The 107552-nt window shown below is 45.2% G+C and overlaps 3 protein-coding genes and 1 long non-coding RNA gene across 11 annotated transcripts; 1 reads left to right on the plus strand and 3 right to left on the minus strand.

Annotated features, from left to right (window-relative positions):
• Positions 1 to 2899: 2899 nt before the first annotated feature.
• On the minus strand, positions 2900 to 4968 carry TMEM81 (transmembrane protein 81). The gene has a single exon (XM_003999480.4). The coding sequence runs from the start codon at positions 4128 to 4130 to the stop codon at positions 3285 to 3287; it is 846 nt and encodes a 281-aa protein (XP_003999529.1). The 5' UTR covers positions 4131 to 4968; the 3' UTR covers positions 2900 to 3284.
• Positions 4969 to 5932: 964 nt separating this feature from the next.
• RBBP5 (RB binding protein 5, histone lysine methyltransferase complex subunit) lies at positions 5933 to 42259 on the minus strand. 2 transcript variants are annotated; one of them, XM_003999408.6, is made up of 14 exons: positions 42097 to 42259; positions 31815 to 31840; positions 30725 to 30897; positions 21783 to 21923; positions 20828 to 20990; positions 19177 to 19286; positions 18028 to 18147; positions 17786 to 17939; positions 17618 to 17689; positions 16889 to 17006; positions 16198 to 16267; positions 15596 to 15825; positions 14437 to 14514; positions 5933 to 7984 (listed from the first exon to the last, which is right to left on the minus strand). In XM_003999408.6, exons 1-14 carry the CDS (start codon positions 42113 to 42115, stop codon positions 7956 to 7958), a joined length of 1503 nt encoding a protein of 500 aa, XP_003999457.1. In that variant the 5' UTR covers positions 42116 to 42259; the 3' UTR covers positions 5933 to 7955. The 2 variants fall into 2 exon arrangements, with proteins under 2 accessions (XP_003999457.1, XP_003999456.1); XM_003999407.6 differs by having other exon boundaries at positions 14323 to 14514.
• A 93-nt stretch (positions 42260 to 42352) lies between these two features.
• On the plus strand, positions 42353 to 83581 carry LOC102901138. Of its 4 annotated transcripts, XR_002151356.3 has the most exons (5): positions 42353 to 42655; positions 43588 to 43682; positions 64004 to 64149; positions 70624 to 70690; positions 83350 to 83581. It is a non-coding gene; the product is annotated as an uncharacterized LOC102901138 (long non-coding RNA). The 4 variants fall into 4 exon arrangements; XR_002151357.3 differs by lacking the exon at positions 64004 to 64149; XR_442280.4 differs by lacking the exons at positions 64004 to 64149; positions 70624 to 70690; positions 83350 to 83581 and adding an exon at positions 56405 to 57113.
• Positions 56768 to 106806, minus strand: DSTYK (dual serine/threonine and tyrosine protein kinase). 4 transcript variants are annotated; one of them, XM_003999411.6, is made up of 13 exons: positions 106401 to 106805; positions 87636 to 88021; positions 76202 to 76871; positions 72019 to 72251; positions 71532 to 71615; positions 70724 to 70900; positions 69980 to 70109; positions 68609 to 68765; positions 68020 to 68152; positions 65899 to 66012; positions 64349 to 64463; positions 61568 to 61702; positions 56768 to 61152 (listed from the first exon to the last, which is right to left on the minus strand). In XM_003999411.6, the coding sequence occupies exons 1-13, from the start codon at positions 106666 to 106668 to the stop codon at positions 60965 to 60967; spliced, it is 2790 nt and encodes a 929-aa protein (XP_003999460.1). In that variant the 5' UTR covers positions 106669 to 106805; the 3' UTR covers positions 56768 to 60964. The 4 variants fall into 4 exon arrangements, with proteins under 4 accessions (XP_003999460.1, XP_044904955.1, XP_044904956.1 ...); XM_045049020.1 differs by lacking the exon at positions 56768 to 61152 and adding an exon at positions 61167 to 61290 and having other exon boundaries at positions 106401 to 106806; XM_045049021.1 differs by lacking the exon at positions 56768 to 61152 and adding an exon at positions 61235 to 61278 and having other exon boundaries at positions 106401 to 106806.
• Positions 106807 to 107552: the final 746 nt, after the last annotated feature.

Raw genomic sequence — 107552 nt, forward strand, 5'->3', positions numbered from 1 at the left:
GGGCTGCTGGGAGCACCGGCCAGCCTGGAACCTAAATTTCGGTCAGTCGGCATGGCCCTGACCATCCCTCCAGAGGCGGACTACGTGCACGGATTCAATAAACTGAACTGAGTTCCGGTCTTCAATAACACCTTGGAGGGGTTTGGGGTTTGTTTTTTCCTTTCCTCTTCCCTGTTCAATCCCTTCCCATCCTCTGAGTCAACATTCAAGGGCCCAAAGCACAGAAGGCCATGAGCCTAGAGCTGCACAATATTCCATCCCATGCTCGACTAGTGGCTTGCAACAGGGGCCGGACGGGTCACTTGACTCTTCTTGGGTCTGGCTCTCCATCTGTAAAATGGGCAACGTGGCCCTTGAGCCCTCCTCCCCCCTCAGCAACATCACACGGAGTTCATTAAAGATCCTGTTTTATGGTCTTTCCAGGGATAGCAAGCGCTCTCCCGAGGGCTTGAACACACTGTCCAGAGCCAAACGAAGGTGCTTCATTAGAAACCTTCTCTAACTCATGTCCAGCCCTTCACGGCTTCCAGCAGTTTTATTGGCAGGACCGCGCTCACCTGCCCCCCCCCCACACACACACACACAGGTGGGTCAGTCCACCCGCTCAGCTACAGTCAACGGCAGAAACAGAAGCACAACCCAGGTCTTCCAAAGCCCGTTCCCTCTGAGGTAGAGAGAATGGGGGAAAGTGGGTGCGGAAAATTTAAGATCTTTTCAAAATAAGTCTACAGTAAACTGTAGACTTTGCGTGGGCCTACGCCAGTGGTCTTCAATGTTCGCTCTCCACCAGAATTACCTATAAAGCTTCTGAAAAGCAGAGATGCTCTGAACTCCTAAGATTTATGTGTATCTGGGGCAACGAAAGAACCTAAGAGCAATGACCCCCCAGTGGCGGTGAGTGCATTTAGCACCCAGACCGGACCTTGGCTTCTAAATACTGTTGCCCACACCAAAAGGAAACCAGAACCCCTCGGAGAAAGCAAAGTCCAAATGTGGATCTGAGGCATTTTGTGGTTCTAGAAAGCAAGGACATGCTCCAAGTCAAATGGGACCACAATAAAAGGACAAGCGAAGAGACTCCCACTGGCCAAAATTGGGGACGATTTAAACACCAGAAATGAGACATTAATGGATTATATATAATGCACTAAGAAAGAGAATCCACGGAGAGCTCAAAAATAAAGAGTAGCTCTCCTTTACAGAAAAATGCAGCCTCATAAGTACAGCAAGGGCACATTAAAGACGCTGCAGTTCCCAGCAGGTAATAAGCAAGGATTGTGAATGGATTCCAAGGCGTTAATGGCTTTTAGGAAACCAGATCATCACAAAGTATTGTCCCACAAATAAGTGATTACAAGAGGAAAAAAAAAATACACCTTTGGAGAGACGGGGCAGTCACCACCTCAACCAAATCGTCACGCGTATCGTATCGGTAACGAATCACCCGACACCGTGCACCTGTGGTGAGCAGTGGACATCATTTGTGTGGAGCTGTCATCAAAAAATGTTGAAGATCCATTCCTCCGCAATCCGGTCATGTGACAATGACGACAAACCCGGACTGTGCGGCACTATCCAGGACAATCGGCCCAGCTAGACTTTTCAATAAGATCAACGTCATGCAAAACAGCAACAAAAAAACCAGGAGGTCTGTTGTAAAACTAGACTTAAGAGAAACAACCAAAGGTAACATGTGGACCTTCATTCGATCCTGGATCAAACGTTAAAAGGCTATCAGATTTTAGAAGTTGGGCAAGACAGAGAAGTAACAACCATACGCAAGATTAGGGAATTGTTCACTTTCTTAGGTGTGAAGATGTTGCAGTTGTACAGAAGAATCTTTATTAGCAGATGCATACACCATCTAGGAGTAAAGGGTCACAATGTCTGTGCCTAACTTCCAAGTGTTCAGTAAAATCAGCATCTATTCAGAAAGATAGATGTAGCAAAACATTCACAGTTGGTGAATCTAAGCAGAAGATCTATGGGTTGTCATCAAACTTTTCTTTCCACTTTTCTATGGCGTGGAAATTATTTTTTAACGTTTTTTTTTCTTTTAATTAAGCTAAACCATGGGACTCAAACTCATGACCCCGAGACCAAGAGTCACACACTCTACCGACGGAGCCAGCCAGGTGCCCCTGAAATTGTTTTTAATAGAATAATAATGAGCCATTAGCCGTAATTTTAACTGAGTTAGCATCCTCAGGGTTGGGGCTCAGGAATCTTATGTTTCAAAAGTTTATCCAGGTGATCCAGACACATAGCTAGAGAAGAGAACCACTAGTCCAAGTCTTCATATCTGCTACCATGTCTGCAGCTAGAGAAAAGTGAGGAGAAGAAATGCTCTAATTCTCTCAGAATGAGCTCAGGGGGTGGCTGAGCCTCTTTCCTGACAATTCCATCAGCCAATTACCTCACACTGCCTCAATGGCCTCTGAGGGTCTTAGGATTTATTTCCTATGGAGGTAGGAAGGTCTTAGTCCCTCCTTGGACAGCCTTGGCTGCTGGAAGAAACCAATACACTTGACCTTTCCAGGAACACACACGTCAGGGCACTGCAAGAGCTAGAAGAACAGGAGCAGGAGGCAAGCCAAGGAACTTGTTCAGGGGAAACCTACCAGGTGAAGGGTCCAGCGTTTTACCAGGAGTCTTTAACACTGAACACAGAGGGTTCACCGGGGGCGTAGAGAAGGAGCAATGTATTGAGTGACTGTTACATACCCGGGTCAGATGCCATTACTAATCGCCTTGGCTTGGCCACACATGGGCATATGCCGCCCTCCAAAGCGATGTGCTCAATGTCTAAGAAATCTAAGAAAGAGGAGAGCTAGGTTGATTATGGCACAACTTACACATATGCAGGAGATTTTTACTAAAGAGCAGAGAAGGTCAGGTCTATACACAGCCACTGTGAGTTATTTTTATTGAAGAGGAAAAAAAGGTTTCCACTAGAAAAGCTATTAATATATCCTTTATGTGATTATACCACTCAGAGGAAGGGATGGAGGTAGAGAGGCCTCAAATTGTGAAAGATAATGACTGCGAGCTTGAAGACAGAATCTTCTTCCCGGGACAGGGGAGGGGCCTACACTCGGGCTTCCCAGGTGCCACGTGGGCAGGAAAGATCAGGAAGAGATCCACCTGGGACACGGAGAGGCAGAGCACTGCCCATCACGCTACCATGGTGTTGCCCCTGTCCCCAGGCCCCACTCACTTTTGGCAGTGGAAGCCCTCCCTCCTGGCTGAGCCACAATCACTCAGCCAGACAATCCTTTGAAGAGCTAGCTTGGCTTCCTAAACAGCCAGTCCAGGGTCCTGGGCAGCCAGTCCTTCAGGGCTTTTAAGGACTCAAGGCCAGCACTTCTATAGACCACCCTCAGCCCAAAGCCCAGAGCAATGGCCATCAATACACCACCAGCCACTCCACCGACAACTCCTATTCCCAAGGCTACAGCCACCTTCTTCTTCCACCGTGGGCGGTGAGGCTCGGACTGGTTGTCTAGATTCACTTCTAGGCCCTTATCAACTAACTTCTGATTCTCGGTAAGGGACTGATGGAAATTCAGGTTCACCAAGTCAGGGGGAAGGACCCGCAGCCCAAAATAGAGTCTCTTGACAGGTCTCAAGTTTTTTAACAGCTGCACATCACACCGGTATGTCCCAGAGTCGTACTCCTGAACAGAGGGAAACCTCACAAAGTAGGTACTGGCTCGGAAGGGTTTGAAGATCTCATCATCAGTAGAGATGATACCCCGAGCAAGTCTCCAGGTGAACCGGAATGCTTCCTGCCCAATCTCCAGGATGTCTGAACTCAGACAGCTGAGCTCAAATCCCTTCCCTTTGGGAATGGTGAAATGGAGCATTCCACAGATCCAGTTGGTCAGACATTCCAAGCGCTGAGATTTACACTCTCTTCTCACACCGTCAGGGCCCACCTCGCAGACTGTCTCTTCCTTGTAGCCAAGGCCACAGGTGACAGTACAGGTTGTGGCATTGACAACGACCTTCCCCACGGCTTCTTGCAGCTTCTTAGGGATGGCCAGTGTTTTTGGCAAAGCCACCACCAAAGGCAGAGAGAAGGCTAACACCAGGCTCCCAAGGATGAGACCAGCAGCTGAAATCTTCATGTCTCGGTGGGCATCTCATCACCGTCAGCCAGCACCCCGCAGAGTTCCAAGTGAATCCTCTATGATATCACAGCTTACTTCCTTTGACACGAGATAGCGTTCAACGTCACAAGACAGGGCGCAGCACCCACTGTCGGCGAAACACTGCAACTCAATAAACACAAGTCCAGTCCTCACGAAGAGGAGAGGCCACGAGGCAGGAAAAAAAGTCCCAACTTCGCTGCTTTACTTGCTCTTGTTAGTGACTATTTCACGAGTCTCCAATCTTCTCAGGCCCTTGTAATGAATTTCAATCCACCCTCTCGGGAAGAGACTTCAGGAGCTGAAGTGAATTTCCAAATGACGTCAAATGCGTAGTGAAGCTACATTCTTCCTTACCCCTGCTCCTCGTCTCCAAGGTGTGGGATCCAAATTAACGAGCTTCAAAACCTCAGTTAAATCGGACCAAGTAAGAGATCAAATACCAAGTCAAAAAAAAAAAAAAATTATGTTGCATTAAGTTATTATTGATTTTAAAGTCTCCTAAACCTTCTGTAAAAAAAAAGGATTAAGAACTCTGGACTGGGATGCAGCTGACTGACCCTTCCTCAATTTCGATTTCTATTTGCTCCTTTGTAAATTAAGACCTCCTTGCCGACTTCAGGAAGGTCACCTTGGGCATCAAATGATAAACTGTACACGCAAACACTTTGTAAAGTGCGAAACACTGTTCACGTGTAAGAAATTTTAAATAGAAATGAGAATTCATGGGGACGCCCGGGGGGCTCAGTCAGTTAAGCTTCCAATTTTAGCTCAGGTCACGATCTCGCGGTCCGTGAGTTCGAGCCCCGTGTCGGGCTCTGTGCTGACAGCTCAGAGCCTGGAACCTGCTTCAGATTCTGTGTCTCCCTCTCTCTCTGCCCCTCCCCTGCTTGTGCTCGGTCTCTCAAAAAAAAAAAAAAAAAAACAACCAACATTAAAAAAAATAAAAAAGAAAAGAAAGAAATGAGAATTCATGAAGACAAGGACCAAGCCACCCTTTGAGAATCCAAATGTTTATCAGCAAGGGCAGGGGGAGGGGAGGGGAGGGTGGAATATGCCCAGTATGGCTCCTCTCCCCCATTCTACCATGCTTCCTTCCCAAGGGCACTGAAGGTGTCTTCTAGGGAAGAAGACACCTAATCCTGCCTGCTTCTTGGCCTACTCCCTTTACAGACCAGAGGAGCTCATCATTCACTCAGGTCAAGGTTGCTATGAAACAGCTATGATGTCAAAGACAGGTTCTTAGTCACAGGACAGAAAAAATTAGCGGCAGACACTGCTAAAATTTGACAATTTGACAATGATTCAAATCAAAGACTTAAACTGACTTTATGGGTTTGAAAGCTATTTCGATGAGTTTTATTTAGTCTAGATTTTTTTAGTCTAGTAAAGAGAAATTCAATGGTATTTATGCTTTAAGAAAGATGCCTGGAAGGAGGGAATGCCCTCGCATGCATTTCTGTAACATCCAGAATATCTCCCGGCACTGCGGCCTCTATCAAGCACTCACACACACTTACAGAGTTAAAAAATTTGGAGAGATCATTCCTAGACAATCTTTGCGATTTAATACCAACTCTCTTCTTCAACTGTTTGTTTATAATCTCGTCTAGAGGCCGAACTCCAGACTCCGCGACCACCGCCGTACCCCTCCCAGGTCTGCATCTCCACACAGAAAGATCGAACATCAGCAACAGTAAACTGCATTTTCGGTCATACAAATCAAAGTGGCTGGTGAGTTTCGGAAGCGATCAGTGTCTACAAACAAACATCTACACCTGTTCTTTAATAAACATCCGCTTTTATTTACAAAGCATTAAAGCTTCAGCAAGAAGTACCCAAGGCTAAGTCTCATCTTGTACAAAACTATGGAACATTAAAAAACGAAATGGGGGGAGGGGGAGGAATGACAAAAGAGAAGAGGATATGCATATGTTGTACACACTGAGAAAATCAAACTGGATAGAAAGTTCCAGGAGCTGAAAGAAATTCCAAAGCATAAATAATTATTAGGAACGGCTGCCAGAGACAACCTGACGGGGCTGAAGCTGATTTTCTCAGCAGCCGGCTTAGGAGGTGGACACGGCATAAACGTCCCAGTGCACGAGCAGAGGACACCACGTTACTTCGTCCAGGAAGTGGGGCAGAGCCTTCCGTTGTCACACAGCTTGTGACGGTGCACAGCACACAGAGAAATGGAATGGAAACAAGGTCAACAAAACAAAACACGTGTCTAAAGAGCCACTCGCCAATCTCAACCACCGGTCTGATGTGAAATACAAAATGAAATTCACAAACGTCTGAGGGGGAAAAAGTGGTGGCATCTAAAACTACAGACATTTTGCAATTGACTCAGGGGGCGCTCTTACTTCAACTACTGAATGTTCTGGTTCTAAAAGATGGAGTGGGAGAAAGAGGCTCTTCCTGATGTATGTCTACTCTGATTGCTCTCTTAAAATCCAAAAGATAATCAACTTGTCTGGCCGGCTACAGAAGCACCCAGCGGCTGGTGGAGCTCACAAGCAGCACAGTGCTGACACTCTCCTTTGAGAAAACCACGGAGCTGGCCACCCAGGGTAAGCGCCCCCCGCCGGGCCAGCCAGCCCTCTCCACACCTGGTCTCTGGACTCTGGGTTTACAGAGAATTTCAAACACCTCATGGATGCGTCCATCCAATTTGCTACTTTTTATACAAAGAACAGCAAAAGCAAAAAGCAGAAAGTAAAAAATTTTCTTAAAAAGCTAAGCAACCTTTCACAGAAAGGAAGAGACTGACAACAGGTGGCAGGGAGAAGGAGCGGGAATACAAGAAGGGAGAAACGTAATGACCGATGGGAAGGACGGCTATCCATAGGCAATGATAAAAAAAAATTTTTTTCTCCTTGATCTTTGATTTGAACTATGTTGTCACTGCTGCTTTGATTTCGGACGGTCTGACTTTAGTCGTTTGCATAGATCCCCCACCCCAATAAAAACGCAGCTTGCTGAGAGACCCCTTGGTCTGTTCCCCTCTCCGTAAGCCAGTGCAGGCGAAGCAGTGTGAACTACGGATGATTCTTTGCTGCAGATGGATGAGACTAGCTATTTTCAAAAACCATGATTAATGAGAATGAACCACCACTGGAGGAAACCATGCAATGCCAGGAAAACAAAGAAAAGCCTTGACCCTCTTCCAGCCCAGCTTCTTGAGCAAAATGGGGTATGTTAAGAAGAGGGGGCCTTTCTTATCTTTCTTCCCTTTCTGAAAACGAACTCTTTCAAGCACTTTCTTTTCTGCCCCTCCCCTGTACGCAAAATGGAAATAGAGGAGGTATCTGGCGAGAGAGGGAGTTTAAAAATGGAAGACAGAATATGCAACAGAAGTTTTTCTAGGACACCGGCTGCAAAACTTCAGATAAGAATAAGTCACTCGAGGACATGCATGGAGGATGAAAGGCTAACAGGAGACAGGAAATGTCAGGTCAAAATGATCCTGGGTACAACAGTTAGAGGAGCAACACTGGTCTCTTTTGTCCAGCAACAGAACTAAGCATTGAAGCTTGAATGAGTCAAAACTCCTGCTTGATATCTTCACGAATCCTCATTCCTGAGAGCCTATTTGGACTTCTGCTTGGAAGGGAAGGGCCGTATACTCTTCTTCCATAATTCACTTCTTCATTCAAACATACGATTCGCTCCTTCCACCTCCTGGGTCGGAGGTAGAGGCCTTTGTGTTAAATTAAAGTCAATCTCAAATGACTGACCACACTGTCCAGAGGCCACATGATGGCAAAGTGGGGGGAGAACGAAGAACTTCAAGGGTCTTCATAACAGTTCTGAGATTGCTCCCCCTGCTAAAGAGATCAGACACAAAAAGATTTCTTTTAGCATCAACTTCGCCCGGTAGCCTACAAGCACATAAGTACTGACGGATGCTGGATGATGGCTGACACGCACACGTGGGCTAAGAATTCCCCCTTTAAGTGAAAACCGACTCCGAATCGCATTTACCCTTTACTGAAGCAACAAAAAATCCAAATCCCAAACCCCCACCCCAATACTTTCCTCAGCACTGCCCCAAAGGGGAATAAAAGCAAAATGATCAGAGTTCTACACATTTGCTAAGCTGCTAACCGTTCTCTAACCTGGTTAAGCAAATGCTTTACAATCCAAAAAGCGCAGTAAGTAGAGGAAAGGAAATTCTAGGGTGCTACACCTTTTAATCTTTCCTATATTAATCAGTCACTAAGTGGTTAACAATGAGCAACAGACCGTTGTTCAAGCACCCCTGTTCCTTGACTGACATTCTCATCACCTTAGAACCCAATATGGTGAAATGTGAATGAAACTTACTGTCGGCATTTCTATGCACCAACAACTGATCAATAAATAAAATCCTGAATAGTAAAATCAAACGAACACTTCCCTGATTATTCCATTATTCCATAGAAGCTGTTCAACCTCTGAGGGACATCCTTAAATGGGCTGCTGTGAAATATTAACTAGGAAGTGTAAGAAGAGAACAAGGTGAAGAAAATCCTCCCAGATGTCATCTGGAATGGGGGGCGGGGGGAGGACATGCCACTTGAAGGTATAAAATGGTTAAAAAATAATGTCCAAGTTATGAAAGAAAAGTACCCATTTATAAACTTTGCTTTTAACCTGGTCTTTAAAGTAAAAGTTCAAGCACGGATGAAAACCGGCAATAAAAATATAGCCCCAACTGCCTCAGAACAGACGAGCAATTATGCGATATAAACTCTCCTGGATGCTACATTGTTAAAAATCAAATTTAAACTTTATACAGTTCAGTAAGATAAAAAGTTTATCTGGCACTTTTCAGATCTCTCAACATAAAACCGTAAAAACTTCTTGAATTGATTTTTTTTAAAAAAATGCTTGCAGCAGAAGAATGTACTGCGCAGGACTCAATACCATGCCTTTATCACATTAAGGCCAGCTTCACTGATTGTTCCCATAGGTACCCTGACCAATCTACTTTTAGCCATTTAAAAACGAACACAGCATTAACATTTTAAGCCTTAATCACGACAGGAAAAACTGGTTTGATCATAAATCAATAGTATTAATAATGGGCACTCCAGATGACTAATGAGGTACATTACACTGATTATCTGAGGTCAGTTAATGTTTCTGTATCGTCCTCATTTATGTGGACAGACCAAAAAAAAAAAAAAAAACAGGGCGCCTGGGTGGCTCAGTCGGTTGAATGTCCGACTTCGGCTCAGGTCATGATCTCGCAGTCCGTGAGTTCGAGCCCCGTGTCGGGCTCTGTGCTGACAGCTCAGGGCCTGAAGCCTGCCTCAGATTCTGTGTCTCCCTCTCTCTTTCTCTCTGCCCCTCCCCTGCTCATGCGCGCGTGCACTCTCTATGTCAAAAATAAATAAAAACATTAAAAAAAAAAAGCCACACACAAAGGCTTGTTGAGGTATCAGGTAACAACCCAAAACCACAGCAAGCAATAATACTATGAGCAAGATAAAATAGAGAAACAGTACAAGAGAAGAGCTCCAGGCTATTTAAAAACCTGCCCCAAGGATCTGTATTATTTTGCTGCAACATAAAGGAATCGCCAAGAACAGAAAATTCACAGAAACTGAGCTCAGGATGAACAGCTGTCACCGTACCTCCCAGTGTCAGCCAAAGCCAAGGCAGTCTAAGAAAAACTGGATATTAACTTTCAAACGTTACCTTAGTCCACTAATAAGATCACAAAGAATAAGAAAGAATATCCAAGTAGCTGTATGATTTTAGCAGGAGTTCATATATCAGCCTTTGAAAGACTGATCATTTAAAAAAAAGAGAAGAGGTGGGATAGGGAGTCTGGGTGGCTCAGTTGGTTAAGCGTCTGACTCTTAACTTTGGCTCATGTCATGATCTCACGGTTCCGGAGATAGAGCCTCGTATCAGGCTCTGCACTGACAGTGACGAGTCTGCTTGGGATTCTCCCTCTCTCTCAAAAATAAGTAAATAAACCTTAAAAGAGAGAGAGACGAAGTGGGAAAAAAACCTCACTCCCTACCAAGCATTCAAAACAATCGGATTCAGGAGGTGGCTCAGAGGTCTGGGACAGCAGTGTGGCCACACGCAGGGAAATCGACATGGTGCCCGTGTGCCCCCAGAAGCAGCGCCTATGCTCGCTTTGGCCTTCGCCACCCCCACGAGACCCAGGTACATACCAACTTCTTCATGCCCACCATTACAAGAGGCCTTTAGACCATGTGTGCGACGTGCCACAACTCTGTCACACTTGGCTACTGATTCTGTTTACTGCTGAGAAGCCCTAGTTCTTGGGCAGTCTCTGAGCAGTCACACAGCAACAAGGACCCTGGTGGTTCTGCTCAATCTCAAGTTTCTGTTCTGAGGGCTGTACTCTGGAGAGAATCTAATAAGGTAATTTAGGGGAATCACAGAGGTGGCGTCGACGATGTGGATCTGGCCTTTCCAAAAAGTCCAAAGCTCACTCAGGGCTACCATCACTAAGTAAGCTTCGCTGACGGGTCCTCATTCATCACGGAAGGCATGTCTTCACGGATGTGGGTCCACTGAAGCTATTTAACACCAATGAGCTGTTTGACAGGGAAGAATTTTCTGTAGGCCCAAGTTCGAGATGGCCAGATCATTCCTATACAGGTCTATGTGTCTCCTAATCGTCCCTCAAAATGCATAATCTCTTGTTGCAACACACAACAGGCTATCAGCCTTATCAGGACCAGTTAGGGCTTATCGAATAGCTTCATCAGTATCTGGTCAACTGCACATTTTAACAAACAGTGGCCATTTATCTACCTTGAGCAGCAACACAGCCTGCACCTGTAATCCTTTCAAACAATTTGGCTCTGATGCAAAAGTAGGGCACTGGGGGAGAGGGGAGATCCGCAAAGCTTGGCTCTGCAAATACAATCCTCCCAATGAATTGATTTTTGAAGACGCTTCAACCTCAGGCATCTGGATCAGGTTTCGTATCTTAGTATCTCCTGAAAATCTACAATGACCGCACATCGCTTTTTACGGAACATCTCTGAGGCGCGGAAGAACACAAAACTCGAATGCCAAAGAGGTTTTACCTCAGAATCCCACACAAAAGATCCAACAGGCTGTCCTGAAACTCAAGAGGCCTAATGGAGTTGTCCCCATTCTCCCCCAGATGCACAGCCTCCATAAAGACCCAAACCACACCGCAGCCAGTCTGTGAATTTGGATGCAGCCTTCTGAGGAAGTCTTGGGAGCAAACCACAATGGCCGCCTTTGAGGTTTTCTAAATCCTGCTCCTCAGCATTCTCTGGTTTCATCTGGCCATTGCGGTTTGGGAGATTTCCATTCAGGAAAAAGTCAAGGAACGGGGCCAGAGAAGAAAGGCGAAAACGGGAGGAAGGAAGTGTAGTTTACGCGGGGAAGTGTGAGCTGCACAGTCATGAGAGGCTGGTGCAGTGTTTGCATCATCTGAGCAACTGTTCTGTCTGCGTGATGTCAAAAGACCTATCATCCCCCTGGCGTGGAAGTCCCCTCTAGTCCTTCTAAAGGATAAAGCTGTAATGGGGCACCTGGGTGGCTCAGACAGTTGAGCGTCCGACTCGGGCTCAGGTCATGATCTCGAGGTTCACGAGTTCGAGCCCCACATCGGGCTCGGTGCTGACAGCTCGGAGCCTGGAGCCCGCTTCGGATTCTGTGTCTCCCTCTCTCTCTGCCCCTCCCCCGTTCACACTCTTGTCTCTCTCTCAAAAATAAATAAACATAAAAAAAAAATTTTAAGGATGAAGCTGTTAGAACAGATGCCTCTATTTAAGGCTGATCAACTCGAGCACCTACTAAAAATAATGTAGAAAATAAAAGTCCGGTTTACAGCCCCCCGCTATTCCAAGATACAAGTTCTAGCCTTTAATGAGGTCACTACCTTATTTAACCTTGTCAGCACAGTGAGTAGGAATTAACTTCTAATAGGCTCTAGATAATGGTATCCATTCTTGCCAGGAGCTTCGAAACACTAACTTCTACTGAAGCATGTATTACACACATACTTGAAAATGTCATTGCAAACCGTATTCAGTATTTTGAGAAGTTTTGAGAATTTTAGGAAATAAAAATGGCTGAGCAAACTTTTCGACATTTGAGTTTGACTCTCGTTTAGACATTTTTCAAGTACATCTGAGAAACAACACTGCTATTGTACTCTGTGCTGTAAAATCTAACAGTGGTTCACGGGGTCTGTGACAGAAACCCAACTGAAGAAAGGCCAGGGATATTTACCTAACTGCTAGTGATCAGATCAACTATAATTAAAAGTGGAAATCACTGAATTATAGAAAGGGAAATGTGAATTTTCAAAAACTTTTAAGTGGTTTATTTGCCATACACTGACTATTAAAAAGCAAATGATTAATTACTGGCAGGTTTTGAAGAAGCTAGGAGACTATGTCCTAGCGTATTTCAATTAACTCCGTATGTCTGGCCACATTTTACATCAGCCTCAAGCATTTCAGCTCGTTAGGCCAGAGAAATCTATTTAAAGGTAAACCGTGTTTCTCTGTAGTGGCCACAGCTTGTACGAGAACTAGGCTATAGAAGGATCGTTTGTATTTACATGAATCAATTACTGGCCTGCAATCTTTGTTGGCAATGGCCATGAAACTCGTCCCGGCTATTTTAAAACACATACAGAGAGAGCCTTCAGTGGACTGAATGTAGAGGTGGTAACTGATCCCCAGTGAACAACATAAATAGCGCTGTTGGGGAAACAATGCTGCTGTCGGTGCCACGCGTTGGCTGTGAAAACGGAACATCTAAATCTAGCGCGTGAGGCGGAATACTCAAAGTGAGTAATTGAGTCTGCTTCAGCTTCTCTACGGAAGAGAACTCACGTTCATCGCGATCAACTGACTGAAGGAAGGTGTACCTCAAACAAGGAACTCTGTTCCACGTTGTAGTAGCGTGTCACGCCAGCACAGCTGGGGTCACACGCTGGAGTTAAAATTTTAAAGCCAGAGGATGGGGCGGGTGCCTGACGCACCAGACAGTTAAGCGGCTGACTTCGGCTCAGGTCATGATCTCGCGGTTTGTGAGTTCGAGCCCCGCGTCGGGCTCTGTGCGGACAGCTCGGAGCCTGGAGCCCGCTTCGGATTCTGTGTCTCCCTCTCCCTCTGCCTCTCCCCCACTCACCCTCTGTCTCTGTCTCTCAAAAAATGAATAAACGTTAAAAAAACAATTTTTTTTTTAATTTTTAAGCCTGAGGAATAAAATCTGAATACAACCACTGACACTTTTTCAGCCCTGCCTCTGAGTCTCCTGACCTAGCCACAGGGAATCTAGACCACTGCCCGCACTAAGGCGATGCTCATACATACGTTTTCCAAAACCCAGTCATGTCTGAATAGAAATGGACTCTAATTTGATTACTATTTTCCAAACAAGAGACCATTTGGCCTGCATTCACAAGTATTTGACAGGAAATTAAGATTGTTCTCCATCCCCCCAAAAATTTCCTCCCTCAAGCAAAGTGAGAAAACTCAGTATAAGTTTCAAAGGCTTAGGAGTTAAGAAGCTACACAGATATGGTTGCGGTCTTTTGTGGTAATCTCATCCTATTTGGAAAACCATCTCCCCTTCTTCCTCAACATGATGGGACTACTGACAGCTTTGTCACTGCTTCTGGACTACGGAGAGAGAGAGAACCCCCACCTCTGGGATGTGAACAGTTTAAAGAAAGACAAAACGCTACAAACAGCTAGGGCTGCATAAAGCAAGCTTTATACACTTCTGGTTATCTGTCTGGCTCTTTCATTTCAGGCAAAACAAAACAAAAACCTGGAAGCAAACACAGGCAAAGAAATGAATTAAACCAGGGGTTCTTACCCTTTCGGGGCTCACGGATTCCTACAGGAATCTGATGAAAGCTATGGGCATCTTTCCCACAAAAATATTCACACGATATTTTACATATAATATCAGGGGAATACAGATCCCCTGAAACCTATTTACAGACCCAAGGTTAAGAGCCACTGAATTAAGCCAAATCTGGTTTTGCCTGCCCTTGGCAGCAGCCTGAAACTCAGAGAATGTCTGCCACTGGGAAAAGGAGAGAAGGAGGGAAAGAACGCTGCAGTTAAACGGAGTCAGGGGCTGTACAAAGCAAGGCCACGAAGCAAGCCAGACAGCGCTCCCAGTGTGTCCTTACCTGTCAACGGCTGGCTGAGCTCCGCCTGCACTTTACCCTTCGCTGATCCTTCCAGAGGTAAACCTCTGTCCCCTTTGTAGAGTTTCGGTTTAAATGGAGAATCTTTCTCTTTACCTTTTGATCCTTTAGGCCGGCCTGCTTGCTTCTTCTTGGATTTGCCATCCCCCTTCACACCCAGTAGTGGATGGACTTCTGTAAAAGGACAGAGAGGCACGGAAAGGGATCCACACGCCGCCCATCCCAGCACCCCAACCAGACACGCGCCGCACGCTGTGACTACCCGGGAGCAAAGAGTGTTGCTCTCGGGTCCCAGATCCATTAATACAAGGAGGAAAGTTTGCTCTCACTGATTCTAAAACTACAGAAGAGTGTGGCCGCTAAATGGGAAATAGTTGCCTGACCAAAGAGCACAGATGGCCTGTATGGTTCATCCCATGGCAGCTCTACACCAGCAAGGTAGCTGAAAAACACACTGACGACATATCGCATGCGCCAGGCCAGGGATGCACACGGGCACACCGGCATGTGAGAGCGGAAGGGGAACTGGACTTCGGAACCAGACAGACCAGGGCAACGATACTGACTACGCCACTGCCCGAGACCTTGGGCAAGCCCCTTGACCTCTCAAAGCCTAAAGTTTCTCCTTTGTAAAGCAGAAACAGTGAAACAACTTGCAGAGTTGATGCACAACTCAGCAGTGATCAACAAACACCACACTGCCTGGAGCAAGCAGGCATACTCCACCCTAGGGAGACGCACGGCTGCACAAGTCACTCGTGTGTGCTTAGCTAGAAGAGAACGGATGGCATTCGGGAGTAAACACACGCACGCACCGTCCAACCTATCCCCCGTCCTATCCCACGAGGCGATGATAAAGGCTTCCGGAGTCCGACTGCAAAGGTAGGCAGGAAGAATGCAAAGGTTATCCAGGCCTGACTAGTACTTTACCACCTAGTGACACCACTCCACAGGGAAAAAGAAGAATGGTGTAATGAAGCACTCTGAGCCAGATGTCAGGAGATGGAAAGCTGTCACTTAGGCCAAGTACTAGAAGGCATAATTTCTCTGATTTAAAAGAGAAGCAAAAGAAGATGAAATCATTACCAAGCTGGAAGGCGCGATTAAAAAGAAAAAGAAAGGAAAGAAAAGAAAAGAGAAAGACTCATGGGAAATTTCCTTCAAGGTAAAATCCCTCAAATAGGAAATGACCAGACTGCGCTGGAGAGGAAACAGTGATGTCTGTTCGGCAACAGGGGCAAGACGCAGCTCTTACCATCATTGGGTACTCCTTGAAGTTCTATATTGGTTGTTTTGGGTTTCTTCTTAGGTGGCTGGGACCCATCTGCTGAAGACTGCCTCTTCTTCTCTGAACTAGCCCCTTCATCCATCAGGGAGGTTTGGACCGCATCCGGTGGGGGGCCATAAGGATTTTCTTCTGGATCTTCTACCTCAGGGGCAATGGGTAAATATAATAGAGCCTTTGAATCTTCCAGCTCTTCATCACTATTTGGAACAGGATCAGCCAAGGGATTGGAAAAAAGAGGAGACAGTTGCTTAAACCATGAACCCTTCCTCTAGGGCAGAATCACCTATATTAACCATAAGCAACAGGTATGGATCTAGAACTTTAAGAAAGCCAAGATGAGTTAAGGGAAATCTGACTATATGATAATAAAATCAGTCGTAAAAATAAACAGCATAAATGAATTATTTCAGTTTTTCTTAAGATTCTCTATCAGGGGAACAGGGATGGGATTTCTTGTACACCAAAGACATTATCATTTTGAACTAACGAACGAAGGCTGACAGAACAGCCAGGAGGAGGGGGAGCAGGAGCAGCAGCAGCCTGAGGTCTCACGTGCAGAGGTGGCTCACCTGCTACAGAAGGCAGCAATAGGGTCCACACTGGTGACATCCACTTCCTCATCCTCTGCAGCATCAGCCCCTGCAGGAGAAAAACACAGTGGAGGTATGAGAAGAAGTATAAAACTGCTTTTTACTTGCAGCCTAATGATATCCATACACTAAAATTCCAGAGAAACAAAGAAAAAACCAAATAGTTCAGTATACTTAATCATTCAACAAATATATGCTGAATTTCCACCCCCATGCCGAGCACTGCTAGGTGCCGCATGTAAATCCTCATTTAACCATGTGCAATTAATCAGGAAACACACACAGAAATGGTAGGAGTGCTGTGGAACCCTAGGAAAAATGAAAAATGCCCATGGAAGCCCTCCGTCAGTGCCTACCACCGAAAGACTCTTGAAACACTGTCAAAACTGTGTGAGCTTGGGGCGCCTGGGTGGCTCAGTCGGTTGGGCGTCCGACTTCAGCTCAGGTCATGATCTCACAGTCTGTGAGTTCAAGCCCTGCGTCGGGCTCTGTGTTGATAGCTCAGAGCCTGGAGCCTGCTTTGGATTCTGTGTCTCCCTCTCTCTCTGCCCCTCCCCTGCTCATGCTCTGTCTCTCTCTGTCTCAAAAATAAATAAAAACACTAAAAAAAACAAAAAACAAAAAACTACATGAGCTTAAAGAAAAAGAGACTGCAGTCAAGAAATCTTACCTGTCTGCTCAGGCTCACTCTTATCTTCATCTTCAATATCAAACTCTGATTCCCTTTCCTCATATTCTACATTTTCATCCAACTCCTTGAAGTCTGGGGCAAATGCACTCCAATTTTCCTACGCCACAGACAAAATACACTACTTAACCACATGAGACAGCAGCAGTCTACGAGCTACAAGTTACTGATATAAGTGAAAGATCAGAGGATGTAAGAGACGCAGAACTCGGAGATCAAACCTGGCAGATAACAAAAATCAGGTATCTGTAAGGTTTTATTATCTTAAGGTATTTCGATCTTAAACATTCTCTTACTAACCAGAGTTCTTCCATAAGAACTGTCATCTTTAATCTTCTTAGGATGAAATGATCAGGTAAAACGTTAACATTTTCTTAGAGGTATGCAAATTACAAAGTAAAGGTACTCAAAATAAAACCGGGAAGTAAAATAGAAACTGAGCTGAAAGTAAGAAGAGCAAAAGAGAACTCTCTCTCAGGTGAGTAACAGAAAAATACAACAGGCTTTCTCCCTGAAAACAGAGCTAGTAAATCAGCTTTGGGCTAAATCTCTCCCACCAAAATAAAGCAAAACTGCATCTATATTTAATTAAGTTACAAGAAGCACATGCAAAAGAAATTAAACAGGTCATTTTTAGCTTACTAACTAAGGTTCTTGGATATAAAAAAAGGGTGTCTAGCTTCAAAGCAATTAAACCAGAAAAAGACTTACTACTTGATTTTGTGCCCAGATAGATACCACTCCACTTGAAATGGATGCTATGATGGGTCGAACAGGATGCCACTAAATTTAAGGAAGGAAAGAAAAATCGGCTCTAAGAATGGATCCGAGATGATGTGTTGCACGTCAGTGACGACAGCAACCTCTCCTTTTACTCACAGCTACATCCAAGAGGAGCTCTCCTCTCGTGCCATGGAGAATCTTCACCAGGTTGCCAATGCTCTTCTCCCAGATGTACAAGGCGTGCTGCCGGGCTGAACCGGCCACTATGTATTCTCCATCCCCAGAGAAACAACATTTCTTCCACGGGGTTCTGAAGGACAAAGAAAGTACCCAAGGAGAACCAGAAGCTGAGCCCAGGTCATGAACTATCCCGTGGTCTCCCAGGTTGTGAGACGTACCTATTTACCAAGTCCTGTAATTTCTGCATAGGTTCGGGCTCTCCATCTCTTCCGCAAGTTAAGATTTCTCGGCCATCATAAACCCGGATTATCCGATCTGCTGTGTTAATTAAAAAGCAACTAGAGAAAGGATAAAAATATCAACACCGAAGGTCAGAAATCTGCTTCTGTTAACATTTTCCGTTACTACCCGTTACTTAGAACAGTACCATAAGACAACTAATAAACTGAGAAGAGACTCAGTGATAGGCTAGAGTACTTATATATTTACCTATCACCTTCCAAACCAAAATATAATTTGAAGTGAAAATATGTTGTATACTCTGCATGTATCCCTGAACCCTACATGCACCAACTAATCTTCAGTATTTGACTGAAATCCAAGACCTCTAAACTGAAACCAGCTTGCTGAATTCACCAACTGATAGATGTATGTGAATACTTCATTTTCCTGGCCTGTTTTGTACATAACGTATTCTTCCTAATGAGTTAATAAACTAAATCTGTCATCTTAAAATGTTCAAATTTTTACTATAGTGACGCTGGAAATCTAACATAGAAGTTATCTCACTACCTTCTTACAGATTTCACCAACCTTTTCTTAATTCAAGAGAATACTGAACATCAATGTCCTCAAAGTACACACGAATGGTCCTACACAAAACAGGAGGACCGTCACCTCACTTCCTGACACTCACAACCTGATTCTTGTCGTTTCTGTGACCTACCTACTTCTAGCTGGGTAACCAAACTTACCAGAAAAACACCTGACATTAAAAAGGTAAACAGACTTTATGTAAATAGAACGCATGTTCAATTACTATGTGAATTCTGTGACATCAATTCTGATTATAGGAAGAGCTGACTTTGCCCAGTGCTTACCATGTGCCAGACACTGTAGGTCTAAGCACACACCACCCAGATATCTTTTCTGTAAAAGGACTGCCCGACAACCTCCAGAGAAAGAAGTGACTGCTGGTTCAATGCGGAACATTTTATGGACTTAAGAACCAGATACTGACAGTTTGGTTACTTTTTAAGTAAACTTTCTTAAAAATGTACGCATAATATACACAAGAACTGTGAATCTCAATGTATGTTTGCATTCTACTCACTTTTAAAACTGTCCCTAAAAAGACAAGGTCTCACCTCCCCTTCCGGGCAAACTCTATTGACTTAATAGCTGTGGTATTGCTTGTTCCAGTCGTTACTCTGAAGGAAGCAACAAGATCCTGAGAATCTGTTTTTAGGACCAAAATCTAAAGTTGAAAGGGAAAAAAGAAAGTTAAGTATTCTGGAAACTTCGAGTAATTAGATCTGGCTTCCATTTCTAAAGCTGGGTAGAAATATAAACATTTCTGTTCTCGTGTATTCAACCTGATTAACGGGTACCGCCTTTTAATTCTTCGAATAAAGGACTGTGTCTTAACCTTTTCTTAAAATAGAATGTTTAGTGTTATTCACAACAGTCAAAAGGTGGAAGCAACCAAAGTATCCATCAACACACGAGTGGGGACACAAGAGGTGGTGCATATATACGATGGAACCGTATTCAGCCACGAGAAGGAGGGGAATTCTGGCCCGCGCTGTGCATGAAGGAATCGTCAGGCCATCAGGCTAAGTGACAGAACTTCAGGCCATCAGGCTAAGTGACAGAACTTCAGGCCATCAGGTTAAGTGATATAAGCCAGGCACAAAAAGACAAATACCGTATGAGTCCACTTATAGGAGGTACCTAGCGTGGCCAAATCTAGAGGGACAGAAAGTAGGGTGATGGCTGCCTGGGGCTGGAGAAGGAGCAAGGAACAGAAGTCCTTGGTAAACAAGTGGCGTTTCAGTTCTGCAAGATGAAAAAGGCTCTGGAGCTACATGGTGATGATCAGTACACAGTAGCGTGAATGTCCTTAATATCACTCAACTGTACACTTAAGAATGGTTAAGATGGTAAGTTTTACGTTGTAATTTATGTTGTGTGTAGTTTACCACAGTTTCCAAAAATGGCCACGTTCTAAGACAGTCATGAAATTATACTAGCCTATAGGTCCCAATATCGATCTCCCTCTCGCGCGCGCGCGCTCTCTCTCTCTCTCTCTCACACACACACACACACACACACACACACACACACACACACACACACACACACACTGCCTAGGGGCACTTGGGTGGCTCAGTCAGTTAAGTGTCCAGCTCTTGACTTCAGCTCAGGTCATGATCTCATGGTTCATGAGTCTGAGCCCCGCAACGGGCTCTGTGCTGACAGTGTGGAGCCTGCTTGAGATTCTCTCTCTCTTCCTCTCTCTGCCCCTCCTGTGCTCGCTCTCTCTCTCAAAAATAGACAAACATTAAAAAAAAAAAAAAAAAAATCAAGTTTCCTAATGGAACTACAAACTCTAAGCTTTTAAAAGGGACCTGAAAGCCCAGCTAAACCTGACTTCTACTCCACAAAACCATACGTTAAGCTGGCCTGAATTATACAAGATTTACAGAACCAGGCATTAAAACGTTTTCAACAGATGTATTCTACTTTACGCTATGACTCTTAACTTTTATAATTGAGTAACAGCCCCTCATTACTAGCATCCAGCAAAAGACCCTTCCACCCCTTCCTAAGGCTGAATTAATCCCTCACCACGCTAAATCAAAAGAACAGAAATTATTATGAAGGCATGAGAGGAAAACAGGCTACATTTGCCATCAGCAGGAGACATGCGTAGTCCAGGGATAAAAGAAACGTCAAAGGAAGCAAAACAAGTAAATATGAACGACTGATGCTTATTTCGCTAACTTCCAGGCTTACCTTTCCTTTTGCATTTCCTGTATAGATATACTCCCCTCGCCTATCAAAAGATGCAACCACGTTCAAATCGGAGTCATCGTCTACCGGCAGAACAACATGCTTGGAATCTGAAAGGGTCAACATGACAGGAGCAGATTTCATGGGACACACGAGAACCTTGTTCCTGTTTAAAAATATGAATAGTACATTGGCTGTTGCTTTGGTATCAGAAGGCTAATTCTCTTGCCCTTTTCCCTGATGCCTGTCACCACCTTCATCAACTCTCCCAGCCCAAGCAAATTTCAAACGCGGAAAGGCCTAAAATCTAAGTGTCTAATAACAGGGAAACAAAAACAACTGAATACAGCAACAGGATGTAATCATTAAAATTAAATATGAAGTGGTAGCAAACTAGTAGAAATATGTATGCAACAAAGTAACTAACTAAAACCATGTAAAAATACACATTTACGTATATCTCATACGCACGTAAGTGCCTTGTGAGCTATAAAGCACGATATAACAAGCTTTATACTTAAAGAGACCTTGACTAATAGAGAACCCAGAAAAATGAAAACAGTTATGTTTGGGTAATGGAATGCTGGGTAACTCTTTTTCTTAAATGTAGTTGGAATACTGAACTATTTCCGTCAAAAGAAATTCAAATAATTGGCAGGGGTAGGGAGGGACGGGAGGCGTGGAAAGCTCCAGGTCAAGGACCCGTTATTATACTTATTCCTACCTCTGCCTGCTTCCAACGTCTTAATATTGGCCAGTTTTTAATTATAGAGCACTCACTCTCCTTAAAATCTATTCAGGAGAGCCAACCTAGACAGAAACATTATTTTATGTAGAAGGTTTGAAGAGACGTGTACTTTTGCCTCCTAAAACCTTAAACTGAAATGGTCATGAGCCTGGAGCTAGTCCATACAGAATCAGTCCCTGCCCCAGGAAAGAACAGCGCAGATTAACATACTGATCTCGTGGATGGTACTGGACTTTTAAGATGGGTGAAGGGAACCGAAACCTCTGGTCACAGTCGCCTGAAAGGACATCCCACTGTGACACTATGTTATCAGTAGAAGCACTCACGAGCTTATGACCATCTCGACTCCAGCTGGAGGGGGAGAAAAAAAAGAATTTAGCACATATTCTAAGTTAAAGTACACTGTAGCGCTCTCATGGATAAAAATGCAGAGTCACACACACCACCCTGGCTGCCGGGGTCAAAAATATTTCCTTTTTTAACATGCACTCAAATCCACAACAAACTTTCCCAACTAAGCAATAAATAAGAACGTCTACATGACATCTTTATATGCAGTAACAAAAGCTCTTAATAGTTCAAGATAATACTACAAGTGGCTCCAGGAAATAAAAGACTCAAATATTTTAGAAGAGTCTACAATTTGCTAGCCCTTAAGTGTTGCCATAACAAGTATTTTTCCCCCCTTGGGGGAGGGCAGAGAGTATCTGAGCTTTCTGAGGTTGTCTCAGAAACAGCACCATCACAGTGTAAACAAAACAGTAAAAATAAGTATCTGTTGGGGCGCCTGGGTGGCTCAGTCGGTTAAGCGTCTGACTTCGGCTCAGGTCATGATCTCGCGGTCCGTTGAGTTCGAGCCCCACGTCAGGCTCTGTGCTGACAGCTCGGAGCCTGGAGCCTGTTTCAGATTCTGTGTCTCCCTCTCCCTCTGACCCTCCCCCGTTCATGCTCTGTCTCTCTCTGTCTCAAAAATAAATAAACGTTAAAAAAAAATTTTTTTTTTAAATAAATAAATAAAAATAAAAATAAAAATAAGTATCTGTTATTTAAAATAACTAAAAAAGGAATCCTGCTAAGTATAGCTAAACGCCCTGGACAATACATATAAAACAAACAAAAAGGCTCTGAAAGGCAGAGAAAGAGAAAAGACAGACTGGCTAGAGACTACAAGATATGAGGAATGCCACAACAGAAAGTTCCCTGGATTTTATTTTGCCTTATATATCCCAGACCGAGTGATGGAGAAGCCAATACCCAGTAATACCAATGGAATCACACAAATAAAGCCTCAAGAAAAGCGTGCTTTCATGAGCCAAAGGACCAGGAAAGGACAGCCCAGAGAGACAAAAAAGTTTTAGGCAATAATTATCCCGGCAATCACCATTCGAAAAACTGCAGCCCCACCTCCATCCCAGTCAACGAGGTCTAAATAGAATCTAGACCTCCACTCTTGCCTGGGTATAGCAAGGCACCCTTCCCCACTAACTGTGTTGGTGTGAGATAAAGCTCAGTGGGCCGCCAGATTGTAATGAGGATTCCCACTGCAGTGTAAGTGGAGGCCACATGGGGAACAGGAGGAACAAGACACTCCTATGCTTCCCAGCCAGGATGGAATCAGCCTAGGAGGCCAGTGGAGAGGCTGAACTTCCAACCCCACCCAGCATAATGATGCCAGATGAGAAGCCTGGACTTCTAACCCATCTGGCAGTTAACAAGATGGCACCCTCTCTTCTCTGCGGGTACAGTGTCAGAGGCGGCCAGCTAAAACACAAGATTTAAATAACCTCTACAATCTCAAAACACAATACCCAAAATGTTCAAGTTTCAAATGAAAATCACTATCAACCCAAGAACAAAAAACAGCTCAACTTGAAGGACAAAAGACAGTCAACAGATGCTAACACAGAGAAGACGTACATGTTACAATTATCTGACAAGAATTTTTTTTTTTGAATTTTTTTTTCAACGTTTATTTATTTTTGGGACAGAGAGAGCCAGAGCATGAACGGGGAGGGGCAGAGAGAGAGGGAGACACAGAATCGGAAACAGGCTCCAGGCTCCGAGCCATCAGCTCAGAGCCCGACGCGGGGCTCGAACTCACGGACCGCGAGATCGTGATCTGGCTGAAGTCGGACGCTTAACTGACTGCGCCACCCAGGCGCCCCCTGACAAGAATTTTAATAGTCATCATAAATATGTTGTAACAAGCCATTATGAAAATGCTTAAAACAAACAAACAAAAAAAACCCCAGAATGTCTCAGCAAAGAAATAAAAGATATAGAAAAGAAGAGCTGAAATAGGAAGTTTATTTTTTTTTATTTTATTTAAAAAAATTGTTTGTTTTTGAGAGAGAGCGAACGCACACCCGTGCACACACACACACACACATGCACACAAGTAGGGGAGGGGCAGAGAGAGGAGGACAGAGGATACAAAGTGGGCTCTGTACTGACAGCAGCGAGCTCGATGTGGGGCTCGTACTCATGAACCATGAGCTCATGACCTTGACCAAAGTCGGACACTCAACTGACTGAGCCACACAGGTGCCTCTGAAATGGGAATTTTAGAAGTGAAACACACAACTAAAATAAAAAACCCAATAGATGGGTTCAGCAGCCAATGGAGAAAAAAGAGGAAAGAATCCATTAACTGAAAGACAGAATAATAATTAGCCAATCTGAATTAGAGAAAATAGAGACTAAAAAATGAACAGAGCTTCAGGGATTTGTGGAACTACAATAAAAGATCTACTATCCACACCATCAGAGTCCTAAAAGAAGAGAAGAAAGAAGGGGGCTTCAAAGTATTAAAGAAATAATGGCTGGGGCGCTTGGGTGGCTCAGTCGATTAAACATCTGACTTCGGCTCAGGTCATGATCTCACAGTTCGTGAATTTGAGCCCCACATCAGGTTCTGTGCTGACAGCTCAGAGCCTGAAGCCTGCTTCTGCGTCTCCTTCTCTCTCTGTCCCTCCCCTGCTCTCACTCTGTCTCTCTCAAAAAAATGAATAAATGTTAAAAAAAAAAATTAAAAAAAGAAAAAAAAGAAATAATAGCTGACATTTTCCCAAATTTGGCAGGAGATATAAAACCTACAGATTCATGAAGCTGAGCAAACAAACATCAAACAGGGTGAGCTCAAATAAATCAACTCCAAGACAAAGAGACAAACTTCTGAAACCTAAAGACAAAGAAAAAACAATCCTGAAAGCAGCAAGAGAGAAAGGACATTTTACCTATGGGAACAATTCACATGACAGAAGATTTCTCATCAGAAACCCTGGAAAAAAGTAGAAGGAACACATTTTGCAAGTGCTGGAAGAAAAATACTGCCAACCCAGATTCTATTACCAGCAAAAATATCCCTCAGGAACAAAGAGGGAATCAAAACATTTGTCACCAGAAGATCTATTCTAAAAGAATGATTCAAGGAAGTTCTCTAAATGGAAAGGAAATGGTAAAAGAAGGAATCTTCGATCATGAGGGAAAAAGAACAATGAAGAGAGTAAAAATATAGGTTTGTAACATCCATTTTTTTCTCTTTAGCTTTGATATTTGCGGCAAAAATTGTAACACTGTCTTATGTGGGTCTCAAAGCATACAGAGGAAATATTTACAACAATTATACATGAAAGAGGGTAAACAGAGGTAAGGTTTCGACACTTCACTTGAACTGGGAAGATGTCAACAGCCAGTGGATGGTGATAAATCAGGCGTACACAACATAATACCTAGTATCCACTCAGGTTACACAAATATCCTGCAGCAGTTCCCACTTTTTTATTTTTTTTTTTATTTTTTATTTAAAAAAATTTTTTTTTAACGTTTATTTTTGAGACAGAGAGAGACAGAGCATGAATGGGGGAGGGTCAGAGAGAGGGAGACACAGAATCCAAAACAAGCTCCAGGCTCTGAGCTGTCAGCACATAGCCTGACGCGGGGCTCAAACTCACAGACTGTGAGATCATGACCTGAGCCGAAGTCGGCCGCTTAACCGACTGAGCCACCCAGGCGCCCCAACTTTTTTATTTTTTAATAAAGTTTATCCATTCATTTTTGAGAGAGAAAGAGGAGAGCCAGAGCAGGGGAGCAGCAGAGAGAGACAGAGAATCACAAGCAGGCTCCACACTGTCAGCACAGATTCCAATGAGGGGCTTGAACTCATAAACCATAAGATTGTGACCTGAGCCAAAGTCAGACGCTTAACCAACTGAGCCGCCCGGGCACCCCTACAGCGGTTCCCTCTTTTCCATGGCAGATACAAAGACCCTGCAATGGATGCCTGAAACCATTAATAGTATTGAATGCCATGTATACTGTGCTTTCCTATACACACACACCCATGATAAAGTCTGATTTATAAATTAGGCACAGTAAGAGATTAACAATAACTAATAATAAAATAGAACCATCTTAACAATATACTGTAATGGAATACGTGAATGTGGTCTCTCCCTCTTGAAATCTCTTAATGTACTCTACCCACTCTTCTTGTGATGATCTGAGATGATAAAACGCCTGTGTGAGGGCAGGAAGTGAAAACGATGTAGGCGCTGTGATGAAGCATTAGGTTGCTACTGCCCTTCTGACAGTATGTCAGGAAGAATCATCTGCTTCCTAACTGCGGTTGACCACAGGTAACTGAAACCACGTAAAGGGAAACCACAGGTAAAGGGGACTACTGCAGATAAAGTGGAATTCTAAAAAATGTTCAAGAAACCCACAGGAAGGTGGCGGCGGGGGGTGGGGGGAACACATGAAAAACAGAAGGACATACATACGTACATATATAAATAAGTAAAATGTAAACAACAAAAAAGAAAGAAAAACAGAAGGGACAAAGAAACCCCAAACCAGTATTTATCCAAATTTTGCAAAGAAGAGAGGCTGCTACCGAGGAACTTAGCAGGCAATGTACCTCTGTGGTTAAGAACGCAGGTTCAACAGTCAGACTTAACCTGAAGCCTACACATTACACATTCTCGCTGTGTGATCTTAGTCAAGTTCTACACCCTCTCAGCTTCAATTTCCTCGCCTAGAACATGGGAGCAATATTATCTACCTGGCAGAAGACTGTTGACAGAATTAAGATCAGTATATATACAGTTCTTAGCTCAATGACTAGCACATGACAAGCGCTCAAAAACCATTAACAGTTATTTGTGTCAGAGACAAGATGAATGTACTCCCAGACCTGGGACCGAAGGGGACAGGGAAGGCTGGGGTAAAATAAGGAAGTGAATATAAAGGGATCAAGAGCAAGTCTGCATACAAAAGGACTCTCTCCCACCAGCTCTAGAACACCTGCAGTCTAACCCCTCAGAAAGACAAGCAGAGGATCCTTTCAGAGAACGTGAACATAAAAAAAGAAGAGGTTTGAAGACGCTCTTTTGTTGAGGGTTCCTAACAAAAAAACCAGCGATCCAGATCCACCCCATTTCCGTGAAGGGTAAGAGAGTGAGCTAAACTTGCAAATACTGTAACAGCATGTCCGTGGATAAGTTCTGAAATTAACAAACCAAGACAAAGATACATGTTAATTAGAAATATGAAGATAAGTATCAGAAGAAATAGACAAAAAAATGAAAGCACAGAGTGGGCTGGCGTGGGGAGAAACAAGGGACAGCTTTTATTGTTGCTCTTGTGAGCCTTATGGCACAATCTGACTACAGAACTGAGTGCCAGTTCTTCCATTTTTTCTTTAAACCCTTTTGTATTATAATATCCTTTTTCCCCCCACAGCAACCTTGTATTTCTGTTAAATTAGAGGGGAATCCAATTTTTAAAATTAATTTAAAATTAATCATTAACTAAAAATCTTTAATTTAAAATTAAACTATAAACAAGTGAAGCCTAAGAGAGGGTCTCCCATTAAAAAAAAAAAAAAAACCAACAACAATATATTCTACAATTCCAAATTCCACAAGGTGGTACAAAATCGGAAGCTGGGGGGGGGAGAGAAAAAAACAACCAGAAGCTGGGAACATAGCAGTAAAATGGCAGACAAGGTTCATAAATCACAGCACTTACCATCTCACAGGAAGGTACTCATAAAACAAGTTATTTGCAATAAAATAATAGGAGACACGCAACCATGATGTCAAACTACCGTTCCCCCCCCCCCCCCATGAATATCTTCATCCAAGCCAGAAATCTGAGGATCCTTTTAATCTCCCACTTCCCTCATTCTCCATTGTCTGCTAAGGACTAGGACTCTTATTTCTGTCCATTCTCCATCAGCAACACTCAGCTCCGGTCCTACCACAACCGTGCTCATCATCTCTAGCCTGGATCCCTGGGCTTTGCTTATCTTCATTTTCTGTCCCCTTCAATCTCTTTTCCATGGGCTATTTTATTTTTTTTTTTTTAACCTTGTTTTTATTTATTTTGAGAAAGACAGAGCCAGCAGGGGAGGGACAGAGGGAGAGGGAGACAGAATCCCAAGTAGGCTCCGCACTGTCAGCGCAGGGCCCAATGCGGGGCTCGAACTCGTGAACCACGAGATCATGACCTGAGCTGAAATCAAGAGCCAGACACTTAATCAACCAAGCCACCCAGGCATCCCTTTCCACGTGCTTTTTTATAGAGGTTTTTAAATTCATTTTAATTTTTTTTTAGAGATTTTTTTTTTTTTTTTAAATAAAAAGCTCATCGTGTCGTTTTCTTTCCTACAATATCTTAATGACTTCACGGTTACCTACAAGGTGAAGTTCAAACTCACAGTATGGTACACAGAGTCCTCTTTGGGGATCTGTTTACTGGCTCTTGCCGTACCCCATCCCCCGCACCACAATCCAGCCATCCTGAACTACCTACAGCTCCCCATCGTCCTGCGCTTGTCTGAAGCTGATGTACCTGTGCCTGTGCCACATTCTGCTTGGACTACAACTGGCAAATACCTACTTATCTTACAGGTTTGAAGTTAGAAATTATCTCACCTAGGAAGCTTTTCCTGACCACTGTTCTCAGTACGTGGGTCATTTCCTCCTTTGCCTCCACTAAATCTCAAATACAGTTCTTGTATAGGACCCATAAAGCTTCAGTACTTGCACGTGGTACGTAATTCATGTTCAGTGTTTGCTGAATGAATGAATATATAAGTGAAAAAGTTTATGCACAAAGACATTCACTAAACATGTAGCAGAGAACCAAAGAATTGTTAAATAAATTACAGTTCATCCATGAGAACATATATAGCCATAAAAAAAGTGTTTAGAGGCTATGTAAGCAGGAAATTGTCTGGACAGGGTTAGGGAGGAAAAAAGCAAAATATAAAATAGAATACATTACAATTACAAATTCTGTTCTCTAAAAACCATATATAGTGGGGTTCCTGGGTGGCTCAGTCGCTTAAGCATCTGACCCTTGATTCTGGCTCAGGTAGTGATCTCCTGGTTCGTGGGTTCAAGCCCCGCATCAGGCTCTGCGCTGACAGCGCAGAACCTGCTAGGGATTCTCTCTCTTTCCTGCTCTTTCTGCCCCTCCCCAACTCGTGCACACACACTCTCTCTCTCTCAAAATAAATATACTTAAAAAAAACTATATATAGAAACATACTAAAATCTTTACAGTAGTAATACTTGGGTAACAGAGTACTATGGGAGACACTAATTCTTTCTGTTTTGCTATCTTTTCCGTAATGTTCTACATGATTATATATTATTTTACAATAAAAATATATGTATATTTTTTAACAGGTAGGAGTGCTAAGATTGAGATGAGGCTGCACAACTCTGTGAATATATACAAAACCAGTGAATTGGGGGCGCCCAGGTGGCTCAGTAGTTGGGTGTCTTGACTCGGTTTCAGTTCAGGTCAGGATCTCATGGCTCTTGAGTTCAAGTACTGCATCAGGCTCTGCAGTGACAGCATGGAGCCCGATTGGGATTCTCTCTCTCTCTCTGCCCCTCCCCTGCTCGTTCACCCACTCTCTCTCAAAATAAACAGATAAACTTTAAAAGAAAAAGAATACCAGTGAATTGTACACTTTGAGTGAATTGTATAGTATGTGAATTACATAGATTTTAATCAAGCTATTAAAAACAGACGCATTTATTTCAATATTGCAAAAACACAACAACAGAAAAAAACGAAATGCGAAGGAAATGGAAAAGCTCTAATGGATCATCCAGGCTGGTCCTCTCATTCTGCATAGTAGAGACAAGTTTTGGCTGAAGCTAGTTCATTAGCCGTCAAACCTAGACTGGGATTCAGGCCTCCCCACCATCCAGGGCCTTACAATGTCGCTGCCACTTCCATTTACACAAAAGGAAATATGTCACAGTTCCATTAGATCTGATGAGGTACTTGGGGTGCCTGGGTGGCTCAGTCGGTTGAGCGTCCGACTTCGGCTCAGGTCACGATCTTGTGGTTCCTGAGTTCAAGCCCCGCGTCAGGCTCTGTGCTGACAGCTCAGAGCGTGGAGCCTGTTTCAGATTCTGTGTCTCCCTCTTTCTCTCTGACCCTCCCCCGTTCATGCTCTGTCTCTCTCTGTCTCAAAAATAAATAAACGCTAAAAAAAATAATAATAATAAATAAATAAATAAATAAATAAATAAATAAAATCTGATGAGGTACTGTTTTGGGTCCCAAGTTCAGTTAGAAGAGGTGCCCTACAACAAAACCTTCCAAAGCACATAGAGTAGTCTCCAAGGGGAAGAAAGAAATCAATGGGCATTTATTTATATTAGATTTTAGCTCAATCTATTTGATAGAAAAGCTGAACTACAATTCAGTGAAGGAACAGACAGTGATCAGTGGAACTCCTGGAATTCAAGAACCTGGACAAAGCTGCAGTACAGGATTTCCAAGGTTCCCTCCTAATAAGATTTTCTATTTTAAACAAAAGGTCAATATCACAAACAGGACTACAGCCGCCATCTGTAAATATCTCATCTCAGTCCTGAAATAGTCTCAGACAGGGCCTGATTTGGATCCACAAGTACAGTGAGTTTCTCCCCCACAAAGGTGCTTCGAGGACAGCACGGGTTCAAGGTCTACAGACAGTAGGAGAAACGGTACTACTAATGAATGAATACTTAAAACTCTAAATATTAAAGTATCTAGTAAAATGAGACTGGCAATTACACAGCTGACATTCATCCCCCTAACTCAACTCAATATATTCCACATATTATGTTAAAATTCCTTACCATAAAGAACAGACAGGATGGATGTGTGCACTAATTATTTTAGCGATGCCTCTCGTCAAGAAATCCCAGATGACAATTCGGCCATCGTTACAGCCAACTGCAAGCAGTGTGCCCCACCTGTTAAAGGTGCAAGTCAGGGCCATGCTGATACAATCCAAAGTTCCATCGGCTTCCTAAAAATTAAAACAAATACAAGAATATACACAATAATACCCCATAATATTCAAATTATTTCTTCAAGGTTCTCTCTCATCTGTGACGCTTCTGTTTAACTTACATTACGACACATACCAAAATAATCTCTATATGTGTTCTTACGCTTATTAAACTAGACAGAACAAGGAAATATTTATAAAAGCTAACAGAGAATGTTTAGAAACAGATGTAATAAATCTCATACATTACCAGTATAACTCTGTGCACACTGTGAGGGGCAATTAGGCAAAATATAACAAGATTCATTAAAAGAGTCATGGTACTGACCCAGTTATCATAGTTCTTGAGATTTATTTCAAGAAAAATAATGTAAAACAAAATCACTAGAACAGCCTGCCTGTGCAACATTAGGAAAGTCAAATACATTATTTTATACTCCTATCAAGCCATTTAAAATAATGACTATGATGACTAAAATAATGACTAAAACCATAATGACTATACTGAAACGCATTCCAAGCATTACAAAATATTTTTACATTTAAAAAAGTGTAAAGCACACTTAGAGCACACCCGTTATTACTACGCAAAAACACTGATTCAAAGTAGAAAAACACAGAAAAAAATCTATGTACAGGTGATGGTACAGTTTATGAAAAATCCTTCCAAGTATTTTTTTTTTTAATTTACTGGGAAATGAACTATTTAAGATTTACAACATTATGGTGAGGTTTTCCACCAATACTGCCTATTTCCCCTCTCCTCAAAATAAAGCACCGAGTTCCTTATTATAGCAAAAGAGGTACCACCACACTTAATGCTGTCCAAAAAAAAGTGGGGGGGGGGGTGAGGGGATCAAACTACATTTTCCACCCAAACACAAAAGCTAGCCAGTTACCATATTCCTAAATTCACAGTAATACTATACTCTTACCTCTGGATAATTCTGCCCAAAGGACTCTGCAACAAAGCAAAGAAAGAGTTCATGGAGCATGTGCAACACGTGGAGGGACCCCTCCCCCCCGCCCCCGCTTAGGGCTGGTGGATGCAGTGGTTCGCAAAGTGTGGACGGGGAACTGCCTGGACGGGCCAGGGACTTCAGGGGTCACACTTATTTTCATTATCAAACCAAGATGGCATTTGACTCTTTACTCTCAATATCGCTTACGTTTACAGATGACTTGTCCTGAGGCCCCCCAATCAGTGATATTGCAACAGAGTGAATGCAAAAGTAGATGCGAGAATTCTGCCAACTTCTACTTAGGCAAGCATTAAAGACAATTTGTAAAATTGTAAAACCATGCTATTATTCTATTTTTTTTTTTTTTTAGAAAATCATTATTTTTCATAAAAATGTTACCTATAAACATAATGGGGTTTACTGGTAATGGGGTTATCGTGGTTATTTTTAACTACAAACTTTAAAAAAATCCAGTCTGTCAAACGTCCCTTATCCAATGAACTCTCTAAAGTCTCATTAATAGCAGCCAACCAGCACTGACCATTTACCTTCCTAAGAATGACATTTACGTTGTAACATAATCTGGTAGTTGATTAAAGATGCAATTCTCTATATGAAGTTCTTAAGCATACAACATTTGGGTGCCAATACCCCTGAATGCTTTTCCTGTATGAAATGCTGCATCCACACGGGAATAACAAACGTTTCGAGCTACAGAGGATGCATGATTACCGCCTGCTTCTCCGAATTTTCACGTCCACAGCAACACCGTCTTTGTCGGCATTTACTTATACAATTACCTAAGTATTTCATCATGGTGGCTTTTAAAGTACACTCTGAGAACTACAGGTCCATGAAAGTTGTTTCACAGGGCACTCAAGTAAGATTTCATTTTTAAAAAAAAGAAGCCCAGTGCTTTGACAAAGAAAAGAAAAAAAAAGTTTGGAAACCAGTTCTATTACATTCTGTCCTTTAAAAAAATTGAAAACCAAAGAGTGAAAACATTAAAGCTAATCAAAACACAGGCCCTACAGTAAAGAACACTGAGAGGGATGAAACTAAAGGTAAATGTCCCCAGAAGGTAATTATCTTGATTATCTACTGTGAGCCACATTTACGGTGGCTGACTGCATTCAATTATGAAAGAAAAGGGTGAACTGAAATGATGAAACCAGATCAAGAGGTTTTTGAAAGAACTTTTCTCAAGTTACCAAACTAATACGTGTAAGTAATACAGCAATGTGTAATTAAAAAATGATAGTTTCCTCCCTGCAACCCACTCAGCAAGGTACAAGTTTCCATATGTTTCTACATGCTTATTTGTATAAGCAAATCTATAAGCATATATTTGTATAAGCATTCATATATTTACAGCTGTTTTTAAAAATTTTTTTTTTCAACGTTTTATTTATTTTTTGGGACAGAGAGAGACAGAGCATGAACGGGGGAGGGACAGAGAGAGAGGGAGACACAGAATCGGAAACAGGCTCCAGGCTCTGAGCTATCAGCCCAGAGCCCGACGCGGGGCTCGAACTCACGGACCATGAGATCGTGACCTGGCTGAAGTCGGACGCTTAACCGACTGCGCCACCCAGGCGCCCCTACAGCTGTTTTTTAAATAAAACATGACACATACGATGGGACTTGCTTCCTTTAACAATGTAACCTATACATCTTTCCAAATCAGTAAGATAGAAGATCTATATTCACATGGGTGAGAAACAAACCAAAAAAAAGTATTTATCCAAACATTAAAAACAACACAAACCAAAAACCACAATCTGGGAATATGAAGTACTCTGGAAGGAGCAGTGTGACCTTCTGTGTTGTGATAAGGGAAAACCACATACAAGATTCTGAGAAAGTCCAGAATCCAGGGATCATTTTAATGTCTGATTACCTCTCAACACAGACTACCCCTTGTATTTCTGGTTTATGTTTTTCGGGTGGGTTTTTCTTCTTTGAGGATCATCCTAGTTAACAGAATAACAATAAGGAGTTTAAAGGAGCACAACGAGAAAGTGACATATAAAAAAGATGAGGCTAATCTGGGGCAGTTTTGTTGGGGGGCCTGAGCAAGACGGCTGTCAGGCAGGATTACAGGAGCCCAAGGCCCTTTCCTCACAGAATGCTCAAGGCCGCTGTCATATGCTCCATCTTGCCACCACCTACCATTTAATGTCATGATCAGATTTCTTAGGTTTTAAAGACCATGCAGGAGGGAAAAAGATGCCCAGAGACGTGGATGCCAAAAAGAAACAAAACCCCAGTCAGAGATTGAACTTCATAATACACTTGATACAAAAAACACGAGTGACTTCTATAGCAAAACACACTATTTCCAAATCTGACAAAACTGATTACAGAAGAAAAATCCTTGACTGGATCAGTAAGTAGAGAACACATTGAAAGCCTGTTAAAGACATACCATTAAAAGTGGGGGGGGGGGGGGCGGAGGACACAGCAGACCCTTAAGGATTTTGTGACCAGTTTCTCCTAAATCTCAAGCAGCAGATAATTACCACATTATGCAAGTTATTTCCGTGCAGGAAAAAAAATGTATCAGTTTTTTATAAAACCAACCTGATACCAAAACTTCATGGTGATAGTACTAAAAAGAAAACAACAATTTTCTCAACATAAATGGTACACAGCATTTCACCTTTAGATTCTGCAGACTTGAATCACAACTTCTAGCAGCGTTTACAATTATAATCAAACCCTAAAGACAAAGCATCTGGAGTGTGTTACTGTACCACTTAAGAAGGCATTATGGTATAGGAGAGGGGAAAAGGACCAGGGGTAGGGCTACAGCACCCAAACACCTCCACGGCATAGAACTCTGATGTACTCCCTTAGTGAAGAATGTTTATACCAGCGATACAATCCTATCAGTAGATGCTGAAATCATCTAAAACTCCGTAATGGTTTCTAATAAAAGGAACAGAAGACTACAATAAACGATAAAAATCTATCAAAAACATGGACGATTCTCATTCCAAAAGGTGCAATATTAAAACCATTTCAATTAGTATCAGCAATTAGAAAGGGATATATCACCATCAACACCATCTTGGCGGTTCCAACCAAAGAAAATGAAATAATTGAAATAATTGGTTTAACCACTGAAAATAAGGAGATAAAACTATTGCTCTTTTGCTATTATTGAATACCTAGAAAACACAAGAGACTCAAATAAGAAAACTACTTAAATTAGTAAGAAAATAGGGAGGGATGTCTGGTTGGCTCACTCAAAAGAGCCAGCAACTCTTGATCTCAGAATGGTGACTTCGAGCCCCAGGCTGGGTGTAGAGATTACTTAAAAATAAATAGATTTTTTTTAATTTATAATATAGAGTAAGGTGGCTTAATACAAGAAAAATATTCAAACATTAATAGCTTTTCTCTACATTAGAAATTAGTACCCAAAAACAGAAATACAAGGAAAAATTCCACTCACAATGGCTACAAAACATAGAAAATATTTAAGGAAAGGGGCGCCTGGGTGGCTCAATCGGTTGAGCAGCCGACTTCGGCTCAGGTCAGGATCTCACGGCTCGTGAGTTCAAGCTCCACATCGGACTCTGTGATGACAGCTCAGAGCCTGGAGCCTGCTACGGATTCTGTGTCCCTCTCTCTCTTTGCCCCTCCCCCACTCATGCTCTGTGTCTCTTTCTCAAGAATAAATAAACATTAAAAAAAATGTTTAATATTTAAGGAAAAGGTAATAAGGAAAGACACAGGACACATATGAAGAAAAGTATAAAATCTCAGGTAAGGCCATTTTGGGATGGGAAAACTTAATGGCTTTCCCTAAAAATTAACATTTTATGTAATTCTAGATGGATTAAAGACAAATGTAAAAAAAAAATCTACATGTATGGTAAAGCCGCTGATATATGATAAAGGTGGCATTTCGATTTAGTGAAGAACTTATTTAACATACAGGGAATGACAAGTGACTGTTCATCTGGAAGGAGATGGAAGTTAGGAGGAAAAAAGGTTAGTTCCTCTCACGTTACATGAAAATTTCAGGTAAATTAATGTTTTTAAACAACAAAAATCTCTGAAGAAAATCAAGGAGACCACATGTATAATCTAGGGTAGGGAAGACCTTAACCAAGTGAGGAAAACTAAAAGCGAAATTCGTTTGATTAAATAAAAATTGAACATTTTACGTGACAACATAGTCAAGATTTACAAAAATTTGCAATGCAAATAACTGATAGGAGTCAGTTATTTACCTATCTTATAAAAAGTTACCCATCTTATAAAGCAAGTTTATACAATAAGGAAAAAAAACAAAAAAAGCATGCATAAACAAGCCATAAAAGAACAAAACCAGACGCCTCTGAACAGAGGAAAACATATCAAACTCAGCTGTAGCTGGAGAAATGTAAATCCAAATTAAAAATGAGATACCACTTTCATCCATCAGACAGGAAAATTTAGAGAGAATACCTGCGGGCAGAGGGGAGGGCAAAGGAACATTTTTCCACATTACTTGCAAAAATGGGAATTGTTACAGCCTTTGAGAAAAGGGATCGGCATCTATTAAAAGCAAAACACAGGGGGAACCTGGGTGGTTCGGTCAGTTGAGAAGGACTTCGGCTCAGGTCATGATCTCACGGTTCGTGAGTTGGAACCCTGCATGGGGCTCGCTGCTGTCAGCTCTGAGCCCGCTTCGCAGAGCCCATTTCAGATCCAGTCCCCCCCTCTCTCTGCCCCTCCCTCGCTCGTGTTCTCTCAAAAATAAATAAACATTAAAAAAAAAAGCAAAACATATATAGTCCTCATCTCAGCAATCCTACAGTCGGAAATCTAATCTCCACAGATGTAAACACAACAATGGGACAAAGTACAGATATTTTAAAGTATTGTTTTCTAGGTGGCCAAAAAACAAAGAAAACCTCCCCAAACTGGAAATAAGGTAAATGCCCATTAATAGCGTAATGGATGAATAAAATATGCTGTATTCAAATATACTAATAAATTACACAAATATCTTAGAGAAATCTGCATTGGTGTTACTAAGTAGAAAAAAAGGCAAAGCACAAAGTGTACATTATATAATCTCATTGTTTTTTACCATGTGCATCCACACACACACACACACACACACACACACACACACACAAGTATATATAAGCATAGAGAAAAATATGGAAGGAAATATGTGGGATTATCAACAAAAAGGAGGAGGCAAGGAAAAAAGACCACTTTTTTTTTTTTAATTTTTTTTTTAACGTTTTATTTATTTTTGAGACAGAGAGAGACAGAGCATGAGCAGGGGAGGGTCAGAGAGAGAGAGGGAGGCACAGAATCCAAAACAGGCTCCGGGCTCTTGAGCGGTCAGCCCAGAGCCCAATGCAGGGCTCAAACCCATGGACCGCGAGATCATGACCTGAGCCGAAGTCGGACGCCCAACCGACTGAGCCACCCAGGCACCCCAAGACCACTTTTTTTTTAAAAAAAAGCATGTAAATTTCACAATTAAAATTACTTATCATGAATGTGTATCTACATGAACGCATTAAAAACCATCGGATCTAGTATCTGCTAACGTGTAGGAATAGTATCCTATAGTGATAAGTGAAGAAAGTTTCAAATACTGTGTATAAAAAGGTTCTATTTCTGTAAAAAAGCTGAAACAAAGCCCTAACAAATGTGTTTAAATGTCTGTATGAGCAAGGAATAAGGTAGAAAAGGATAATCACTAGACAGTTACCATTTGGGGAAGGGGAGAAAGACGGTCCTTTCCATACGCATGTCTGTACTGTCTCCACTGCTGTGGTAAGTAGGTGCTGTATTTGTTCATTGGAAAAGCAAGAAATTAAAGAACCTCAATGAGCCTTCCAGACTTACGCCCCTGCTGGCTCACCATTCTTTGAAGAGCTCAAACCTGCATCAGCAGCTCCCACTTACTGAAGGCTCAGGTGTCAGACTCTGTACGAAGGTCTTTTACATATTGTCATGAGGCCCTCTCCGTTCACTACTAAGTGACAACTACGGTCGCCGGCCAGGCCCCAAGACCTGACCTTTACTGCCCACCTGCTTGTACTCACCAACCTACGTCCCACATTTTTCCTTAAGTTCTTCTTTCCGGCTGATCTCTTCACTCAGGCAACTGGAAACCGAAACCACCCCTCAAGAGACAGGGCCCAGACGGGTTAGAGAGGAACCCCTGACTAGTGCCTGTGTAGAAGGCCCACGGAGGGACCTCCAACTTTACCTCACTGTAATACTAAAATCTCTGCTCGAGGAGGAACACAAGCCTCATTTGCACAGCAGTGCGTGTACAGGTATGTTTCCCGAAGGCGCCCCGTGGGCTTATGCCTGCCTCTACATGAGATGCTACGGCTTCCCACCAAAACATTCATCCTAACCCTATAAAGAGGGAGCCACGCACCCTTGTTCAGAGTCGTAGCTTTGGAAGTCACTCCCCGTGATCTCCTTATTTGCCGCAAATACAGTTTGCTTTGTGCACACCTCCACCTGGTGTATCTTATTTCAGTGTTTTTCAAACAGTAGGACTCAATCCACCACAAATGGATAAATCAATTTAGTGACACCCAACAAGTTTTTTAAAACTTTAGAACAGAAGATAAAAGAGGACATTGAGCATGACAAGGATTAAGCACAATTTTGAGAGGGGCGCCTGGCTGACTCAGTCAGTAGAGCGTCAGACTTCGGTTCAGGTCATGATCTCGCGGTTCAAGTTCGAGCCCCACATTAGTCTCACTGCTGTCAGCGTGCAGAGCCTGCTTTGGATCCTCTGTCCCCCTCTCTCTCTGCCCCGCCCCCCCCCCCCCCCCGCTCATTCTCACGTGCGCTCTCTCTCTCTCAAAAATAAACATTTAAAAAATCTTTAAAAAAATATTATTTTGAGAAACATATATATTTGTATATATGATAGGTTGTGATAGAAAATACATTTCTTACTATGAGTTATAAAAATAAGCTTGAAAAACTCTTATTTTAACTTTGTATCTCCAAGTGCATACTGTCTGATAAGCAGCAAGGGCTCAAAAGTGATTGCAGAAGTAGGGGCGCCTGGGTGGCTCAGTCGGTTGAGCGTCCGACTTCAGCTCAGGTCATGATCTCACAGCTCAGTGAGTTCGAGCCCCGCGTCGGGCTCTATGCTGACAGCTCAGAGCCAGGAGCCTGCTTCAGATACTGTGTCTCCCTCTCTCTGCCCCTAACCCACTCGCATTCTGTCTCTGTCCCTCTCAAAAATAAATCGTTAAAATTTTTTTTTAAGTGATTGCAGAAGTAAAATCAGTACCTTGCCTGTTCAAATTAAGAACACGTTATTCCTTTCCTTTATCCGGCCAGCTATTCTTTTGCATGCTCCCACAGTCACATCACTTCTGTTCCTTTCTGCTTTTTAGCTGCAATCATGAACTTTCTCCTTTAAAATTCAGTCACTTCCATAGCAATGTGTACCTTCTGGATCAGCCTTCTTTTAAATTGTCTAACCTTCCAATGCTAAATACTCCTAAGTTTCACTGTCACAAATCTCCTGTATCATTCAAAAAAAACCTTTACTGTGATTCTGCTATCTCTTTCAACGTACTAGCCTATCTAACACCTTTCCTCCATCCTTAAATTTCTTTTTTACTTTTTTTATTTTATTATTTATTTTGAGTGACACAGAGGGAGCATGAGCGGGGGAGGGGCAGAGAGCTAGAGAGAGGGAGACAAAGACAGAGAATCCCAAGCAGGCTCTGCACAGTCAGCGCGCAGAGCCCAATGCAGAGCTCGACCTCACAAAACTGAGATCATGACCTGAGCCAAAATCAAGAGTCCGGCATTTAACCAACTGAACAACCCAGGAGCCCCCCATCCTTAAGTTTTTAAAAACAAGGGTCGACTTTTAGCCTCCACCCCACCTCCCACACCTTCCTAAAATGATGGTCATTTGATTTCTGCTCAAGGTGCTGCAGGACTGCCTAGGACTATACAGAACAGGCCTTTCTCAGTCTCAAGTGCTCTACAGCAGGCTTCTGACAGCAAACCAACCAACCTGTATCCTCTTCCACCTGGACAAGGACAAACATACGGAAGCACTCAAAACTACGCTAGCTCTGGGCGCCTGGGTGGCTCAGTCGTTTGAGCACCCGACTTCGGCTCAGGTCATGATCTCACAGCTTGTGAGTTCAAGCCCCACATCAAGCTCTCTGCTGTCAGCGCAAAACCTGCTTTGGATCTTCCGTCCCCCTCCCCCCCCCCCCCCCCCCCCCCCGTCTCTTCTCCACTTGCTGTCAAAAATAAATAAATCTTTAAAAAATATAGATGCCGACCTCATAGTAAGTACTATGTAACTCTTAATCTATCATTTGTTCCTCCTCATAACCCCTGAATATAGGTCATTGTCCAAGATTCTGCCCTCAGCAGTTTTCTTTTTCTGCCCCTCCCACCTTCTCCCTTGGTCTTGTCAACTACTCACAAGGTTTCAATAAGCCCACCTGTAAGAAAATTACAGATCACTCTCGTAAATCTAAACCTATTTCCTGAACCCCAGATCCACCCTCAATGTTGTCTCTTCCCAATTTCCTTAAATGTTTGTCAGTAATACCGTCATCGGCTCCCATCATTTTCACTTGACTGTTCCTCACCACCAGCACCGCCACCACATGCAAGCAATTTTCAGATTCTGTCAACTCTACCTCCTCAGTGTCTTTTTGTTCCATTTCCTAGCTCAGACCTTCTTTATCACTCATTTACTCTTGCCCTCCAAACTGTTTTCACACCACCCAAGGCTCAACAGCACGTTGCTGTCAGATAAAGAAAGACGGGAAGGAAGGAAGGAAGGAAGGAAGGAAGGAAGGAAGGAAGGAAGGAAGGAAGGAAGGAAGGAAAAGAAAAGAAAAGGAAAGGAAGGAGAGGAGAGGAGAGAAAGAAAGAAAGAAGGAAAGAAATGAAATGAAAAGAAAGAGCATAGCTCTGATTAAGTTACTTACCAGGTCAAAAACCCTTCAATGCATCTGCCCTACCTTCCTTAAAAAGCACAGACTTTTCAGCTGGGCATTCAAGAGCTTCCACAAAACAGATGGCAGCAACCCCATCTCTTGGCCTTCTCTTTATTCACAGTACACACAACCTGGCCAAGCAGGAACATTCTTTAGGTGTTCTCTCACTGATGTCTTAGCACATTCCTAACAAGCACTCCTCCACGTATCTTCACACTTCAGTCTGTCAATATTTTACCAATCTTAAATGTCCACTCAAAACTCCAACTCCTCCAGAGGTTTCTTTGTTCCTGGTTACCTTTCTTCCCCTGCCCCAAAGATATTCACTCGCTCTTCTAAGTGTTCTTAGACTTAATGACTCTTAAAGGCCTGCCTGCATTCTGTAATATATTATGGCTATTTACATAATCACCTTAATCTCCCTGCTTAACAAAAAGCTCCTTAAAGGTAAAAACTATTTCTGAAAAATCTTGGGGGCCCTTTAAACATCCAGTACAGCTTCTGAATTTTTTTTTTTTTAAGAGAAACTTTACAGAAAGTCATTTAGGACTTCTGGAAAACTTCAGACATCCCTCGGCTATCATGCTAAACACCAAATGAAATCCTAGAAGAAAGGACCCACGGTTTTTAAACAACTTGGGTAAGAGGTAAAAATCACCCAAAGAGAGGGTGACAAAAGACAAATGCCTCTGTAGCTCTCAGTGTTTTACACACTGTCCCTGGTAGTTAAGGAGCTTAAATGGGAAGCCAGGATAACTGGATTCCAGTGCCAACTTTGCCATTTACTCACTTAGTGCCCTCCAATCACTACTGTCTAAGACTTTTTTCATCTGTCGAATAAGAGACTTCAACTAGATCTTCAAGTTCCTCTCCTTGGGCATCCCGTGTTTCTAAAAAACAATCTAACCTGTCCAAGCACCCAAACCCCTGACAAGTCGTCAAAGCTTCACCTAAGCCTCACATCCTTAGATTCCTGATTTTCCAATAACTCTGGTCCTGCCTGCTCTGGGCTACTGCAGCACCTTCGATCCCTGTGATCAAATCGAAGTCACAAACTGTCCCTGCCGCTCCACAACTGATCTGAAAGTAGCCTCGGGAAAGGCAATGCATTCTGCTCAGGCAGAAGCTGGGCTGCCTCCTCCCGCTGCTGCTCCATAATAGGAGCGCCCAATGATCCACAGCAGAACTATGTCCCTAAGGTTGCAGCCTGAGTCCCTCCCGACCAGGCTCCCTCCTTTCCAAAACCAAAGGGTTTTCTAAAACGCAACCACAGCCCTCCTCACCCAGCAACTCGAGGTTCATCCCTGAGGACTCTGGCCGCCTGGTCTCAGCTCCAGGAACGACGCCTTTTCCCCCCACCGCCTGCTTTCTGAGATGTGCGTGTAAGTGGGGGCCGCCGCAAATAGCTTAGCGCAGGCTCCGGAGACTTTCTGGTTTAGAAGACCCCGCGGCTTCCGCTTTCTTCCCCCGCCTTCCTTGTTCGTTTCAAATGAGCTGTCCATACATATGCCTAATCAAAAAGAAGAACTAACGCGGAATCACTTGAGTATGATATTGACTAAGGGGCGAAAAAGCTATCGTCACTTAGTACTTTAAGAAGTGAAGTAATTTGTGGCCGTTTTCGCCCGAATCATGTAGGCGAACGAGAAACTTCAGGCATATAGCTAGACTGCTAGTCCTTCCTGTGTTGTGTGTTCAGCCGCGTTGTCCCGGCCGGCTGCTTCCGATGCCCTCAAGAAAGGTTCCGGGCAAAGTCCGACGGATGTAGGAAAGCGGGAAAGGTCGGCTGTGGTGCACGGATGTGGAGCGGAGCTATAGTCCCCAAGGCGCGTGGTCGTTTGTGTATGTTTCAGTCTCGGGAAAATTACTTCCTATTTGTAAAGATACGCCATTGGTCCCACAGAAATGTTCGATAGCTTTTGTTAGGCCTCTGTCTCAGGCTTTACCGTGTACCCAGCGTTGACCGGGACACTGAAAATGAATTGGAATGAGAGGTGGGCCGAGTTCTCACGAGCTCTATCCGACAGGACTGTGGTGAGATACACAAAGCAATTAGAGAAGGCCAGTTGATGGTTGCTCACGAAGAACAAATTCTTTTATCAACAAATTTCAACTATGTGTTCTGTGGGTTATCAGAAGGAAAAGAGTGGTGTAGGCTTACTGTAAAAACAGGACTCGAGGTAGATCACCCTCTAGATTTAATGCCGATAATCCCAGCTCCACCCCTTACTAGCCCCGCCCATTGGGCAAAGTTTTATTCTCTGCGCTTCAGTTTTCTTCTATGTAAAATTGGGGGTGATGATAATGCTAGTTCCCACAGGGTTATCGTGAAGATTAAATGAGCTGACACAGATGAAGCGCTTCAAACGGCAAGCGCCCAGTAAATTTTAGCTATTATTATTTACAAATCCCTTTCCCCTGAATGACCTCCCTTCCTTGAGGCCCTTAAGGGAGATCTCAGCCCCATTGGACCAAATACAGTGATTGAGGCTCAGAGATATTAGGCAGTTTGCGTTCCTTCTCGTATCCAAAACGTTGCCAAAATGCCATGTAAAATATTACACTGCCGACAACGGTAAGTAAGTGTGCAGACACTCTTACGATCATTCGTTACCAGTTCTCTCAAATTCTGCCAATTGGATAAGCGGGGAGATGTCATTGTGACATTTATTTCGTGATGAACTTTTCACATGCATAAATGTGTATTCGTTTCTCTGTAGGGTGGCCTGTTCATTCACTTTGCTTGTCTTTTGAATGGAGTATTTGTCTTGTAGGATAATTTGAGTGAAGAATAATATGATCGGATCGATGTTTGAGAAGGAAAACGAGGATATCGTGGAGTAAGATTGATTCGAGAAGTGGAAAGCAGGTAGGAGGTCACTGCGGTAATCCTGTGGAGAGATGAGGAAGACCCGACTCAAAGCCAGGAAAGAGGGAAAGAGGAAGGCAATGCGTTCAAGAGAGGGGTAGGAGACAGAACTGACAATGGAAAGGTCTTGTATTTGGAAAGCAAAGGAGGTCAGGAGTCTGACATGACTTCTGTGTTTCTAGTTGGGGGGGCAGGGGGTGCTCCGTTTGACAGAGCAGACAATGCAGGAAAAGGAACAGCTTTGGCCAAGATAGATGGGGAGTCCAGACTGGGACATGTTAGGCCTGTGAGAAACTCAAGTGACCATACTGAGTTGGAGTTCACAGAAGAGGTTTAGGCTAAAGATCGACCGCACTTCATCAATTCTAATATGCGTATATTAAATGTGGCTCCCCGCATTTAAAAATCTCTTACATTTAATTATACCTCATAATTATTTAGCAGTGGGGTTTTTTCTCTCTTAGTGCTATATAAGATAACTGTGTTTTACAAGTCACGGTTGCTTTGATTTGATAAAAAACAGCATAATTGGTGGACTGTTTTACAAGTGTTAGTTGGAGTGTATTAATAGACCAACTACAAAGGAAGGTACCCAGATTTGTATGTTGAAGGGGAAAAAAGGAAATTTAACAATTTTCCTTCTTGGCTTGAAGCAACTTTTAGCTGTCATTCAGACTTTATATGGGAAAAAAAAAATTTCTTGACTAGGTTGAACTTCCATCTCATTAAATACTTTTACAGATTCTCCCTAAATTAAGCCAGCTGCTATTTACGTCTCCTACAGGTAAAAATCAGGAATTTTCTGAACGGAGCACCTCCCAGTCAGCAAGGATCAAATCACGGAATATGGTGAAGGCCAGGAGATTTTTGTAACATTCCAAGGATTTAACCCAGTGGTTCTCAACCTTAGCTGCACATTGGAATTTCTGGGGCACCTCAGAATAATACAGGTGCCTCAGTCCCACACCCAGAGATTCTGCATTAATTGCAAAATCTGCCTAGAGCATTCTTAGGCATTGATATATTTAGAAGATTCTTAGAGATTCTCATGTTCAGATGGGATTGAGAACCATTACTGTAGTATAAGACTGGGGGTGCCCCCCAAATTACTGGCCTAGTCAGGGAGTGAGGACTTTCTCAGAAAATGTACTCGACCACAATCCATGCTTATTGTGAGAGATTACAGACTTCAAAGATAGGCAGAGCTAAGAAAGAAAACATGAAATAGATAGTAACATCAACACAGCTCTCAGTTCCCTGGAGACAAGAAGGATTAGAAGGAAATTTAATTAATTAATTAACAAAAAAGGCATATACACAAGGTGATTTATTGCAGTATTATTTGTAATTGCAAAAATTTGGAAACAATCTAAGTATTTGTACATTTGTGGTACATTACACAATAGCATACTCCGCAGCTATTAAAAAAATGAGGAAGGGGTGGCTTAGTGGGTTAGGAGTCTGACTTTTTTTTTTTTTAAGAGAGAAAGAACGAGAGCAGGTAGAGGGGAAGAGGGAGAGAGAGAGAGAGAGAGAGAGAGAGAGAATCTTAAGCAGACTCCACACCTGCGCAGAGCCTGACACAGGGCTAGATCCCATGACCTTGGGATCATGGCCTGAATCAAAACCAAGAGTTGGACACTCCACGCACTGAGCCACCCAGGCGCCCCACCCATTTGACTCTTGATTTGGGCTCAGGTCATGATCTCACAATCGTGTGATCGAGCCCTGCGATGCGCTCCATGCTGAGCATGGAGCCTGCTTGGGATCCTCTCTCCTTCCCTCTCTCTCTGCCCCTCCCCTGCCCTTGCTCTCTCTCTCAAAATAAATGAAAAAACTTTTTTAAAAATTAGTACATGAGGAAGAACTCTACGAATTGATATAAAGCGGTTGCCAAGACATATTGCTAAGTGAAAAATGCAAAGCACAAATGCTACCCCGAGAAAGAAAGGAATATAAAAAACAGAGCACATTTGTTCGTTTGTGCAAAAGAAATGCAGTACAGGAAAGATAAATCGGAAACCAAGGCAAGTGGCTACCTGTAGAGGATAGGTGGGAGAAAGATGGAAAAAGGGAGTAAATGAAATGGGGTAGCAGGAATGAGGAGGTAGTGATACTCAGAGTATATATTCGTATAGCTGTGCCTCTTAGAGCAGTGGTAGTGTCTCACATACCCCCAAAATAATGACATAACTAAAACCAACTGGGATGCGGAGAGAGCCCAAATGGAATAAGAAATACTAAAAAATGAACCCATTATAAGTCAAAAACATAGCTACACTAAGAAGGATGGGGAAAAAAAAAAAAGAAGAATGGGAAGAAAGCAACTAGCATGAGCCCTAGGTTGGGTACCACACGCTAGAGACAAAAAAGAACTGCAGAAAATATCTTCATTAGCTAAACACTGTAATTATTGCACACAAGCTCCATTGATGAGTGCTAAAACGAGTAGGGAGAAGTTTGAAGAGAAACAGAATTTGCATAGTCTCAGAATATTTCCTGCAGGATACGTATTAACTACAAAGGGAAGGATAGTAGTTTTACAGTGGGAAACCTGGCAGAAACCACCTTAATCATGTCAACATCACCAGTAATAAGACAAAGCAACATCATGAACCTGATAGGATGCATTGAGGACACATTATTACCTGCAGTGTTCTGCCTAATCAAGAGAAAACATCAGAAAAACTCAAATTGCAGGACATTTGGCAGAATAACTGATCAATACTCTTCAAAAAAGTCAGCGTCAGGAAAGACAGTCAAAAGAGTTTTCAAAGACTGCATGAAACTAAGAAATAACTAAATGCCATGTGGGATCTAGTCGGGAGCCTAGCAGAAGAAAAAGACAGTAGCAAAAAACCTAGTCAAATTCAAGAAAGGTCTTTAGTTAGGAGTATTGTAGCAACATTAATCTTTTTGGTTCTGATTATTGTACTATAGTTATGTAAGATGTTAACATTAGGGGAAGATGGGGGGGATATATGAAAACTCTCAAGACTGTTTTTGCAATTTTTCTGTAAGTCTAAAATAATTCAATATAAAAAGTTTTTTTTTTTAAAAAAAAGGACATTAACTCCTTCATCAGCTCTTATGAAGATGACTCACCAAGTCAAATGCACACTTTGTACAACCTTCTAGAAGATCATTGCCTAATAATTGAAAGGAAGAGACAAAAGACTTAAAAAGTCAACTTATTCACACTCAAGAAGCAATTCCACATAAAGTTACTGGATCTGAGGAGGGGATAAGAAGTAGGGGGGAAAGGTGGAAAACATAACACTCGTCTGTTATGAATTCCAAAAACAAGCATCACTGATTCCAAGTTTTGACAATTCCTTTTGGAGGCTCTTCCTCCAGGTCCAGAGCATGGAGCAGTTTCTTGGCAGGAGACCTGCACAGTCACCCAGGGCCCTACACTTGGAAGGGCTCCACCCTTGGTTTAATGTTCTACTGTTGCAATCTTGAAATCCTTCATTTTTTTTTAAGTTTATTTATTTATTTTGAGAGAGACAAAGACAGCACAAGTGGGGAAGGGGCAGAGAGAGAGGAAGACCGAGGATTCCAAGCAGGTTCCACACTGTCGGCATGGAGCCCGATGCGGGGCTCGAACTCACGAAACCGTGAGATCATGACCTGAGCTGAAACCGAGAGTCGGATCATTAACCAACGAGCCACCCAGTCACCTTGAAATCCTTGATAATTTTTTAACAAGGGAGCCCCGTATGTTCATTTTGCACAGGGCCCCACAAATGAGGTAGCAAGTTCAGTGTGCCTCCACTTGTCAACCATAAGTTAGCAGAAAGAGAAGCCTCATTCACATGATGCACCCTATTCACCCCAGGCCACAGTTGATTGCTCTGTGGATAAGCCCCTGACCCAAGCAGAACCCAGTCAGACTCCTTTCCCAAGAATTTGGAATGAGGACTAAGTGGCCCCCATAGTGTGGCACATCTCTTGAAGAGAGTAGATAGATATGAATGAGAGGGCTATTGGCATCTAAAAGATGGAAACCATGCTGGTTGGCTTCAGATTGAATAATAAAGCAGAGGTTCAGAAGCAAGTCAAAGATAATACTTTCTGCATCCAATTTGTTCCCGAGAACATGCTGCATTACGTCCTCTCCTTCTGTGAAATATCCCTGGGCCTTTATAAAAGATAAGCTTTTTTGCTTGTGCTGTCCCAAAGCATTTTTTGATTACAGAGGTCCTAACTAATTCCACTCCCCGAGAATGCTCAAATCCCATTTGTGTTGGGAGGGAACACTTTCAAACTGGAAAGATTTAAAAACCATTTCTAAAACCAAAATAATCATTCAAAGTTGCTTTAAATAAAGAAAACCCACAGTTGCTCCTTTGAAAAAACAAAGGAAAACATTGCCTAAAGGAAAAGGTAACAATAACAATAAAAAACATTATGTGAAGATAGCAAGTTAGTTTCCTCGCAATTCTCTGACTCTCCAAGCCAGTGGAATGATTTTCATCATCTTTACTGGACTGGATGCTAATATACTTGATGAATTTCAAATTCAAGCCCTTTAAAAAACATTAAAGCCCCTAGTGCCATTTTCACTGTAGTTTTTCCCCCCATTTACCCATTTTTCCTTCTATACCCTCTAATTTTACCTTTTTTGTAAGGGAAACTTAAGACGACTTGTTATACAAGTCAGACTTCAAGCTCTGGGCACTTCAAGGAAAGAAAGCAACTGTACTGTTTGGCAATAAATCCGTACAGTGGGATGGAAGAAGAGTTTATTCCCCAATATCTCCACCCTCAGTGGATAAACAGAATCTATTCTGTAAATTCTATAAACAGAATCCAAAGTCTAGCTCATCCCAGGCCAGAATCCAAATACTGAGGGTGTTCATCTCATCTGCTAGGGGGTGTGGAGACTTCTGTTGTGGTGCCCCCAGAAACTGAGATGTTCTCTTTTAGAAGCTTATTCATCCAGAGAACTTGAAAGGGCTCATGTCCAGAATACATAAAGATATACGAATCCATTTTTTTAAGCTCCACGCCCAATGCAAGGCTTGAACTCATGACCTCAAGATCTAGAGTCACATGCTCTACTGACTCAGTCAGCCAAGCGCCCTACAAATCCATTTTTTTTTTTTTTAACATAGGAGAGGGTGGGGCGTCTGTTTGGCTTAATCAATTAAGCGACTGACTTTGGCTCAGGTCATGATCTCATGGTTGATGATTCCGAGCCCCACATCAGGCTGTCTGCTGTCAGCACAGATCCTGCTTCAGATCCTCTGTCCCCCTCTCTCTGGCTCTCCCCTGCTTGCTCTCTCTCTCTCTCAAAAATAAATAAACATTAAAAAAAGTAAATAAGAAAAAAAGGAGAGGGGATCCTAGGTGACTCAGTTGATTAAGCATCTGACTCAATTTCGGCTCAGGTCATGATCTCACAGTTTGTGGGATCAAGCCACACGTCAGGCTCTGTGACAACGCAAAACAACAACAACAAAAAAGGAGACACCACCCAAAAGAACATATAAAAAGGATCTTCATGAAACTCTTATTCTCAGGGTTGTGAGCTTGAGCCAATTTTTTTGTTTGTTTGTTTAAGTTGGAGGAAAGTGCCTGGGTGGCTCAGTCGGTTGAGCAGCAGACTCTTGATTTCGGCTCAGGTCATGATCTCACAGTTGTGAAATCAAGTCCCATGTCAGGCTCCCTCTGAGCATGGGGCCTGCTTGGGATTATCTGTTTCCCTCTCTCTCTGCCCCTCCACCGCTCACACTCTCTTTCTCTCTCAAAATAAATAAACATTAAAAAAAAAAAAAGATGCTCAATCTCATCAATAATCAGGAAAATGCAAATTAAAGCCACAATGAGATATTTTACAATGACAAAGTTGGCAAAAAAGAGCACTCCAAAGTCTTGTGAGAGAATTCTCTCAAGAGTGTGAATCGGCACACCCACATTGGAAAACAACTTATCATTATGTAGTGAAAATGAAGTTTTGTATGTATTATGACCAGGAAATTCTACTTTTATATATATATATATTGAGGAAAAACTGTTGCACAACTGCATCAAGAGAGATGTACGAGAATGTTGATAGCAGTGTTGTTCATAATAACAAAACATGGGGGGGCGCCTGGGGGGCGCAGTCGGTTGGGCGTCCGACTTCAGCCAGGTCACGATCTCGCGGTCCGTGAGTTCGAGCCCCGCGTCAGGCTCTGGGCTGATGGCTCAGAGCCTGGAGCCTGTTTCTGATTCTGTGTCTCCCTCTCTCTCTGCCCCTCGCCCGTTCATGCTCTGTCTCTCTCTGTCCCAAAAATAAATAAACGTTGAAAAAAAAAAATTTTTTTTTTAAATAACAAAACATGGGAAACAACCCAAATAACTTGGGACTCTGGAATGGATACATTATGATAAACTCCCGTGATGAACTATGAATGAAATGTAGCAATGATACACAACTAATTTGACCTGCTACTTCTCATATTCTGAAACTCCTTCTCCAGCCACATTGGCACTTTCTTGTCACACGAACACTCTAAGCCCTTTTTTCATTTTTATTTTTTTAAGTAAGCTCTGCGCCCAATGTGGAGCTCAAACTCATGACCCAGAGATTAAGAGTCTCATGGTCTACTGACGGAGCCGGCCAGGCTTCCCATTACATACAGTTTTTATGGGAATGGTTGATTAACTTCTCAAATATGTTTATATAATGTAATATGTTGATTAATTCCTGATAGAGGACAATTTTGCTCTCTTTAAATAAATCTCTCTTGGTAATTAATTGTTCTTTTGAAATATGGCTGAATTTTTAGTTAGAGAATTTGCATCTTTAATTGGGATTGGTTTATATAGTTTTCACAGGATCTTTATCAGTTTTCACCATTGATATCACATTAACATCATAAAATGATGTTAATCATTTCAGCAATGTTAGCAATTCTTTTTTTATTCCTAGTTTAAATATTTATTTATTTATTTTTAATGTTAATTTATTTTTGAGAGAGACAGAGCGTGAGTGGGAGAGGGGCAGAGAGAGAGGGAGACACAGAATCCGTGGCAGGCTCCAGGCTCCGAGCGGTCAGCACAGAGCCTGACGAGGGGCTCGGACCCATGAATTGTGAGATCATGACCTGAGCCGAAGTCAGATGTTCAACCAACTGAGCCACCCAGGTGCCCCTAAATATTTTTTTAAGGCAAGAGTGAATGCCTTTATTTTTTTAACATTTTTTTTCATGTTTATTGATTTTTGAGAGGATGTAAGCAGGGGAGGGACAGAGAGAGAAAAGGAGACACGGAATCTGAAACAGGCTGCATGCTGTCAACAAAGCCCGATACAGGGCTCCCACTCACAAGCGGTGAGGTGTGACCTGAGCCGAAGTCAGAACTTAACCGACTGAGCCACCCAGCTGCCCCAAATACACTTTATGTTTTAAGGCAGTTTTCGGTTGATGGCAGTACTGAGCAGAAGATACAGAGCTTTACCACCGGCCCCCACACATGCATAGTCCCCCCCATTATCAATGGCCTCCACCAGAGGGGTATGTTTGTTACATTTGATGAACATACAATTGCATGTCATTATCACCCAAAGTTCTTAGTTTATATCACGGTTCACTCTTGCTGTTTGTTGTGTATTCTGTGGGTTTTGACAAATACATAATGACATATAACCACCATTATAGTGTCATACAGTGTAATTACACTGCCTTAAAAATCCTCTGGGCTGTGCCTACTTATCCTGCATACCCCCCAACCCCTGGCATCCAGTGATCCTTTTATGGTTTCCATAGTTTTGTGGGGGTTTTAGTTAGTTTGTTTGTTTTTTGTTTTGTTTTTTGCCTTTTCGAGAATGTCGTATAGTTGGAATCATCCAATATGTCGCCTCTTCAGATTGGCTTCTTTTACTTAGCAAAATGCATTTAAGTTTCCTCCTTGTGTTTTCATGGCATGACAACTCATTTCTTTTCAGCACCAAATAATATTCCATTGTCTGGATGCACCAGCAACGTTTATTTATCTGTTCACCTACTGAAGGATATCTTGGTTGCTTCTAAGTTTGGCAATCAGAAACAAAGCTCCTCAAAACATTCATGTGCAGGTTTTTGTGTGGATATACTTTTCACTTCCTTTGGATAAATGCCAAGGAGTATGATCACTGGTTTGTATGGTAAGAATATGTTTAGTTTTCTATGAAACCACCAAACTGTCTTCCAGTTTTCATTCTCACCAACAATGAAAAGTTCCTCATTAGCTTGTGGTATTGTCAGTTTTCTGGATTTTGGCCAATCTAATAGGTGCATAGTGGTATCTCTTGTTTTAATTTGCATTTCCCTGATGACGTATTATGTGGAGCATCTTTTCCTATGCTCATTTGCCATCTATATATCTTCTTTGGTGAGGTGTCTGTTCAGATCTTCTGCCTATTTTTAAATCAGATTGTTTTCTGTTGAGTGTTACGAGTTCTTTATATATTTTGGATAGGTGTCCTTTACCAGATTTGTCTTTTGCAAACATTTCCTCCCAGTCTGTGGCTTGTCTTTTCATTCTCTTGATGGAGTTTTTCACATTTTAATTTTGACAAAGCCTAGTTTATCAATTCTTTTTTAGATCATGCCTAGTATTGGATCTAAAAGACCTTCATGTGCAAAGTCATCTGCATTTTTCCTATTTTAACTTCTAGGAAGTTTTTTTTTTTTTTTTTTTTTTTTTTTAGTTTTTAAAATTTTATTTATTTTGAGAGAGAGAGACAGAGGTAGGGAGGGGCAGAGAGAGAAGGAGAGAGAGAATCCCAAGCAGGCGCCACACTGTCAATGTAGAACCTGATGCTCGAACCACAAGACATGACCTGAGCCGAAATCAAGAGTTGGCAGCTCAACAGGCTGAGCCACCCAGGCACCCCATCTTTTATTTACTTATTTATTTTTAGAGAAACAGCACGAGTGCGAAGGGGCAGAGAGAGAGGTTGACAGAGAATCCCGAGCAGGCTCCATGCCACCAGTGCAGAGCCCAATGCACAGCTTGAACTCACGAAACAGCGAGATCATGACCCGAGCCAAAACCAAGAATCAGACGCTTAACCGACTGAGCCACCCAGGCACCCCAAATTTTTTTTCTTTAACAGGTTCACCGGGGTGCCAGGGTGGCTCAGTCGGTTGCATCTGACTCTTGGTTTTGGCTCAGGTCATGACTTCATGGTCGTGTTGGGCTCTTTGCTGACTGCACACAGCCTACTTGGGATTCTCTTTCCCTTTCTTTTTGTCCCTCCCTCCTCATGTCTCTCTCTCTCTCTCAAAATAAATAAATAAACATTAGACGCAAATAAATGAAACAGGTCTGCTATCACAGGGTTTCTGCTCCTGGAAGCCAGCCCCTCCTTGGGTGTAGTCACTGAAATACAGTAGATTGCTAGCCTATGCCACCTTTCCTTCTCCTGGAGATTTTTCTTCTCCCTCTACTTTGGCTTCTTGAAGACCACTTGGAGCAGGAGTGAGAGAAGAGGGGTGAACAAGAGGAAAAGAGTGAATAAGGGAAGGGTGAGGAGGGTAAAGCGTGAGGAGGGCCAGCCACAGGCTTGCTGAATCTTTCTCCCGGTCCAGGTACAAAGAGTGTGGCGCCCTTGCTTGAGTTCCTCGTCACATGTGGCCAGGACGGGGCTGCGAGCCAAGACAGCTAAGAGATGGGCCTGAGGCCTGTGCTGAGCCCAGTGAGGACATTCTTCCTGTCACCTCATGAGGGAGGGAAGCCCTTGGTAGTCGCCTGGAGATCTACCACGGAGCCTATCCACCGATTCTCTGTGCGCCTGTGATATCCTTCCGATACCTATTTCCTTTCCCTTGAATTAGCCATTTCATTCGCTTTCTTTTTCTTTTTCGTCTGTTTAGTATTTATTTGATTTTGAGAGAGCACAAGCGGGGGAGGGGCAGAGAGAAGAGGACAGAGGATCCAAAGTGGGCTGTGCACTGACAGGCTGACAGCAGCGAGCCCGACGTGAGGCTCAAACTCACAAGCCACGAAATTATGACCTGAGCTGAAGTCGGACGCTCACTCAACTGACAGAGCCACCCAGGTACTCGTCATTCACTTTCTTAAATTGCAAGAAAAACAGATGTTCACACAATAACAGAAATGCAATACACTAAAGCTGGAGTTCTCTCCCTAGGAAAACCACTGTTATCAGTTTGATATGTGTATGTATCCTCACAAATTTTTTCTGTGCATATAGAGACAGAGATGGACTAGATCTCTATTTAATTTGGGATTATGGGAGACAGAAGGCATTTTTACCAAAAATAGGGAGTCATACGAAGTTACTCTTTTTTTTTAACTTGTTTTAATGTGTATTTGTTTTTGAGAGAGACAGAGACAGAGCACAGGCGGGGGAGGGGCAGAGAGAGAGAGAGAGAGGGAGACACAGAATCCGAAGCAGGCTCCAGGCTCCAGCCGTCAGCACAGAGCCCGACACGGGGCTCAAACTCATGGATCACGAGATCATGACCTGAGCCAAAGTCAGACACTTAACCGACTGAGCCACCCAGGCCCCTCAAGGATGCACATCTTTGTCAAAATGTATTAGCCCAGGCACCTGGGTGGCTCAGTCGGTTGTGTCCAACTTCGGCTCAGGTCAGGATCTCACGGTTTGTGAGTTCAAGCCCCGTGTCAGGCTCTGTGTTGACAGCTCAGAGCCTGCTTTGGATCCTCTGTCTCCCTTTCTCTCTACCCCTCCCCTACCCCTCTCTCCCTCTCTCTCAAAAATAAACACACACACACAAAATAAATTTTTAAATGACAGTAATAACAAATGCATTAGTCAATTTGCTTGTAGATTTTTTTATTTCTTGATTTCTTCATGTATTGGAAATATGAACATTTTACGGGTGCCTGGGTGGCTTGCTCAGTTAAGCATCCAACTATTGATTTTGGCTCAGATCATCTCACAGTTGTGAGATCAAGCTCCACATCAGGCTATGCACTGAGTGTACAGCCTGCTTAAGATTCTCTCTCGCCCTGTCCCTCTGCCCCTCCCCTGTGCATTCTCAAAAAAAGAAAATATATATGAACATAATGATTATCAGTTATATACTGCAATCATTCTCTCCAAATTAGTGATTTATCTTAAATTTTGATTTTGGTGTCTTTGGCTGCATATACATTCTTTATAATTTCTATGTTTTTTCTTTATGGCTGCTAGCTTCCTGATCACACTCAAGAAAGTTCTCCCTGCCCCCAAACTATACATGAACATATTTACATGCATTTTCCCCCAGAGGCAGCATGGTGTAGTGGTTAGTTGTAGAAGGAGAAATTCTGGAGCTGGACCTTAGGTCCAGATCCCAGCTCTGGCATTTATCAGTTGCATAACCCTGGTTAATCTCTCTGTGCCTTAATTTTCTCATTAGTAAAATGGGGTTGTGGTGGTGGGGATTAAGTGAGTTTATATATGTAAAGCATTTAGAATAGTGCCTAGCATATAGAAATACTTGTTCCTTTATAGTTTCATTTTTTTACATTTAGATCTTTTTTTTCTTTTGCGTGTTTTTTTTTTTTTCTCAAGTGGATAGCCAGTTTTATAAAATAGTCTGGTTTTCCACTGATTTGAAATGCTACCTTTAGGGTATAGTGAGGAACAGCCCATCCCTAGGAGGGCCCTTAAAGGCCTCAACCAGTTCATAGCCAATCATAACTGCACTTGAAAGGAGGCTGTTCAGTTATTACTTTGTGGACTCCTTGGGATCCTGCTGAAGGCAGAAATTGTGAAATTGAATTTAACAATGTTCAGAAACTTGGCGGCCCCTCCCTCCCCTCTGAACTCCACCCAAACACAGGGCCAGGAAGGCCACCCCAGTAGCCCTACTCAAGGGAAAAAGCCTGAGGAGGGATGTGTTGGGAAACCACGCCCACTCTAAAAGTGCGCAAAACACAAGCTGTTTTCTGCAGAGTAATCATGGCAAGAGAAAAAGTGAAGCAAACTCAGTCGTGCTGAACTTTATACTAGAACAGAGAGTATGTACATATGAGATGGGAGGCATTTACTGTGAGGGTGGCTGGAGCTAGTGGAAAGTTTCTTCAGCCTAAGAGGCTCATCTGCATGAAACGTCTACTGCGTAGGGCCTGGCTGAGAACCATCCAGATTGAACTTCAGCTCCAACCCTGGCACCCGGAGTCCATCACAAACACGTCAACTGTATTTTAGGGTGTGCTGCCACCTTCTGGCCAAACTCGTGTTGCTGTCACATCACAGGCAGTTGTAGCAAAAAGTGACGCAGCCACACAAGTGCAATCCGGTAACCCCAAACCCCACCAAACACACCCGCAAGCTGCTGGCTGACATTCCGTGGTGACTACAGGTGGTGCCACTCAGCTGCTAGGGGTCTATGATGGGGCGTATTGGGCAAGCAGACCTGAACAGTGGGGTGAGCCTAAATAAAAAATTCAAATATCCTGGGGTGCCTGGGCGGGGGTGGGGGGGTGTTCAGTCGGTTGAGCACCCAACTCTTGGTTTCGGCTCAGGCCATGATCTCACAGTTCATGGGTTCAAGTCCCACGTTAGGCTATGCACTGGCAGCGTGGAGCCTACTTGGGATTTTCCCTCTCTCTCTCACTCTCGCTCTCGCTCTTTCTCTGCCCCTCCCACACTCTCTCTCTCCCTCTTGCTCTCTCTCAAATAAACTTAAAAAAAATTTTTTTAACCTTTTAAAAAGAAAATTCAAATATTCCAAATGCAGAAACACCAGTATATAGATTCCGTTCTCTCACAGTGAAATAAAGAGGAGCCAGGCCCATGCCTGGGCTCAGCGCGCTGCAAGTTCGTGCTGAAAAGAAGCTGGAGAAAAGGCTGTGAATCCAGGAAGAGGCTCTGAAAAGTGAATTGCTATCACTCGACTTCGCCCGCATCTTCTCTGCTGTCCTACCTCCCATCCGCCTGCCCCGCCCTCTGGTAGCCGTAATGCCAGGCACCCAGAAGTCCAGAGCAACATGCCTGGGGCAGTAAGACGTCCCATCGCTCTCTAAGGCACACTGAAAGGCCTCTGACTGCCGAGGTCCCAGTGGAAACGGAACGAATAGGGGGCGTCTTCCTAACCTGGGGAGGGAAGGGAAAACAAAGCCAAGGAGATGTCAACTAAAACGTGAATGTGATCTTTATTATACAGCACATGTGGTATCTGTACATCCCAACAAGTATACAGGATACTCTATAAAACCAAACCTGACCACTCAAAGTTACACTGGACGAAGATTTAACCCAAAGTCACGTCTTGTAAAAACACAACGCGGTCCTGTGTGCCATGTTCCGGATCGAGGCAGCACAAGAAGGGAGAGGAGGAGGACTGGGTTTGGGCCAACGTAACATCCTCTGGTTATTGCACTTTCATTCTACACACTCAGTACGTTATGCTTTTATTAACACTGTAATAGACATTAGTCCTTTTGAAACAAATAAAAATATTACATAAAGGTAAAAGACAACAAGCCATCCAGACCAATTTTCTTTTCAACCCTCCGAGTCAGGTGGCCTCCCCCAACTCCAGGTATTCACATGGTCTCTACGCTCCTCTCAACTGGACTGGATGTTAACAAAGCAGATGTAGTTAAACATAAAACCCTTTTAAGAACAGTAGTGCTACTTGCAACTCCCAAAGGAGAGTGCGATACAAGTTTCTGAAGGTTACCCCCCCCCCCCTTATCCACTTTGCCGCAGCACTGGCCCTAACCACTCCCCCCGGAGTCAGAAGGAGCAATCCACTTTTTTGTTGTTGTTTTAAAGAAAAAGTGGGTTACTTGATCCAGCAAATCCAAAAATCAAGCTTTGAAAACTCAAAGAAGCAACTAGTCTTTTGGCAAAGGACTCGTCAAGGGCCATTTATCCCGCTCTGAAGCAGTATGGACTCTGGCTGGAGTCTCCCTGGTTAGCCAGATGGGAGACCAGGCGTGCCTTCTCTCCAGAGCAAGGCCAGACGGAATCTCTACTCCCCATGGGCTACTGTCATCACCGATCCCTCCTGGCTTCTCAGTGCTAAATAATAAGCCAATAACAACAATAATAATAACAATAATAAAGTGTCATGCAGTGCAGTTATCACTTTGGAGCCCTGCCACGCCAACCTCTTCTCTCATCAGGGAAAGACTTCTGGCCCCTCTTTGGCAGCTCAGGTAAAGAGGCATCCAAATGCTGACAGGGACTGGTGGAGAGTTCTACCGTTCCCGTTTCCATCTGTCGTAGTTAATAATAGCCTTTCCTTCAACGTTTCCCTGAACTTTAGTGTTAAAAAATCAGGAGAAGCTGCTGTCTGGGCTCTGTTCCCTTGAAACTGATGGAGTCACAAGTGATTCTCTTTGGTCCGGAAAGAACCAACACTGCCCTCTTTCCCAGAGAAGTGGAAGGCTCGCTCAACCCGCGAGCCGCGGGCCTGTGGAAACCTCACCCAGGCGAGCATTCCTCAAGTCATGCCAGACTGCCCTCGCTGCCAGCTCCCTGGGCACAGTGTCAGCCACTCCGGGGCTCCGGGCTTCATCTGTTTTTCTGATTGCTCTGCAAGAAGGTCCCTCACTCGGTTCTGAAGTCACGTAAGGGACCGGACTTCAAGCACATTAAAAATGGCCAGGTGATCATTTTCGGGCTGGGGTAAACCGCCCTGATGAAGTGATTAGAAGGACAGAACACAGTGAGGGTCATTCTTCCATCCCGTCCTTCCTCCTCCCCAGCCACAATCTCACCTCACCGCTCGGGAGCACATACAACCAAATCTAGGAGGGAAATCTTTAGGACTTTGGTCTTGTCGAGCCCTCTATAGCCCAAGTGCCCCCCAGACTTCTTTGAATACCTAGTGTCTTCCCAAGTAATATACAGTACAGTACATTTCATGGCATCCCATCACCGTAGTAACAACAGGTGCCAAGGAACAAAGGATCCGAAATTAGCGGACAATGTTATAAAACAAAAGCAAAGTATGCAGCGTGTTATATATATGCACTCCTGCACTCAGCCTGCTGAGTGTTTAAATAACACCTCCAAATATCTATATGTGGACTTTGGCTGGCCTGGAGATTTTCAGGAATATTTTGCACCTTTCCTCAGAATACTTTTTTTTTTTTTTTTTTTTAATGAATTGTTAACACAACTACCGTCTTACTTAGCACTGGTCCCTCCCATCCTCCTTCCTCCTCACTCAGGCAAAAAATCTGCTAGGAAACTGGTGTCTGAGAGCTGACAAGGGACACTGGGTGGAGGACAAGGGACCCTCCCTCCCCGTGAATGGGGGCGGGAACTAAGACTTCGGAAGAATGTTAGGAATGGGACTTCAGCACGGAAGCAGATTCCTGATCCCAGCTAGAGTAAAGGAAGACCGGCTGCGAAAGGGAAGCACAGAAGTCCTTTATGAAATCTCATACAGAACAGACACTGAGACTGTTTTTCCGGCAGGTAGACACTACTCACCTCTCCTTTTTAAATTTGAAATCTGGCTTCCTGGAAGCCCCATCATTGTTTCCAGAAGGACAAACGAGTTAACGTGACAAGAACGGAGTGATGATTTGAAGAAGTAAAGCTATACATAGGTGTTAAGAGACCTACCGAACATTCTACCAACACAAGGCTGGCGCTCACAGAACCCAAAGATACTGGGTGTCTCACTTTATTGTTTGCAAGTAGAAAAGTTTTTAGCACTAAGTGGAGTTTCTGAAGGGCTCCAAGTGCTTAGAGGGTTACTGTGCTCAAACGTATCATAATCCGAGCTCGGGATAGCCAAAGAGTTAAAACTGAACTTTAGATTCCATTTCTACTCCGTTAATGTTTAAGAGATGGTCATTCTCTCGGAAACAACCCTACAAAATTCCAGCAGCAAGTCCGCCCATTTTCTTACACATCTACTCAGGGACCTGCTTCACAGAGCTGGAGGTCAGGCACAAGGGACAGACCACAGTGCTTGGGGACTAGGCAGATGCGACAGAGGCTCCTCACCTCCACTGCCTCTTCCTTCACCTGCCTGGTTTTCTAAATCTAGAGGACCATTTTGGTGGAGAGAGGCTCGAAGTCAAGATCTGAGAGGCACCGATATTTAAACTGTTCCCCTTCAGAATTTCTTACTGTGTACATCTCCTGACAAATGCTCACACTGTGTGTGTCCCAACTGCAAGGGAGGGGAACCGCCCCAGAGGCTAACACACAAGGGCGAGGAGCACACACAGAGCTACAAAGAGCATTCTTCTTTTTCATCTGGTGCTTGTCTTCTTGCCTTGTATTCAAAACAAGGTAAAAAGAAGGGACGAATTGCGAAAGAGATCTCGGTGAAAAATCTCACTGACCCAAGTTTAAAAACATCAGTGTGTTAGGTTCAAACACAAAAACGAGAGTTTTTGATTCTTTTAAGTTTTAGAAACAATGTGGTATCTTTCTAGTAGGTTTGCGTGGAAGTTCACGGCCTCCAGATCACTGCCCCTTCTCAGGTCTCACCAGATACTCCACATGGGTCAATGTTACTCAGACACTCATCCCCAGGTACCATGTTAACTGGACCTTCCCCATGTTGAAACCCAAAGGGGGGAGGGGGGGGTAAATGTCAAGAATGAAGGGAAGAAAAAGAGATTGGGTCCTGGGGTTGCCAGTAACTCAAAATCCAATCGCATATGTATATATACACATATGCACACACACACATTTTTTTGCCTTTATGCAGCCTCTTGGTGATGTAACCCATGAAAGCTCCCCCAGAAGTCAGGGATATTCGGTCCCATCAATGTAAACACGCTGGCACCATAAGGAGCAGACAGCTCCGTTTCTAGCTCCCTCACCGGGGCCTCTGGCTGCTGCGACCTGAGATCTCCGGCTGCAGGTAGCGGAAAGTTATTTTTTTGTTCCGATGTTCTTACAATCCCAGAACTAAGTTCATATTTTCCAGGGGTCCTGACGACTAGATAGAACCAAACTATTCCTAGCTAGAGCCGAAATTACAAAAATTCTAATTTTTAGTACTATCGCCACCGCAGTGCCCCACCTGTCTTAGCAACATACAGTGAGCAGACGATGGTGACATTTGCCTCCTTTTCAGTTCTGGGGCTGGAACGTTGCATTCTTCAGTGTTTACGTGTCCCACACGATCTTGTGCGGACGGGATAGTGTGGGGCATCGGCGAGCCGCTGAACGCACCCCGACGGCCAGCGAGCTCCTCGCTACCTGGCAGGCGCCTCTGCCTGGGAAGGTCTCAAGTTGCCCAGCGGGCAGCAGTTCCCTCGGGAGCTCTCTGAATAAACGTCCAATTCTTCCCGCGGCCAACAGGTGAGGGGAAGGAAAGAAACAGAGTAAAAGAGAAAGGTCTTTGCTTTCAAGTAGAGTCATCCAGTCCCCGGTTCGGCTGCTCCGAAGCGGACGCGCACAGCCGGTCCATGATGCCCCGAAGCATGGGCTGCACGATGCCCAGGAGGGGCCTCTGGGAAGGGTCGCCGTCCCAGCAGGCCTCCATCAGCTGCCAGCACTCCTCGTCGAACACGGGCAGACGCTCCGGCCGGGCCCCTGGAGACGGGCGCGTGGAAAGAAGACCAGAGTCAGCGACGGGGCCGGTGCCACCACAAGGCCTGACCGGCTCACAGACCGATGGCCCACGTGGGGCTCAGGAGCTCTGGCTTCGACTGCAGACACCTAGGTTAGAACCTGACAGTAACGGTGACAGAACACTGGAACGCACTGGCATAGGAAGTAGAAGAATTGGAAATTTTAAAGAAAAAAAGCCTTGACACGGTTCAGCGCAATGCTACCTGAAAGCAAAGGGGCGACCTCGGTGTCTTCCCCGGATTCCCTGACGGTACGTGGCCCTGCGGTGCGACGGCCAGAGCGGGTGACAGGAGGCCCGGCTGCAGGGCCTGGTCTCAGTCTCCCCTTGATGGGGGCCGGGGCGGGGTCGGGACAGGGTAGGGCTTGTGGCTCTTACCTCTTCGCACATTGTTCCAGAGATGGTCTTTGCTGGCACACCTCTCAAATGCTTCGGGGAGCTTGACAGAGCCCGAGCAGATATACCAGAAGAGGATGCCAAAGGCGTAGACATCGACGGAGTTGTCGTACTTCCCTACAGCAAGAAAGGGCGACGGCAGTGAGCCGGGGCGAGAGATCAGCTGTGCCCCTATAACTGGGTCTGCAGAGGTCATCACGCCTTTTTGTCTAAAGCTTTTAACAGCCATGATCTCCCACAGCAACCCCGGTAGGCAGGACCGCTGACAACGCCCATCTTCTACCCAAAACCACAGCACAGGAAGGGCGATGCGAGACACCAGGATGGCCAAGACCAGAGCCTGACAAAGGAGAAGGAGGACAGGCCTCTGATTTTGATTGAACAGCCAAGGAGACCCATCCTGACGGGTCGGATTGGGGAAATAAGCTTGGGAAACACAGGTGGGTGAGCAGATTGGAACCAGAATGTAAAAATTTTTAAATTTTTTAAAAATAATTAATTTATTTTTGAGGGGGGGTGGTGGGGAGGGGCAGAGAGAGAGACAGAGTCCCAAGCAGGCATGCAGGAGCCTGATGCGGGGGCTCAAACTCACGAACTGTGAGATCATGACCTGAGCTGAAATCAAGAGAGTCAGGACGCTTAACCAACTGAGCCGCCCAGGCGCCCTTAGAATGTAAAGATTTTTTTAGTTTATTTTTTTCTTTCTGAGAGAGAGAGAGAGAAGGGAGAGGAGCAGAGAGAGAGAGAGAGAGAGAGAATCCCAAGCAGGCTCTGCACTGTCAGCACAGAGCCCAATGTAGGGCTCGAACTCATGAGATCATGACCTGAGCCTAAATCAAGAATTGGACACGTAACCGACTAAGCCACCCAGGCACCTCAGAATATATAAAGATTTTTAAAAGACAGAAAAGTCTGGATTCAATGGGCAGCATGAGGTCCTTTAGGTTTTAGGGCAGGAGGTGACACGAAGAACCTATTTTAGAAAGATTCTTCTGACAGCAACTGGATGGACTGCAGAGAATCAAGGTAAGTGAAATACCAAGCAACCAAAAGAAAACAACCGTGGGGGGGGGGGGGGGGGGGAGAGAGAAATGTTCCAAGAAGTGAATTTCGAGAAAGAAAACGACTGTATGCTGAGTCCACCGTGGGTCCCGCTCACCCCTGCCCTCACGCGCATCACTCAGGGAAGGGCCGGGGCCGGACCTGTGTGTGAGGCCAAAGAGAGCAGGCCACGTACACGGCTCATTTTAACTTTTCCCCACGCTGATGAGGGGCCTGCCGGGACTGTCCCCTCTTCCCTGGCACGGACACGACCCCTTCCCCCCCCAACCCCTCAGGCTCAAACTCTCGAGTCCTCGTCTGGTCATCCTTTGCTGTTCACCATCGACACCTAGTTAACCACAAAATCCCACCCGTTCCTCCCGTGAACTGATCCCGAATCCGGCACGGCTTTTTTGTGTCAGTGCTGCTACCAGCCTGATCCTGGAGACCCAAACCCCTGGTCTGCCTGCCTTGGTTCTCGCCCCGCAAAGCCCCTCCACCTTCCGCTGCTAAGCTGACCTTCCGTGAACGTGTCCTCATCCCCCGCCTGCACAGTTCTTTTTTTCAAATTTTTAGAATTATTTTTGAGAGAGACAGAGAGAGAGAGAGCAAGTGGGGAGGGGAAGAGAGAAGAGGGACAGAGGATCCAAAGCAGGCTTTGTGCTGACAGCAGAGAGTCCTATGTGGGGCTTGAACTCGCAAATCGTGAGGTCATGACCTGAGCCTAGGTCAGACGCCTAACAGACTGAGCCACGTGGGCGCCCCAAAAGCTCAAGTTCCAATATTTCTTCCACAACGAGACTTTCTTCCTCGGTGTGGATTTCAAGCTCGGTGTGTTTCATCTCCAACCTTGTTTGCTTTTACTCCCCACAGGGATTTGTTCCCTGTCAGGCAATTTTCCTCATACTTCCCTTTCCCCAGCCTCCAGAATGTTCTCTCCTTCCAGACACCTGGTTAGATTCTAGAGCCAGAAAGACCTAGATTCCAATCCCAGCTCCATCATTTCTAGCTCAGCATTGTGGGGGGGCTTTCTGATGTTCACCAGTCTGGACTTAACTTTACCCGTGATGTGGGCACAAAAATGCATCAGCGGCAGCACAGACTTGCTGTGAGGATTAAATGGAACAAAATATATGAAAAACCGTACTCGCACTGCCTAGCTCCAAGAACATGCTTAATAGCAATGCCCTGCCCACATACCAATTTTTCCGGACTTGACTCAAGTCCTACCCCAAATCTCATACCATATAACTGTCAAACATTTCAACCTTCACTTACCACCTGTCTGAACACCAGCATCACATCATGTAGCACCCGATTTAGCACCTGGTCACACAGTCTGATGCTGCTTCCTAATTATTTAATCTCTCTTAATAGATCTCTGTCATTAGCGAGTTCATTGATGATCAGGGCCAACTCCTGATGTACAGAAGTTCTTCAATCAGGACTTTATGATCAACTAACTGGTTGATGATGGCAACCGCGGCACGAATAGCCCAGAGAAACGTCCAAAAGCAGACTCGGTGACTCCTAGTTACACTTCTCCTTCTCACCCCTTCACCTCCTCACCTTCCCCCTACCTGTCTTTAGGTTTCCCCTCCCCTGGCTCTCCCTTGCCCGCCCCAGACCGGCCGGTAGTACTTGTGGATACTACTTAAGCAAGAGGTAGAACTCATTAAAGCATGGAGCCCTGCTGAGGCCCACTCCTGCCCTGCAACTTACCTGTGAAAAGTTCAGGGGCCATATGGATTGGTGTCCCCACAATGCTGCCTGACATCATGGCCTCTGGCTTGCAGAACCCTAAGTCAGTGATCTTGGCACGGTTCTGCTTGTCCAGCTGCCAACAAAGCAGGGCAAGAGTCAGCCTGCGTCTGACCCTGCACGTAACGCTCAGGGGCACACTCAAGCTCAGGGGCACACTCAAGCTCAGGGGCACACTCAAGCTCTGAAGCGGGTGTCTACTTCCCAGTAGCGCTTCCTCAATCCTGCTTCCCGCCTCCCTGTCTCCAGACTCGTTCCCATTCCCATCTTCCCCCCAGACTGTAAGCAACCTAAGGGCAGGGGCTGCCTTTTTCGTCTTTGTATACCTAGCGCTTAGCACACTGCCTGGCACATAGCAGGAACTTAGTAAGTCTAGGAAGAATGAATAAGTGAAGGACACGGAGGAAAGGATTTGGGTTCCTGATTATTCTTCTCTGACCTCCAGACCCCAGGGCAGAAAGTTGCTAAGTAAGAAGGCTGAGGTCCTCTGGTGAGGTGAGGAGAGTTTCCTGAATTCCCTGCAGTTTCCTTTCCCAAAGGCCCAAGAGAATAAATCTACGTCTCATTTGACTACAGATAAGCCTCTTAGGTTTCGGCCTATGATTTTAGGACGATCTTTCCCTTCCCCCCAAACTGCTGTCATCTCTCTGTATGTACCTGTTGCCAGAAACACCTCAATGATAATGCAACACAGTGTCAAGAGAATATGTCAGAGGAGTCTCTACAATTGAGATAACGGAACATGACCACCTTACCTTTAAGGTGCATTTACCCATCTCAGCCCTCATCCAGCACCTGTGATCAAACCCTAAGCAACAACAAGACCTGGAAGCCTCGAACACATCGTCACAAAAGCACAAAAGAGCAGAAAGACTATTCCAGATTAAAGGAGGATAAAAAACATGACAACAAAGTACGCTGTATGACCCTTGGAGTGAACCCTGGATCAAACACACAAACAAATGACCGTATTCGGGTAACTAAACATATTTGGGACAACTGGGAAATGTTAATATAGACTGCATGTTAACTAACAGTATTATACCAATGTTAAATTTCTTTGGTGTGATAATGGCATTTTAATTACACAGAAGAGTGTCCTTTTTAGAAGATACAAGCTCAAGTACTTAAGAATGTGTTATCTGCAACTTACTTTCATATACTTGAACAAAGAGTGTGCGTACGTGTGTGCGAGACTGAGGAACAGAGAGAGACTAACCCAGGAGAAAGAGAATATGAATCCGGGTGAACCGTATGTGGTCGTTGTACCACTCTTTTCTCTTCTGTAAGTTTGAAGTTTTTCAACAGTGTTCGGAGGAAAAGCCTTAAGCAACGTACGCTCAGTCTATGATGCGGCTTCACGCTCCCCAAGCATTATGTCTGAGATCCCATCAATCCACTGTTCTTCCGGCAGCCTCTTCCTATGATCAAACTCACATTCATGCGGACCCTCCCAAGGTCACTTAACCCACGGAGGCGGGGCGTTATCTCGGGGAAACAGCTCTACTCACCAGGACATTTTTTAGCTTGATATCACGGTGGACAAGTCCCTGGCTGTGCAGGAAGCGGATTCCTTCCACCACATCTAGTGCTATCTGTAGACGTGTCTCCAGCGTCAGCCCAGCCTTGGGGAGACAAAAGGGCTCACGTGTCACTAACAAGACAACTCCTCAGTCCAACCTGCTTAAACCAACTAAGAGTTCCTTCTGCGGGGCACTGAGAGTCGGCCTGCACTAGGGCACACAGGACAAGCGCAGAGAGTAGATGGGAAGAAGGGAAGAGGAAAGAAGTTAGGAGGAGGAGGCTGAGGGGTTGCCCCAAACAGGACTACAAGAGGCACAGTCCAACAACTGAACGCATGAGTTCATTTCCATCCCCTACCCCCAACAAACTCTGGAACTGCCCTTGAGACCCAGAGTACTTCCGGGTCTCAGGGTGCGTGGCTGGCTAGGTCAGCGGAGCATGTGACTGCTGGTCTCGGGGTCGTGAGTTTGAGCCCCACGTTCGGCAGAGAGATGACTTAAAAATTTTTTTAAGTAAGAAAATAAAAACATATTTTTTACGAAAGAGGTATTTCTAGGTTTCTCAGGCAGAATGACCTCTGCTGCATTGTAAGCCTCATTGGCCCAGGTTTGACTTTACAGATTCAAGTATCAAACTCACACATCTTACTCGTACCGGGCCTCCAACTTAGGGTCTCCTGAATTCCAGAGGACATTACATCACTCATCCAGAAGCTGAGATTCAGTTTTCTAGCCCTCTTGTGGGAAAGCATCAGACAGTGCTGAGCTTAACTCCTCTGAAATGAAGAGGGAGAGCCACCGGGAGAGTCATTTTCTCGACCCTATTGAGTTTCCACGGCTCCTGCAATGATTTCTAGCGATTCCTGTCTCATATCCGGAAGCGTCCGCATAAACTGGCATGAGAGGCATCTGTGAGAAGGGACCTACCCACATGCGCTGGGGTTAGCTTCCCCCAGCCCCACTGAGCCCCAGTGTAGGGACCAGAGAAACGAGCGTCTCTACTTCCCTTGTTGCTTTGGGCGAGGGAAACTGAGCATCCGACTGACCGTATCTCCTCTTCGCTCAAAATCTTTCAACAGCTTTTCAGGGTCTAGACTGCGATTTGAATTCTACGGAAATTCTTTTTTAAAAAAAAATTTTTTTTAATGTTTATTTATTTTTGAGACAGAGGGAGACAGAGCATGAGTGGGGGAGGGGCACAGACAGACGGAGACACAGAATCCGAAACAGGCTCCGGGCTCTGAGCTGTCAGCACAGAGCCCGACGCGGGGCTCAAACCCACAAACCGTGAGATCGTGACCTGAGCTGAAGTCGGCCGCTCAACCAACTGAGCCACCCAGGCGCCCCTGTGTGGAAATTCTTAATTCTGGTGTTCTACAATTTGTTCTCAACATGTCTTTGCACATCACGCTCCCCTAGTCCCAGACAGCTGCTCCAACACGACCAGTGTCCTTCAGGTGGAGGGCATGACGCTCCTCCTTCCCCCTAGCGTGGCCTCTTCCTTCTACCAAATTTTACCCATCAAGGTATATTTACCAAACTCAAATCCTCATGACATACTCACTGACTACAAGTCTCTTAGAAGCTTCTGACAATTAGACTTTTTTTTTTTTTTAAGTGAGCTCTCCACCTGAAGTGGGGCTTAACTCCTGACCCCGAGATCAAGAGTCACACGCACCACTGGCCGAGCCAGCCGGGGGCCCCTGGCAATCGCACTTCCTGATATCCCCTTCTGGTGCTTAATACAGGCTCTTGGTCAAAAAGGAGTCACTGATAAATACTGGCTGCTTAAATGACAAAAACTGGCTCATCCCTCGAGAGCGAAAAAAGGAGGAAGAACAGCAAAGTTATAGGACGCTTTTCTGCTCCTCCGCGTAGTCTAGGTTTGTACCACCATCACCAGAGGTGACGGTGGCGAACTGGCAGCGTTCTGGGCCGAAAATCAGACTCTGAGAAGTCTGTGAGGTTTTTCTGGATTGGGGTAATCAAGCTTGATTATTCCAACAACGTCTTGTGAAAGCTAGAAGGTCCGGACAGACAAGGAGGGATGACAGGCCGGGGAGGATCCCGTGCCTCCGGCTGCGTGGTCACCCCCTTGCCCTGCCTCACCTTCAGCCCGGTGTAGAGGTCCCGGTGCAGCCTCTCCATGATGAGCAGCACGGCGATGCTGGAGCCGCCGCCGTAGCCGTAGTCGATGACTGAGCCGTGGAGGTCCACCAAGCGCTCGTGCTTCGGCAGAGACCTGGTGGGAACGAGAGAGGCCGCGGCGGCCGTGCTCCGGTCTCACCCTGCACAGCGTGCCGCCACGTGGGAAGGGATACCCCAGAGACCACCCTCAGTCCAGGTCCAGGGGGAACGGCCCTCGGTACAGAGGAAAGGGAAAGACAACGGCCTCCAGTGAGGACAAAGCGTCACAGAATCTAGAGACGGACAGGCCGCAAGGACTAAGGAAGAAGTCCAATGGGAGACGGAGTCTGTGAGAAATCAGGATGGTGGGGAGAGGGCAAGCAAAGCCACTGAAGGCCTGGCAGAGAGCACGTGACTGGAACAAACCCAGAAATACTGTCCACGACACCCTGCCACGGGGCACAGGAATGGAGAGACCAGGGACGCTGTAGCTCTTGGTACAAAAGTCGTGTCAGCTTCTGGCTTCTTCTCTGGATCTTTTCCCACAGGGATGAACGACAGGAGAACCCACCTCATGTAGTGAAACTCCAAAGCCAGGTCATTCCAGTGCTTCTCATCCGGAGGGACGACCGACTTGAGGGCACACGGGAAGTGTCCTCCCCAGTTGTCACACAGGTACACCACACCGTACTGGCCCCGGCCCAGTTCCTGACCCAGTTTAGGTTTACCTATGAAATATGGAGACAGGGATGGGGCAGGAGGAATGGGAGCCTGCTGGCCAACCTCCCTAACATTCTTTTTTTTTTTTTAAAGTTTGTTTAACGTTTATTTATTTTTGAGACAGAGAGAGACAGAGCATGAACGGGGGAGGGTCAGAGAGAGGGAGACACAGAATCTGAAACAGGCTCCAGGCTCTGAGCTGTCAGCACAGAGCCCGACGCGGGGCTTGAACTCACAGACCATGAGATCATGACCTGAGCAGAAGTCGGCCGCTTACCCGACTGAGCCACCCAGGCGCCCCATCCTCCCTAAGATTCTTGGATGTGTGCGGTCCCTGGCCGGCTCGGTCAGTGGAGCGTGTGACTCTTGCTCTTGGGATTGTGGGTTCGAGCCCCACGTTGAGTGTAGAGATTACTTAAAAATAAAACCTTAAAGACTGCCTATGAAGAAAATATATATCTTGTTTAAGAAAAAAGGAAAAAAAAAAGGATTCTTAGACACAGACCTAAAAGTAGGAAGTAGTAATTCTGACAGTTCTGGAAACTAGTAGAAAGTACCCTAACTGGTCTGATTTATTTATTTTTTTTGTTTATTTATTTTTGAAAGGGGGGGAGGGGCACAGAGAGAGGGAGACACAGGATCTGAAGCAGGCTCCAGGCTCTGAGATGTCAGCACAGAGTCTAACGCGAGGCTTGAACCAATGAACTACAAGATCATGACCCGAGCTGAAGCTGGACACTTAACTGACTGAGCCACCTAGGTGCCCCCTAACTGGTTTGATTTAAATAAACCTGTCATGTCACTTGAACTATACAAATAGTGGGACCAGCGGCGCCTGGGTGGCTCAGTCGGTTAAGTGTCCAACTTCGGCTCAGGTCACAATCTCGCAGTCCGTGAGTTCAAGCCCCGCGTCGGGCTCTGTGCTGACCGCTCAGAGCCTGGAGCCTGTTTCGGATTCTGTGTCTCCCTCTCTCTCTGACCCTCCCCTGTTCATACTCTGTCTCTCTCTGTCTCAAAAATAAATAAACGTTAAAAAAAAAATTAAAAAAAAAAAGAAATGGATTCTGTAACAAATAGTGGGACCAAACAGACTTTAGGGTTTCAAAAACACATCAGTGGGTGCTTAGGTAGCTTTGCAAGGAAGCAGCGCTAGAGGTAGAACATGCGAACGCCAGGTATCCAGAAACTTCTCCCAATTTACTTGGGAAAGACAGGGACTCACGATGTAGCAAGACATCCTGTAAAGAACGGCTTTCCAGAGAAAGGCGAGCCAGGCGGGGGGCATGATCCTTGCGAACCTTCAACCAGAGATCTTCCGTTTTCTCCAACCGACCTGAGTGGCCAGCTTCTAGCTGGAAGAGAAACAGAAAGAAGACACGTGACTTTCCAAGTCCCTAGTTTGGCTTCCTCACCTATTATATGGGGACAATAATATCTACCTGCTGAGGACAACTGAGAGAGTTTCACAAGCTGTGCAGAACACGGCTCCGACACTGGCATACAGTGAGCTCTCGATAAATAACCACTTTGCCTCCTGGATGCGCCATCTCCACACCCTCCCCTCTATACACAAGTACACACATGTGCACGCGTGCACGCTCACACACACACATGCACACTCTGAGGGGACAAGCACGTCACATAACTGTGAACCAGTGTGAAAGTTACAAAGTCGTCCTCCTCTGTGACTCATTTCTAAAATACTAAATAAATAAAATTCCTACCCCTTGATTTTCATTCCTCACTCAGTGAAATGGGGAGAAATTAACTGAGTTCCCTTCCTGTTCCCAAGAGTTAGAAAAATCTCCACGTGAGAAATGTACTGATGAAACTTCCTAAAACATGATATTATCCTTTAACATACAGGAAGAAGATACACTGATGATCTTAGAAAAATTACACGCAGAGCAGTGGGCAAAATATTGCTCGACAGGTAAGGCTCTTCTCTCTCTTCCGACATACGCACCTGCCGCAAGGAGGCTGCAAAAGCCTCGTGAGAACTGTTGAGTCGGGTCCGGAACTGGCTGCAAATGCTCTTGGCCAATTTAGAGGCACTGAGGCTCTCGATGGCTTCCTGGGCCACCTTCCTCTTCCATTCCAGTGTGATGGCGGGTGGGCTCACCCATGTGATACGCTGGATGATCTGGGGGAAGAAGAGAGGAAGAACATGCAAGGGTGGGACAGGAGCCACCAGAAAGAGCCAACGCCCTTCCCCTCTGGGCTACCCACTCGTTAGGAGCAGGCTAGTAAGAAAGCAGCCACGTGAAGGCCAAGATTCCTCTCCCATTCCACCTACCTCATAATCAGGGCTCAGACCAAAGGAAAGCATCAAAGAACACTAGGCCTAGTCTACGGGCTCACAAACCCTCACTACATACAGTCAGCGCCGGGGGCGCCCGGAATTCCCTTTCTGAACTCAGTATGGAATAAGAGCCACATCAAATTCCAGAGAAGAAACCACACAAATGGCCTCTGGCAGGAAAGCCTGATTCTGAGAAAACACTTCGGCTGGGGAGAAAGGAATCTGAAGAAGCTAGTGAAGGAGAGTCTTAGGGCTGCACAAAATATTTAAACGCACCATTCTCAAGCGTTAAAGTGGCTCCGTTCCTAATTATCTCAGAGCTGGCATAAACCAGAACTGTCCTGGGCAGGCACATCGGGACAAACGGCCACCTACCTACACCAACAGAAGATCCTAGACATCAGCTGCTATTGGGGTGACTAAGGTTCTGAGCCAACCAGGGCCAGAGAATGTTTCTCTAAGCAAGCCCCACCTGTTTGATTTGCTCCCACAGCATCCTTGTAACCGAGGACCCTGAGTGAAACGTAACTTCGACGTGATAGGCGGCATTTAAGATCTGGAAGAGAACACACAAACCAAAGTCAATACGCCCTGAGCAGAGGGGCTGATTAGAAAATGTGATAAATAGTATTTACTTAAGGCAGGGTCCAGTTTCAAGGTTCCCAAATATACCCATCGATACGAGTGCAGAGTCGACGCAGGTGCATCATCGGTTCTGCGGCTCTCTGGGCCCCTTTCCTTCCCTCTTCACCTTCTAGCTCATCACCCGAACTGCGACTGTGCAGCTCACAAGCCCCTCCGACAGGCAGTGCTCATGCGACGGAAAAGTTCAATATAATTCAAAGGGGATGGGCAGAGGGGTGAAAGGGCAACTCCGGGCTAACTTGAGGCTGGGTTTCTGTGTGGTGTCTGCTTTGTGCGTCACCCGTGACACGGTATCTTGGCCATTCTGCGAGTACCTGTTTGAGATAATTACTGGTGATGTGAACTGAGACATCCTGGGACTTCTCCAGGCTCTGCAGGCACCGTTCCAGGGTGCCGACAAAGCTCTCGCGCAGGTAATCCACTGAGCTGATCAGCTTGTTCGCCACCGCCTGATTAAGCCGGGAGATGATGAGCTCCTGTATCTGTCGGATGCAGCATTTGATTTCTCTGGTGCCCACTGGCTCTCCGTTCTCAGGGACAATGACATCTGTGGAGGCAGAGAAAGAAGCCAGTGGGCTGTGAGAGGAAGGGGCAGGCACTGAGAATAGGGGCCTCCCCCAACCAAAGCCGAGGAGCTACCAGCACGATGGCTGTAAAAGACACGGCTGGCTGACGAGCTCTGACCTTCAGTGTGATCCGGGGCCATGCGATCCTCTACTACTTAGGCATCTAAGAATACTGAGAAAAAGCAACTGTGTCTAGAACGAGCCCATTGATTTTTGTCAGCTTTCATGTCGCCTTTATAGGAGGAAGATCATTTATTGAGCGCAGACCATTTGACAGGCACCATACTAAGTATTTTATATATGCAATCGAATTTAATCCTCACAATAACCTTGTCAGGTGGGTATTTTTTTTAATGTTTTATTTTTGAGAGGGCGTGAGAGGGGAAAGGACAGAGAGAGAGGGAGACAGATGATCAGAAGCGGGCCCTGCGCTGACAGCAGCGAGCCCAATGTGGGGCTAGAACTCAACAAACCATGAGATCGTGACCTGAGCCGAAGTCGGGCACTCAGCTGCCTGAGCCTGCCAAGCGCCCCTGTCAGGTGAGTATTGTCACATTTTACGGGTTGGGAGATAGTCTCAAAGAAAGGACAAAGGCGGCACCCGGAAGGGTACGGTACGGTTAGGAAGTAATACGGCTAGCATTTGAACCCAAAGCTCAGGGACTGCCAAGCCTTTGTAACCTTTCACACTGCCTAGTTCCTGGAAAAACCCGAGAGTCGGGGATTCAGCACTAATCAATTACTAGATAAATAAAAAGTAAAACTGGAACACTGTCACCATCCAGCTACCTCCCAGAATCAGAAATCTGTTTTGCCAGCCAGAGGACAGAACTTAAGAGAAGACAAGTTACCTGCAAAAACTCCACTCCTAAAAAGGCACTCTCATGTCTACTGTGGGAATTTAAATCGGTGCTACCTCTTTGGAGGAGATCCCATAACATCTAACAAAAAAAATTGTTTTTAATCTATCGGAATTTTAAGCTAACCATCAACAAAATCACCTACATTCCCTTTGACCTAACTATTCTATGTATGTAGGTATTACCTTTAAAAAAAAAAAGGCTTTTCTTTAATACATTTTTCAAATGTTTATTTATATTTGAGAGAGACAGGGAGAGACAGAGAGAGAGAGAGAGAGAGAGAGAGAGAGGGAACGAGTGGGAGAGGGGCAGAGAGACAGAGACAGAATCTGAAGCAGGCTCCAGGCTCCGAGCTGACAGCACACAGCTCGACATGGGAATCAAACCCACGAACCGTGAGATCATGACCTGCGCCAAAGTCAGACGCTTAACTGACTGAGCCACCCAGGCACCCCAAAAGTCTTTTCTGAAGTGTGTATGCCATATAGCCAGCATACCTGCATTACCTTTATTTAAACAAAACAAAACAAAACAAAATGAAACAAAACAAAAAAACGGTACCAGAAATCTGGTTCCCCAGGCCAGCTGGTAAATCTTCTGGCCTCTTCTAAATTTACTTATTGCATCAAGGGTCTCCGGGAAGAACTTAGAACAAGGTTAAGCAGTAGCCATGCAAGTGTCGTCTAACACACAGCCGAGTACGGAAGTGGCTTCACAAATCCATCATGCAGTTAACAGAGCTAGACGTCTGATCTACACGCTCCCAGGTCCCCCTGCGTCTGTTGAACTAACCACCGCTTCCCAGGCACCAAACTTGGTGTACTTGGCACCTAATATACAGTCAAATATTTCACGGTCTGCCCACCTTTACCAAGGGCTCTGTGCCACTGGCACTGATGTGCCAGCTTTGTTTCAGTGAGTCAGAAGCCTTCCTAGCATCTCCACTGCAAGTCCTCCCTACGGGGGGAATTCACCAAAGACGTATCTTTGCTCATCTTTAGAAAGACCTGTAAGTGCTCGCTTCGACAGCACACATACTAGAAAGACCTGGAAGAAATAAGGCACCTGTGTTTGCTAGAGTCAACTCTATGTCCTTTGTATAAGCGTGACACGGCCGTATACCATCATTTGCACGCTCATTCGGGCTCTGAAGAGGTACCATCCACAGACTCTGTATTATCTGCTGTAAGAGATATGAAAATGTTATCTAGAAGAGGCCTTGAAGGCTAGGTAGGATTTGGAAATTCACAAATAAAAGACATTTTGGGTTTAGGGCAGAGCAGGAGCAAAGAAAAAGTAAAGGAAGCATGTGGAGGACAGCAAGCAGTTGAGAACAACTGAAATAGAAATTACAGGAAGGTGCACATTGGGAAAGAGGAAGAGGAAAGTTGGTCAGACTTTGGAAGATCTTTAACATTAGGCTCATAAGTCTAAACTTAGTCTGTAGGAACAGGGAGCCGCGAAAGATGAACTGGAGAAAGGAGAGAAAGATGTCCGGGGGAGCAACACGTAACAGTAGTTCAGGCAGACTAAAGAAGAGGCAGCAGAAAAGCAAAGGCAGATATGAAACAGGGACGAAGACTCGTCAGGACCCGGCGGCAGACCGGATGCAGCACGAGGGAAAGCAAAGAGCCAGAGACCAGGCTGAGCCTTGGGAGCCGGTTATGAGGACGACGGTGGCGGCAGCAGCCAGTAACAGATTAAGAAGCAGGAAAGCATGGAAATTAACTCAGAAATAAGACTGTTAGATTCAAATTCTGCCCTTGCTCTTCAGTAGCTATGTGACCTTGAGCAAATTACGTAACCTGCCTGAGCCTCAGTTCCCTCATCAAGAAGATGGCAATGTACAGAATCCGCAGGGAGACTGGAAAAAAGAAAAAAGAAAGAAAGAAAGAAAGAAAGAAAGAAAGAAAGAAAGAAAGAAAGAAAGAAAGAAAGAAAGAAAGAAAGAGAAAGAAAAAGAAAAAAAAAGAAAAAGAAAAAGAAAAGAAAGGAAAAGAAAAGAAAAAAAAACTGATGCTAGCTCTCACATAAGAAATTCTGATTGGGGTGCCTGGATGGCTCAGGCAGTTAAGTGTCCGACTCTTGTCTCGACTCAGGTCATGATCCTGCACTTCATAGGTTCGAGCCTTGAGTCGGTCTCTGTGCTGACAGCACAGAGCCTCCCTGGATCCTCTCTCCCTCTCTCTCTCTGACCCTTCCCCTTTCACGTACGCTTGCTCTCTCAAAAATAAAGAAAGAAAGAAAAAGAAAAGAAAAGGAATTCTGATTAATAGGTCTGCAGTGCTCTGCGGTGGTATCGAACATTTATATTTTCAAAGAGCCTCCCAGCAGATTTGGATGTACAGCCGGGACTGAGAACCCAAAGGGTAACTTGCAAACTACTTCCCTTTAATGAACAGGTGGTAGGGCTCACGTTCCTGCAGGGAGGTCCACAGACCAGTCAGTATACAAGGTCAGCCACACCTAAACGTCAGCCCCAAAAGACCTGACCAATCACCGTGGCCCAATTTTCTTAACAGCCATCCATGAAGAATGGGACTTCCAGAAAAGCTGAAAACAGGACTTTGGGAAATCCTCCTGAGCTGGGTTTCGGGAGCAGCCTGGAAAGAAAATGAGATCACGACACACACAGAAAGAACCAATAAGGAAGCATGGGCCATGCCGAAGGTTAAAGCCAAGGTTAAAGCATGACTTAGTAACATTCTTCTCCAGAATTCTTCTCCACTAACATTCTTCTCCAATTGGAGCTCTTCTCCAGCTCCATCAAGGTCAAGGGGATACAGACACAAACTGGAGATTAAAGAGCACTATTAGGATGAACTTACCAGAAGCTGGACTGCCAGTCCTGGGAAGGAATGACAGAGGAATCTTCCAGGAAGGCCTCTGAGAACAAGGGAGGCCACTCTGGCTAAATGATTTAAGGTGGGCTCCTGCTAATGACGGTTGGGTAGATAAGATCCTCCTGAGTTTCCTTTGGCCCTCAGAATTAATTGGCTCAATTTCTGGTTAGCAAAGGGTTAAAGAATCCTCTGGTCCCAGTAGCCGACACCCAGCTCTCTAGGACCTACCTTTAAATTCCATGTTGGCAGCATCATCCAGAAGTTCCTCCTTCATGGTGTTTAGCGTCTCGACAATCATGTCCTTCATTTCCTCCTGCTTTCGATTGGCAATATTCATCAACGATTCATACAACTCATTTTCCTTTTTTCGAGTATACTCCAGACGTTTGGGAGTAATCTGCAGGTCCCGCTGCATGTCAAAGGCCTGGTTAATAAAGATGTCAAGGGAGCGGCAGTGCACCAGATTCAGGGCCTTGGCCGCATCCACCAGGCGAGTCTGTAGCACCTGGTGAGAAAACGTGCTCAAGTGTCTCAGTTTCTCACTTTGTTCCACCAACATGCTCTGAGCTTTAGTGTCTTGGCCAGGAGCCCCACAGTTACAGTGACTGCTGCTCAGATAGCCCAGGCCAATCAGCTGGTGATGGAGCGGTGACCTTTCGTTCTCCAGTCTTCTGGTAGAGGAGGCAATGATCTCCGAGCCCAGCTTCGGCACTTTGAAAAAGAATACGGGAAAGGAGAAATACTTTCGGATTTCCTGAAGCTCTCGCTCATCCCTCTCAGAGAGTTCATCTTTGTGGAGTGCATAGGTTATCACAGGCAAGAAATCGTTCACCAAGTCACCCAGAACATCCACTGCAGGCCGGAGGCCTTGGCACGGTGCTACCACAATGTCCACTTCCTAGAAGGGGAAGGGGGGGGGGGTCATATCAGCACTTCAGGGTCAGAACCAATCCTTGCCTCCCCTGAGTCCCACACTGAGACCAAAGTCCAGATCTGTGATGGGCCAATGGGACTTCGGTACGCCCCTATCATTTGTCCAACTCCTTCCTGGGTTACCAACACTCCCTGGTGCAGCCTGTGCAGACAGGCACTTGTCTAGAGAGAGAAAGCAGTCAGTAGAAAGGATGGCCGTCTCTTTAGCCACTTCAGAAAAAAGAATTTAGTTCCTGGCTTCCCTCGTTGTTTGGAAACACCTATAGATACCCTCGATGAAGGAGTAACACAAATAATGGAAGGAGAAAGAAATGCTATGGAAATTATCAGCTCAGGAGTGAGGCTGTCTGGAACTTTCCTCCCACTCCAGTCCTCGCTCATTGCACTTGCCCAATCTTTCAGAGCCAGCTAACTCCCAGTCCAACTCCCAAGCAGGCTTCCAATCTGCCTGTGTACTCATGTCATGCCCTAGAGAGTCCTTCCTCGAACATAATCCCAAGCACTCTCTACTTCTCCTTTCCTTAATGTTCAACACATTTATACTTTATTTTTTGAAAACCCATTTTCCCTATTAGCCTGTCAACCCTTTGAGGACAGGGACCATGTCCACCTTGTTCGCTATTATAACTCCAGTGCCTAACACATGGGCCTCAATATTGTTGAGTCAATCAAGCAGCAAACAAAAAAACAAGGTTTGGCCAACATTGTTACTGTCCTATTCTAAAAGTCTGCAGGTATCTCAAAGTCTTAGCCACCTAAGTCTTGGTAATACCTTCATTCTCATGATCACTTGGTACGACAAGACTAAGGTTTGCCTATCCAGTATTTAGCCTCTGCATTATTAGGAAGGCAATGGTCTTTACGGACAAGGTGGCCAATAACGGGGTGGGGCTTTCGGGAGAACTCAGGGGGTTTGACCCTCCCAGGAAGCATGCTCTCTGGCCTCAGCCTTCTTGCCAGTGGCAAGATGACGTCAGCCCGCGGCCCTAAGGCAAACCTGAGGGTAGAAGCCGGCACTGAGGAGGATGGAGCAAAAAGAAACAGGGGGCTTGGGTCCCTGGTGACCGCAGAGCCGCCACACCAGCCTAGCTTCAGACTTCTTTCACGAGGGAAAAAAAATTAACCTCTATCTTGTTTAAGCAAGCCCGTTTTTCAGATTGTCTGTTACACGTGATTGAACCCAATCATAACGGATATACCCAAGATCTTAAAGTGAGTTTCAAGCACGAGCTTTGGTTTAGAAACAAATGTCTACGGGTCCTTTCCTAGCCAACAGTTTTTGTGTTCTTTTTTTTTTTAATTTATTTATATTGAGAGAAAGAGACAGAATGCACACATATGTGCGTGCGTGCGAGTGGGGGAGGGGCGAGGGGAGAGAGACTATCTCAAGCGGGCTCCAGTGTCAGCAGAGTCCAATTCGGGGTTCGAACTCATGACCCCTGAGATCATGACCTGAGTCGAAATCAAGAGTCAGACACTTAACCGACTGAGCCACCCGGGTGCCCCTGTGCTCTGCTTCTTTCCTGAGGATCCTGAGGCAGTTAAGAGCATATATTTCCATCCGCTGCACATGCTGCTTTTCTCTATCTTTGAAACTGTCTACTCTGCCCGGCATCCCAGACCTAAGGGTCAACCCGGAGACTCGTGCCCATATCACCGCTGCAGGCACACTAACTCCTGATGTCTTCAGGGATCTGCAGTTCCAAGTCAATCCTCCACAGAATTCTAGCACATTTGACAGAGTTAGAAAAGAAGTCAGCGCGAATCTGCTCATTTGTGCCCTTAACATTTGTCAGATGTTGCAAATTTACTTTATTTGAAATGTAAAAGATATGCAGTTGTTTATTTTCTTTCAGATTGATATTCTGTTTTCATTCCTTACCTGACTGAGCAGCAGGCATTTTTGATGAAAAACATTTTTAAATAAAAACCTGGGACCTTTTAAGTAGGAAAGGACTAGAAAATGCCAGCCTACTGTCTCTTGTACTCTGTGTGTGTGTGTGTCTGTGTATGTGTGTGTATGTGTGTGTATCTGTGTGTGTTTGTGTGTGTGTGTGTGTGTGTGAGAGAGAGAGAGAGAGAGAGAGAGAGAGAGAGAGAGAGAGAGAGATCTCCCATCTCCAGAAAAGCACAAGGTCTCATCTTCGCCAGTAAATAACTAGTAAGTTTAATTCACAGATGGGTCACATAACTGTTATTTGGCTGGCCGCTGTGAACTCCCTAAAGCTAAAAGTACTCTTAGCATCTCACCAATTATGATTTGAGCAAACACTAAAAATCCACCTACTTTCCATCCAAGCCTAGGCCAAAAAGAAATCTGCTGTTTCATCTATGCCTCGAAATGCAGGAAATGTCTTCTGGTTGGTAGACTAGTCTGACACTCATCCCACTGTTCCAAACAAACCCCCTTTCACTACCCTGAGTCACACTGCTACAGCATGAATCACTTTGTGAGGGCATATTCAAAGAGTGGGTAAGAACTTGTAAGGCTGAGAGCAGAAGACATAATTGCCTGAATGCCAGCATTATAATACATAATAATTTAATAATGACGAGAAGAGAATCCCAAGGAATGAAAAGTTATAATAAGGTAGAGAATTATAGGTGAATGTTTTTTCAAATAAATATTTTAAACTTGCAAACCTTTCTTAAACATATACATTTTTAAAGCTATAATCCAATCACACTTATTATAGGAATATTATGAGAAGAAAGCCTAAAGTAGGAGTTCTTTAGAAAGTCTTCGAAGCTTTCAGGAATAATTTTCTTTGCTTGCTTATTTCAAGGGTTTTCTTAAAATTCTAAAATCAATGTCTATTTAAAATGTCCATTTTGGGGGTGCCTGGGTGGCTCACTCGGTTAAGTGTCTGACTTCAGCTCGGGTCATGATCTCACGGTTCGTGAGTTCAAGCCCTGTGTCGGGCCCTGGGTTGACAGCTCGGAGCCTGGAGCCTGCTTTGGATTCTGTGTCTCCCTCTCTCTCTGACCCTCTCCTGCTCATGCTCTGTCTCTCTGTCTTTCTCTGTCTCTCAAAAATAAGAAACGTAAAGAAAATTTTTTTTTAAATGTCCATTTTGTATATGCAAGAAAACCGAAAGCCACGGAGTCCATCTGCACAACCAAAATCCTTCTTAGGAGAGTGCTGACTTTGTGTGCTCAGAGGTGCAAATTCTTTTTTTTTTTTTTTTAATGGATTCTGGGCTTTCTAATGGTAGGTGCTGCCTGGTACGCTGGCACCTAGAAAGAAGGTGTCCGCTCCTAAATAGATGTTGTATGAAATGAAAATGGATAGAAACCAAGTACTGTGCTCCTGCTCCTCGATTCCCCACTGAGCAAGCTCGTCCCATTGGTCTCGCTGCGCCATCGTGGCTGCTAGAAGACAGGCAAAGAAGAGCTGCGGCCTGACGTCCTGGCAGAAGCACATACTAGTCTAGAACGTGCTATGTGATTCTGTGACACTTACGGTGAAGGGATGACTCATCCCTGACAGTTATAAACAAAAAGGGAAGCCAGCACTGTCTCCTGGAGACAGGGAGTGAAAAAAGTAATAATTAATACAGAGAGGAGGAACCAGACCTGTTCTGGGTCCTGTTATGGCCACGTGAGAGGGAGGTCTGATCTCGGGCTGTTCCGTGGGAGCTGTCTTCCTTCCTAGCACCTCAATCAGTGCCTGGCGCTTCGTGAGCATCCAATAAACAAACGTGGAATGGATGGATGAACAAATGATGCCTTCACTACTCTTCGGTAATCATGTGTGAAATCTGCTGTCTTTCAACCCGTATCCCACACATTTATCTGCAATTGCTGTTTGCCTCTACTCTAAGAATAAAGCAGTGAGTAAGTGAGCATTTTGCTCCTAACTCGATCAGGGGAAAAGAATCTCAGGGAATCATAAGAGTATCCCATAATTCCCACTGTGAGTCACAGTGAATTCCTAAAGAGATTTCTCTTGTAGAATGCATTCTGCACAAATCTACAGAATCTGCAGAAGTTGGTATATTCACCATCAATTTTCTTGGCAACATTAAGAGAACGAACAGAAAGGAGGTTGCTACCCTGCAAACACCAGAAGTGACCTCTTGGGGTTTATCTTTGATGTAAAATGACATTATCTTAAATGCCAAGAAGAAATCGCTCAATCACTGAAGAAGCCTGACCACTTCCTAAGAACACTGGCTCTTACTGGGGAAGACTCCTTAATCTATGGTTCATGGCACATCACGGAAACTCAGTTCTGGCCGAGGATGAGTATATTAACTGATGGTTCAAACAGAAGACAGCCATAGACTCAGGTAGGTCGCAGATGTCTTCGCTTTCTCTACAGTTCTGACCTCAGGCTCACATCACACAGAAAAGAAGTACGCAACCAACGTGGCCTCGACCTCAGTCCCTGTCCCTGTGTTCTACCTACCTTTACCATCCGTTCTCCTCCCCCACCATTCTCACAGGACTGTTGAGAGACTTTTCCTGTTTGTTTTCACACAGGATGATTCCTCTTCATCTTTATACGGTTCCAAGAACGATCACTCTTACATGTCAATTACATATTAAGGAAAATACCTCTCTATCCTTGCTACATTATAGAAAATGCCTTGCTGAAGATATACTGAGTAGCCTCTGTGCAATCTGCCTTGCAGCTGTATTCAACAGTGATCCAAACATCCAGTACCATAGATACAGATAAAAGCAGGAATCTGGGGGCACCTGGGTGGCTCAGTCAGTCGAGCGCCTGACTCTTGTTTTTGGCTCAGGTCATGATCCCAGGGTTGTGGGACTGAGCCCCACATCAGGCTCTGTCCTAAGCTTGAAGCCTGCTTAAGACTCTCTCTCTCTCTCTCTCTCTGCCCCTCTACCCTGCTCAGGCTTGCTCTCTCTCTCTAGAATAATAAACAACAGGAATCGGAAGCTTTATTGTCTTGTCACTACATTCATCAAAGCAGAGAGGCAAAGTAGTAGCAAGAGGAAGAGAGAAGAAGGAAGGGAAACCTTTAACTTCTAACTTTGTAACTTTACCTTTTGTATTATTTACCTTTTAACAATATCTTTGTCTTCTGTGATCACAGAAGTATTTCATAATGACGTATGAAGAACTTTGTCTCTAACTAGAGCAGGATAATAACTGTAAGTAAGCTGGAACCAGAGTGACTTTGGTTGGACAAGAGGAAGGAGTGCCAACATGGCTGTCAGGGAAAGGACTGGTAACTGACGGGGAGGGAAATTCTCTTCTCGAGGACACTGATTAGGTCACCCAGGGAGGAGGGGACGGACTGACGGTGTGCCAGACACTGTGCTAAGTGCTTGACACACACCCTCTCATTTAGGCCTCACACCAGTCCTCAAAGACACGGACTGTCACCCCCCCACCCCCCCCTTGCCAACGAGGGAACCAGCACAGCCACACAGTTAACTGACAAAGCCAGCACGTAAATCCAGGTCCGACAGACTACAGAGAGCATGTTTAAGCAGTTACCGAAGGTCCACTGTGTGTCGGGAACCGTCCGGGCTGATGTTGGGGAAGTTCTGAAAGAAGGATAAGGGATGGACAAGGTGACTTTAGGGATCCTAACAATCCTAGTTCCCGGGTTAAAAAGTATATCCTACCAAGCAAAGGCTCTGCCGTGAGACAATCCTCAGGGACTCAGCTGAGATGCCAAGGAAGGAAGTCAAAAAGAGTATTTTTAATAACCCCAACTGTCTGCTGACAGTACTTTCGGCCTCTGAGTCGCTGAAATCCCCACCCCAACCATCCTCGACTCAAAGTGAAACACGCAGAGCTCTTGGTGAAAACACAGAGGGAAGCCTCCAGGCTGAAGAAAGAGGTAGACGGGATCCTGGAAAACAGGTGAAAGAGGAAGATGAAGACTATAATCTCCGGCAGATTGTCTCCCTGAGAGCTAACCCTGGAAGGCCGCAAATGAAGCGCTGGTGGTGATCTGAGAAAACACAGCCTCAGACTCAAGCCGTTCTTTTTCCTTTTTCAAGAGCATGGAAAAAACCCCCAAAAAACACAAAAAGCCAACCTGCCTCTAAACCACCCGTACCCTTACCAGGTAAGTTAACCTGCAGTAGGTGTCTGCGGGTCTCTTGGCTGAGAGCCACACGTGTTGGACAGCTACGGCCCACTACGTATGTCAGCGTGTGTAGGGGAAAGGCACGAGACAAGCTAAATAGGACGAGTACAGGCTCACAGTCTGGAAGGAGTTTGTACTTTCGCATCTGCCTGAACCTCCGATACCCTTTATTAACATGACACTTTAGTTCTCCTTTCTCTTTGCCCCATAAAATCATGGTTTCCTTACTGTAATTCTCTCTCTAGAGTATCATTCTCCCCCTCATACATAGTAACCACAACTTTGGGTCTTTTGCCTTGGAATGGCCATTTTTTAACCTAATTCCACATACTATCTCCTAGTCCTAAAAGGTATCTATCTTCTTGCCCTCAGGACCTTCACCCGGCTTTCTTTGTGACTTTATACCACTTCACTGCTACTTTTCCATCTAAAGACATTCGGGAGAAGATATGGTGTCTAACCAAAGGGAAGCAACACACAACAAGTTGAGTCTTATAAGGCACCGTCATAAACGCCAATGACTAGACAAAAATTTGAGAGAAGTGGACTTTCCAGAAACACTGTTTCATAAATTTGGACATTAAAATTTTGCTAGGAGCCTGGAGCCTGCTTCAGATTCCGTGTCTCTCTCTCTCTCTCTGTCCCTCCCCTGCTCACTCTCTCTCTCAAAAATAAATAAACATTAAAAAAAATTTTTAATAGATTATGCCCATTGCTAGCTGCTGGCTGAGGGTTATAAAGAGAAAACTTTATGACTCCAACTGGTTAGAGTTAACAGCAGTGAGAAAAAAAAAAAAAAAAAAAAAAAAGGTTTACTTGCAACTCATTAGAGCTTGCCTAGAAACATTAGTCTACCTCAGTTCCCTGAAAGATACCCTACCAGACATCACCCTGAGCCAATGGCCATGTCAGCGTGTGGCAGTCTGGCTGCCAGGTGACATGTACATTCATCCAAAGGGTGGGGACACACAGGCCAGCAGAGTAACTGTCAGTCTGTAAGTGCCACCATAAGCGAAACGCCACAGCCAGGCTGCAGGAGTCCCGGCTCAGACTCAGAAAGTTGAATCATTTCAGCTCCTTTCTACTCCTTTTCTCATAGGTGTTCACAGGAAAAATACACACACACACTCCAGACTGAGGAAACTCTGAAGCAAACACCCATGTTCCACTGGACTTGTAAGAGAAGGTGGTAGTATACGTGCCAGAGATGGGGGAAGGGTGGGGAAGGGGAAGTCTGTACGTGGAGACAGACCCAGTGAGCGTGGTGAAGGGTGAAATATGTCGCCAACTGGAAAGGACTATGTTTTAAACACGAAACGAGGTTACAGAAACTAACGGCTTGACTCTGTTCCTCTGCTGCTGAATTATGAACTGGGAATCTCAGGGGACCCAGAGCTACAAAGCTGGGAATACCAAACACTAAGGGGCCGTGTGGGTCAGCATATTCTGGAACAAACTAAAAACGGCTAATTTATGAGAGCTTTAAAGTACCATACTAGAAGAATGACCATTGTATACAAGGGTAGGGGGAAATTCTGCTTTGATAATTTGACAGTTGAAAATGAACATCTCATTTCCCCTAATTCAATCTTGGTTTCCTTGAGCTAAGTGCTTCCTTTCTTTATCACCCTCTGCAAACCAAATGGAAGGGCTGTTTAGAGCTAACTCACTGGTCCCAAAAATAACCGGAGCTAAACAAAAAAAAAATCTTTTTCACTGGCACAAAAATCTTCAAGGTGGCTGTGAACTGCTCCCGGCAGCAAGCTCCCGGCACTGAGGCCCGTGAATTTAATGAAGACAGGAACCCGACCACGGCGGTGGAGCAGACCGGAGCTCCACAAAGGCAACTAAGGCTTCTCTGAGGCACAGCATCAAGGGGTTCCAAACTTGGAACCGTTGGGGTCCGTTGCTATTTCTACATCAAAACCACTGGAGACGAAAGCAGATCCGGAGAAACACTGGCTAAGGAAGCCTCACAAACCACATGAAACAGAGCACAAGAGCCTAGAGAATTCCTCAAGACTGGTGAAGAATATTCCTCAAGAAAGAAAATCCGTATTTCTGTCGTGCAGAGAGAGAAGCTGATCCGGTGGCTCAACTTCCCAACCAAGTGGCCTCCTCTGCCGGTGCCTCAGTTGAGTTCTCAGCACACCTCGGGGGGTGGGCAAGGGGGGCTCTTCTCAGGAAGATGAGTGCTCAGACGTGCACCTGGGGAACGGCTCTCACTTTCCTGTCCGGGGCTCGCTTGAAGTACTTCAATTGATGGCACAAAAGTAAATGAGCATTAAAAATTAAAGCCAATAAGATGAAGGGACCCAGAGAAATCAATCAAAGAACGTGCCTCTCCCGCACATGGCTTTGCTCACATTCCCAGATTGTTTTTTAAAAGGCAAGAACAGGGGGGCGCCTGGGTGGCTCAGTCGGTTAAGCGTCCGACTTCAGCTCAGGTCATGATCTCAAGGGTTTGTGAGTTGAGCCCCACATCTGGCTTTGCGCTGACAGCTCAGAGCCTGGAACCTGCTTCGGATTCTGTGTCTCCCTCTCCCTCTGCCCCTCCCCTGCTCACTCTCTCTCTCTCTCTCAAAAATAAACATTAAAAAAATAAATAAAAATAAAAGACAAGAACAGGAAGAGAATCACGGCCCAGCCGACAGCAGTTACACCAGCCGTCTAACGGTATTTTTTAAGCTACAGGTCATAATGTAGCACCTCACAACATCAAGTTTAGTAGGTTTCTGTCATCATTTTTGCTAGATGAAATCAAATAGAGGAGAAGATAACAGTGTGTTTTGCAAAAAGTAAAAGTATTCTTTCATGAAATTTTATGTCAATATGTATACGTGTATACATATACACACACACACACACACACACACATATATATATGTACTAGGTCTTGATATAAAATGTTATTTCTTTTTTTTATTATTTTTTTAATGTTTATTTATTTTAGAGACAGAGAGAGCACAAGCTGGGGAGAGAGCTGGAGACAGAATCCGAAGCAGGCTGCAGGCTCTGATCTGTCAGCACAGAGCCAGATGCGGGGCTGGAACCCACGAACCATGAGATCATGACCTGAGCCGAAGTGGGACACCCAACTGACTGAACCACCCAGGCGCCCCTAAAATGTTATTTCTTACGGTGAATGAAATCCTTCACGTATATTTTAAGTAATGTCTACACTCAATGTGAGGCTCAAACTCACAACCCTAAGATCAAGAGTAGCATCCTCTATTGACTGAGCCAGCCAGGTGACCCCAGTGAATGAGATTCTAAGAAATTCTGAGAAAGTCTGAAAACCACTGAGCCACTGGAACCTGAAAGAACCAGGCCAGGCCAGTATATCACAGAAAGACTGTGTATGGCTCAAGTATTCGTGAACTGTGAAGAAGGTTCACGGGTCAAGTGAGCAGCCTCGGTCAATAAACAAGGATTACCGTCAGAGCTACCATCAGGGTCCTCCAAGAACCCTCTCGGCAACCCTGGAGCTAAGGAGCGCGAGCTCTCCGTGTGAAAACAGAGGAAAGCCGCTGCCGAAACTCAGCTCAGAGAAAACGCTGGCTTGTGCACGCAGCCCCTCTAGCATTTATCAAGATAAAAGAAATCTGGTCTCTGGAAGGAAATGAGATGACACTTTCTACTTCTGGAGTCTCAGAGGCCATGGTCACAACCAAAGGACTCATTCATTGACTAGAAGTTCAGGCGTTTTAGAACAGGGGTAGGTAAGGAGGCTACGAGAAAGAAGCAGCAAATTTCCTAGTCCTGCTAGACTAGCCCTTCCTTTCCGGCACAGCTGACCAACGTGAAGAGACTCTCTGTTCTGAGCAGGTCTGCATTCTTTTCATCTTACCCACTCCTGACCCCTGACAGAGTCACCTTCTTTGCCGAGCCTCACTCGGTCTAATCAGTCAGCCCAGTCCTAGCTATAGGGTAGCAGAGGAAGCCAGCACAAGAGCTGAGTCCTTCGTAAGTGGAGACAGGAATACCAGAGAGTCAATATGATCTGTCGGAAGATGCTGCAAGAGGTGTAGCTCTCTCTCGGGAGTTCACTTCAAAAGAGAAGCAAAGACGTTCTTCAGATGACGGGATCTCCGTATCTCCTTGCACTGAGCCAGACCTGTTCTCGGGTTCCCGAGTTCCTTAGAAAGTAGGAGACGTGGCCTGTCCCACTTAGTACATAATGGCCAGGTCTACGGAAAAACTCACAAGATTCTTCAATTGGCCTCGGCTCTAATAAGAGCGTTAATAATCTATTACCTTATCGTTCCTTTAGAAAGGGATTCTAGCAACACCTTGCAGCTGAGAAATGAAAAAGGATTTCTAGCCCTGACCATGGTTATTCTGTGAAAGCCTGAGGTGCAAGTAGCCCATTCCTTCTGTGGCAGAAAAGGCGACAGGGGGGCAAGGAGATAAGTACATTGTGCAGGGGCTTGCAGCAGGGTGGCAGAGGCAGGGGTGGGCACTGCTGTGGCCTTGGCTTTCAACTTCCCAGGTTATGTGCTCTATTGGCTGATGCTCAGAGCCCAGGCTATCGAGGGCCAAACTACTTTCTGAGAGAGCTCAACTACAGGAAAAGCCAGTGTGTGTGTGTGTGTGTGTGTGTGTGTGTGTGTGTGTGTGCACGTGCGCGCGCAACTGAAGGAATACGAGACGGGTACCTGTAAGAGGGCATGGTGCATCGTCACCTCCAGTTCGGCTAAAACATGGGCAGCGTCCTCACCGTCCTCTTGGACCTCCAGGTCCTCCTCGGGGATGGTCTCCCAGTTGCCCTGGTGAGCAACCAGCGTGTGCACTAGTTCGTACTGGCCCGGGAGTGCCAGGCTGACCCGAGTCTGAGTCCCATAGGTGAAGCGGAGGCGCCGAAGCTTACAGTTCTCCTCGCTGCCCAACCTGGTGGGAAGCACCCGCACCCCCAGCAGCAGGTTCAACAGCTGACACTTGACATTACAGTCCTGGCCGAGGATCAAGATGCAGGGCAGGCAGTCCACAATCTGCTGGAGGTACTTCTCTTCCTTAGCTGGAAAGGCAATGCAGCTCAGCTGGCCTGGTTGGGGAGGGGGAGGGTGAGAAGGAGAGTACAGAGAGACAGTGAGGAGGGGTAGACAGAGACTCCCACAGAGACCCAGTCAGGACGGCCGGGCCCTAGGGAAGAAGTATCTCAGAAGCCCTTGGTTGGACAAGACATCAGGAAAACATCTCAATCAGAACAGGCTCCTCAAATATCAAACAGAAGTCCCCTCCATGGTTTGTCCCCAGAGCAGGTGCCTCTACCTAGAAAGGTGGCAGTGACCCGATCCCTTCCCCTTCCTTTTACATCCAGTGGAGGGTCAAGGAGTATACAAGGACTCAACCACAATCACAAAATCACTGACATGACAGAGCCAGAAAGGATTACACTAATCAGGATGGGAACCCAAGGAGAAACTGTACCTGAACATGTGAAAATGAAAACCTTTGTGACAGAAGACCGAACACTTGAACGTAAGGCCCTTTTAAATGTCTCCACCATCTGCAGTGTTAGCTTATCTTCCTCATTTATGACATATTTTATAACTAAATGTGTGAGCTAATCTTTACATATACATATATCGAAATACAATGTTATTCAAGTTTGCCGAAGCTCCAGAATCTTTTCCAGTTCATCTCTCTGATGGCGGGTGATGGCATCCCAGCTGCCAAGTCATCTGTTCTCTTAAAACTTCGGGTGCTCAGTTAAGATCAATATCGCCTGGCCAAATCACATTCCTTCGGTTTATGGATGGCGAGACTTCGGTTTATGTTCCTAAAGTATGAGAGACCTCTGTCTGGGAAAAGGAACCAGGAATTCATCGACCTGAAACACTCAGATTCTGAATGCAATCATTCCCGACTCGGGTGCCGGTGCCCGCTCCTGCCTAGGATTCAGGCAGCCCCTGCGTTTGTTCAGAAAGGCCCAGACCCTGGGTTCTTAGGCTGTAAGAAGGCTGATCTCTGGGCAGCCACATACCCCTTCACTGAAATGTTGTATGGTACCAGCTGAAAGGGATTCGCTTCAGTCATCTCACCATGAGCTGTTGAACCATCCAAGAGCTGTTTACTTTGTTCATGTAAGGGAGGCCTAATTTGTTTAAGAAGCACTTCTACTTCGGAATGTACCTGTCCCATTACAAATCCTCAAACCTCCTTCTCTTCCACAAATGGCACCACCAAAAGGTTTCAAGAAGTCTGCTTTTACCCGACCCCTCTGTGCATCTCATTAGGCCCCTCCTTTCATGCCTGTCTCTAAGACCAGCACCTGCTGGACTGACTGTAAGTCCAGCCTGCACGTGTACATCAGCAACACGGGACTCCGAGACAGGGAAATCTACTCTCCTGGGAAAGAGCTGGGTTGCTTTGAGAAAGAAAGGAGTGGTGACAGAGTGCCTAATTGTGTGCAAGGTATTTACCAAGCACAAGAGTAACATACCAGCAAGGGGTCTAGTCTTTTTGATCCACAATCTAAAAGCAAGGGGAAGGGGTGCCTGGCTGGCTCAGTCGGTAGAGCATGTGACTCTTGATCTTGGGGTTGTGAGTCTGAACCCCATGCTGGTGTAGAGATTACCTAAAAATAAAAAGGAAAGGAAAGGAAAGGAAAGGAGAAAGGGGAGAGGAAAGAGGGGAAAGGGGAGAAGAGAGGACAGAAGGGGAGAGGAGGAGAGAGGAGAGGAGGGGAGAGGAGGGGAGGGGAGGAGAGAGGAAGAGAGAGGAGGGAAAAGGAGGGGAGAGGAGAGGAGGGGAAGGGAGGGGAGAAGAGGGGGAGAGGAGGGGAGAGGAAGGGAGAGGAGGGGAGGGGGCCTTGGTCAATTGTTTGTGTGACCACCTAGCAAGTAGCAATGGGCTAGTCCTGAGTCCCTTCCTATCTTGTTTTATCTAAACAACACTTATCATGGTCAATTCTAGTTATCTGTTTACAACGATCATAAGCAGGAAGGGCCATATTCTTCTCTGCATCCTCAACACCCAGCACAGTGACTGACTCGTCGTTAAGTACTCTGGCTTATGCACTTGCTTGCTCGGTGTAAGAATCTATTTATTGTGGGAGAATTATCTTCAGAAAGCTGTAAGCAGCTCCAGCAAGTACTCAGAAAAGTCTAGTACCATGGTGAATAGTTTAGGGGCAACTGTTATTCCTAAAAACCTTCATGTCAACATGGAGACTGGACCTGGACAACAGAATAAGGCCGACCCGTTCACCTCACAGAATTTAGCTCTAGTGGTGTCCGTCTGAGCCGTGAGAAGGATAGATTCGCCAGCTAGAGTCCCTCTCACCCACACTTTCTATCCCTTCCTCTTTCCCCAGTGCTGCTCGGATTCATAGATAGGTGTCCAGGTGAAAGTCCGCACCGACAACCTTTGTAACTCCTACAACAACAGTTGACACATAATAAAAAAAATAAACCTAAATGAGCGTGGAGAGTGGATAAAACCAACCAAATGGCTGAACTAAAACCAACTCATCACTTTTCAGGACCAGAGGGAGAGATCACAAAACCTCTGAGACAAAGGGCCAACTATAGGAGAGCCAGTAAAACATGCTCCATCAGCCAAAACCACAGGAGACACACCCCGTTAATCATCTGACCCAAATTATCACCCTCCTCCCCAATCTCTGTAGTGACACAAACAGCCACCACAAATAAACCAGCTAGGGTCAAACCACCACAGACCATTGCAGTGGGAGAGGGGGCTGGTGCTGAGCCCAGTTCTAATATGTGTTTCCAGGCACTCTGCTGGGATTCTCCGTGCAACTAGTGGACTGAAGAAAAATCTTCCATGTGGGTCTCGCCATCTGTTTTTCAACGCGTCACTATTCAAGCCCTTTGCTTCTGCTACTACTCTTTAGCTTTTTCCATTGATGGCTGACACAGGTGTACCACATTTGAACAAGGGCACGGACAGAAACAAAGTCTACCCTAGATCATTTCACTCCCCGCCTCTCTCGGCAAAGGGCTCCGGAGGGAGGAGTGTATCCCAGGCTCCGCCGCTCACTAGCTCGGTGACTTTGGCAATTCACTTGAGTTTCCTCGGCCTTGGATATCTCATCTGTGAACTCAAAGAGCTGCATGACATCATCTCCAACATCCTTTCCAGCTCCAAAAATTCCAGGGCGCCATCAGGTTTTCACGGGTCAAAGAAGACCCACTGAGGGGGATGGGTGGTTGGTCTGGTTGTTTTTATCTGTGAATTGAATCAGGCAAGCTCTCCCTGGACTAAGATAACTGCAGATCAAAAAGTTGACTAAACTAGCCAGGGGTTCCGAGGATCTGTGGAGAGTGCATTTTTAGCAGCGAAGGAAGGAGGAAGAAAACCGGCTTCAGAGCGGGAGCAGCTGTCTCACTGACACTTAAAGGACTTCTGAGTTAATCGGGTTCTCTTTTGTAATTAATATAACAGCATCTGCATATGGGGCTGCCAGAAGGGACCAGCAGGACTTCTCAGCGGGAGCACATTAACCCTGCCAAGGCTAGCTGCAGGCAAATTCGAATCAAATTGTCTTAAGTGCAAGCCAAGGCTCTTCTTCTCTCGATGCCTCTTAAATACAGATCGTCTTGGTTAGGGTTCCTTCTAAACAAAGGTTTCCACCGGGAAGGAGGAGGAGGAGAGGACCTACAGCAGCAACCCATTTGGTTTATTTGTTTGCGACAGTGAATGGGGAGCAAAATAGACCACCCCAAAATATGCCTCTCTGGCATTGATTTTAAGCCGGCTATTTAAAAATAAACAGCAGACACAGGTGAAGCTCTCTGAAAACTGAGTACAAGTTACCCTTTTGTAAGAAACATTTACGTTTACAGCCGTTGGAGGGAAATCTCCATTCGCAAAGGCGGCTCCCTCTCTGTACCAGGAAGACAGAGATGAGTCTACATCTCTAGAAACTCTTATCTTAATGCAGAACAAACGTTTACCCCGTTCACAGTGCTTCTCTCGGTGACCTCCCAGAACGGTCTCCCCGCCCCCAACGTCTTTGTAGCTGGAGATGATGTTTAGGGTGGTGGCGTGGGCCTTTTTGGAGAGTTTTTCCTTGCTCCCTCCCACGTACATGGGAGGTATACACGTTATACACGGTATACACGGGAGGTATACACGTTTAAGGTGTTTGTTCTTCTCCTGTTTATGTGTCTTTTTATCTCAGAGGTGTCTCGGCCAAGAACCCACGAGAGCAGAGGAAAAATTACTTTCCTCCCCCACAGTAACACTTACTAAGCCCTTTCTAAGTACATCGCTTTATTTACTTCATCATGTTTAATGCCCACAATTCTACCAGACAAGGACCATTATTATCCCCATTTATAGATGAGGAACCAGTAGCGTAAAAAACAAAACAGAGCCCACGTTTCTCCATTTATCTAAGCAGACAAGAGGTGGTACACAGGACGGTCCAGGAGCTGGACCTAGGTCTCAGGGGGTCAGCTCAACACCTGGTAACAGACAGCGACCGTGACGGATGGTGGAATATGCCATCCCCAAATGTGCCACTTTGACATAAGGGTGTTTTGAGCTCAAGGCATTTGACACACGGCACTATAAGAAGGGCGCTCTGACCTCCCCTTTTTCTTCCTGAAAGCAGGAGATAAAACCCCCATCTGGAGGATGAACTCGCTATACCAGAAGGAAAGCAACGTTCTTATCACCAGAGACCTGGAGTCAAGGCCAAGAAAAATCAGTACAAATAAGCCTTGTTAGCCTAACCCTTATCTACCACTAACTGCTCTAGCCCAAGCTCCTCTGCCTTGTCACGTTTTCATAATTTATTTCTTTTTGTCCAATTCAGTCTATATATGCTCAGCTCTGTTTCTTTGGCCCTTCAGCTCTTGTGGGGACTCTCATGTACATGTAAAATGTAATAAAATGTGTGCGTTTTTCTCTTGCGTACCCATCAAACATCGGTTTAATTCCTAGGCCTGGCTGAAGACTCCAGAAAGAGGAGAAATTTTTCCTCCCCCACGCCCACTACATTTTTCCCAATTTGGGGCCAAACACAATTTGGTGATTGCAGGACCCCGATTTAAATTTTTTTTTTCAATGTTTATTTATTTTTGGGACAGAGAGAGACAGAGCATGAACGGGTGAGGGGCAGAGAGAGAGGGAGACACAGAAACGGAAACAGGCTCCAGGCTCTGAGCCATCAGCCCAGAGCCCGACGCGGGGCTCGAACTCCCGGACCTCCAGATCGTGACCTGGCTGAAGTCGGACGCTTAACCGACTGCGCCACCCAGGCGCCCCTGCAGGACCCCGATTTAAAGAGGACTGACAGAGTCTCTCTGAAAACTGCCCCAAATCAGGAGGAATAAATAAAGCCCGTGGGGGAAAAACAACAGTAACAACGCAGTATTACCACTAGCTGGTACACGCTTTTAAAGAGAGTTGTTATTCTGCCGGAGGTCTCTAGAGCCCCTTTTCTAAAAGAAAAGGTAGGTGCTTTTCAGAAAAATTTGTCATGCTCCTCTTATCCGTTTGGATTATTATCCTTTATGTTTCAGTTTTGGACTATGATAAAAAGGGAGAACTGGAGGGAAAAAATGCTAATGATCTTTTTACGTCTCTAGTGACCCATTAGGATAGACACTTTACTTGAATTGTTTTTGGAGTAATGGCAAGGGATCTAGGTCAATACTCGCTCCTTGCCTGTCTTCCATTCCCATCACTAATATACACTCAAGAGGTTAGCGAAGGCCCAGGGAAAGGGGCAGTCCATGGCCAAGGTAGGGAAGGCACTACATGGAGGAGGCGAAATGGACTCTACCTTCACCTTATATTATTGCAACTCACAACTGCAATAATATAATCGCCACCAAGGTTGCAATTGGCGGGGTTGGCGGGGCTTTAGAGTGAATTCAGGTCTCAATAGTTACTACTGCAATCCTTGCTCCTGGTACCCAAGGATCTCCCTCCGCTGGGTAAAGCGTTTTTACCTCACTTTCAGCATCGAACTTACAGTCCTCTCCAAAAGTGAATGACATACACGGGATTTTATGGGAGGATTTAATAACCTGCTGAGGCAATGCAGTGGATCCAAATCTGCATTTCCACAAACAAGCAGTGAGGCGTTTTTATTTCTTAGGAACTGCGAGTGCCAAGAGCAAAGGACAAATCCTAAGTTGAGAAATGAATGTTACACAGTTTTCCACTACCATAAATTCTAGTACAAGCGCCAAGGTATTGGGCTACAAAAATCCCAGGAGCGGAGAGAAAGAATTCTGTCATGACACATTCATTTATCATTCCCAAACAAGCTCTGACCTTCAGCTCAATTTAAAGGATTCTGAATTACAGAGGAGACATTAGGAACACAGGAGAATTTAAGGAAAACGTACGCCTAGGTAGTCTGGTCTCAGAATCTTCAAGACCAAACGGTACAAGTACACTGAGGCTCGAGAAAATGGTTTTTGGAGATTAGAGATTGAAATGTTCTCGAGGAGCCAAAGCTCTTGTTGAAAGCTGAAAAGTCAGGCTGGCAGAAATGTCAGTAAGTCATCCTACCTAGAGACCACGTTGAGGTCTCTCTGACAAGATTTTTTCTTTTTTTTTTTTTTTTTTGCATGTTTGTTTATTTTTGAGTACATGACCAGGGGAGGGGCAGAGAGAGGTGGAGACAGCATCCAAAGCAGGCTCCAGGCTCCAACCTGTCAGCAGAGAGCCGGATGTGGGTCTTGAGCTCATGAGCCATGAGATCATGACCTGAGCCAAAGTCGGACAGTTAACTGACTGAGCCACCCAGGTGTCACTCTAACCATTTTTAAGAAGCAGATTGTCCTGGCGCCTGGGAAGAGGGAGATGGCATCCCCCCAGAAGCTTATACTCCCTGGGAGCTGTGAAATGAAGAGCCCACACTTGGCAGCCTGCTGACAAGTTTCCCTCTGGGCAAAACTGCTCCTGAGGCTGTGACCCTGCGGAGGGAAGGGACAGGCAGCAGGCAGCTAAAGCTGTAATTTATGGGATACAGAGATGGAAGCAGTTCCTCCAAGGAGGCCAACCCCAAGCTTCACAGAGGGCTTAGCTTCTGTCATTTGGGAGCCAGCCTCCCACACCTAGTAATCATCAAGAATGAGTCCATGGTGGGAATGAGTCAAAAGGACACAGGAACCAGCTCAAAGGGAAGGGGGGAGGGGGCGGGGTTCACTGACCAAATCAGGGTCAATTAGGCATAAAAAATCTCTTAAATGATATGAGATCATAGTCTATTGAAAAAAAAATTGCCAAGTCCAAGTCCACACTGATATAAACAGCTAAGCAAAAAAAGAAAAGGAAAACTCTCCCTTACTACAAGAATACCAACTACAGAATACAGAAGGGATGATGGCCAGAAGGGATGATGGCTGTGAAAACCACACACACACACACACACACACACACACACACACACACCCGCACCAAGGCAGGAGGGAGCTGTCAGTGCATGCTGAGGTCCGGTGGAGGGAGGTGTTTTCAGAAACAAGATTCTCAGCGAAATCTTAGAACACCTCCCTCCCGCAAAAGACTAACCAACTGCAAAGGGGAAAGAAAAATGGAGACTTTAAGGTGGAAAGACCCAGAGGACACCAACGTGACCAGTGACCAAGCTTAACATCTCCAGATATGGGGGGCTGACATCAGGTACCCCTGACGCGATGCACATTCCATCGTTTCCACGCCCCGTCCTGCTAAAAGCTCAGGACCAGAGTCTAGTCATGAGGACAAAACAGTTCCTGGTTGAGGGTCATCCTATAGAATCTAAAACCTGCTCTTTAAACCTGTCGAAGACATAAATGCCAAGGAAAGGTCGAGGAACTGTTCCACGTTGAGGGAGTCTCAAGGGACATGACAACTAATGCAACACGTGTTCCCAGATAGGATCCTGAATCAGAAACAAAAAGCGCGGTTCTTGGGACAGTTGGCAAACCGCGGGTGAGGTCTGAGCGCTGGATGGTAGCACCGAGTCAGTTAACTTCCTGACTTGAGGAGTTACACGCTAAGCACGTCCTTGGCTGGGAGAACGGCACACTGGAGTGTTAGAGGAGAGAAAACAACCTGTCTACAGTTTGCTTTCAAAAGGTTCAGACAAAGAGTAGATACAATAGAGAAAGAGAGTGAGGGAGAAAGAGAACATGAGCAAACACAAAAGCAATACTTTAACAACTGGGGAATCTGCACAAAGTGGGCACAAGAAGCTCTTTGTACTGTTCCGGCAACATTTATGTAAATTTAAAATTATTTCAAAGTAATTTTGTTTAAATGGGCCAGAAGGATACCTAGCGAACTGTATCCAGCTCTGGATCTCACAGGAAGGAGATGGAGAGACAGAATTTTACCAGAAAAACAACAACAACAACAGCAACAACAACAACCACCCAATAGGCAACACACACACACACACACACACACACACACACACACACATCAAATACAGTAATAACAGAATTGAAGCAGTAACAGCTTTTTCACTATCCCTTACTTTTGCCCTGAGTCAGGGGAGTTCAAGGCATTAATCTAAGTAAGCTGTGCAGGATCAGATTTAGAACCGAAATCCTTAAGACTGAGCAGTACCGACAAAGACGCTCCAGGATAGGACACACCTCTGAAAGTTACGGGTAACCATCCAGTTCACTGAACAAGAGCCGCACAAAGAGGCATGACCTTGCACTGCCTGCAGGGGTCCCTTCTGATTGCTCGGCAGTAGGGACCACCTCTCCACCTCTTCTGGAGTACAGGTGTCCTTCTTCTGTAACCACTTGTGTCCCACAAACTCTCTTCCAAGTTGGAGCGACAGAACCACTCCATTTCTGCCCACGGGACGAGAGGCAGCCGAGCAGGCCAGTTTCTCAATCAGGAGAGACTGAGATCCCCCAGTGGGGTGTTGTATGCTGAAAGAATAAGAATGTCTTCTCTCCTCCTGGCCGGTCTCCCTCCCCACACATTCCTCCTCACCCCTGCATATCTCCAAAATATTAAAAGTTAAGGCTAGGGTATGCTGTACAGAATATTCTTTTTTTTTTTTTTTTTTGAGACAGGGAGAGACAGAACATGAATGGGGTAGGGTCAGAGAGAGGGAGACACAGAATCTGAAACAGGCTCCAGGCTCTGAGCTGTCAGCACAGAGCCCGACACGGGGCTTGAACTCACTGACCATGAGATCATGACCTGAGCCGAAGTCGGCCGCTTAACCCACTGAGCCACCCAGGCACCCCCAGAATATTCTTTAAAAAATCAACTCCATATTGGTTCAGATACTGTCCCTCTAATTTAAATGAAGAGTGAGCTTTTATTCAAATTAGTCTTGAATCTGGCTGCATTTATGACAGGGCCTTAGTCTTTGCTCTGGAAAGTCTGGCTTGATTTAAAAAAAAAAAAACAAAAAAAAACCCCTGGGAAATGTAATTCTCTCCCCATATATAGAATGGAAAGGGTAAAAAACACTAAGCTATAAAATATGTCCAGCATAAATAAGGCACTAAAGTTCTTAATCTGATGAAGCTGAAGTTGGACTGTTTTGTTCTTTTTCTTTACATTTGAATAAAGAAAAGGGATAAAAGCACCTTTAAAAAAGAAGTGAGGGGCACCTGGGTGGCTCAGTCAGTTGAGCGTCCAACTTTGGCTCGGGTCATGATTTCATGGTTCGCGAGTTCCAGCCCTGCATCCGGCTCTGTGCTGTCAGAGCCAGCTTTGGATCCTCTATCCCCCCTCCTCGCTCTGTGCCCCTCCCCAGCTTGCGCTCTCTCTCTCAAAAAGTAAGTAAAACATTAAAAAATAAAAAGAGGTGGGGCACCTGGGTGGCTCATTCGGTTAAGCGTCCAACTTCAGCTCAGGTCATGATCTCGCGGTTGGTGAGTTCGAGCCCTGCATCGGGCTGTGTGCTGACAGCTCAGAGCCTGGAGCCTGCTTCGGATTCTGTGTCTCCCCCTCTCTCTGCCCCTCCCCTGCTCACGTTCTGTCTCTCTCTCTCTCAAAAATAAATTTAAAAATTGGGATGAGCACCAGGTGTCATATGGAAACCAATCTGACAATAAATTTCATAAATTAAAATAAATAAATAAATAAGTCAAAAAATAAATAAATAAAGAATAATAAAGCAAGTGTGTTTTGTGTGTGTGTGTGTTTAATCAAAAGCTGTTACGGGTACATAACCTATCATCATTCCTCAGGACAGCTTTGAGGCATGACTAGTTAGACAAGTGAAAAGCAAAACAATCCTCAAGTCCTATTTCCCATCTTCCTGCCCAGCGAACACCACCCCAGGGAACGGAAGCACGTTACAAAGCCCAACTCCAAAGAGTGTTGTGGTCTAAAGCTTCCCACAGCGCATGGCACAAGGCCGGGGAGTCCGTCCAAACCATTCACGCCACCTGCTAAAGAGGACACAAAAAGGCACCACACGTGATGGGCACTTCAGCCAGGGGCCCACAGGCCATACTAATGAGTCCCCATGCTCTGACCAACTTTCCTTCAGAGAGTCTGGGTTTGGACTTGGGAGTACCATCTAGAAGGGGACTTTCCCAGAGAGGCTGACTGATGGCTCTAAGCAAGGGGCACATATCTCCACCGCCGCTACATCGATTCTCCTTTTGGCAAAGAATTGAATCAATTTTCAAGCATCGGGTGGCCTATACTTAGACTAGAAATCCTTCAGGGGACTCCGGTCAGACCTCTGAGAGAATCCAGAAAGAAAAACTGCATCTTCCACACGGACTCACCCTCTGTACCCTTGCTAGCAATAACACCATCAGACTCCCTGGACCACAGAAGAAGCAGAAGCCTTCATCTTTAGAGATGAACTATTCTCCTACGAGACGTTAAGGAGCAAATTGCCCTTAGGTCTTGACACACGTGGAGAGAACCTCATGCACCCACGTACCTCGTATTCTTCACGCTGGCTTCCCTCTGAGGAAGTCTGAGAAAAGATACGAAGGCAAAAGATGCTCTAACGATAACTTTTGCCAATGCACTGTTTTTTGTTGTTGTTGTTGTTTTAAGTAGGCTTCATGCCCAGCGCAGAGCCTAATGTGGAGCTTGAACTCACGACCCTGAGATCAAGACCTGAGCTGGGATCAAAAGTCAGACGCTCAACCGACTGAGCCACCCAGGCGCCCCGATGCATTCCGCTTTTGAGCCACACAAACAACACAATTATAATTCCTCCATCAAAGGCAGGTCGGGGCTAATTATCCTGAACTCTGTCAGAATTAGCAAAGCATCTCAACTCCTTTTTCTGTCAATGTCGTTTAATCTTACAACTTCCCATACGCCTTAGCCCAAGCCCTCCCAGACAGCTAATAGTTAAGTAGGTAACCAATTTGTAGAAAATCCTCTGGAGGGAACGCGAGGAAACACTAATCCCTCCTTGCATAACGTCAACTTGAAACAGCATCAATTAGTGGGTCTGTGGTTCACCATTGTGTGCCCTGTGCCCAGTACTGAGTCAGGCGTTAATAAAGATTTGTTGAGTGAATGAATATTGAGGATCTACTTCCCTTATCGTGGTGAAGCTCTGGCGTACTGGGACTGTATGCAACTCCATCTTTGGGGCATGAAAATCATTTGAGTATCAGCACAGAATGCAACCTAGCCTCATCAGTCATGTCTCAAACGCATCATTGTTCTTTTCTAGGGGCCCAGCTAGTAAAATGTGGGCAAATCTACAAAAATCCCTGTCTTTCATGGGGGGTGGGCAGGGGGTGGGAAATGCCCTTCTGAAGTGGAAAAAGCAGCATTCCAATATCTACCATCCGGGGAAATAATTTAACAGGTATTTATTTGCCTGTTATATATAAAGCATCATGGCGGGCTTTGCAGGGGGTGCAAACATGAATCAAACACAGTCTTTACCCCCCAATCTAGTAAACGGGATAAAACAAAGACACCTGTAGCAATCCCAGAAGCAAACAGAACATGTTCTGTATGTCCAGAGCCTACAGGAATTGAGCGACAGGTACAAGGGGAAATTCATATTCCCCTTTACTTCGACAACATGTGTTTTGAGGTTTTATTTTCAAAAGATTGTTTTTGAGAAGTACATTTAATGCAGGAAGTGAGACAGAGAATAAAAGCATTAAGAAAGAGGAGGTGCTGGGAAAGCAGACAGAGCAAAACAAAATTTAAAGACCAGAATGGATTTTTTTTTTAATTTTTTTTTTCAACGTTTATTTATTTTTGGGACAGAGAGAGACAGAGCATGAACAGGGGAGGGGCAGAGAGACAGGGAGACACAGAATCGGAAACAGGCTCCAGGCTCTGAGCCATCAGCCCAGAGCCCGACGCGGGGCTCGAACTCACGGACCGCGAGATTGTGACCTGGCTGAAGTCGGACGCTTAACCGACTGCGCCACCCAGGCGCCCCGAGAATGGATTTTTGTTTAAATCCATGCTTTCTTTAAAAACCACTTGCAGGGCGCTTGGGTGGCTCACTCAGTTGGGTGTCCGACTGGTCCGACAGGTCACGATCTCAAGGTTCACGAGTTGGAGCCCCGCATCGCACTCTGTGCTGACAGCTCAGAGCCTGGAGCCTGCTTCGGATTCTGTGTCTCCCTCTCTCTCTGCACCAGCAACCCCCCCCCCCCCACCCGCCTTGCTCATGCACGCTCTCTCTCTCAAAAATACATAAACATTAAAAAACCACTTGCAAGGCTGAAGAGCTAAGTATACTGAAATCAGTAATGACAGTTAAGACTAAACTACACATATTGCAAATCGTGAAGGTAATCATGTCTTTTCTTTTAAAGGCAGGCAGAATTATCCAACCCTTTCTAATAGTGAGCTGCCCTGTGCCATGGGAAACAGATTACCCTAGGAAAGGAAGCTTAGGAAGGAAAGGCTGTAAAGGGAAAAGGTGCAAAGAGTTACTGCGTTTGGGAGAAGCCACTTCTTCCCAGGCTCCCCCCAGGGAACCGGAGGCAGCAAAATCAGCAGACTGGAGCCTGGGACCCTAAATGTCAGGGACTGGAAACTGGAATATGAGGCTAGAGGAGGTAGGGTCACATTACACTCAATTCAATCAGATAAAGTCTCCCACTGAAGTCAATTATAGCTCCATGGCAAGCTACGGAGCCTGGGTTATGACTCATGTAGAACAAAATCTCTCCACTGCCAAGGTGCATTTTATATTCTCACGGGCAGGTCGGAAGAGTAAGGGACGAGTCACAGAAGCAGAACTGACTGGGAGTGTGGGTAGAGACGCGGGGTTGAATCCGGCTCCAGCTCAAACTACATACGTACACACAAACAGCCGTGTAGATTTAACACGAACCATATGACTGCGCTAAGTGCTTTAGAGTATTTATCTCTAGTTGTCACAACAACTTTGGGAGGTAGACATTACCACTTCCATTTTATGTATGTATGTATTTGTATGAATTCACCCCTTTAGAGGGTATAATTCAGTATTTTTAGCATATTCACAAAGCTGTGCACCCATCACCACTATCTAGTTGCAGAACATTTTCATTCTTCAAAAAGAAATCCCATACCCGTTAGCAGTCACTCAATCCTCCTCTCTCCTCACCCACTGGCAATCACACTATACTTCCCATCTTCAACGTTTATTTATTTTTGGGACAGAGAGAGACAGAGCATGAACGGGGAAGGGGCAGAGAGAGAGGGAGACACAGAATCGGAAACAGGCTCCAGGCTCTGAGCCATCAGCCCAGAGCCTGACGCGGGGCTCGAACTCACGGACCGTGAGATCGTGACCTGGCTGAAGTCGGACGCTTAACCGACTGCGCCACCCAGGCGCCTATACTTCCCATCTTTACAGACTGGCCTGTTCTGGGCATTTCCCATAGATGGACTCATACAATAGACAGCATTTTATATCACTACCATTTTACATATGAAGAAACCAAGACTCAAAGCCCAAGTCGCACAGTGAATCGGAGGCTGAACTACAATAGGAAACCAGGTCTGATGGAAATGCTTGTACCTGCTTTTCGACCACGATGTGATGCCTCCATATAGGAAGAAACTTGTGAGAGAAAGTGAAAGTTTTCATTACACTTGGGCTAATAAAAGTAATAAGTAAGAACCACAATTACAACACCATGTCTGCTGAGGATGTACTGAAAAGCTGAGGCAGCTCTTCTAAAACAGACCAGGGAAAACTACTGGAAAGCACACCCCTGCCCCCGTCTCTCACTGTTTCACCCCACAACCCGACTCCTCCCCGCCGCTCAGCCCCACGAAGGAGGCAGCCACATGAAACTAGGCTATAAGGAATCTCCTCTCGCCCAATTTTCTGTCTCTTTCCCAGATGTCACTCTGCCACTTGAACTTTATTACCTATACCAACTTCTGTCTAAGGAGTCCAAGAAAAATGTCTATTTCAAATAAATACGCTAGTGCTTTTCCTCTTCTTCTAAATACTGGCAGCCAGTTTATACGAGGTGTGAAAAAAAGAGGGAGAAGAATGTTGAAGAAACTAAGCTGTTTGCTAACCAAAGGCAAAGAGCTATAAAAAATCTAAGAACTGTGGGGCGCCTGGGTGGCTCAGCCAGTTAAGCGTCCGACTTCAGCTCAGGTCACGATCTTGTGGTTCATGGGTTCGAGGCCCGTATCAGGCTCCGTGCTGACAGCCCAGAGCCTGGAGCCTGCTTCGGATTCTGCGACTCCCTCTCTCTCTGCTCCTCTCCCGCTTGTGCTCTCTCTCTCTCGAGAATGAATAAACGTTAAAAAAAAATTTTTTTTTTATATCTAAGAATTGTAACTCACATAAAATGCCTATAATCCAGCCATACCTTACCTTTGCGCCATTTTTCTGCTTTGGGCGTCGCATATGTATATGGTTGAAGACAGGCTGTACCTTTCTAGAGGACTGACTTCAGGACTCCTAGTCCTTTTCATCCCTCATCCAGCACAAACAAATAATAGGTGCACCGTAATGATAATAATTACAATTCTTTTTTTCTTTCTCAGGAGAGAAGTATAGGAGGGAAAGACTGATTCCCACTAACCTCAGGCCAATGCCAATATCTTTATCTGATTCTTTGTTCCCCAGGTACTTAAATGTTTATTGAATAATAACTGAATAATATCACTGTGGAACACATACACAGCAAGGTGCCAGGCACTGTTCTAAACACAACTATTAACATATATTAACTCCCAACAAGCCTAGAGGTAAGTACTAAATGTTTATTGAATAATAACAGCTAATACTTACACAACACCTTACAAGGCACCGTTCTGAACACGTGCATTAACTCCCAACAACCCTAGAGGCGAGCACCGCTGTTGTAACCAGCGGCTCCCACAACGAGGAAACTGACACAGCACAGCGGTGATGCGGAAGCAGGACGGGAGGAATGCGGCACAGAAGAGGGCATTCCAACCAGACACATTTGAGTCATTCCAATTTCTTAAAATCCATACCTCTATGATATGTTGCAACAGCAAAGCACTCTTTGGATCACAAAACACGAAAAATTTCCCCCTGCTACTTTGTGACACTCCATTCTGCCTTTTATCAAAGAAGTTCTCAAAGCCTTCATGTGGTTACTTCTAAAGCCTCTGACAGAGGAAAGTCAACAGATAAAAGGACTCTCATCCCCTAGACTTAAGTGAAAAGAAGGCCAATGATTTGGGCAGCAGGGGAGGAATGGAATCAAAGAAATTTCACTTGCAATTCTGTTTGCTCTGTATGGGCCAAGCTATTCCTATTTTAAGAGTTCAGTCCCACCTACGTTTTAGCTTCTGAAATATCATGTCCATTACATAACCCTCTAACCTGCCACCCCCCAATAAATACAAAACTGTCAAAATTAATAAGAAAGCAGTATTTTGGCATTCTTCCCATCTCCTCTGTGATTTAAAAGTGAAATAATAAAAATTTAGAGTTACTGGATGATCTTCAGTTGCTCAAATACAACACTACATCCAAACTAAAAGCACACTTCCACTCTGAAATGATGATTAAAACCTTCCAGAGGTTTGTTAAGTTACAAATTGAGTGTTCCTTTCGCTCATGTGTGGAAGAAACAAACAAACAAAAAATAAGCAAAAAAAAAAAAAAAAAAAGAGAGAGAGAGAGAGAGAGAGAGAGAACTGGTGGTTGCCAGAGGGGAGGTGGGTGGAGGGATGGGTGAAATAAAGTAAATTAAAAAAAAATGTGCAGTGTTCCTTCTCTTGATATTCCAAGTTCCTATTCAGAAACCAACATTCACAAAAGAAAGTTGAGACAGTCTCTGAGTGGACTTGACCTTGTAACGATAGCCCGTAAAAGGAGGACACGAGAGCTAGTTGTCTTTTTAAGGAGTAAGGTTTTAAGTCTACTTTCTAACACAATTACCTAAACAACTGGGAAAATGGCCATTCCCAAAATATACAGAGTTAGGCGCCGCCTCATTGATCTCCCCTGATGCTCATTTTCACCTCCAACGATAAAACTCTCCATAGGGATGGGAATGGGAGCACTTTCTGGAACAAAACCAAACTGTTCCCAGTCCAGTCATCTGCACCCTACCCTGGTTTTTGTTTCAGATGAATAGACTCCAGAGGGTGAAGAGAGTTAAATACAATATGCAAAGGGGCGCCTGGGTGGTTCAGTCGGTTGAGCCACTGACTTTGGCTCAGGTCACAATCTCACAGTTTGTGAGTTCAAGCCCCGCCTCGGGCTCTGTGCTGACAGCTCGGAGCCTGGAGCCTGCTTCGGATTCTGTGTCTCCCTCTCTCTCTGCCCCTCCCCTGTTCGTGTTCTGTCTCTCTCTGTCTCAGAAATAAATAAACATTAAAAATTTTTCGAAAAAAATACGGTACGCAAAGAGTAGTTCGTGGTGCGGTCAACTAGAAAAGCCAGTGAGGCAAAATTCAAAGGGTACGTTTGTCTTTCTTAACTTGGCTTTTTAAAGAATAAAAACAAGAGCCTGTCAAGGTGCCTTGAAAACCTCCATCTCTCTGCGATGAGTCGACTCCCTGAATCTACTCCCTGATGGTTTTTTTTCTCTCCTTCGGCAGTGATTCTAAAATAAACAATTGTTATCAAATAACAGCGACAGAGGACTCTTTTAGGTAAGCTCTAAGAAAAACCTGGGAGCAGGAAAGCTACTGGAAAGCACTGCTATGGGAGCGGGTTAAAGTACACATTCTGAGGATCATCTCTGAAAACATTAGCCCTTCTTGCCAATTTTCTGACAGCCTCTATAGGTCCATTTTCAGAACGGCAAATCTCTGGGCTGACGATGTCAAACCACCACTCCGGAAAAGCTACCGTGCTTTCCTCCCCGTTGTATTACTTCCAAGCTCACTAAGTGGAAGAATATTATTTAGGACCAGGTCAGATTCTGATTATCTTACTTTCTTTCATCGCCATTTCTGGAGTCTCAGACAACTGGAGGATATGAAACATGGCAACTTCGGAAACACAGAACCCAAGCCACAAACTCTGAAGAGCTCAACAATTCATTCTGGTCTGAGCCTCATGTTCAAATTCGCTATTAGCATCTACATTTGTGCTTCCACAGGTGTGTCTGTAGACCACTTGCAACAGAATGCCGGCAGCGTTTTATGTTTAGATTCTCAGGACCCACCCACGAGACCGTCCCCATCTGTGGGGTAGAGCATGAGACATTTTTAAGGCTAATTTGGTTTGAGTGCACACTTAAGTTTGAGAATCACTAAATTAAACCCACTGTCTTACTTGCTGTGCTGTCCCCAGGGTACCTGTCCACATGGGATGCCAGTCCCTTCTCCCTTCCCACCTATTTCCTAATTAGACGCGCCACTTAACAAACCCTCCGGATCGCCACCAAAAAGCAGTTGAAGAGGAAGCAAGAAATTGGGAAAGATCAAAGGCCCTGCACGATTTTAAGTGCTTTAGGGACTCTAGCACATCCCAGGGAGAATCAAGTCACGAAGTCTCAGGACCCAACAACAACCCCATCTCTCCCCAACTTCTTCGACATAAGCACGAGCAACCCCTCAGGCACCCTGGCACGTCAGATAGGGATTTCCTTTAGCGACCCCAGCCCCATTTACAGTACACTCCTTACTTCTTCACAGTTTTCGTGCAAAAGCATTTCACGTAAGCACACACACATACACCACATACACATACACAATCCACTACAGTTCCCTGGACTCCTCGGGCTCCTGGGGCACCCTGCCTGCTGCCCTTCCTCCGGGCGTCCTCCTCCATCCCTAGGCGGGTCTCCGACCTCAGCCGCCCACCCCCTCCCACCCCCACTCCCCGCCCCTGCGCACGGCCGGTTGTGCCGGAGCGCCCTCCTGGCACTCTCGCCGGCCTCCGAGCGCCCCTCGCCCACCCCCGCCCCGGGGGATGCCCGCCCACGGCCTCGCGGATCCGGCCGGCCCAGGCCCGGAGACCCGGCCACGCCGCCCCTCTCCCACTTTGCGCCCCTTCCCGGCTTGTTTTGCAGGGACAGGGGTGCGGTCCGCCCTGCGACTTGCTCCTCCAGCCCTGCCTCCGCCGCGGCTGCCCTCCTTACCCGCCTGCAGCCCGGTCTCGGCGACGTCGCCGGCAGGGCCGCGCTCGGCCCCGCCGTCGTCGCCCGTGGGGGAGGAGGGACAACTGTGGTTGTGGGAGCACTTGATGTCGCGGAAGAACTTCTGGGTTTCGCGCAGGTTCTGCCGCAGCCGGCCCAGGTAGCGGCGGTAGCGGCCGAAGCCCCGGCACAGCTCGCGGATCATTCCGCCGCCGCCCGGGCCGGGACCCGAGACGGGCTCGCTCGCCCACGGCACCCCGTCGCCCTCCATCGCCCCGGCCCGTTCTGTCCTGGCAGCTCGGTCCCCGGCCCGCTGGCCCCGCTTCCCTCCTCCCCGCCCCCCAGTGCTTCGGGGAGGAGGAATCCACCCCCTGACGCCCCCGCCTGCAGTCGGCCGGGCTTCCGACCTCCGTCACCGCCGTTGAAAACAAACCAACCCGCAGTGCGCCGCCAACGGAACCTTTATCTCCACTCTCCAGCAGAGTGAGGGAAGGATCACTGGAGCGCGCAGGCCCTGCGCGGGATCTCCTGGGATTTGTAGTCTGGGCGGGGGCGGGCTCCGAAACCTGGAGACCGTGGACGCGGCTGACTGCCGGTGGAACCTCGCCCGTTTTTGTGCGCACACGCTCTCCTCGTTTCAAAACGTGTTCCCGCGCCCTGCATAGAGAGGAGAGAGAGGAGGCTGCAGAATCCCGCGTCAGCAGAAGTGGGGTGTCTTCGTGAAATCAGAGCAAAACATTTCAATGGCAGAGAGAAGGAAGGAAACAAGACTGAGGCCAACGATGTCTCCATGGCTACCCTAAACGGTTCTCGCTTTCCGGATACAGTAGATAGTGGAGAATCGACTGAAAATACCCTAAAAATAGGGAAACCGTTCTTGTTTATATTGCGCCCTCTTTCTCTCCAGGTGTGGAAAAGGGGGATGTGAAAAGGTCGTTAAAGAGCTTTAAACCGAAGTCCATTGGTTTCTGGAAGTAAAGGGACTGGGCTGGGTTAGGGGAAGTTGAGGTTTGCAGTTCCAAACCAGTTCTGATTATCTTAACTTGGCTTCTGCTAATAGAGACTTTTATTGCCACAGACTGCCACAGAGCCCTGGACACAATTACAGAGGAGACAAAACTTCACAATCACCTCCTTTTCACCTCCTGCTTTCTC

This window comes from Felis catus, chromosome F1 (assembly GCF_018350175.1).
Source record: "Felis catus isolate Fca126 chromosome F1, F.catus_Fca126_mat1.0, whole genome shotgun sequence".
Classification (NCBI taxonomy): Eukaryota; Metazoa; Chordata; class Mammalia; order Carnivora; family Felidae; genus Felis; species Felis catus.

Excerpts from the sequence above, each read along its gene's own strand:
- TMEM81 (XM_003999480.4), bottom strand. The coding sequence starts at position 4,130 with ATGAAGATTTCAGCTGCTGGTCTCATCCTTGGGAGCCTGGTGTTAGCC.
- RBBP5 (XM_003999407.6), bottom strand. Across the intron at positions 16,268-16,888 it reads GAGTGAGCCTGAGCAGACAG|GGGCTGATGCTGCAGAGGAT; the intron begins GTAAGATTTCTT and ends TTTCTCCTGCAG. Across the intron at positions 15,826-16,197 it reads ATTGCTGCCTTCTGTAGCAG|TGATGAAGAGCTGGAAGATT; the intron begins GTGAGCCACCTC and ends TGTTCCAAATAG.
- DSTYK (XM_003999411.6), bottom strand. The coding sequence starts at position 106,668 with ATGGAGGGCGACGGGGTGCCGTGGGCGAGCGAGCCCGTCTCGGGTCCC. Across the intron at positions 70,901-71,531 it reads TGTGGGAGCAAATCAAACAG|ATCATCCAGCGTATCACATG; the intron begins GTGGGGCTTGCT and ends TTCTTCCCCCAG. Across the intron at positions 61,153-61,567 it reads CTGGAACAATGTGCGAAGAG|GGGCCCGGCCGGAGCGTCTG; the intron begins GTAAGAGCCACA and ends GCCCGTCTCCAG.